This window comes from Eubalaena glacialis, chromosome 17, assembly GCF_028564815.1.
Source record: "Eubalaena glacialis isolate mEubGla1 chromosome 17, mEubGla1.1.hap2.+ XY, whole genome shotgun sequence".
Taxonomy (NCBI): domain Eukaryota; kingdom Metazoa; phylum Chordata; class Mammalia; order Artiodactyla; family Balaenidae; genus Eubalaena; species Eubalaena glacialis.
In genome coordinates, this window is record NC_083732.1 from 46,801,718 (window position 1) to 46,935,624 (window position 133,907).

General features: G+C 37.2%; 2 protein-coding genes across 2 annotated transcripts; both read right to left on the reverse strand.

Annotated features, from left to right (window-relative positions):
• Positions 1-17,009: 17,009 nt before the first annotated feature.
• RAD54B (RAD54 homolog B) lies at positions 17,010-112,380 on the reverse strand. The gene is made up of 14 exons (XM_061171828.1): positions 112,246-112,380; positions 93,744-93,912; positions 53,557-53,751; positions 50,128-50,409; positions 46,588-46,750; positions 42,943-43,168; positions 42,469-42,676; positions 36,520-36,659; positions 32,711-33,001; positions 29,537-29,712; positions 22,396-22,657; positions 20,808-20,874; positions 20,423-20,620; positions 17,010-17,254 (listed from the first exon to the last, which is right to left on the reverse strand). Exons 1-14 carry the CDS (start codon positions 112,378-112,380, stop codon positions 17,037-17,039), a joined length of 2,730 nt encoding a protein of 909 aa, XP_061027811.1. The 3' UTR covers positions 17,010-17,036.
• Positions 71,515-76,198, reverse strand: FSBP (fibrinogen silencer binding protein). The gene is made up of 2 exons (XM_061172082.1): positions 75,825-76,198; positions 71,515-72,078 (listed from the first exon to the last, which is right to left on the reverse strand). Exons 1-2 carry the CDS (start codon positions 76,196-76,198, stop codon positions 71,553-71,555), a joined length of 900 nt encoding a protein of 299 aa, XP_061028065.1. The 3' UTR covers positions 71,515-71,552.
• Positions 112,381-133,907: the final 21,527 nt, after the last annotated feature.

Below are 133,907 nucleotides of genomic sequence, written 5' to 3' on the forward strand. Positions count from 1 at the left end.
TTTGTTGTATAGTCTGAAGTCTGAATCAGGGAGCCTGATTCCTCCAGCTCCGTTTTTCTTAAGATTGCTTTGGCTATTCGGGGTCTTTTGTGTTTCCATACAAATTGTAAAATTTTTTGTTCTAGTTATGTGAAAAATGCCATTGGTAATTTGATAGGGGTTGCATTGAATCTGTAGATTGCTTTGAGTAGTATAGTCATTTTAACAGTATTGATTCTTCCAATCCAAGAACATGGTATATCTCTCCATCTGTTTTTGTGGTCTTTGATTTCTTTCATCAGTATCTTATAGTTTTCTATGTATGGGTCTTTTGCCTACTTAGGTGGGTTTATTCCTAGGTATTTTTTTCTTTTTGTTGCAGTGGTAAATGGGATTGTTTCCTTAATTTCTCTTTCTGATCTTTCATTGTTAGTGTATAGGAATGCAAGAGATTTCTGTGCATGAATTTTATATCCTGCAACTTTACTAAAATCATTGATGAGCTCTAGTAGTTTTCTGACGGCATCTTTAGGATTTTCTATGTATAGCATCATGTCATCTGCAAACAGTGACAGTTTTACTTCTTCTTTTCCAATTTGGATTCCTTTTATTTCTTTTTCTTCTCTGATTGCCATGGCTAGGACTTCCAAACTATGTTTAATAATAGTGGCGAGACTGGACACCCTTGTCTTGTTCCTGATCTTAGAGGAAATTCTTTCAGTTTTTCACCCTTGAGAATGATGTTTGCTGTGGGTTTGTGGTATATGGCCTTTATTATGCTAAGGTAGGTTCCCTCTATGCCCACTTTCTGGAGAGTTTTTATCATAAGTGGGTGTTGAATTTTGTCAAAAGCTTTTTCTGCATCTATTGAGATGATCATATGGTTTTTGTTCTTCCATTTCTTAATGTGGTGTTTCACACTGATTGATTTGCATATATTGAAAAATCCTTGCATCCCTGGGATAAGTCCCACTTGATCGTGGTGTATGATCCTTTTAATGTGCTGTTGGATTTGGTTTGCCAGTATTCTGTTGAGGATTTTTGCGTCTATGTTCATCAGTGATATTGGTCTGTAATTTTCTTTTTGTGTGTGATATCTTTGGTTTTGATATCGGGGTGATGGTGGCCTTGTAAAACGAATTTGAGAGTGTTCTTCTCTCTGCAGTTTTTTGGAAGAGTTTGAGAAGGACAGTTGTTAGCTTTTCTCTAAATGTTTGATAGAATTCACCTGTGAAGCCACCTTGTCCTGGACTTTTGTTTGTTGGAAGATTCTTAATCACAGTTTCAATTTCATTACTTGTGATTGGTCTGTTCATATTTTCTGTTTCTTCCTGGTTCAGTCTTGGAAGGTGGTACTTTTCTAAGAATTTTTCCATTTCTTCCAGGGTGTCCATTTTATTGGCATATAGTTGCTTATAGTACTCTCTTATGATCCTTTGTATTTCTGTGGTGTCAGTTGTAACCTCTCCTTTTTCATTTCTAATTTTATTGATTTCAGTCCTCTCCCCTTTCTCTTGATGAGTCTGGCCAAAGGTTTATCAGTTTTGTTTATCTTCTCAAAGAACAAGCTTTTAGTTTTATTGATCTTTAGTATTGCTTTCTTCTTTTTTTTTAAACTTTACTGGTTGCTTTCTTTTCTTTTTAATTTATTTTATTTATTTCGGCTGCATCGGATCTTAGTTGCAGCACACCGGACCTTAGTTTTGGCATGCAGGATCTTTTGTTGTGGTGTGCGGGCTTCTATCTAGTTGTGGCGCATGGGTTCCAGAGCCTGCAGGCTCAGCAGTTGCAGTGTGCAGGCTCTCTAGTTGTGATGCATGGGCCCCAGAGTGCGCCGCCTCAGTAGTTGCAGCATGCGGGCTCTCTAGTTGTGGCACACGGGCTCTAGAGTGCACGGGCTCCATAGTTGCAGTGTGCAGGCTTAGTTGCCCTGCAGCATGTGGGATCTTAGCTCCCTGACCAGGGATGGAACCCACGTCCCCTGCATTGGAAGGCAGATTCTTCACCACTGGACCACCGGGGAAGTCCCTGCTATTGTTTTCTTTGTTTCTATTTCATTTATTTCTGCTCTGATCTTTATGATTTCTTTCCTTCTACTAACTTTGGGTTTTGTTTGTTCTTCTTTCTCTAGTTGCTTTAGGTGTAAGGTTAGGTTGTTTATTTGAGATGTTTCTTGTTTCTTGAGGTAGGATTGTATTGCTATAAACTTCCCTCTTAGAACAGTTTTTGCTGCATGCCATAGCTTTTGGGTCATCATGTTTTTGTTGTCATTTGTCTCTAGGTATTTTTTGATTTCCTCTTTGATTTCTGCAGTGAGTTCTTGGTTATTTAGTAGCGTGTTGTTTAGCCTCCATGTGTTTGTATTTTTTACAGTTTTCTTTTCCTGTAATTGATTTCTAATCTCATAGTGTTGTGGTCGGAATAGATGTTTGATACGATTTCAATTTTCTTAAATTTACTGAGGCTTGATTAGTGACCCAAGATGTGGTCTATCCTGAGGAATATTCCGCGAGCACTTTAGAAGAAAGTGTATTCTGCTGCTTTTGGATGGAATGTCCTATAAATATCAAGTAAGTCTATTTTGTCTATTGTGTCATTTAATGCTTGTGTTTCCTTATTTATTTTCTGTCTGGATGACATGTCCATTGGTGTAAGTGGTGTGTTAAAATCCCCCACTATTATTGTGTTACTGCTGATTTCTTCTTTTATGGCTGTTAGCATTTGCCTTAGGTATTGAGGTGCTCCTATATTGGATACATAGATATTTACAATTGTTATACCTTCTTCTTGGATTGATCCCTTGATCAGTATGTTGTGTCCTTCCTTGTCTCTTGCAATAGTCTTTATTTTAATGTCTATCTTGTCTGATATGAGTATTGCTACTCCAGCTTTCTTTTATTTATTTATTTATTTATTTATTTATTTATTTATTTATTTGGCTGTGTTGGGTCTTCGCTTCTGTGCAAGGGCTTCCTCTAGTTGCAGCAAGCGGGGGCCACTCTTCATCGCGGTGCGTGGGCCTCTTCACTATCGCGGCCTCTCTTGTTGCGGAGCACAGGCTCCAGACGCGCAGGCTCAGTAGTTATGGCTCACGGGCCTAGTTGCTCCGCGGCACATGGGATCTTCCCAGACCAGGGCTCGAACCCGTGTCCCCTGCATTAGCAGGCAGATTCTCAACCACTGCGCCACCAGGGAAGCCCCTCCAGCTTTCTTTTGATTCCCATTTGCATGGAATATCTTTTTCCATCCCCTCACTTTCAGTCTGTATGTGTCCCTACGTCTGAAGTGGGTCTCTTGTAGACAGCATATGTACGGATTTCGTTTTTGTATACATTCAGCTAGTCTGTGTCTTTTGGTTGGAGCATTTAATCCATTTACATTTAAAGTAATTATAGATATGTATGTTCCTATTACAATTTCCTCAATTGTTTTGGGTTTGTTCTTGTAGGTCTCTTTCTTTTCTTGTGTCTCCCACCTAGAGAAGTTCCTTTAGCGTTTGTTGTAGAGCTGGTTTGGGGTGCTGAATTCTCTTAGCTTTTGCTTGTCTGTAAAGCTTTTGCTTTCTCTGTCGAATCTGAATGAGATCCTCACTGGGTAGAGTAATCTTGGTTGTAGGTTTTTCCCTTTCATCACTTTAAATATGTTCTGCCACTCCCTTCTGGCCTGCAGAGTTTCGGCTGAAAAATCAGCTGATAACTTCATGGGAATTCCCTTGTAGGTTATTTTTTGCTTTTCCCTTGCTGCTTTTAATATTTTTTCTTTGTATTTAATTTTTGTTAGTTTCATTAATATGTGTCTAGGTATGTTTCTCCTTGGGTTTATCCTGTGTGGAACTCCATGTGCTTCCTAGACTTGATTGACTATTTCCTTTCCCATATTAGGGAAGTTTTTGACTATAATCTCTTCAAATATTTTCTCAGGTCCTTTCCCTTTCTCTTCTTCTTCTGGGACCCCTTTAATTTGAATGTTGGTGCATTTAATGTTGTCCCAGAGGTCTCTGAGACTGTCCTCAATTCTTCTCATTCTTTTTTCTTTATTCTGCTCTTCGGCAGTTATTTCCACCATTCTATCTTCCAGCTCACTTATTCGTTCTTCTGCCTCAGTTATTCTGCTGTTGATTCCTTCTAGTGTATTTTTCATTTCAGTTATTGTGTTGTCCATCACTGATTGTTTGTTCTTTAGTTCTTCTAGATCCTTGTTAAACATTTCTTGAATCATCTCAATCTGTGCCTCCATTCTATTTCCAAGATCTTGGATCATCTTTACTATCATTACTCTTTATTCTTTTTCAGGTAGATTGCCTATTTACTCTTCATTTATTTGGTCTTGTGGGATTTTACCTTGGTCCTCTGTCTGCAACATATTACTCTGTCATTTCATTTTGTCTAACCTACTGTGTTTATGGTCTTCTTTCTGCAGGTGGCAGGGTCGTAGTTCCTCTTGCTTCTGTTGTCTGGCCCCTGGTGAGTGAGGTTGATCCAAGGGCTTGTGTAGGTTTCCTGGTCAGAGGGACTGGTGCCTGCACTCTGATGGGTGGAGTAGAGTCTTTTCCCTCTGAAGGGGAGGACCTTGTCAGGTGGTGTGTTTTGGGGTGTCTGTGAGCTTAGTACAACTTTAGGCAGTCTGTCTCCTGATGGGTGGGTCTGTGTTCCTGTCTTGCTGGTTGTTTGGCATGAGGGGTCCAGCACTGGAGCCTGCAGGCAATTGTGTGGGGTGGGTCTTGGTGTTGATATGGATACCCCTGTTAGTGCACGTGCCAATTAATATTCCCTGGACCCGGGAATTCTCTGGTGGTCCACCATCCTGGACACTACGCTCCCACCCCAGAGACCCAGGGAACCAAGAGCCCACAAGTCTCACAGTGCAGCCAGACAAAAGAAAGAAAAGGAAAGAAAAAAATGAAAAGAAAACAAACAAAACTCAAGACAAATAGCAAAAACAACAGCAAACAAACAGCAGCAGCAATACACACACACAAACACACACACACAGAAAAAAGAAAAAAAAAGCAAACAGACAAAAACAAAAAACAAGAAAACAAGGGAACAGACAAGCAAGGAAAAGAATTCTAATATTAGAACAGTCAATAAGGACTAAACTAACAAAAACAAAGAATGAAAAATAACACAATAACAGAAAGCAAACAAACAACAAAAAAAGCAAAGAAAATATAAAATATACACATAAAAACAATGAAAAAAAGAAAATGAAAGTAAAAAACAGCAATTATACTCCAATAAAGATGTTAGAAAAAAGAAAATAAAAAACAAAGAACAAAAACAAGAAAAAACTCACAAAGCAACAAAAAATTAAAAATAGAAAAATAAAAAATTGTATATATTGAAAAAAGATTAAAAAATAAACGTAAAAATTAAAAATAAAAGATAATAAAAGCTACAACACCAACAACTGAGCAAAATGAAACAAACAAAAGAAGAATAATAGTACCAAGAATATTTTCCTGGGGCCTCCTCTGTCAGTGTCCTTGCTCCCACAGTGAGCCTGAGCCTATCCTCGCCTCCCCAGGAGGCCTTCCAATACCTCTAGGTAGGTGTCTGCACCTACTGTGGGCACTGTGGAGCCAGCCCAGACTCTGACCTGGCCCAAGTATCGCAGGTACTTGTCCCTAGAGTCCACTGCTGTGAAGGCTAGACCGGTCTCAATTGTTGAAACACTCATTGTCTATTCAGGTTTCCACAGACGCAGGATTTACCCAGCAGATATTGGGGATTTAATCCACAGCTTGTGCAGCTGCACAGAAAGATTTCCGTTTCTCTTCCTTAGTCGCACTGCCCCTGGGGCTCAGCTTTGATTTTGACCCCATCTCTGCGTGTGTGCCGCCCTCAGGTGTCTGCTCCTTGCCCAGGCAAGAGGGAGTGAAAGCAGCGGCTGCTTGGGGCACATTTACTCACTCAAGCCAGGGCAGGGTTACTGCAGCCACAGTTGAAGTGTCTACAAGTTGCCGGCGGCAGCGGGACTGACAGGCAGCTGGAACAGACTGTGGTGTGCTCGCTCTGGTAGGTGTCCCTCCCAGTGCCCACGGAGGCAGGAACTGGAGAATGAGGGCGGTGGCGATGGCCCTGCCCCCATCGCACCTGTCAACCATGGCGCCTCACTTTCCAGGCAGACCACGCTTCCCCTGGGGGCATTCCTGGCCACGCGTCCCCTCACTCCCATCCCCTCTGCTGTATCCACGCAGCCAACAGCGTTCCTCTCCCCGGATCCATCCTCCCAACCCCACGCTTTAGCACCCAGCCTCCACCAGCACTGACAGACTCTCATCCCAGGTAGGGGCACCCAGGGCTGATTCCCAAGGAGGCTTTGGGATTGGCGGTGCTTGGGGCCCTGAAGCCCACACAGATGGAGGAGACCCCGGCCTGAGGGGGGAGTGGGCCTGCTCAGGTGGGAGCCCCTCCCAGCACCCGTGGTGGCCGAAGAAGCTGGCAGTTGGGGAGAGGGGTTATATGGCAGTTCCGCCCCTTGTGCACCACGCAACAATTACACCTTACTTTTATAGTATCTCAGGCTTTTCTGCAGACTTTCCCGGTTGTGGAGCTCCTTACTCCTGTCCCTTCAGGCTGTCTTTTCACAGCCAACAGCTGTCCCCTCCCTGGGTCTGCGCTGAAAACCCCACTTTCCAGCACCCAGCCCCCTTTCGCAACAGGCGACTCATGATTCAGGCTGGAATGTGCAGAGCTGTGGTGTAGACCTTGCGTGCAGTTCTTACTTTGTCCTGCCTTCCACAGAACATCTGCTGCATTCTCCTTTGATCCCCTGAAGGTCCTTTTCTGTCCCAGCTGACTTCCCCACCGTGAGGGAGTTTTCCTGAGTGTGGGGACTTCTGCTCACCTTCAGCTTCCCGCCAGGGTTGCTGGTTCCTTTCCTTTTTTTTTAAATTTTTGTTGTCTAGTTTTATTGAGATATAATTGACATGCAGTGCTGTATAAGTTTAAGGTGTACAGCACAATGATTTGACTTACATACATCATGAAATGATTATCACAATAAATTTAGTGAACATCTGTCATCTCATATAGATATAACATTAAAGAAATAGAAAAAAATATTTTTCCTGTGATGAGAACTCTTGGGATTTGCTCTCTGAACAACTTTTATACATAACATGCAGCAGTGGTAATTATACTTATCATTTTGTGCATTACATCCCTGGTGCTTATTTATCTTACAACTAGAAGTTTGTAATTTTTTTTAAAGCACATAACTCATTTTTTACTATTAAAAATGTTTTTTAAAGTACCTACACAAAGCATGAATACATCTACAAATCTCTATGATGTTTTCATCTCCTAGCTGGTCCCTTTTTTGATTCCTCTTTTCTTTTTTTCTTCTTTCTTTCATTCTTTTAGGTGTCCGAAGTCTTCCGCTAACGTTCAGTAGATGCTCTGTGGGAACTGTTCCATCTGTAGATGAATTCTTGATGTACTTGTGAGGAGCGACGAATTCTGCAGCCTCCTATTCCACCATCCTGACTCCCCACCCACTCACACTCCCGCCACTTACTGTGTTTTCTTAAGGCTCTAGCTCTCCTCGACTGACAGTGGGTCTTAGTGTATAAGAAAAGTAAACATCAATGCTCTCTGGCATCCGGTCAACCTTCTCAATCATGCAGTTCTTTCTTAATTACCTTTCAAGGGTCCAGTGACACCTAAGAATTTTGTCCCCAGCAACAATATGACAGTATGTGTAACGGACCATAAAACCCATTTTTAAAAGCGCCTTCACTACAAGGAAAGTCTTGGTACTCATCTGACGGCTTTTTCCTGTCTCCCATTCCTTCCTGTTTCCATAGAAAAGGTTAGATACCATTGGACACTCCTTCCTTCAATTCAAGTTCCCAATCAGTTGCTGAGAATCTACTCACTATGGGCCAGGCCCCAGCGCACCTGGACAGGAGCCTGCTTGACATTCAAGGAACAGCGAGGAGGATGGTGGGCATGGAGTGGAGTTGCTGAGGGAAGATGAGGTCATAAAGGTAATGCAGCCAGATCATGTCTGCCTGAGGCCATTGCTAGGACTTAGACTCTCACTGTGAGAAGAATGAGGTTTGGGGGGGAAAAGTAGAAATTTTTTTCCTTTGTTGGTAAGAGCAAAATTACCAAATTATTAAAAATGGATGCCCCAGTATTAGGTACCATGTCCCCATCACCCTGGGCATTGTCACAGGGGCTTCCACAGACACCCCCAGGCACTGCAGGATTGAACCAAATGTTCAGAGTGGACTATTGCTCGGTCTTACAAAGTAGCACATGGACTGGGACCCGAACAGGGGCTTTGGCTCCATCAGTCACCTCCCTCTTGCTCTCTTGACACTTGCCTACCCTTCCTACTTTCCTAATCTCCTCTCCAGGAACTCCTCAACTATAAGAGTGAGCACATTAGTGGCTGTTCTGTGGGATGAGCAAAGTCCCTTGCTCTAGCTGAGATGACAGAGCCATGGGCCCCTCCTCACAGCTTATGGACTCTGGTGTACCGTGAGCTGTCTTAACTTAGCTTTGCCCCTGAGCAGAAGAGAGCATAAAGGTCAGGAAGAAAGAAAAAAGTGTCACCCACAATGGCCTTAGTGCTACATTTTTTGCTGGCCCCTAATTAGAAACTGATTTTCAAAGCCAACCCTGGGGGAAATTACGGCTACATTTCCATCCTGACCATGTTTAATGAGGCCTCATGAAGAAAACAAGAAGTTTCTCCTTGACGGTTTCCTCCTATGGTTGAGGAGGTGTGAATGAATAAAGGGAGACAGATAACAGCAACTGGTTTCCTATAATAAAGCTGGCAGTGTCTGCTATTGCAGTGATTGAATTTTAAAATATAAACAGGATTCAGAGAATAAAGGTTAATGTGACACCCTATTGTGATGGCTATTGCTAACAGTAGAAAATAGTCATTACTGTGTTAACATTTCCAAGTGCTGATATAAGCCACAGGCTATTAGCATTACTGCTGTTCTCATTATGACAGATTAAATAGCAATCATATAAATAATCACACTCCGTCCAAAACTTGAAAATAAATTCAACAATGCCTAAAAAAATCGTAGCCTATATGTACATCAGTCTTCTTTACAAAGCCCTCTTACAAGCTACTTTTTCAAATCTTATTGGATACCACACTCCCCATCATCCCCAGTTGTCTAGTGAATGGTCCTCCATATGTTGGTGTTCATTAAGATTGTGCAGACTGAGCATTATTAGGGGGATGTGCTTCTTTCCCGACATTCCAGTAAAGAGAGCTCGATTAATATAACTCCTGCCTCTCTTTGCTCCTTTATTCCATAACCCCTGGGAGAAGGACTGACTTATCTGGCGCATTTGTCAAGAATAATTCCACCTTGGCAAGTGACGAGTTCTGGCCAATATGTGAAAGTGGGGCATGCAATTTCAAGAATGGGCCCTCAAGTGAAGAGCCTGCCCTTCTCCTTCCTGTCTGCTGTAATACAGAGACGATTGCTAGAGCCAGTCTGGACCGCAAGACAGAAGCTGCACAATAAGAACAGACGGGTAGCAGCAAGCTGGGAGCCTGGGTCCCTGATGACTGAAATTACCACACCAGCCTGGACTACCAACCCAGACTTTTAACTTAAGAAATAAACTTCTGCCTCATTTTAGCTCCTGTTATTTTGGATTCTCTGACAATTATAGCCACAGAATGGCAGCAGAGAGTCTAGGAATGCAGGGGCAGGGGGAGATGCAGCCCAGGAAAAGGAAACTCAGTCAATAAGTCCAAATGAAAGAGTAAAGTGATTAAGGGTGAACAGAAAGTAGATGAATGGTGGGGGGGGGACATATTTGGGGAACAATCTAACAAGTCATGATCTATATTCATACACAAGATTTGTATTCACGTGCACATATAATGGATTCTCATTAATAAGCATAAATACACTAAATAATATTTATAAAGCACTTAGAAAAGTTCCTAGCACACAGTAAATATTACAAAGGTGCTACTAACTAAAAATAAATAAGAATGAATGGTGTGGTGGTTAATTCTGTGTCAAGTTGGCTAGGCTATGGTGCCCAGTTGTTTAGTAAAGCACTGGTCTAGAGTCTGTGGTGAAGGTATACTTTAGATATGATTAAAGATTACAATCAGATGACTATAAGTAAAGTACACTGACCCTGTACTGATTCTGTTTCTCTAGAGAACGCTAATAAAATGGAAAGTTAACATAAACCTGTACTAGAAGCCACTGGAATTTGTTTGTTGACAGCTGGGAGGTGGGTTGAGGGACCAGAGTAGTCAGACTGGAAGCCTTGTTCAACACACCATCCATCACTCCCCATACCTCCTCTCCTCTCACAGCCGCCCCGAGGAATAACCTCTCCAGGACCCCAAATGTTCAGTCACCCTCCTTTCCTTGCCACTGATTTACAGCAGAAGATGAGAGGGCCCATAACGGTAACAGTCTACCCCAGCACTGGGAGTAAAGCTTTATAGGCACAGTGTTTCTTTTTGGAGTGATGAAAATGTTCTAGAATAAGAGAGTGGTGATGGCTAAGCAACATTTCGAATATAATAAATGGAAGTGAATTATTCACTTTAAAATGATTGATTTTATGTTATGTGAACCTCACCTCAATAAATTTTTTTCTTTTTTTTTGGCCATGCCTTGCAGCATGAGGGATCTTAGTTCCCTGACCAGGGATCAAACCCATGCCCCCTGCAGTGGAAGCACAGAGTCTTAACCACTGGACCGCCAGAGACATCCCCAATAAATTTTCAATGATGAATTTTATGTGATGCGAATTTTACCTCAATAAAAAAATTTCCCCCTCCCTCCTCCTTGACGAGACATAGAAAGCCCAAGCTCTCCTAGTGTCTCCATGTCATAGCTTTCCCAGGGAAGCATTTCATCATGGGCAGGATAGAGTTCAGTGTCACACTCACTTGGTAACAGACCTCAAGCCAAGTCCACCAACTAAGCTGCTGTCGATAATGAAAGGGATATCTTGGCCTCCATATTGACTCTTTATTCCCCAACCTTAACAAGGCATAAAGGCTGAAGGACGCCAGGGCTGAAGGCTCCCAGTAACTGAGGTTGTCCACACCAACTCAGTCTTATCTCCCATGACCACGTGTACCCCAAGTACAGAGTGGCTGGGACATCTGGAAGCCTTACCTGGAGTCAGGAAACTTCTGCTCTGCTTTTACAATACATGCTTTCTTTTTCCCCATCCTGAATATAAGTAACCCTAAAGCTGGATGCAGCCTACTGTGTCTTGTGAGTTTGTCAATCTGAACGACCTGAGCAGAATAGGTGGTACAATCAAATCAATTGCATCGATGGTAAAATATCATTTCTATACTGTTCTGTGACAGTATGAACATCTATGTGGACCAAATATTTCCATCAAGATAAAAATAAAGATAACAGCAAAGATGAGGGATAAGATGTTGAAGTGAGCTTCCCTCCCACCCCATGCTACGTCCCTACCTATGACATTAAACATATTTAAAACTACTCAAAAATGTCTTTAGTATTTGCTGATATTTCCTTAAAAAATAAAAATAAAGGAATTGTTTGGTCTGTTTTGTTGGATTTTCATTATCTCTTACTCAAAGAGATTTATAATTTTTTTAATAAAGATTAAATTACATTTAACACTTTAGGTTTTCAAATAAGTGTAACAAACTCCAACAAACCATTCTGTCTGCGTCAATAAAGATTTTTTCCCACAGTTTTTTTTACCATAAAAGCTGTATGCTGAACTGGTTTTGATTTTGTGGACAACAAGGGCTCTCAGGGGATGAAAGTCTGTAATGGCCTGAAGCAAAGAACACAGGCCGGCTATAGAAGAGGGCCACAGGAAGCTATTCTAAACCAAAAAAAAAAAAAAAAAATACCCTGTGCCACACAAGGTAAGAGAAAATAGTATCTCTTTGTTGCGTCCTTCCTTCAACAACAAAAATAGCATGTCTACAAACCCCTCTAAGGCCCAATATACTAATTCGGAACCAACTCAGAGAAACAGTGCCATCTGCTGATTATACAAGCTGTTTGCTGCAAGTCGCAGAATTTCAATCTTGCGAACATTAATATGACAAACACTAAAGTTGCCAGGCAAGGGACTTCCCTGGGGGTCCAGTGGGTAAGACTCTGCACTCCCAACGCAGGGGTCCTGGGTTCGATCCCGGGACCCCTGCATTGGGAACTAGATCCTGCACGCGTGCCACAGGTAAGAAGCCCGCATGCAGCAACTAAAGATTCTGCATGCCACAACGAAGATCCCGCATGCCACAACTAAGACCCGGCGCAGCCTAAGTAATTAAGTAAGTAAATAAATAAATAAATACATAAAATGAACAGCGATACTGGAAATAGAATTATACTGTATTATCAGTGGGTAATATTTTTTTAAACATTAAATAAATAAATAAAGTTGCCAAGCAATGTGATGTACGCCTTGATTGCAATACTCAGAAGCAAAATGACAGCAGGGTTTTTTGACTTGTTGCTTTATCATACACCCTGTTCAATGGATGGATAGGCTGTCGGGAAGTTGAATTCTACAGATCAGAGCTGCTCACGTTTTAATTCATCATTAGTGATTCAGTCCTAATGAGAACTTGATTAAAATGTATTTATGTTGTCATTTAGAGCAAGAAGATTTTCACATGAATGTGTGTCAAAGGTGTATTTGTGTAATTAGAAATGAATCACGTATGTGACTCAAATAATACCCATCGCGCTGACAGCTTTTGTCAGCTCGTGCAGCAGATTGATGGAGATCATGGAATCAAAAAGGGACATCTCTATGCTGCCAGAAGGGAAAAAAAAAATCGCTGGCTCTGCCTTCTGCAGTGTCAAGCACAGCTCCATGCTCAGAAATTGGCTTAAAAAATACCCTGGAACTGAGATCTCTGAGCAAGGAACCCGATCATGGCGGCTAAAGGGGAAAAACAATGAAGTATTCATTCATTCATTCATTTCTTACTTAAAAGTAGCTGTCTTGTACCAGGGACTATACAAGGTACTGAGATACTAGGATGAATAAGATAAAATCCCTGTCCTCAAAGAATTCAGCTTAGCATGAGAGGGAGAAAGGTAAATAAACAAACTATGTTAAACGCTACATAGCAGAGGTACGGACTAGGAGTAGATGATGGACAAAAGAAGAGAATTTTTTATAAATTGAGTATCTACCACAGAAGAGGTGCTTTGCATGTGTAACCCAGATGTTAGCACGTACTCTTTACCACCTGCGTTCAATGAGTTTGAACCCCCGCAAACCTCCAGCCTGCCAGAGTCCCAAAGGCTTCCTCGATTCCCAAGGGCTGGGCACTGTGCTTCTCAGCCTCCGGGCTCCTGTGTCATGCATGCTGCCTTTGTCCCATGTCACGTGGATTCCCTCACCAAACTCAGCCTCTCTTCTGAAATTCTGGCAAGATTTCAGGGTGGGGCAGAGATGAAGGGAACGTTACTTTCCACACTACTTAGCAAACAACCAACTGGAGAACAACTGTAGTTCAAATATCCTCCCTGGTTCTCATCACAGAGAGTTTCCCTTATCTAACCCAGTCCCAGAGTCCCTCCGTATTCTCCCCTCACCCTTCCCTCGCAGATGGTCTCCAAAATTCCACATTTTTCTTCCTCCATTACACTTTGACAGCAACCAACACCCATGGTCTTGAAAGGTTCACCCAAATATTAACACGTGTTTTTCCAAACGCAGTCAAGATAATATTTCTCCACAGACACAGAAAACACCTTTATGGTTACCAAAGGGGAAAGGGAGTGGGGAGGGATAAATTAGGAGTTTGGGATCAACAGATACACATGACTATATATAAAATAGATAAACAACAAAGACCTACTGTATAGCACAGGGAACTACATTCAGTATCTTATAATAGTCTATAATGGTAAAGAATCTGAAAAAGAATAGATACATATGTATAACTGAATCACTCTGTTGTACACCTGAAATTAACATAACATTGTAAACCAACTATACTTCAATAAAAAAATTAAAAGATAATATTTCTCTACCTGGCTGGCCATATATTTTTTCATTTAAGCTTCACAACTACCCTTGGACATACCATTGAACAGATAGGAAAACTCAATTCATCTAAGACAATACTAACCCTATGTCATAGGTTGCTAATGCATGGAAAGCACTTAGCATTTAGAACACAGTAATAAACACTTAATAAATGTTAGTTATTATTATTTTTATCACTATAATATTCGTTCTATCTCTTTTGTAGTTACACTTACTACCTAGGTAATATCCTCCAATCTCATGACTTTATTAAATACCATCTACATGCTGACAAATCCTAAATTTATCTCCAGCCTTAACCAATGCTTCTGAATTCAACTCATGTACCAAACTGCTTATCTGACATCTCCACTGGATATCTAATAGGCATATCAAACTTGACATAATCAAATGTGAACTTGTGCTTTTCCCCCACAAACCTCTCCTCTCCCAGTCTTCTTATCTCAGTAACTGACAACTCCATTTCTCCTTTGGCTCAGACCAGAAACCTTGGATCATTCCAAATGATTCCAAGATCACTCGTGAGTTTTCTCTTTTTCTTATACCTTTCATTCAATCCATTCAGGTATCTTGTTGGCCCTGCCTTCAAAAATATCCAGAATTCAACACTGCCCTGCTACCACTTGGTCTAAATCACCCGCACCTCTTGACTGGATTATGGCAAGAGCCTCCTAACTCATCTCATTGTTTCCACCACAGTCTGTTCTCATCACAGAGCAACTCAGATCATGACTTTCCTTGGCTCAATTTCCAGAGGTTTTCCATCTCCCTCAGAGTAAAACTAAAGCCCTCAAAGTGGTCTTCAATGCCCTGTAACATTTGATCCCCCATTGCAATTACCTCTTTCACCTCAGCTCTTACTTGCTTCTTACTTTCTCCACATGGCCTCTGGCTGTTTCTCAGATATGTCGAACACTCCTTCACCTGTCTCAGGACCTCTGCTCCTGTGGTTCCTTGTGTCTGGAACACTTTTTTCCAGAGAATGTCATAGTTCTCAATCCCTCACTTTTTTCAGGTCTCTGCATAAATCCACCCTACATAAATAGCAATCCCCATCTCCACCTTGTTTAGTATCTCCCTTATTCTGCTTATTTCTTTTCATAGCACTTATCACCATGTGCAATATTATATACGTGTATTATTCTCACGGTGCTAGAATGAAAGCACAATGAGGGCAGAGACTTTGCCTATTTAATTGTTATATGCATAACTCCTAAGACAATGTCCAGCATGTACTAGGTACTCAATAAATATCTGTGGAATGACAAATGAGTTTAATCATTTAATCAAAATTAAGAAAGGCAGGAATTTCAAGAAGTTTACCAATACCTAATGTGAACAGAAGTCAAGATAAAGACTGCAAAGAGTTCACTGCATTTGTCAACTAGGGAGTTGCTGGGATAGAGGCCTTGAGTGTTGGGAAGGGACACATTAAGAAGAGAACTCTCTTCTGGAAATGGATAGTAGTGATGATTGTACAACACTGTGAATGTACAAACAGTAATTCATTTTGTCGTGGTCTATTTTTCAAATGTGGTATAAAGCAAAACTTATAACACACAATATCTGTAAGGCACTGAAGGAAGGAGGCCTGGAAAGACAGACAAGCTGAACTGCAATGAAGCTGCAACACCAGCCTCAACTGAGGAGCTCTGGAGCTGGAATGATCCTGAAGGGTTGTCCCAAATTGAGGCAAGGAGGCTGGGCCTTTCTACCCTGCATCAACAAATCACTGGATGTCAGCCACCCAAGGGGAAGGAGGGTAACCTTGAGCGAGGCAGCTCCTTTCAGCTGTGGGATATTCTTAGGCAGAGATTTGGCTATGAGTGGTCAGAGGCAGCACTCCCAATAGCTGGGTAAATGAGCACATTGGTCCCGAAGGGGGCAATCTGGGCTATACACCCTAGTATCCACTACAGTTAAGATAGACAATAAAGTTGCTAGTCTCTTACCATTTTTTTTTAAGATTTTACACCTGAGAATATGTGATGCAAGATACATATTGAAAGACGTTTTATATGCAAAGCCTCATATAAGAGGCATATACATAGGGCCAAGAAACATCATTTTTGCTTTTTATTAGTTGACTACTTCCTTACCGACAAACTTGATTCCCAAACTGCCAGTTCATGAATCCTAGATGTACAAATGCCCAGGCATGGCACTACAGATCTAAAGAACTCAGATTTGATGATACACAATTGGGTCTTTATTCAACACCTCAAGACAATACTCACTCTAAAAGAAATTTCCCTAAAAGGAAGCAAAATGATTACATTTTGCCCAAAACCCCAAATGATTGGGGTTTCTGATTACAGAAACCCCAATTGAAGATTAAATGAGTAACTCCTTTCTCCTGGCAGACTTCAGTCTTCTAAAGCTTGCTTTGTAAAAGTTTCTATTTAATGTCAAAAATTACTACAGAAACCCCTTGAGATGATGGTAGCTTAACCATTATCCAGTGTACAAACAATGCTTGGTGGACATGGCTTTACAGTCTGAAGTCCCAGATTAGAAACCGGTGCTTTGAAGTGTCCAATACTCCTCCCCGTCCTGCCACAACCAACAGACCATTCTCACCCAAACTGCCCTGCAGCAACTATTATATCCAACTGAATCTTCAGCATTAGCAATCCTAGTTTCTAATTCTCTTTCTCCTTTGAGCTATAGCTTAAATTTATCAAATTTTTCAGTTGTCTCCCACATCTATGTCTAATATTCCTAATCAGTTTAGATTTCCCAAAGATAGAAACTGGGCGTTTTACCTTTTAATATTCCTTATGAAAATTCCTTAGAAATTACTTAATGAAACTGCATGAATTATGGAATTATTAATAAACAATTATAGGATGATAGAAGTATGTCTTTAATGTTTCAATATTTAAGAATATATATAAAAATTAAACTCAGTTTTGATTATTATATCAAAACTATAATATACTTTGCAATAAAATATATTATTATAATTAAAATAATCCTATTTGTTTTCCAAAATTACGTTTACTTACTAGATTAATTTTTTAAAGGGGGTTATATAGCAGTAGTTTGATTGGTTATATTCTGAAAAAAGAATGACACATTTTCTCTTATTCTTTCAAGAAAAGGATCTGTAAGATTTAAATGATCTCCAGAAAAATGTTTCCATTGCTTCAGCTGTGACATGGAGACAGGTTTCAGGGAGTCAGACTTCTGTTGATGTGTACCAAGCTGACAATTTCTAAAGACAGGGAATTTTTCCAATGAATCACCTGAAATAAGTAAAACAATGAGAAAATCCTTAGGTCAATCAATATCCTATTACATACAATACTTTTTTAATATATAATGAGTTTATATGACTTGTTACATTTGATCACCATGGTTTATGCTAAAATAAGTAAATTCAATTAATTCATTCCTTCTACAAATATTTATAAATTGTTTACAATGTGCTGATTTGAGCAATGGGGGCCAAAATGGTGAACAAAAATAGACATGGTCTCTGTTTTCAAGGACTTTATGGCCTAGCGGGAGGAATACACATTAAACAAATAATCATCCAAAGAGATGTATTACAGGTCCACAATTCCTTATCTAAAAGCCTGTGGGGCCAGATACGTTTCCAAATTCAGAACATAACTGTAACAATGTGGGTTTAACACTCCATAATCAAACTCATTAATATTCTGCAGCAAGGGCTTTCCTGGTGGCGCAGTGGTTAAGAATCCGTCTGCCAATGCAGGGGACACGGGTTCGAGCCCTGGTCCAGGAAGATTCCACATGCCGCGGAGCAACTAAGCCCGTGCGCCACAACTACTGAGGCTGCACTATAGAGCCTGTGAGCCACAACTACTGAGCCCTCGTGCCACAACTACTGAAGCCCGCGTGCCTAGAGCCCGTGCTCCGCAACAAGAGAAGCCACCGCAATGAGAAGCCCACACACTGCAACAAAGAGTAGCCCCCGCTCGCCGCAACTAGAGAAAGCCCGCGTGCATCAATGAAGACCCAACGCAGCCAAAAATAAATAAAATTAAATCTTTAAAAAAGAGAACATCAGACTGGATAAAAAAGAAAATCCAGCCTCATGCTATTTACATGAAAGATACCTAAAACATAAGGACACAGAAAGATTCAAGGTAAAAGAATAGAAAAAGATATACCAGACAAATACTAACAATAAGAAAGTCAGTGTATTTGCTGTACACCTGAAACTAACACATAGTAAATCAACTATACTCCAATAAAAATTTTAAAAAGTCAGTGTAATATATTAACTAAAGACAAAATGAAAGCAAAAGACATCAGGGATAAAGCAATCACTACATAATAATAAAATAAATAAATAATAATGAAAAAATTTTTACAAAGAAGATACAAAATATATAAAGCAAAAATTGACAGAATAACAAGAAGCTGACAAATCCACTGTCATACTGTCAGATTTTAACATATCTCTTTCAATAACAGATATGTCTAACAAAGAGTTAGGTCATCAATAGAAAAATGGGCAAATGATATGAGCAGGTGGTTCACATAAAGGAAATACAGCTCTTAACCATAGGAAAATACACTCAACTTCACTCATAATAAAGTTAAATTAAATTAAAACTAGACCAATATACCATTTTTTTACAATCAGATTGGCAAAAATCCAAACAATTGATAATCCTAAACTGGTAAAGCTGTGGGGAAATAGTATATTGTTGGTGGGGTATAAATGATACAACCCCCAGTGGAGGGCACCTTAGCAAGATCTATCAAAATTACAAATGCACATATTTTCTGACACAGCAACACTGATAATTTACCTTATAGAGATATTTGAATATATGGAAAAAGATGCACAAATAAAGATATATACTGACTGGAAAGAACCTAATTATACAGCTGTAAGGTCAGATGAATAAATTATGGTCTATTCATACAAGGGAGGATTATATAGCTGAGAGAAAAAAAGAATGAGGAAACTCTTTAATGATATGGGAAGATCTCAAGATACTATTCAATGAAACAGGTACAGAACTATACACATATTACACTACCCTTTATTGGGGGGAAAACTGGGCAAGAGTTCCTTGCATATGCATAAAAATATATCTAGAAGGATACACAAAAAACTAATAATACTGGTTTCACATAGGGTAGCAGGACTAGAAACTAGGCAGATGACGGCATTATGGGAGGAAGAGTTTTCACCATACACATTTTATATTTTTAAATAGTTGAGATAGGTAAATATATTACCAATTTTTCAGTTAAATTAGTAAATTTTTAAATCTGTAAAATAAGAAAAAACTAATTCAGTAACAGAAAATTTGACTAATATGGCGAACTCTAAACTAAGTAATTAAGAGAATACACATGCTTTTCATGTACAAAAACATTTACAAAGTAAACACACCAGGCCACACACCAAGTCTCTATAGTTTCCAAAGAATCAATATCATGCAGACCATATTTGTGACTACAGTGCAGTAGCCAAAATTCAATAACAAAAACTAAAATACATTTTAAAACATACTTTTAAATACCTCATGAGCCAAAGAATAAATTATAATGGAAAAAAAAATATTTAGAGCTGAATAATAAAAAGACTGCATATCAAAATTATGAGACTCAGCTTAGAGGAAAATTTACAGCCTTAAATTCCCATTTCAGAAAAGAGGACTGAGAACCATTAAGCTAAGGATTCAACTTTAGAAAATAAGAAGAAAAAAAAAAAATTAGATAAATACAGGGGAAAAGAGAAATAATAAGAGAAGAAATTACTAAAATGGAAAAAACATACTATAGAGAAGATGAGTGTGGATTATATAAAATGTAAATTCTTCCATGTTAGTCTTATACAGTTTTACTTCTTAAACCCATCTCAACACAATTCATCAAGTGACTTCCAACTACTGGACGTTGCTTGCTCAAGTCCTACTCCTGATCCAGTACCTATTTGAATGGTATTAATTCTGGAGGGTTGACGCTTTCAGCCTCATTTAAGCAGCACGAGCAGTGCATGAAGCACTGAGAAGTATGGCAGCCCATGCTTACTGCCCCAGAAAATATGACCTCATTAGGAATGAGTTCTACACAAAATAAACAGTAGGATTATTCTGTCAAGTGTTATGTTTTTTGTGAAATAGAAATAAGGATTAAAAACATTTGCCTAATTCTGAAGTCATTATTATCAGGATTTGAAAGATTTTACCAACAGGCTAAATTTTTCACAACTGATTCGGAAATAAGAAGCTAAATTGAGAGAACTAATAAGGTTCTAACTAAAATTTTCTCAAATACCCATGTGGCAGCTGCCCTGTGACCTGAGGAAAAAAGAAAACTAACATATGCAAGGGGTAAATATTTTAGTTATTCTGTATCTAAATGTTTTCAACTACTAAAGAGAGACCAATTAACTTTACCATCATAACAATTAAAATACAACTAACCTGTATGATTTTCTCCTGTACATTCACAGTCAAGCAGGTCATGAGTAACACAATGTGAACTTTCATGTAATGTGAACAAATTTTTAAGTTCTTCTACTGAAAACTGAATATGATCACATGTCTTGGTTAGGTCTACAACTGCCCCAGAAAGACCTTGCTTACTGATCTGCCTTTGATAGATCTTTTCTTCTATTGTACCTGAAGAGAAAACATTCATTAGATTTCCTTCAGATCTTTACATCTGTTATTTTTGTAGGGTAAAGCATGTTTATTAGTATACTAGCTAACAAAATAACAGTATTCCTGATACTGAAGCACAGATTAACAAAAAAAATCTTTAATTATTCAAAGGGAATACATTTTTGTCACACTGAAGGGTTATTACCTGTGGTTAGGAGTCTGTAAATATGTACAGGATGTTTCTGACCATCTCTCCACACTCTAGACATTGCCTATAGAAAATTAATGAGAATTCTGAGAGTACAAGTAGAAACTAATAATAACCCTTCCCACATAAGCAACTTGCATTAATACATTTAAGATTAGGAATTCTAGATTTCACTTACAGCTTCAAAAAGCAAAGCCCAGGCATACCTAAGCATTCTCCACTTCAAATTTTTTTCCTGGGATAAAGAAAGGGATGAATGAACACTCACTGTGGTACTGTAAAATAATTACAGGGTGCCATGCAACAGTGAGAGGGTCTATCTGCATCAAAAAATGGGACAGCGAGTTTGGGCAGTAAGAATGCAAAGAATCAAGTATAGCACAGCACGGAGGGTTTATTCTCAGTCCAAGAGGCTAATGATTCACCCCTGAGGAATCCCTAGGATACCTGCAATCAGCTCAGGCTCTAGGTAGATCTCTGTGGTTTTAGGATTTATCAATGATACTGTACAGTAAAAGGTTGATGTTCAAACCTTGCACATTCCAAAGAAAAGTCTGGCCTTCAACCAGCTCCTGGAAGCCCTGGAATATCCTGCCCGATAAGAGCATCTTAGTTTACCTGGAGCCTTGGGCCACACCAAGTAGTTTATGCTAACAGTGTGATTTAGGTGGGGACTTGGGCCAGTTGACCTCTGTAGGGATTGGAGACTGAGCAACTAAGGTCAGTCACACAGGTATTCATGCCTACATGACTGACCTCCAACAAAAATTCTGGACACCAAGGCTCAAGTGAACTTCTCTGGTTGACAATATTCCATATGTGTTGTCACTCATTAATGTTGGGAAAATTAAGTGTTGTTCCATACAAATCTAGTGGGAAAGGACAACTGGAAGCTTGTGCCTGGTCTCTCCTGAACTCTACCCTATGCCCCTTCTACCTGTGTTGATTTTAGTCTGTATCCTTTCACTGTAATAAAACTTAACTATGAATATAGCTGTTTTTCTTGATTCTGTGAGTCCTTCTAGTGAATCACTGAACCCGAGGGTTGTCTCCAGGTCTCCTAACCCAGATACCATATGAGGTGCAAATCCATAGGTAGAAATCTCAAAATACATGAAAATGGACTGTATTCTGAAGAAAACCAAAGGCTGCTTCTGAAATATTTCCCTAAATAAGCTAATTTTATATCTTTACCATACCCTGCACAAACACTGATCATAGCACCTGTAACACTTTATTGTCTTCCCCTGATGGTCATGAGGATCCTGAAGGCCCAACCACACAGTATATTCGAGCCTGGAGACATAGAGGTTTGGGTGTGAATCCTGGCTCTGCCTCTTATAAGCTATGTGACTGAGAACAAGCTTCCATATCTTCATCTGTAAAACAGGGCTTAGAATATCCACACTTGTAGGATTATTGTGAAGATTAAACAGATGTAAAGCACTTAGCAGAGTGCCTGATACAAAATAAGGGTTCAATATGCAGCAGTTATTATACATCATCATCATCCTCGTATCCCCAGCAGGCACTGTATCCCCCATAGGCATTCTATAATGTTTGTTTAATGCATAAACAGTCCTACCTGGATATCAGTGGCTGGATTCCAATCAATGTCATAGAGAATTAAGTGAGATCCTCCAATAAGGTTAAGTCCCACACCACCAGCTTTTGAACTTAACAAAAAAATAAAATCAGAAGAGTATTTACTATTAAAGCCATCAACAATTTGTTGCCTTTGAGAGATCTGTGTTTGTCCATCAAGTCTTGTATAAGCATATCCATGACGCTTGCATACTTCTTGTAAAATATTCAAGGTTTGTGTATAGTTGGATACCAACACCACCCTGTCAATCAAAAAGAAAGAATCTTTAAAAAGAAAGAATCTTTACACACAATTTAAAAGCAATATTAGATTTTTTTAATTGAAGGAAAATACCATAATAATACTATCACTGATATTTATAGAACATCCAACAATGACCTTGTACAATTAAAACACAGATTCTCCTTCAAATTCAATTTTAAAATCAGTATCTAAGAGGGAATTCCCTGGCCATCCAGTGGTTAGGACTCTGCACTTCCACTGCCAAGGGCACAGGTTCAATCCCTGGTTGGGGAGCTGGGATTCCCACAAGCCACGTGGCCAAAAAATAAAAGTCAATATCTAAGAGACTTCCAGCATCAAGGTAGTGGAGTAAAGACCTTTCTGCTTTCTTTACCTCTCTTAAGTCACCCTAAGAACAGCAGGAGAATAAGAAACAGAAATACAAACTCTATCTTTAATGAAACAGGAGACATTTATATATGAAAACAGAGAATAGTGGAATGGTGACCTGCTTAGGAGTACAGAGAAAGTGAAACTTAAGTGCCCAAAGAGAGAGATTCCAATAAGAAACAGGTACAAGTTCATTCACACCATAGAATCTCGTAAAGGCAGCTCAGAAGAAAGGAGTTTAGACTGGAGCTATTACAAGAGCACTGGTAAGTAGAACCCAGGCCCTCATCCCATGTAACTAGTTGGCTTTTCTTTCTCAACTAGAATGTTTATTCTCTGGAGAAAATAAACCAAAGAAACTTAGACCAGGGAACTCTAGAAGGCAGGGATATAGTGACAAACCAAAATGAAAGTCTGCATAATGGATGGTAAGATCCCAGTCCCCTTTTTCTGCCAACTCCCAGAACACCAGCAGCCAAGCATTCCTCTCACATTCCACACCCCAAGAAAGATATTATTGGAAGATTCATCTCTGGAATGACTTACTTGAATGACCCCAGAGAAAAGGTCCACAGATAGGGAATTCCCAAATAAAAAAGCCAGCTCGCTACCTGTTACCTAACGCAGGTCAGCAGTCCACAAGCCCTGCCCGTGCACACACAGCATTCAGTTAGTGTTTTACTGCCTTACTCTTAAATATAAATGGACACCAAGGGCCACCAGCTACTTGAAGCCAGCCTCCAACACGAAAAATATAAACCAAAACAAATAAACAGAAAAAAAGAAACATGAATAAAACAGAGCAACGGAGGAAACAGAAGACAATTTTAAGGAAATAATTAATACCCATATAAGAGATAGCATTCACAAGAAGAGGTGGCAATAAAACAGAACAATCAAGAATAAGAAAATTATCTTGGAAATTTAAAATGACAGCCAAAATAAAAATTTAATAGGAGATTTAGAAGAAAAAAAGAGAATCTTCCAGGAAATAGATTAAAAAGGAAAAGTGATGACCAATAGGAGAGGAAAGATAAAAGAATTATAGAATCAATCCACGAGGTTCAATATGTGACTGACAGAAATTCCAAATAAAACAAAAGAAAATTGTTTTGAGAAAGAGACTGCTTCCCAGACATGGGGTCTTAAGATTAAAACGACTTACTATAGAGTTTTCAGCTCAATAAATGAAAACGTGATCCATATTAAGGCACATCAAGATTATAACTCAGGACTTCCCTAGTGGTCCAGTGTTTAAGACTCTGCGCTTCCACTGCAGGGGGCAAGGGTTCAATCTCTGATCAGGGAAGTTCTGCATGCCACGCGGTGCGACCAAAAAATAAATAAAATAAAATAAAAGCCATGGGAAGCTATTAAAAAGCATTATCATATTTAAAAAAAGATTATAACTCAATGTATAAAGAATGAAGAAAAATTGCTAGAGTTTTCATGAAGAAAATATGGAAAAGACAAGAGATAGCCGTGTAAGTACATGGTCTGGCAACATACCATGGGAGCTGGTGACTGCCTCTGAGAAACAGGATGCAAAGGGGGAGAGATGGAACTATGAACTCCTGTTTTTTTTAATGATAAGCCCTTTAACATTTTGATAAAATAAAAATTTTAAACAATAAAATATGGTAAAAAGTAAAACCAGAATTTATCTAATAGCTAAAGTTTGATAATTAAGCAAAAAATAAAAAACAGATCAAGAATATTTCCTCCAAGTTTTATAACTAGTGGGATAATTATTAGCACTAGAAATTTTAAAAATAAAGCAAATGTTTAACAGTTAGAATTCTCTTAATTATCTATGCTAACAAGGTAAAGATAATGTATATTTGTATTCCTGTATCAGTTACCTTTGACTACATAACAAACCAAACCAAAACTCAGTGGCTTAAAACAACAACCATTTATTTTATATTTAGCTCATAATTCCGTAGGTTGGCAGCTTGGGCTGGGCTCAGCTAAGAGGTCCCTCTGCTGGTCGAGGCTGTGCTGACTCAAGCATCTGCAGTCAGCTGCCAAGTGGACTGGGAACTGGCTGACTGGTGAGGGGCCTCGGCTGGGAAGCCTCATCTGAGTTTCTCAGGTCTCTTACCCTCCAGCAGGCTAGCCCAGGCTTATTCACATGGTGACAGAAAGTTTCCAGGAAGCACAAAGGAGGACAAGCCCCACTGCACAAGATCTTTTCAAGCCTCTTCTTGTGCCATGTTTGCCAGCACCTCATGGACCAATTCAAGTCACGTGGCTGAGCTCAGAGTCAGAATGGTAGATCACCCAAAGTTACCCAGCAAAGGAACATGGATATAGGGAGGGAGAATTTAAGACCATTTATGCAATCTGCCAAAATTCCTATACTAATAATTCAGTCAATTTTTTCCTTCCTTTTCTATACTATTACAGGGATGAATAACATTATCTAAACATAGTTTTTCTGATACAACTTTACTGGACTGGAGGAAATCTGGCTTTAGAATATTTTCCCCCAATAAGTTCTTACAAGGCTAGATGTAGATTGATGGGATAGGTGACTATCTTGGTAAAGAGTCTTGGACAATCCCCTTCCAGAGGTCTAGAGCCCCCCCACACATACATACCACTTTCAAACAAGGCTATTATTTTTATGGTCACTATACTGTCCCTGAAAGCAGCTGAAATCTGTAGGCAAGGCTGCCATGTCAGGTAGAGTGCAAGCTGCACCCAGCACAAGAGTGTCCAACCAAGAGATGCACGGGGGGTGGAATTCGGCATGAACTCTACTCTCCAAGCCATGAAGGCTAGTGCGTGAACGCAACAGCCAGGAGGGAAGAGGAACTTTTTAAATTTTGAAGTATTCTTTTTAAAAATTCCATAAAAGGGCCACCAGCCAGACAAGCCAGGGGTTCTCAGATATGCCTCCACCCAATTCTAATTCATCTCAATATGCACAAAAGCACTGTAGAAGAGTTCTGCCTGTAGACCTAAAATAGAACTATCCAGTTCTAGTTAACAATAACACAGTAGGTCAGGTGTAGACAGTAATACTATCCCTGAAGTCAAACACTGTGAGCAACTTCTAGCTACATATTTTAAAGGTTTAGGAGATGTTTGTGCATAGGCAGCTCAGATGTGGAAAACCTGGCCTCTATACCCAATTGGCCATAAAAAAAAAAGGGGGCTACAATTCAGTAACAACAACAACAAAAAACAACCCAATTTTAAAAAATGGGCAAAGGACTTGAATAGACGTCTTTGAAAGAAAATATATAAATAGTCAACAGGTACATCAAAAGATGCCCAACATTACTAATTACTAGGGAAATGCAAATCAAAACCACAATGAGGGGCTTCCCTGGTGGCGCAGTGGTTAGGAATCCGCCTGCCAATGCAGGGGACACGGGTTCGTGCCCTGGTCCGGGAAGATCCCACATGCTGCGGAGCGGCTAGGCCCGTGAGCCACAACTACTGAGCCTGCACGTCTGGAGCCTGTGCTCCGCAACAAGAGAGGCCGCGACAGTGAGAGGCCTGCGCACCGCAATGAAGAGTGGCCCCCGCTCGCCGCAACTGGAGAAAGCCCTCGCACAGAAACAAAGACCCAACACAGCCAAAAATAAAAATTAATTAATTAATTAAAAAAAAAAAAAAACCCACAATGAGATATCATCTCACATCCGTTAGGATGGCTACTGTCAAAAACAAAACAAAACAGAACAGAAAATAGCAATGCTGGCGAGGTTGTTGAGAAATTGGAACCTTTGTCCACTGTTGGTGAGAATGTAAAATGGTGTGGCCGCGCTATGAAAAAGATTATGGAGGTTCCTCAAAAAATTAAAAAGAGAATTATCATATGATCCAACAATCCTACTTCTGGACATATATCCAAAGGAATTGAAAACAGGGTCTCAAAACGGTGTTGGTACACCCATGTTCACAGCAACATTATTCATAATAGTCAAAAGGCGGAAGCAACCCAACTATCCATCGACAGATGAATGGGTAAACAAAATGTTATATACATGCAGTGTAACATTACTCAGCCTTAAAAAGGAAAGAAATTCTGACATGCTACAACATGGATGAACTTTGAGGACATTATGCTAAGTAGAATAAGCTAGTCATAAAAAGACAAAACATCATATGAGTTCACTTATATAAGGTACCTATAGTAGTCAGATTCATAGAGACAGAAAGTAGATGGATGGTTGCCAGGGGCTGGGAAAAAGCAGGAATGGGGAGTTGTTATTTAATGGGTATAGCTCAGTTTTGCAAGATGAAAAGAATACTGGAGATTGGTTGCACAACAGTGTGAGTACACCTAACACTAATGAACAATACGCTTAGAAATAATTAAGATAGTAAATTCATGTTATGTGTATTTTACCACAATTTAAAAAGAAAGGTCCACCTCTTCAGATAATGTGAAGCAACAGAACAGTCTGTGCCATTGATGGAAGTGCTATTTCTTCTTTCATCGGACAAGACAGGATTCAGTTTTCTTAGGATCCACAGGCAGTCAAAATGACTCCAACCCAACCCCTACCCCCAAATTATATTTTTCTTCCTCATTCCTTCCTTCCCACCACAAGAGGGGAACTTTCCTCTAGAACATCTTCAAGGATAAATTCTCACACCTACAGTCACACTTGATCTCTTCTCATTTACTCTAAAATTCTGTTCACTCATATTCCTTGTCCAACAATAACCACCTATCCCATGTTCTGAAAAAAGGGAAAAACAGAATCCAGTGAAGAGAAGATGCAAATAAAAGTCTAACTAAAAGTTTATACTCTAAGTTCAAACTGGGTCACAATCTGCATACAGATACATACATTACACATGCTTGTATATATAAAATATTATCTAATAAAACATTTTAATCAAACTGTATTACAGAGTTCATAGAAAGTTTCCTTATTTTAGTCACTTTATTATTATGAAAAATAAATCTAAAAATTTTCACAAGTCAAATGATACTATTAATGCTCCAAAAAGGTTAAGTAGATTCCTTGACAATGAAATATAATTATTATTTTGCAATCTTTTCTCTGTGTTTTTGCCTTAATTCAAAAACAGTTTGAATACCTCCTACAAGAATAATTAAGACATAGTCCCTGCACTATAGGTGCTGACACAGAAGAGAACTAATGATTACAATATAACGGGAGAAGAGCTCCATTAGAGGGAGGTACAGGATGCTAAGGGAGTACAGAAGAGGGGCATCTAACTCAATATGAGGCCAGGGGCTTCTAAGAGGAGAAAGCATCTGAGCTGAGTCTTAAAGAAGAGAAAGTTGGCCAGAAGAATGAGAAGTGGAGGTACACCAGGCATAGGAACCTGAAACAGGTAAGAACAGAGGGTGAGAAGCAGAGCAAATTACAGGTTTTGCAAATAGTCTGGTATGATTGGACCATATGATAAGTGTGAAGGAGTCAAGAGGTATGAGGCTGGAAAAGGAGGCACCACCCAGGTCATGAAGAGTCTTGCTCAATGTGCTATAGTTTAGAAATTTCTGGAAGGCAACTAGGAATCTTTGAATTATTTTTAAGAAAAGGAGTAACATGTTCACATTTGTATTTAATATAATTTAGGGCAATACTGATATGCAATGGGATTGAAAGTAAGAGGGACATAGTTTATAAGATACCACCACAACCCAATCAGTAATTACAAGAATCAAAACAAAAATCTTGGTGCTGTACAGCGTAATTAACACAACATTATAATTCAACTCTACATCAATAAAAATTAAATTTTTTAAATAAAGTTTAAAATAGTTACTAAAAAAAATCTTGGTACCTGAAAGGAAATGGATTCCTGAGTTTAAGAAATAAAATCAATAGAATAGAATGTAGTGACTGATGACATTGGGAAAGTGAAGGAGAAAAGTAAGTCTAGAATGACGAGTGTTTTTTGCTTGCATTATGGTACCATTCATCAAGCCAAGGAATAATGAAAAAGGATCAGTCTTGCAATGGCAAAATGATAAAGCTGGTTTGGTACACGAGAAGTTGAGGTCCAGACAGATTTAGATGTCCATTAAATAGAAAGAAGGATGTGGAAACTAGAAGAGAGGCTTGGACTAGAGATACAGATTTTGAATCAACACTATGTGGATGACAGCTGAAACTATGAGGAGTAGAGCTAAACCAGGAAGGGTGTTTAGAGTGAGAAGGAGGCTGAAGAGAAGGCCCTCAGGAGTATCAACATTTCAGGACAGAAAAAGAACAAAGGATTCTGAAAGTGATAAAGAAACGAGTTAGGTGTTATAATATCAAAAGACATCTCTAGGGTTTTTTAAATATATGTATTTACATTTAGTTTTTCTTAAATAAAAACTTACAGACACACTGTTAATGATAAGTTTACAAAAGACTGGGAGCTAACCATGCCCCCAAAGAAGAAAACAACTTATTTTTAATGTTTTCTTCTTTTCAAAAAAGGCAGTGAGGGGAGGGAATAAGGACATAGTCTAAGCTGAAATTCCATAAGCACTTACAAGTGGTTTATTAAATTGACTTCTTACTTTTCACCAGGACGAAGTTCGTGGATAACAGCTAAGAGCTTTGACAGCACCTGTAGTTTTCCTGACTCTTCCTCAGTAAACATGAGCGGGTTGTAATCAGCGGGAAACACATTTATCAAGCCTTCATATAGATTCCTTTCTTCATTCTCATCCCAAGTTGAGCTGCATTCTTTTTCCTGTTCAAAAGGATGACTGTCAATACTGGTTCATGTTTTTTTAATCGGGAGGGGAAAAATGCTAAAATTATGGGGAAAAAACTGAAGATTAACAGCTACCTGAAAAGCCCAATCTAATTGTTATGTAAATCTCCATAGGTCACAATTTGGTCATTTTTGATTATAGAGCAGTTCTAATGCTGTCTCCAAATGCCTGTTCCCTGAACCCCACAAGCGCAGTATCATTGCCGATGTGTGATTGATGGGGAGGTGGGTAGCAGAGAAATAAACAGGAGGAAAATAGAGGGCAAACAGTTCTAGGAAATCTATCCTCTCCAAAACCCTGAGACTTCTCATCCTTGCTACCTTTTTCTCTCTTCTTCCCTCCTTCCCTCCCTGCTATTACTTTTCTCTCCCAGTTTTCAGGCTCACACAGCACCTCCCAGGTGATACTCAAAATCAAGCACAAAGGTCCACTCAATCTTATCAATTTCTTCTACAAGAAGGAACAATTCTGCCAAGAAGTTAACAGAGAAATCTGTTGTTATTTATAATATTTTGTTTATTTTACCAATAGTTTTTATATAATCTTATTCCAAAGAGATTATCACCACCTCTGAAATTCCCCCTCAAACTGCCTAGCTGACATGTGAACACATATTGGAGATTACATTTGTTAATGACTGCATCACTTTTTTAGATAAAATTTCTGGGATTGGCAGTTCTCCTCACTCTCTCCCACATTTACCAGGTTTATCACTGTTCTTGAAACTTTGTTCAACCTACTATCCCTGTCTGGAATGCGCCATCTTTTTTTTGCCCAATTATCCCAATCCTATAAGTACTTGAGGACCCAACGCAAATTCCACCTGATTACTCACATGCCCCCTTTTGGGGGTCATTGACTTTTAACCTTTATGGTTACACAGTACATTTCAACTTTGAATTTATTTAATTGTTCAATTAACTATATACTTTTTAAAAATAATTCCCTAATATTTTAATGTGTGTTGTAATCCTTCTTTAATAATACTAGAAACATCTTAAGGGCAGTGAATCAAGTAGTATAAAATGCTGGGCACAAAGTACTAATTTTAATCTGGCTTATTCCCAAAACATAGCAACGTTTGGGTAAAGTCACTTGATTAAAAATACTTGGAACCCTAAGATATTTACATAACTGGGATATACATGAGAGGAGAGATGACTGCTGGCTGCTTTGGCTTAGGTTTCCTAAAATGCCTACACCTTGGCGAGGTTATCAAAGGACCACAGACCCAGGGTCTTATCCACAGCTTTTCATGTTCAGAAACTTGCATATGCTTAAGCTCTAGGGAAATGAGCCATACTAACCAAATTGAGACTGAATAAATCAGAATATAAATTTATTGACCTATAAATGAGACCTGCCTGTTTAAACCAACTGGTCTATGCATTCTGTCCTATGAAAGGTGCATGGGGAAGCCAAATCATTAGCAGAAAGTTGTCTGGTGAATATTAAATCAAAATACAAGGGAGATGAATGATCTTAATGCACAAGTTCTTAGCCAGGAACACATAATCAGAATCACTTGGGAGAGCTTTTTTAAAATCTTCATGACTGGGTCCTACTCTCAGAGAATCTGAATCGGCTCATATGTGTCTAGGCTGGACAAATGTAGTCTTAAAAGCTTCCCTGAAGACTGTAATGTATAATCCTAATTAAGAATCAACTAACAGATAACATCTTTATGCTGAGACAGCCTGATGCATGGAGGTGCATCACAGAGATTTACCAGTTAGATTTCTCACATCAACTAGACAAGGCAATCTCTTCTCGGACTCTCTGCAACCCAATACTCTTCAGTTATGAGTTGTAATATTCAGTTATAGTTGTAACAAAAATGCATCAAATTGCCACAATAACATTATCAGGAAGTTATTATTGTCTCTGTCTTTCAGTTAAGACAAACTAAGGCTCACAGACACAACCTGGCCACGGTTAAACTTGCCTTTAGTTAAACAAGTAGTAGAGTAGGGACTGATACCTAGTTCTAACACCAAAACAGAAAACTCTCACTATACCCCAAACTGCCTTATGTTCATTAATATCCAAATGGTCAGCTCAACTATGTAGCCATTTAAAATCATACTTGTAGAAGGCATCTAATTTGGGGAAATGTCCAGAATTTATTTAGTAATAATAATAATAATAGATTTTTAAATAATAAGCATAGCATCATTAGAATTAAGTTCCTCTAGAAAAGACTACTTATGAATATCTTTGAGTCCGTTTCCTCGCCAAAAAATGGGGATGGTAATAATAGTACTTACTCCATAGAATTTTGTAAAGAATAAATAAAATAATACTGGAAAAGTACTTGGTATTTGGTACATGGTGTTTAATAAGTATTAACTAAGATTATTAATACCAAATGTGGTTTTCTGTGGCTGGAGAGCTTTATCTCTTTATAACAAATTATTCAAAGTGGTATTGCCAGGTCACAAGATACATAAAATTTTAAGGTTTTTGATACATATTGCCAAACTGTCTCCCAGTTGTACCAATTTACATTGTAACCAGTAGATGATCTTTATTTTCTTGTGATTTTTAAAATTTTATAGATTTCATGCAACAATCATGTATCACTTTTATAATGAGGAAAAAATAAATTATTTCTTAATGGTAAATTTTGTATTTGTTAGCTCCAAACAAACTGACTGGCTATATTAATATAAAATAGGAAGGGAAACCAGGACCCAGCATTAGATGAGGCGCCAAAGGGCAGGGGGCACACACTCTAGAAGGCAGAGCCTCAAGCCCATTTCATCCCTCGTTCAGCTCTATGAATATGGGCATGCTCTGAAGAACAAGTAGAAGGCTGGATAAACTCTAAAGAAGAACCACACTGGAGAGGCTGCACAGCTTTTGGAAAACCCACAAATGCAACCCCAGGGATTAGTCTCATCTGCCCTCTTAGGTTCACATGACACAGAACTCTCAGCTCATATTCCTGACACAGGCTCATACACTCCTTACCTTTACTGAGCTGAACAAAAGGCAGGGGTGATTGCACAGTTTTTTAAGAGCTCCAATACATATTAGATGAGAACTATTTTCCAACAATCCTTGAAGACAGAATCTGACAGCCTGAGAATCCAACAGTTTTCGATAAAGTTCAATCTGTAGGGCTCCTGGTCGGCAAAAGACTACATTCTCTATCTTAGGTGGGAGATATTTATTTATGACTTCTTGGGTTCTTCTAAGGACAAAGAGCCCAGTGAGGCAAGTAAGTTCAGCTGCTCTTCGCTCTCCTAACTCCTTTTCTTCCTATGGAAAAAGAGCAGACTTAAAAGTGTTTTAGACAAAAAAAAAAAAAAAACCACTGGGCTGGCCAAAAAGTTCCTTCAGTTTTTAAGTAAAAATAAAAGACACATTTTTCATTCTCACCAAGATCTTTATTGAACAACATATTCACCGTTCTGTTCCACTACCTTCTGCCATTTTTCAGGCAACTTCATAATTCCATCTTCCCAAAACTTTGTCTTTTTGAGCAAAGAACTGTTCCAGGTGCCTTTTACAGTCTTCTAGGTAAGTGAAATTTTCTTCCACTAAGAGAATTTTGTAAAGCCTGAAATAAATGGAAATCCTAAGGTGCAATGTCTGGTGAATACGGCAGATGAATCAGAACTTCCCAGCCAAGCTGTAACAGTTTTTGCCTGGTTATCAAAGAAACATATGTTCTTGCGTTATGCTGATGGAAGATTATGCGTTTTCTGTTGACTAATTCCGTATGCTTTTCGTCGAGTGCTGCTTTCGGTTGGTCTAATTGGGAGCAGTACTTGTTGGAATTAATCGTTTGGTTTTCCGGAAGGAGCGCATAATAGAGGACTCCCAATCCCACCGTATACACAACATCACCTTCTTTGGATGAAGACTGGCCTTTGGTGTGGTTGGTGGTGGTTCATGTCACTTGCCCCACAATCTCTTCCGTTCCACATTATTGTACAGTATCCACTTTTCATCGCCTGTCACGATTTGTTTTAAAACTGGAACGTTTTCATTACATTTAAGTAGATAACTTCATGTGGAAATACGGTCAAGAAGGTTTTTTTTTTTTTGCTTACGTGGAACCCAAACATCAAAGCGATTAACAAAACCAAGCTGGTGCAAATGATTTTCAATGCTTAATTTGGATATTTTGAGTATGTCGGCTATCTCCCATGTGGTTTAATGTTGATTAATTGTTCTCAATTAATGTCTTGATTTGATTGCTATCAACTTCAACTGGTCTACCCGACCATGGAGCATCATCCAGCGAGAAATCTCCAGCACGAAACTTCGCAAACCACTTTTGACACGTTCGATCAGTCACAGCACCTTCTCCATACACTGCACAAATCTTTTTTTGCATTTCAGTTGTGTTTTTACCTTTCTTGAAATAATAAAGCATAATATGCCAAAAATGTTGCTTTTTTTCTTTCATCTTCAATATTAAAATGGCTACACAAAAAATCACCAATTCTGATAAGTTTTTTTTTAAATGCACGCTGATATGACAGCTGTCACAATACAATCTAACAAAATTGTTTCGAATGAAGTTAAAGACAACTAAGCGCTACTAGAGCCAAATCTTACAGAAAAAATCAAATGAACCTTTTGGCCAACCCAGAACATGCAGTTAAATGAACATTAAATATTTTATAATGATCAACCATTTACTAATTGCTTCCCTTCAGGTTTTTTTTAAATAAAAGAAATGAAATACAGTTTAGAATAGACAAATCAACAATCATCTCTTTAAATGTTTAGCATAATCATTTAATTAAGTGAAGTCACAGTCTCCGAATCCTTGTTTGTTTGGTTATTGCCACCATTGAGAACCACTGGAAATCAATAATCCACAAACCGAATTGTCTGAAAGTAAGCTTTTATGAGAAGACTGTAACAGTACATAGTCTTAAAATCATTATCAAAGCACTAATAGAGCAAATTCTTGGAAGAAAATATTTTGACAAGTAATTGATCCTAAAACTAAGCTTACAAGAAATTACTGGCACAAGGCACTGCTGACTCTTTCAAAATCATTACACATTGTTCGTTAAATAATAGTACATTTTTAAAGTCAAAATACAGTATGAATGAAATTTATGTTAAAGTTCTCTACAATAGGGCACTTCCCTGGTAGTGCAGTGGTTAAGAATCTGCCTTTCAATGCAGGGGACACGGGTTCGATTCCTGGTCCGGTTAAGATCCCACATGCCACGGAGCAACTAAGCCCGTGTGCCACAACTACTGAGACTGCGCACCTAGAGCCCATGCTCCGCAACAAGAGAAGCCACCGCAATGAAGAGCCCGCACACCACAACGAAGAGTAGCCCCCACTCGCCACAACTAGAGAAAGCCCACGCGCAGCAGTGAAGACCCAACGCAGCCAAAAAATGTAAATAAATAAATAAATAAATAAATTCTCTACACAGAATCTTTTGAGTGTATAGAACTTCATAGGGAAGCTTAAAATAAATCCCATATGTACATATTTGTTTCTATATAAATCACAGAAAATTTCCCTTATATTTTAAAACTATTCTCAATTTTTATTACAAAATAATTGGTTCACTGGAGAAAGGTCAGAAAATATAGTTATGCAAAAATTAGAAAATTAAAGCCAACTTTCATCAACCAGAAACAGCCAATGCTGCCAAGACTTTTTATGTATATCTTCAAAACCATTTTGTTTGCATAAATATGTAAATATATTAGATGTTTTTATTTTTATTTGTAACAAAAACAGGATCTCAAACTACAAAGCTTCATGGGAACAACCAACCAGTTTGGCTTATCACCATATTCCCCAGTGTCTGGCACTTAGCATTTGGCCCACTTTAGGTATTTAATATGTAAGTGTTGGGTAAATAAATGAATATGATTTTATTTTTAAATAATATATCATAAACATTGCCCATTCTATTAAATATATGCATAAATCATTATTTGTTCTTTTATATATATATATAATTTTAATTTTATTTATTTATTTATTTTTGGCTGCGTTGGGTTTTCGTTGCTGCATGCGGGCTTTCTCTAGTTGTGGCGAGCAGGGACTACTCTTCATTGTGCTGTGCAAGGTGCACAGGCTTCTCACTGCAGTGGTTTCTCTTGTTGCAGAGCACGGGCTCTAGGCACGTGGGCTTCAGCAGTTGTGGCTCGTGGGCTCTAGAGAGCAGGCTCAGTAGTTGTGGTGCATGGGCTTAGTTGCTCTGCGGCATGTGGGATCTTCCTGGACCAGGACTTGAACCCATGTCCCCTGCATTGGCAGGTGGATTCTTAACCACTGTGCCACCAGGGAAGCCCAATCATTATTTTTTACATAGTTCCTAGTTCATGGAAAATGCTCAGTAAATATTTATACCCAATTTTAAGGCTTTTGATACATATTGCCAAACTATCCTCCAGTCATACCAATTTATATTCCAATCAGTAGAGAATAGTACTCCTATGTACACTTGCTATTACAATGTAAATCTAACCAACTAAAACATCAGTAGAAAAGTACGAAAGTTACTTCATGGTTATTTGGTTTACCTTTTTCAATACCAGTAAAGATGAACGTTTTTATGTGTTTTACTGTCATTTATAATTCTCTGTGAAGTGCCTATTTATGAATCTTTTTAAAGTGATAGTGTCATTTTCTAAAGTAAGAAATGCAAAAGGAGTTGAACGACTGTGGGTAAAATTTTAAAAATCACTCTACTAATTTACTTTTTCCTAAATTAAAATAATACCCAAGTTATGAATGATTTTCCCAAACTGCTCATTTTTAACCTATTTATTGAAGTAAATTATACCTCAGAAGCAGAAGGTTGTCTCGATTTAATAATGGGTTCTTCATATATTTTTCTATAAGATGACAAAGAGCCTAATATTCCTGGATTTACAAAATCAATTAATGCAAAAAATTCTTGGAGATCATTCTGAACTGGAGTACCTAAAGAGATAAAAGTGATGAGAGGTCAAGTTTGTGTTTTACAGTATCAGGTCTTTATAGAAATTTGTACTCTCTTCCCTAAGAACACTAAATACAAGCAAAGTCTCAAACTAAGAAAGACCAGCTAAATCAAGTTTTAAAAAGTTAATAATCGTATAAAATTTTAACTCTGGTTTTAACTGTGAACTGAAGTCTATTTAGTACAGCATTTTGGCTGAGTATAGGCTCTAGAGTCTGACTGCTTGGGTTCAAATCCTACCTGCATCACTTATTCTCTGAGTAACCGTGAAAAGTTACTTACCCCAATTTTATTTGCTGTAAAATTAGGATAATAATAGCAGCTCCTAGGGTTGTGAGGATCAAATGAGTTAATTCATATACTATTGTGCCTGCAGCACAATAAACATTCCATAACTGTTAGTTGTTATTATTATAATTGTGTGACTCTGGACAAAGTTGCTTAAGCTCTTTTAAGTTAAACTCGGGATTTTTTTCACTTATAAAAGTGGGAAGATAATAATTTCCCAGTGGTATTACAATGAAAAGTAAAGACAATGGATGTGAAGTGCCTGACATTTAGTAGACACAGTGAAAGGTACCTATTATTAATACCTTACAAAGTTATCGGATAAAATTGGGATCTTCATTGATCCTAAAGACTGACACAGACTGTAATAGATTGATATACCCTGCACATACTACATACTCAATAATATTTGGCTAACTAATTTTCAAAGAGACACTAGCATGTTTCAATAATTATAATAATATCAAGTGAACATATATATCAGCATAGTAAAACAGCATAATTTCAGATGAGTTTCAAATAACAGACTACAAAAAGTTGTCCAAAGATATAAATAATAGAAGTAAATAAAAATGCACTTATTTCAGTAACAGACAACACGAATTTTTACAATGTTAAGGAGTTTCATGATCACTTCCTTTGAAAGTAAATGCATAGACTCGAGGTTGGACCAATGTTTACTAATTTTTTTAATACACCTAGTTAGTTCTAAATTTTTTTAGACACATCACAGAATTAGAAAAAATATATTTATATTGGTATGCATTTTGTTAAACCTTTAAAAGAATATCCATGACAATGATTAATAAAAATAGGGGGAATGGGAAAAGCAAGAAGGAAAGAAGGGAACGAAAGGTAAAAGGATCATTGTGGTTGGCTTCCAGACAGTCATCCAAATGATGAATCCAAGCTAATCATGGTAGTTCTACCCCTTCGCCAATGACTGATGTAAGAAAGGGTTTGTCTTAGACTGGGTTCTCAGAAGCAGAGCCTGAGATAAGGATTAGGCTACACATGATTTATGGAGAAATTATTCTCAGGAGAAAGGGAATAATGGAATCAGAAAATGCAGGGGAAGAAACTAACAATTTAGCTTGAGCAAAATTACAGGGAGCCTTAGAGCATAAACTGCATTATAAAGTTGCTCCTGAAATTATCCTGAGGCAAAGGAGCTGGCATTTTACTTGCTCCTCTATACGAGTCAATCATTGACCAAGCTGCAGGGGAGAGAAGGACCTCTCACTCAACCAATGATAATTCTCCAGAAAAGGCAGGAGACATGGGTTGTTTAATCAACAGTCCCAGCAGCTATGGGGTGGGTCCAACAGCCCAGAAAAGGGGAGCTCGTGGGGCACCGACAGTTTCCACCAACAGTATGTGACCCATCCTGTCCAATGAGATATAAAAGGAAGTCAGGGAGGAGCCTGGGATAGTGTCCTCACCCTTAAAGATGGAGATAAAGGCAGAGCCAGCCCCTGTTCTCCTTTAAATATCACCACATCTAGATGTGATGTCTGTAACTGCTCCGGCCACTTGTTACAAGCATGAATATGAAGTCAACACCAAACATGGCACAGCAGAGAACAAAAAGAATCAGAATCCTTGACAACACTGTTGAGCTGATGTATGCCCACCCCTGGAACATGCCCTAGCTCTAGACCTGCAGTTATGTGGGAGAATAAGCACATTTGATCCACATATCTGTTACTTACACCTGAAATCACGCCAACTGATACACAAGGGAAAGAGGCAAAAGCAAAACTGGAAAAAAGAAAGGCAGAACATAAGAAGGGGATCAGAAAAAGGATTTAGGGCAGAAAATAATAAGGAAAAAGAGTAAAGAAGAAAAAGAAAAGAAAAGATGGGCCTACAAGATAGCCAATACACTAGTATAGTATCATTCTGAGTTGTCACAAATGTTGTCTAGAAGTAGTTTAGTCCCCAGTTCGCTGCTTTTAGTATTCTTTTCTAATTCTAGACTATGCAGAACCTGTAGAAGAAGCTAAATAATATAACATTAATAAAAGTCAAGCAGCAAAGTCCTGTGACAAGAAAAAAGGAAACACTAAAGATTTTCAAGTAAAGTTTGTATGTTTACTAAAACTATTTTCAGGGCTATGGAAGTGCAACTTCTAGGGAAATTGAGAGAACTCTTTCTCTTTCCCTACCTCTATCCCAGCAATAAAAGCTTTTTCTTTGTTTTATTGTTTACTTTTTAAGGAGACATAAATCTACCACCCAACCTAAGTACTGGAACATTGCTAATAACCTACATCTATATCCGCATCTATTATCTCCATAAAAAGCTCTAAGAGCTCTTTATACATATTCATACATGTATCTTTCCTTCAGGTCCTATAATTCCACTTCTAAGAATCTATATAGAAAAGTATGTGCTTGTAGATATCCATCACCATATTTCAAAATTATGCACTATCATAGGAAAATGTTTACATTAAGTGTATTTTGATGTGCATGTGTGTCTATGAATAAAGACGGATTTTGTATGTATATATAAAAAAGAAATATGTATGTATGTTCTCTGTGTGCATGTGTGCATGCGTGTGTGTGTGAATAACGAAAAATGACAAAATGCTAATGGCTCATTAAGAAACTGAGATTGAAGGATGATTTCCATTCTCTAGTTTCTAAGCATGCTATAATATAGCAATATGTGTATGTATCTGCATGTGTCTGTGTCTGGTATATATTTTTAACTCTCACTTTTTAATGAGAATTTTGCTTCAAATCTCAGATTTTTCTTTTTTATAATATAAAGAAAGGATATCTAACATCTAATGAAGGATATCTAACATAATAAGATATTGTGGATTGAACTGTGTCCCCTCAAAATTCATATGTTGAAGCCCTAATTCCCAATGTGACTATATTTGGAAACAGGGCCTTTTAGGAGGTAATTAAGGTTAAAGAAGCTCATAAGGGTGGAGCCCTAATCCAATATGACTTGTATCCTTTCAAGAAGAGAGAAAGACATAGGGATGCACACACTCAGAGAACAGGCCATGAGAGGACCCAGCGAGCAGATGGTCATCTGCAAGGCGAGGAGAGAGGCCTCAGGAGAAACCAAACCTGCTGACATCTTGACACTGGACTTCCAGAACTGTGAGAAAATACATTTCTGTCATTGAAGAAATTTACCACCTAGTCCGCAGTATTTTGTTATGGCAGCCCTAGAAGTCTAATACACCTCTATTAAATTTTAATTTAATTTAATTTAATTTTAATATTAAAATTTCCAGTAAATATTAACTAAATATTCTTCACAGCACTGGGCTAGATAGCAGCAGGAAACAAAATCAAAATTACTTTCATTTGATTCTTAGATAGCTTCTGAGCACCTATTATGTATGTAGCACTGTACATACTCATATACAAATGTTACTTCCTAATAAGACACAAATCATCTTGGGAGTAAGATATCCTGCCACTATAAAAAAGAAGAATTTATTCAGGCAATTCTAAGGAGATAAAACCAACTATAAGTATTTCTAAATGTAAGAGGTTAGTTAGTGCTAGTTTTCACCTACATTCACAGCTCAGGAGCAACAAAGACAAGGACAGGAAAGCAGAAACAAGATAAAGAAGACAAAGTACGAATAAAGGGGGCAATGCTAATTCCGCAAAGGAAACAATCTCACTGGTCATCATCAGGACAGTCCTTCTGAATGAAGTCCCAGAATCATTTTCTACTGAAAATATTAAATTTAATTTGTAACGCTAGTTGAATTGGTATTTGCTTATAACTGAGAATATTAGTAAAACTGTCCATTTTTGCTAAAGGACATTATCTGTTTTTCAAATAGAGGAGACTCTATTATTTTTTTATTATTCTATTATTATTACCTAAAAGTAATCTTAGTTTCTCACTCTCCCTTTTTATTTTTTTCTTTCCCCTGCAAATGCCAATCTTTTTAACTCCATAGCTGTTACTACTCTTTAAATAAGCAATATTGACCCCACATTGAGCAGTAAAAAGAAACAGTCTCTGCTTTTTTCTCCCAACACAGTGTAACTAAATTCAGCTAAATCTTTTTTTCCATTGCTTTTCTGGCCCCAAGGATCTCAAAATCAAAAGCTAGTCAAAAAGTATAAGGAATCCACTTAGTTTCTCAAATAGCCAAAGATACAGAAATTACCTAGATTAAGTTTTCCATTTCCCCAACTCATTTTTTTTCTTTAAAAACAGCCTCTACTAAATGTTTGAAGTCCGTTTTTCTATTCTCTGGTTTCCCTATCACCAGTATTACCGACAAACGTTTGTTGAACATCTACTACATTTTGGGGTAGATATAACTGTAAGATCTGATTCCTGTCCTTTTTATCTTTATTATCTTTAAGTGACTAAATGTGAAGAATGTAAAGGTCATTTAACAGTTCCCAAAATCATTTCTAAAAAGCACATATAGTTTTAAAAATCACATTTGGTAATGGTTAATACAATCCTTCTTCACAAATTGGAAGTCAAATGATCATAAATTACTTAAAGATGGGTACCCTCCACACCCCAACTCAATGAGAGCACAACAGGGGGAGTTTTCTCTGTTGCTCCAGGGCATACTTCTACCCTAAAGATGTGGAATGGAGGAGTAAGCTGTTGGTCACACCCTTTCTCCCTCCTCATTTAAACTTCAGAGGAGAGCTCTGACATGCATATAGGACACGTGAAGGACACAATGAGATATGATGTAATAAGGATAATCATGCCCTGCCCATCCCTTCCAAAAGGATTAAAGATGATAGGGAAATAGAGCCTTAAGTAGAAAACGGAAGGGTCGTAAACCTTAGTAATGAATACAACTCTCTTCTTTCCTCTGCTACCACATAAGACCAAAGTGAGGTGTGGGAGAAAAGCTACACTGAGTTATTCAGGCATAATTCTAGTCTAGGCCTTAAGCTAAAAAGGATTGGGTAGAAAAGGATTCTTGTATTTACACACAGTCTATCTCATCTTTCCAATCTGGGCCAGAAGCTTTGGCCAGCAAAAAACCATATGCATACAGCACAAACATAGAAAAATAAAGGATATTTATATTAAACACTTACCATGTATAGGGTAGTCTTCCAAGACCTTTACATGGATTAACTCATTTGACCCTCACAACAACTCTATGAAGTAGATGGCCTTACTATCCCTATTTCACACATAAGGAAATTGAGGTACAGAGAAGTATAACTTGCCCAAAGTTGCACAGCTGTAAATCTCAGACTTGGAAACCAAGCACAAGCAGTCTAGTCCCATCTCCTACCTTCTTTACCATGATACCATTGTGTTTATTCCTCAAAGAATCCAAAATCTGGATTGCAGAACATTACATAGGATTTAAATAATTCAGAATCCTACCAAGACTCAACTAACATAGGTTTAGTAGTATGAATTCTACTCAATACCATCAATTCTTTGGATGCCAAACATCATATTACAAGTTTTGCATATTCACTAGGCAAAAATACCATCATATCTCCCCAAAAGTAAATACGGACCAGTTAGAATTATCCTTTTCTCACACGAGAGGCTAATGAGGGCTGTAGCTGTCTTAATGGTACTGTTCTTCAAACGATGCCCTTCATCACAAATTAGAAGATCAAATTTTATATTCTTAATTTGATCCAGGGAACGAAGTAACATTTCATAACTGATGATAAGAACAGAATAAAATGGAGATTTGGTGAATTCTTCTACTTTGTGGTCCTAAAAAAAAAAGATAATATTTAACAAATCACAGGCAAAACCTGTGTGAAATCAAATTTAAGCAGCGTATTCCTGACAACCATCAACTAGGTATTAGAATATGTTAACCCATGACCAAATTGTAGGGCAAGATTCCATTTATCTGCAAAGGGTCAGAGTTACTTACACTTGAAAAACTGCTACGTAGAGAGTGAAAACTGCAGTATTGATTTGAAAAGCTAGAGATTTAGTAAATGACCAGGGCTAAACTTTTAAAAGTCTCTTACCTGATCAACAGTAAATATCTTGATCCTTTCACTTCCTAGCCATTTTTGAAATTCTTTCCTCCAATTATTCACCAAGCTTCCAGGTGAGACAATAAGTGTCTTCTTTATTACTGGCTTGCCACCGTAGGGTCCCTGACACTGTAGAGTCCAGATAAGCGAAATACATTGCAGTGTTTTCCCTAAACCCATTTCATCAGCAAGAATAGCTCCACATCTGCCATTCACCCTGTTAGAAACAATTATACTTCCTTCAATTACAAAAGGAAAATATTTTATGTCCCTAACATCATCACCTATTAGTCAAGAACCAGAAGCTGATATTTTGTACGTAGGATGAATTCTAGCCCCCACTAAACACTTTTTCTAGCTCTTCAATCAGCTGATTTATGACATATCTCTCTTTTGCATCTTTGCTAATTATATTCATTACATATTTGTCAACTAAATTACTAAAACAACTTGAAATTAGAGTTGAATCTAAATCATCTGTTACTATCATGTATCTATATTTAGAGATTAGAAATGAATCTCAATTTTATATCTACATTTGAATAATTTAACTATAACCATGCTTCTCATCACCAACAGTTGAGCAGTTTTTATCAGTTTCAGTATTAGATATCAAAACAGTTTAAAAAATATTTAAATGTAAACCAGAAAGATCTATTGGTCTGTATTTATGATTCTCTGGCAGTAAATGAAGTCCTCAACCAAAATAGCTCCTTGAGCTGTAAGAAAAATTAAACACTAACTATTTGATCTAATATATGTAATTTAGTAAAACTCTCATCCAACAAACCTACTTGGTTAATGCAATTTAAAATTAAATATTCTAAGGAATATAATAATATAAGCAAGTGGTATTTTATACCACTTCATAGTTTTTAAAGCTCTTTGAAGGTATTAGATATACATTTTAAAAGTTACAAAATCCAAAGGAATTAAGGATATTACCAAAAATATAAGTGTAGTTTGTTAATCCATTATATTTCTTACTAGTAGAAATAATAACCAAAAACAATTTTATAGGGGACTTCCCTGGTGGTCCTGTGGTTAAGAATCTGCCTTCCAATGTAGGGGACGCGGGTTCGATCCCTGGTTGGGGAACTAAGATCCCACATGCCACGGGGCAACTAAGCCCACGCGCCGCAACTACTGAGCCCACGAGCTCTGGAGTCTGCACACCACAACTAGAGAGAAGCCTGCGCACTGCAACGAAGAGCCCGCACGCCGCAATGAAAGATCCCGCATGCCTCAACTAAGACCCGACACAGCCAAAACAAAAAAAAACACACAATTTTATATATGTTCTCCATTTCAAAGTGTAGAGAAAAAATTACAAACATGAATCATAGCCACTATTATTATTTTAGATCAACAATTTGCCACTGCAAGATGCCAGCTAACTGAGACATAGTGAGTGCCAGAGAGAAAATACTGATCCATCATCCACCATCCATCATCCATCATCATGGTATAGGGAAGAGAACAGGAAGACTTCCCTTGAAGAAGATGAAACTTGAGCAGAGTTTTAAAGGTAAATAGGAATTCACTACATTAATCAGGTAGATCAGTATAGCTGGAGCTTGAACTAAATGAATTCCAAGCAAGAAAATATAAGCTAGGAAGCTGGCAAGACAGGAAGAAGACAGAAGATGAGGATACTTATCCTTGAAAGCTCAGACTGTATCTTGTAGGTCAGCATCTCCCAAACATCAGTCTTTCATGACTACCATTACAAATTTTTGCCATACATGTGCTACTATATGTTATTATTTATTATTTTTCTCTAAATCAACTCACTTTTTTACTTAGATTTATTCGAAAACTCTTTCTAAGCATAATTTATCTGGGAAACAAAAAGTTTAATGTGCTATTTCTTTCTAATTATTCATTAACTCAATATGCTACTATTAAAAGTAAAAAATAAAGTTTGTTCATGTATACCTAAAATGATTCCATACACAACCCAGTAAAGTGCATATCACAGATTAGGAAACACTGCTCTAAGTTCTGAGAATTGTAATAATTTTAAGCAAGGAAATGCCATGTTCAGAATTGTTTTCAGAAAAATCAAGCTGGTGGTGATAAGGAGAATGAATCTGAGAAGTATCAGAAGCAGATACACAAGTTAGAAAACATTGCAATAGTTCAGATAAAATATAATTTTATGACACCAGTTACTAGAGCTGCTACAGTGAGGTGCCAGAAACAATTAGGACCCAAATGATATTTGGGAGGTCAAAATAATCAAAAGTTTAGGTTTGATTAGATAGAGAAGGTGAGAGAGAAGAAATCAAAGATGATTCTCAGGCCAAGTGAGATAAGATCTCCAAAAGGAAGAACAGATTTGAGAAAGAACATGAATCTAGAAAGTTTCTAGGAAATAGTTTTCCCTTAACTTGTCATCATTCAAGGGGTTCTTAGAGTTTGGGGGAATTTACATTCCCAACTCCCTAGTAAATGACCAATGTAAAAATCAAGGTCCTATGCATTAAAAACAAAACAAAAAAGGACCAGAAGGAAACATGTTAACTAACATGTTAGCAGAGACCTTTGATTTTTTTTTACCCCCTTTGTCTGGTTTGTATGTATGTGTGTGTCTTCTATTGATACTTCAACTGTACTTCGACTACAATTCTTTAAGAAAACTCAATTTTAAAAGGGGAGGAGGGGGACTTCCCTGGTGGTGCAGTGCTTAGGAATCCGCCTGCCAATGCAGGGGACACGGGTTCGATCCCTGGCCTGGGAAGATCCCACATGCCATGGAACAACTAAGTCAGTGAGCCACAACTACTGAGCCTGCACTCTCGAGCCTGCAAGCCACAACTACTGAGCCCACATGCCACAATTACTGAAGCCCACGCGCCTAGAGCCCATGCTCCGCAACTAGAGAGGCCACCGCAATGAGAAGCCTGCGCACCGTAATGAAGAGTAGCCCCAACTCGCTGCAAATAGAGAAAGCCCGTGCACTGCAACGAAGACCCAACGCAGCCAAAAATAAATTAAAAAAATAAATTAAAAAAAAAAAAAACTGCTTAAAAAAAGTGTGGGGGGGGGCTTCCTTGGTGGCGCAGTGGTTGAGAATCTGCCTGCCAATGCAGGGGACACGGGTTCGAGCCCTGGTCTGGGAAGATCCCACATGCCGCGGAGCAACTAAGCCCGTGAGCCACAACTACTGAGCCTGAGCTTCTGGAGCCTGCGCTCCACAACGGGAGAGGCCGCGACAGTGAGAGGCCCGCGCACCACGATGAAGAGTGGCCCCCGCTTGCCACAACTGGAGAAAGCCCTCGCACAGAAACGAAGATCCAACACAGCCATAAATAAATAAAAATTAAAAAAAAAAAAAGTGGGGGGGAAGGAGGGACTCTTTCTTTGTGTGTGTAAGTAGAGGTGAGATAAGAAGAAAACCTTTTTGCAAAATCCTCATAAGCTGTATGCCCAGTTCCTAGAAAGATGTCTGGCACACAGCATCCATCAAGAACTACCTGTGGAATAAACATACACATTAAGTACCATTTGCCATTCCTACCAACTAAAATATATGCTGTACCCACTGAGACACATTATATATCTGGCTTGTCCTAGAAAACCATTATGTTACAGGTTAAATCAAAGCTCAGATTAAACAAATTATTTTCCTACCTCATTCCCATCACACATTCATAAAGGAATATGATCCCTTCTTTCTGATGTGGTCGAAGGTGAAATACAAGGTGAGGATCTATCACTACATCCACAACAGGGAAACAGTTCTTATTGAACATCCACTGGTGATTATTATCTGGTCGTAGCATAACAAGGGAGTCTTAAGAAAAAGAGAAAAGTATAATTATAAATGTATTCCAATTTCACTCTGTCAGTAACTACATTATCTTGCTCTAATTACTCAGAAGATAGAACTATTTGCCATCATTTGTGGCAAAAAAACTTTGAAATTCAGTAACATCAATGCTAAGCAAAGGTACAAAATTAAAAAAATAAAATCTCTTGCCTATTGATGTAAGATTTCATGCAAAGAATTGCGAAGAGCTTTCCAAACTTCATTCCCAAAAGTGCTTTGAAACCACTGAAATTCACTGTTGTCTAATAAAGAATTCAGCCACAACACTTAATAGTTCAGTATTCAGAGCAAAGAGAACTATTTCCAACTGAAAGCACAGGTTGGAATTTTGCCAAGATGCTCTTGCTAATGCTCACAGCTTCCTATTCTGGAAAGGCTTTCCAAATTTAATATAAAGGCTCCCTTTTTTCATTCTTGTACCCACTAACAATGACCATTACTCCTATTATTCAGAAGAACTGAGAAAATGACAAATTTTCCATTGACTTCACCAACATTATTTGCTTAAAGTTAATTACTTCATTCATAAATGTAAAATTCATGAATCTTTGCAAAGCAGCATGAAGTAACCATCAAATAACAATGTAATTCTTTAGAAATATGCTAATACAATTTAAAAGATTTATTAAAAGTCACCCAAAAAAACAAAATCAAACATAACTAGAAAGCCAGTCTCAACTGATAAATCTGAAATCAGAAAATAAACTCATCAAAATAATTTTTTGGATATATTTGTATGTCTACATCATGGTTAAACAAAATAAATTTTAAAAAATAAACAAAAAGATAAAAAGAGAAGAACAAAGATGAGAAAAGGAGATTTTTAAAAAATGGGTTCCAGGAGATCAAATATGGGAATTCCCTGGCAGTCCAGTGCTCAAGACTCTGTGCTTTCACTGCCGAGGACGCGGGTTCAATCCCTGGTCGGGGAACTAAAATCCCACAAGCCGCATGGCGTGGCCGAAAAAAGGAAGATTAAATAAATAACCATCAATGTGGAAATACATAGTCACAGGAATGAGAGTCTGGTTGTGTTTACTGATAGCAATTACCCAGAGGAAAATTTTCTGTGATCTTCCCACGTTTCTGAGCAACCAGGAATTCACCTCTCATTTTTGAGTTGAATTCCTGGCAGGTAGGGGACTAGGGAGTGAAAAATGGAAAACTTGGGGCTTCCCTGGTGGCGCAGTGGTTGAGAATCTGCCTGCCAATGCAGGGGACACGGGTTCGAGCCCTGGTCTGGGAAGATCTCACATACCGCGGAGCAACTAGGCCCGTGAGCCACAACTACTGAGCCTGCGCGTCTGGAGCCTGTGCTCCGCAACAAGAGAAGCCGCGATAGTGAGAGGCCCGCGCACTGCGATGAAGAGTGGCCCCCGCTTGCCACAACTAGAGAAACCCCTCGCACAGAAATGAAGACCCAACACAGCCAAAAATAAAAAATTAATTAATTAATTAATTAATTTTTTTTTTAAATGGAAAACTTGGCCCTTGGGTTTCCTCTATATCCCAGTAACAAAGCAAGAGTGTATGCCTTGTCGATTTCCAACCAAGAAATGGCCCCATTTTTTTCTATCTTTTAAAAAGGACAAAGGGAAAAAAAGAAGATAGAGGTAAAGATGATACACAGCTCAAGCAAGAAGGACCAGAGAATCATAAGTCATCTAACAAAGTACCCAGCTTCAAGAAAAATAAAACCTAAAGCACCACAGCAATAGGACACCAATTCAAATCTTAAGATGCTCCTCTACCTTCACAACGATGAGGCATCATTCAATGCTAACAAAATCTGTCATGCTTTAGTTTTAAGTATACAACTTAGTCCTAAACTTAGCAAGATAAAAAATAGAGAGAATAATCAACTATTTACCATTTACAAAAAGGGCTTGCTTACACACACACACACATGCTCATATACACATATATATAAATTATCACAATAAAATTTTTCATTCACTCAGTCAACAAATATTTATCATACACAACATATACCAGGTACTCTAAGTCTCTATGGTAGTTATTAGAACCCACATTTCACACATGAGGAGGCAAAAACATTAATGAAGTGACTCCCCCAACAGGTTGAAGAACCAGTTGGTTCAGTGGTAAAACCAGGACCCTAACTCAGGTCTTTGACTAAGTACAGTATTCTTTCCAGTTCCCCACAATCCTCTATTATTACATGACAGGAAGGCAAAGAGAAATAAGAATAAAGGAGAGAAGGAGGCTTGTTAAAAGAGCTAGCGGGACAGACAAAATATTTAGATAAAGAGAAAAATCAGAAGCATAAGCTTCCACTCTCTAAATTTCAATTAAGTCTCAAACAAGCTAGAACAGAGCTAGGAATTTTTAATTTGGGGGTTTTAATCGCAATTATGCCAATAGTTATTTTAATTCAAACAAGTCAGTTCATCCTTCTGGGACTCAGTTTCCTCAAATGCAAAGTGAAGGGATTGGTCTAAATTACCTAAAAGGTCCCTTTATTTCAAAAATTCTATGTTTCCATAATACTTGCAAGAGGGGAAAATAGTTATTTTAATACTTTTATTTATGATTATTTTAATAGTTATTTTTATAGTTATTTTAATACTTTTATTTTACTACTGTTAACGAAAAAAGCCTATTCTCCAACTTCTACATCTACTACACTATAATTCAAATTTCTTGTCTGTCTCCTCACCAAATGAGAAGCTCTGTCATGACAGTTTCACCTCTGGGCCCAATGTATAAAAGGCACACAAAAAATACTTGTTGACTGAACAATCAAATTTTAAAAAGTCATAAACAGACATGGTTTTATTTTTTATGTAATTTTTTAATTAAATTCGTAAATGTGAAAATTAACTTGATGAACTGAATTCTCGTGAATAAAATTTGAATTCTTTACATGACAACTGACCTTTCAATATTTTAATACTGAATTAAATCACTAATCACTAATATACGTGATCAAAGCATATGGTCTTCAAAACGGAAGCTCAAAAATATTCCTAACTCATGAATTTACTAATTTTTCTCCCTCCTAAAGATATCAGATTTTACTCAAAATCATATACATGTATGTATGTGTGTATACATCTACAATTTACACAATTTTCCTTTAACACATGTATAGTATTTTGATTACTGTATTCTTTCAATTGTACATTTACTTATGAAATAATTCTCACACTATATTGTTACTCAACTTCAACATTATCCCTTATGTCAGACTGTATGTCTGAACAATAATATATACTTTTACCTGAAAACTTTAAAACAAAATTTAAACTTTAAATTCACATACCAAAACATCTGTAGACAGTAAAAACATAATACTCAAATTAGTTTTGAAATCTTACTTGGTGCATATGGGTCATGGCGTGGTTTGCAATTTTGGAAACTGTTCTGTCTCTTTTCCTTTGAACTTAGTTTACAGACACTTTTGAAAGGGTTAGAGAAACACTTCTTGACAGCTTGAGAAGAACGTAAGGCAGCAGAACTTCCTCCTCCAAGCTGAAAACATCTGCCACTGTTGAAATCATCTGGAGAGATTATACCCATGACTTCTATTTCTTTTCCACCAATCACCATTGTTTGGCCCTCTTCAATCTTTTCAAGCTCTTTGAATTTACATCCAATGCCTTTAAATTGAGAAGAAAAAAATTAATTTAATTTATTGACATTCTAAAATGACTTAATTAGTGTAACCAGAGTCTTCTTCCTGTAACTGTACAGAATAAAAACTACTTGGAATTCAAATAGCCTCACATAACCATTAGCCAGAACAAAAATATAATTTATCATTTTAGTAAAAACACACACACATACATGCAAAAATAAGAAGGCATAAATAATTATATAGTTATAAAAATTAGGCAAGTTTTAGAGAGGCAAGGCTTTTCTTAATTACTGAAAATACAGCCTATTGTATTCATAGTTTTGCCATCTGCTGTATGTAGAAAATCAAGCCAAGAAAAGAGTTTGATATACTATATGGACCCTCCTTTCTTGTGAACAAACTAGAGAAATACCAGGGCAGCTCTATTTCCACTTAGAAACAGCTGGAAATGTGCAGAACTAGCAATAAAAACAATTTCTACCACAACTAGTACCGTACTGTTCCACCTGAGATAGCACAGTAAAAATACATTTGTCATAGAGGCCACTGACGGTCCAAGTTCTAGCTCCTGAATAAAAAGTGGGATATTTTATAATATCAAACTTGTTTGAGTTATTATTAATTCAACAGACATTTATTAAGTGCTGCCATGTCTAAGGTGCTGATGCAATATAAATAAAGAGTAAGTTAGTCAGAGTCTGTTTAAAATGAACTCATTAACCAGATAGAGTGAGGGAATTTTAGACTCCTATGTTTGTCTACATTAAATGCGTGGTTTTTGTGCCACTAGGAGGGGCAAAAACTGTGTACAACAAAAACTTTTTAAAGTCTCTAAAAACAAAAAATAAAAGATCATCACATTTTAGAAAACATGACATGACCCTTTTAAACTAGCTGGAAATTGCTACAATTCCCTATTAAGACTGGGCTAATAGTTACAATCCATGCCAATTGGTAACTACATAATATACACTCTTCAATTATTTATGATAGAGGTCTGATATAGGAAGAAGTTATTTGGCTGGAGTTCCTCAATGCTAAAGACCCATCCCTCCATTTCCCAAACTATCTCAATTCAACAACAGTCTTGATCTCTCCACACTACGGAAGAGAATAGTTTTATCTTCATATAGAATCCAACACTACTAATCCAATTCCTATTAATCACATGAAAATGGGCGATAAGAATAAACATAATTTTGAGGCATCTTCAAAAGTCTCTAATTCCAAGATCTCTCATTTCACTTTGATCCATAGTGATGACTGTCTCAAACATCTCTAAGTCTCCAGAAGACTTTCTTTAAACTCTTGAACTCTGTTTCCCACACTTGTTCTTTTCTGGGTATTGTGTAATGACAGTCAACTGAATCTGACTACATTATCACAAGCTATTAGCAATTTCAGCATTACAGGCTTCAGTTTTCTTAGAGTGTTTATTCCTACGTTAACTATTTAAATGCTGTATATCCAATTTATTTAAAAGAAAAACCACTTGCATTATAGGCAATAACTTGCAAGATTAACTCCAGGTTGATATATTTATTAATGTTATAATTAAGCAACCAAGTCTTATGTTTGGATGTTTTCACTTTGAAAACCAATTAAAACCTCCATTAATGTTTAAACCAGTGGATTCAACTCCTGCTGGATATGAGAATCATCTGGAAACCTAAAATATATGGATGTCCAGCCCCTCTTCCCACCAACCAGACCAAATAATCAGAGCCTCAGAGGTCAAGGCCTAAGCACTGGCATTTTTTAAAAGCACCGTAGGTGATTGTACTTGGGTAGTCAGAGCAAAAACCCACTGTTTATAACCTAATTTGCATTTATCACTACTTGCAACTGAAAGATCATTTTATTACAAACTATACATACTCAAAACCATATATACTATACCTTATGGGTAACAGATGTTCCAGGGTAATTTTGATAATTTTTACCTCTCTAGGTGGCTTTAGAATATAATTTCACTAAATAGGTATAAACAAGTTCTCCAAAAATTTTGCCTCAATCTACCCTAACCAACAACATGGAATGTGTACTGCAATTTTTCTTTTTAAATTTCTCTAAACACTAAGCATAGTAGTGAATATATAGCATTTGTTCAATATTTTTATAATAAAAAATTCTATTGCAGATAATTCCATTCAGCCTCAACTCTTGCCTCTTTGTCACTGCCCTTCATATACTACATTCCTGAAACACTGAAGTAGTTTTGCCTTTGAACCTGTACATATACCGTGCCCCTTTCTCATCCCCTACAAAATTATCCATCCTTCAAATATTACCTTAAACAATAACTCCTATGAAGCTTTCCGTTAGCCTCGAAGGTCAACTTAAATGGCCCTTCTATATATGCTCGTATTGTGCTTAGCAAAAATTCTCATTGAAACAATTACCTTAGTGCTTCCTAATTACCAACTACATTGCCCTGTCCCCACTAAACTATGAACCATCTCCATCTTTGAATGCTTACTCCTAGCATAGTGCTTAGCACAGAACAGTTACTGAAAGCTATAAACTATGGTGTTTTCAAATGAATGAGTGAACTTGTAGAACAGATTTTATAATTATGGGCCACACTCAGAACTGAACAGTAAGAGACAATGCAAAAAAAACCATAATGGTTTTAGGTACTCTGAATTTGTGGGCTAACTTGTACAAATCATGCTGGCAACATTTTATAACGGAAATAATGGTAACCTCCAATTTGGATGTATTAATCTAGGTCATGTCTAGTCATTATCTCCTTGCTAGCTTCAAATTTTTTTTTAGGTATCATTGAAGTTAAATATCATTCCACTCCTAATACCAACATCTTTTTAACTTTTAATCACTCAGCATTCTGGAAAAAAAAAAAAAAAAAGATGTAAAACACACCAAGACAAACTACTTAATCTCACAAAAATGCCAATGTAACTGTATATACCTGGCTGGCCATTTTATTTTTGGAGAAAATGAAACCATGGGATGAGATTCATCTCACTGAGTATACATAAGACTGTCAGACTCACGATTAAGAGATAATTTTATGTTTATGAGATAATTTAGACATGAAAGTCAACTAAGGAACAACTTTATAAAACCCAATTACATTTCAATTTTGTAGCCAGAGATATATATTAATTTTAGACCAAATCATAAACATCAGGTAATATCACAATACCTCTTCCAATGTCTTTGCCTTCCAAATCCTTCAATGTAAATGACTTTCCTTTTACAATAAGAACAGCATCACCTTCCCACTTTTTGTGTTTTTTCTTTGAAGGCTTACACCAAACAACACTGAAATATTTAACTAGGCTATCAGGTTCCTCTTCTTGTCCCTTAGACACTGTTATTTCTTTAGGGGCTAAATGAACTAGAATAAAAAATAAAATAAAAACCACATTATTAAAGATGACTTTAATATTTAAATAGTAAGATCATTCAACAAATAAAAGCACAGGTAAATTAGATTATATTAAGTATTTTTTCATACACATGTTAGCATTTTATAAACTGGGAAACTGCAAATGTCACGGGCTAACATTACCATGAGTACGATGAATGTAAATTTCTTATCATCATACAAACTATGTTGAAGTAAAATAACATAAAAATCACTGGCAACATTTTAAACTCTACTAATTAAAGATAAAATTTCAGCATCCATGGAAAAAGATCTATAATCACATTTTGAATAAATAACTGATTTAATTAACAGTGACATGACGAAATCAAGGAAAAGTAATATAAGATCACAGAGTTCTCTCAGAGAAAAACCTGTAGTTTTTTCAAATAAGAACAAAGGTAAAACAGTAAAGTAGCAATCAGACTAAATTTCATTAAAATTCTCTTGTCTCCTAGTTAGGAAGCAATCAGGTTGGACCACTGATTCTGAGAATTCAGTAGTATATAATCAGGAAATCAAAAGTTTCTTACAAAAGTCTATATTTCTCTTGAAAACATTTCCAATATCACCTTACAAAAACATATCCAAACAGTCTAACACAGAAAATTCTCCAGCAATGGGGAAACTAATTTATGGTGATAGAAACCAGAAAGTGGTTGCTGCCTCTACAGTTGGGAAATTGACTGGAAAGAGGCAGCAGAGAAGAACTTGCTCTATTGTCATACTGAGTGAAGTCAGTCAGATAGAGAAAGACAAATATCATATGATATCACTTATATGTGGAATCCAAAAAAGGGGTACAAATGAACTTATCTACAAAACAGAAACAAAGTTACAGATGTAGAAAACAAACTTACCGTTACCAGGGGTAAGGCGGGGGTGGGGGGAAGGGGAGGGATAAATTGGGAGATTGGATTGACAAATACACACTACTATATATAAGACAGATAACTAATAAGCACCTACTGTATAGCACAGGGAACTCTACTCAGTACTCTGTAATGGCCTATATGGGAAAAGACTCTAAAAAAGAGTGGATATATGTATATGTATAACTGATTCACTTTACTGTACACCTGAAACTAACACAACATTGTAAATCAACTATACTCCAATACAAATTTTTAAAAAATAAATAAAAGAACTTGTTCTGAGTGACAGGTACGTGCATATATACATTTAGCAAAAATCATCACTGATATTTAAGAGCTATACATTTTTTTTTTAGAGCTATACATTTTATTGCATGTAAATTATAGTTCAACTTAAAAAAGATAAAACATAATAAAATAAGACAAAGAATAACAGCAGTATAGGTTGAAAGGCATGTATATGATATTCTATATAATGGTATCTTTTAGTATTTTGAAGCAAAAACACTAAAAGTTATCTATTAATTCAAAGTACACTTGACACTAAAGACAAAATCTCCCCTTATTTCTGTCTTATTTTCTCTTTTCCCCTTGGCCGTTACAGTTAAAACATGAGCACTTCCATGAGGAATACAGACCACCCTCATACTGAGCCCTAGCTCTTACTTCTCACCTAACTTGTACACTATATTTTCAATGGCTAGATAAAAGTTATTCCGGCTGAAGAGAGGAAAATCTCATTCCCCCATTACTGAACAGCTATTCACTATGTCTTTTACCAAATACACACTTGACCCCGGGAAGCTATCAAAACAATAGAATTTACAAAACAAAAACCAAATGATTACTTTATCTTTTAAAATACACCACCTACTTAATGGGACTTCCCTGGTGGCACAGTGGTTAAAAAATCCACCTGCCAATGCAGGGGGCATGGGTTTGATCCCTGGTCCAGGAAGATCTCACATGCCACGGAGCAACTAAGCCAGTGTGCCACAACTACTGAGCCTGCACTCTAGAGCCCACGAGCCACAACTACTGAGCCCGCGTGCCACAACTACTGAAGCTCACGTGCCTAGAGCCAGTGCTCCGCAACAAGAGAAGCCACCGCAATGAGAAGCCCACGCACCACAACGAAGAGTAGCCCCCACTTGCCACAACTAGAGAAAGCCTGTACACAGCAACAAAGACTCAATGCAGCCAAAAATAAATAAAGAAATAAATAATGTAAAAAATAAATAAATAAAAATAAATTTTAAAAATACACCATCTACTTAAACAGGAAAAGAAAAAGAAAAAACCCTGAGATTAGGAATAAAAAAAAAGAATGCCCATTTTCACCAATTCTAATCAATGTTGTCCTGGAAAGTCCTAGCCAATGCAATAAGGCAATAAAAACAAAAAGCATAAAGATCAGAAAGGAAGAAGTAAAACTGTACCTATATGCAGATGATAAAATTGTTTACATAGAAATCCACAGGGAACCTAAAAACAAATGACTTAGAACTAATGAAACAAATTTAGCAGAGTCACAGGATGCCAGGTTTATATGTAAAAATAAATTGTTTTCATAATAGACTAGCAAGAAATAATTGGAAAATAAAATTTTTTAAACTACGTTCACAGTAGCACCCCCCAAAAAAAAAAATTCATGAAATACTTGGGAAAATATGTAACAAACAGCACCTAAGACCTCTATACTGAAAATTAAAGATGTGCTAAAGAAATTAACAAAGATCTAAATAAACAAAGCCTCTATTTCATGGATTGCAAATTTCAATTTTAAGACAGCAATTCTCTCCAAAATGATTTCTATATACAACACAATGCCAATCAAATCCCAGGATGCTTTTGGTAGAAATTAACAAGTTGATTCTAAAATTTATAAGAAAACACAAAGAACCTGAAATAATCAAACTAATTTTTTGAAAGAACAAAGTGAAAGGACTTATCCCATCTAATTTCAAGGTTTACTGTCACGTAACAAGAATGAAGATACTTTGGTACTGGGGAAAAAAAAAAAAGATCAATGCAACAAAATAGTGGCCTCGTGGATGACCAACTGATTTTCAACAAAGCTGGCAAACAAATTCAATGGGAAAAGTCTTTTCAAACAAATGTTATTGAATCAACTGGATATCCGCATGGAAAAGATGAACATCAACCATTAACTCACCCTGTACACAAAATTGTACACAAAATGGATCACAGACCTAAATGTAAAATTTAAAACTACAAATTTGTACAAGAAAATGTAGGAGAAGATACTCATAATCTTGAAGTAGGCAAAGGTTTCTTAGAATACAACTGCACAAAACATAAAAAATAAAAAGTATATGTTGAATTTTATCAGAATTTAAAAATTTTGCTTTTTAAAAGATGCTATTAGGAAGACAAAAAAAGGTAAGCCACAGGAGGATAAAAATAATCACAATACATACATAAGACACAGGACTCGTCACTAAACTAGATAAAGAATTCTTATGGCTCAAAAATAAGGCAAACAAATCAATAGAAAATGGACAAAAAACATGAACAGCTAATTCAGAAAAGAATATATACAAATAGTCAATAAGTACATAAAAAGATGGTTAGGGACTTCCCTAGTGGTCCAGTGGTAAAGAATCCACATTACAACGCAGGGGACGCACGTTCAATCCCTGTTCAGGGAACTAAGATCTCACATGCCACAGGGCAACTAAGCCCGCGTGCCACAACTACTGAGCTCGTGCACCTCAACTAGAGGCTGCATGCCACAAACTACAAAGTCCACATGCTCTGGAACCCACGCGCCACAATTACAGAGCCCACCTGCCCTGGAGCCTGTGCATCACAACTAGAGAAGAGAAAAACCCGCACACCACAACTAGAGAGAGGCCCACACACCGCAACTAAGACCCGACACAGCCAAAAAATAAATTAAATTAATAAATAATAAATAAATATTAAAAAAAAAAGATGTTTAACATCATTAGTCATCCAGGAAATGCAAATTAAAAACACAAGATATGGACATCCCTGGTGGCACAGTGGTTAAGAATCCTCCTTCCAGTGCAGGGGACACGGGTTCGAGCCCTGGTCCGGGAAGGTCTCACATGCCGCAGAGCAACTAAGCCCGTGCACCGCAACTACTGAACCTGTGCTCTGGAGCCCATGCACCACAACTACTGAGCCTGCATGTCACAACTACTGAAGCCCACACGCCTAGAGCCTGTGCTCCGCAACAAGAGAAGCCACCGCAATGAGAAGCACGCGCACCACAATGAAGAGGAGCCCTCGCTCACCGCAACTAGAGAAAGCCTGTGTGCAGCAAAGAAGACCCAATGCAGCCAAAAATAAATAAATAAATAAATTTACAAGATACACTTCACATCCACTAGGATGATAAGTATCAAACAGATAATAAAAAGTGTGGTGCAGACGTGGAGAAATTGGACTCTTCACACACTGCTGGTGGAATGTAAAATAGTACAGCCACTTTAGAAAACAGATTTGCAATTCTTCAAAAGATTAGAGTTACCATATGACCCAGCAATTCCACTCCTAGGTATATGCTCAAGAGACAGAAAAACACATCCACACAAAAAACTTGTACATGAATGTTTATAGCAGGACTATTCACAATAGCCCAAAGGTAGAAACATCCCAAATATCCATTCAACTGACAAATAAATAAACAAATTGTGGTACATCACTACAATGTAATATTATTCAGCCATTAAAAGGATTAAAATACCGATACATGCTACAACATGTATAAACCTTGAAAACATTATGCTAAGTGAGAGAAGCCAGTCACCAAAGGACTACACATTACATGATTCCATTTATATGAAATGTCCAGAACAGGGAAATCTATAGAGACAGAAAGTAGTTTAGTGGTTACTTAGGGCTGGGAGGTGAGGGTGAGTTGGGGCGGGGGGGGGCGGGGGGTGGGGACATGGTGGGGTGGGTTGAAAGCTAAAGAGTACAAGATTTCTTTTTTTTTAAAAATAAATTTATTTATTTATTTGTTTGTTTATTTATGGCTGTGTTGGGTCTTGTTGTTGTGTGCAGGCTTTTTGTAGTTGCAGCGAGCGGGGGCTACTCTTCGTTATGGTGCGCAGGCTTCTCATTGCAGTGGCTTCTCTTGCTGCGGAGCACGGGCTCTAGGCGCAAGGTCTTCAGTAGTTGTGGCTCGTGGGCTCAGCAGTTGTGGCTCACGGGCTCTAAAGCGCAGGCTCAGTAGTTGTGGCACACGGGCTTAGCTGCTCCGCGGCACGTGGGATCCTCCTGGACCAGGGCTCGAACCCACGTCCCCTGCATTGGCAGGCGGATTCTTAACCACTGCACCACCAGGAAAGTCCCCAGGATTTCTTTTTGAAGTGTTGAAAACATCTTACAATGGTGGTGATAGTTGCACGTAACTGTGAATATACTACTAAAAATTATTAATTATATATTTTATATGGGTGAATTATATGGTATGTGAATTATAAATCAATAAAGTTGTTTCAAAACATGAGATAACACCACACACTCACTAAATTGACTAAAATTTTTTAAACTGACTATATTAAGTGTTAACAAAGATGTAGAGTCAATTATAACTTAAAAAACAAAAAGATGTAGAGCACCTAGAAATATCACACACTACTGGAAGGAATGTAAAGTAGTACAATCACTTTGGAAAACAGTTTGGCAGACTCCTAGAAAGTTAAACATAACGCCTCCTATAACCAGTCATTCCACTGGAAGGTATTTACCAAAGAGAAAACATATGACAAAAAAAAAAAAACTTGTACAACTTCAAGCCAGGTAAACCAATCTCCTGAAAGCCTGAAAAACCACTGTCACTACTAGAATTCAGATAATGCATATGTTCATCATTGGTATTCATGGATTTAGAAAGTGAATCGTGACTATCTCCAAACAATAAATTATCCTCAGAACCATCAAAGTTTTTTTCTGAGAAAACAAATGACTGATATGCAGCTGAGACAGCTGTGTTCAGAATTGTTTGGCCCAGTGACCTCTTATCAGCCCCAGAAAGGACTCTGGCTGCTGTAATCCTGAACAGAACAGTCAAGCAGGCAAAGGACTTAAGTGCAGTGGCTCCAGTTTCCGGCTTTCCTCTCATAATGAGGGTGTTTGAACAAAGGGTAATTTTATATACTTCTTTGGGGGAAAACATGCTTCTAATATACCAGGAATTATGATGTAGAGTTTTTTAGCCTCCTCTTTTGATATATTATTGTGAATACATTTCCCATATCATTAAATTAAAAAGTAAAATGGGGCTTCCCTGGTGGCGCAGTGGTTGAGAATCTGCCTGCCAATGCAGGAGACACGGGTTCGAGCCCTGGTCTGGGAAGATCCCACATGCCACGGAGCAAATGGGCCCGTGAGCCACAATTACTGAGCCTGTGCGTCTGGAGCCTGTGCTCTGCAACAAGAGAGGCCGCGACAGTGAGAGGCCCGCGCACCGCGATGAAGAGTGGCCCCCGCTTGCCACAACTAGAGAAAGCCCTCGCACACAAACGAAGATCCAACACAGCCATAAATAAATAAATAAAGCACACCTAGTATAGTGTAATTTAAAAAGAAAAAAAAGGTAAAATGTGTTTAATATCTGCATAATGATATTACCAATGATATTCCCACCAACCGAGAGGATCCACTTCACTACTATATATCAGCATAATATATTACCTTACCAATTTTTATCTAACTGTATTTATTTTTCGTTTACAATTATCATACAGTAAAACTGACTTTTTCTCTTGGTGTACAGTTTTACAAATTTTAACACAGGTATAAATTTATTTACCCACTACCACAATCAGGATATAGATGTTCTATCACTCCAAAAGACTCTCTCATGCTATTCCTTTTTAGTCACACCCTAACCCTATTCAGTTACTGATTTGTTTTCTACCCATATAGTTTTGTCTTTTTGAGAATGTCGAATAAATGGCAATCATACAGTATACAACCTTTCAAGCTGGTTTCTCCCACTCAGCATAATGTCTTTGAGATTCATCCCAAGTTGCTGCCTGTATCAAGTTTGTTCCTTATTATTGTATGGAATACTGAAAGACAGTTGAGGTGTTTCTAGCTCTTAACTATCACAAATAAAGCTGCTATGAACATTTATGTACAGATTTTTGTGTAAACATTCATCTTTACCAATTTAATAGACAGAAATGGCATTTACTTAACATTATAATTTGACTTTCATTATTAGTGGTGAGAATTCTTTATATATATTTACATCTCCTCTTTGCTTGACTCCTCTAATTTCACATTATAAAGGATGCACCTAAAATAAGTTTCATTTCTTTAAACTGAATTTTCAATCTGATCTGAAAACCCTCAACATTCATTCGTCCAACAACTTACAGATTGCCCAAAATGCAGTCTAAACCCAAACTCTTATCTTATTACAAAATTTCAGTGAAGTCTATGAGTAGAAAACAGGCATTAAAGAGAACCTGAATTATAAGAAATTATGTCAAAATTAAAGTAAAATATAAAACACTATTAAATTTTGGTATGTAAAAGGCTAATACTTAAAAAGTGTTGACTGTGTTAGAAGAATCAAGAATCCATTTACATCTTCTTTAATATAAGGAATTCACTATACCTTCTATTGTAATAAAATTTTAAATAACTTGTGAAATTTTAAATAAGTCCATGTCATTTAAACACTCCTCTCTATCCCTCCCCCCTAAAAAAAGAAAACTATTATGTTTTGGCAACATGTAGCATTTAACAGATTAAAATGTGCCAGGTGGAAATAAGCCCACTCACTAGAAATTATTAAACATCATTCTGTAACTCAATAAATGATTATGTTTTAGCAACAGGTCCAAAGGTTGATTCTTTTTATTTTTTAATGAGAATTAGTTTCTCATTAAGATAAACTTAATGAGAGAAACAATGAGGAGGGATAATTAGTGCATTATTTTAGGGGTAATAAAGAGCTCTTAGAAAGATCACTCTTGACTTCCCACTTGCTAAACTCCTTTCCCCACAATAAATCACAGAAGAAGGCCACAGCATGGAAAAATAAAGTTAAAGTTATTCTGTGATGCGTTATGTTCAGGGATAAACTAGAACACACGCATAAAAAGGGAACTTATACTGCCTGAAAAAGCTGCCTGCCCCCATGTTTCCACTTCAAGCACCCAAACACCCACTTAACTCCCTGCGTTTCTTCAAATTCCCAGTCACTCCTCAACTTCTCCAATCTGGCTTCCAGTCTGATCCTCCCCCAAAGCTGCCTTGTTAAAGGCCACTAAGGAGCTCTTTGTCAATAAATCCACAGGTTACTTTTTAGTCCTGACCAAAGTTCTCAAAAAGCATTGGACAATGTTGACCACTTCTATCTTGAAATATTGAACTCCATTTTTATACCTGCTAACACACTTCAAATTTTCCTCCTCCTTCTTTGGTTGCTGTGTCTTAAACATCTTTGCCAGTTCTTACTTTTTTGTCTAACCTTTGTTTATTGGAGTTCTTCAGACCTGAGTTCTAGGCCCTCCTCCCCTCACTGTGCACGTCTCCTTAAATTAGCTCATCTACTCCCATGGCTTCAATACCTTCCCTGTACTAACTTAAATTTTTTTCTCTAGCCCAGATCATGATTCTAGATCTGTAAGTATACCAGTATATCCAGTAGGATCCACATGAATGTCTCATAAACATCTCAAACTCACCAGGTCCACTTCTCTTCTCTCCAAAAACTGCTCCTCCTTCAGTTTTCCCATTTCTCAGTGAAAGTACTACCACCCTTATTCAAGCCAAAAATTGGAAATCATCCACGACATTCTTCATTTTCTCAGTTCCAGAGCCAATCAACCACAAAATCCAGATGATTCTATCCCTTTCATGGTTCACAAAGCTGTGTACTGTTTGCCTTCTGCATTGTCTCTACTCTTTCCAAGTCATCATCTCTGGTCTGGACTACTGTACCATTATTGTAGGGTCTTCCAAACAGTTCTGTTGAAGTGTTCTCTTGCCACCTCTACTCCCTAAAGCCATTTTCCATATTTACTATACCTATTTTTAAATGTAAATCTGATCATCCATTTGTCTTAAAGGTATTGAAGAAAACACTACTTCCAGCCAAAGGGCCTTCTACCTCTGTTCCTCCAACACACTGATCTAAATTAACTTCTACTCAGTTTTCCATACAGTTTAAATTTCCCTGACTGCCAAACTACGTCAAGTTGCATTATTATCTCAGCATTAACTCAGCAATTAATTATGTGACAAATGATTTAATGTAAGCCTTCCCCACTAAACTATAAAGTGTTGAGAGGAAGGTCTCTTTTGATCTTGGTCATCACCATATTCCCATAACAACAGGTAGTTTTCAAAACTGCCATTTTGATTCTAGGCACATTTTTCCTTCATGATTATAAAAATATTAAATTAAAGGAGAATTACCTCATTAGAGAAATGCAAATCAAAACTACAATGAGGTATCACCTCACACCGGTCAGAATGGCCAGCATCAAAAAATCTACAAACAATAAATGCTGGAGAGGGTGTGGAGAAAAGGGAACCCTCTTGCACTGTTGGTGGGAATGTAAATTGATACAGCCACTATGGAGAACAGTATGGAGGTTCCTTAAAAAACTAAAAATAGAACTACCATACAACCCAGCAATCCCACTACTGGGCATATATCCGGAGAAAACCACAATTCAAAAAGAGTCATGTATCAGAATGTTCATTGCAGCTCTATTTACAATAGCCAGGACATGGAAACAACCTAAGTGTCCATCGACAGATGAATGGATAAAGAAGATGTGGCACATATATATAATGGAATATTACTCAGCCATAAAAAGAAATGAAACTGAGTTATTTGTAGTGAGGTGGATGGACCGAGAGTCTGTCATACAGAGTGAAGTAAGTCAGAAAGAGAAAAACAAATACTACATGCTAACACATATATATGGAATCTAAAAAAAAAATGGTTCTGATGAACCTAGGGGCAGGACAGGAATAAAGATGCAGACGTAGAAAATGGACTTGAGGACACGGGGAGGGGGAAGGGTAAGCTGGGACGAAGTGAGAGAGTAGCATTGACACACACACTACCAAATGTAAAATAGCTAGCTAGTGGGAAGCAGCTGCATAGCACAGGGAGATCAGCTCAGTGCTTTGTGACCACTAGAGGGGTGAGATAGGGAGGGTGGGAGGGAGATGCAAGAGGGAGGGGATATGGGGCTATATGTATATGTATAGCTGATTCACTTTGTTATACAGCAGAAACTAACACAACATTGTAAAGCAATTATACTCCAATAAAGATGTTAAAAAAAAAAAAAGCAGAACTACCTTAAAATTAATTTTCATTGAGAAAGTAGCCTTAGAAATTAACTTTGAACCCAGCTGCATCATTGTACATACTGTACATTCAGGATTATTTTCCAAGTAAATGTTATTACAAAGATTTGATTCATCGGTCACTTCTTTAAATATAGTATTTTCCTGATTATAACTTTTGCCAACATGAATTTTCTTTTATAACTATAATTTCTACCAAATACAGTTTTGCTAAATCAGATTTTGCCTAAATATTATGAAGATTGTATTACTCCATTAGTTTTTAGTCAAAAAAAAGTTACCAGTTTTTAGGTAAGTTAGTTGTCATGTGTTATTTTTGTTGTTTTACGAACCTTGATTTTTCCAGATAAAGTTTTGAGGGTTTTAGCATTAACGAAAAAGACGGGATGCTTTGATCAGTTTTTTAATTCTAAAAAAATTTGTGATGTGCAATTTTGGACAATTTCAATTAGTTTTCTTTTTACACTATTTCTACCAGTAGCAGTCTCTGTGCACTAAATAAAAGACTGATAATATCCTTCTGCATTTTTCAAATTTGTTCCCGTTTTTTACTTGGTTATCTAAGAGAAAAGTGCAATTCCTCAGGATTGCTGTTAAAGAGGGGATAAAAAGCGTGTCTTCATCAAAAATGGCTGGGAAAAACATTCCTAGAGTCAAATATCCTGTTATATTCTCAGGAGCTGACTGTTATGCTGTTATGTCCAAACCTTCCCCCCCCAAAAAAAAAAAAAAAAAAGCTGACTAGAACAAAAGACAGTAGTTAAATTCTAAGAATCCAGAATTTCTTATAATCACTTTGAAATACCATAAGATTCTCAGAATTAGATATATCCTTTCTTTTGCAGAACAGAAGAAAGATAAAAGCACGAACTCGGAAGCCAAGACTGGTTGAGTTTGAATCTTGAGTCTGCCCCTTACTAGCTATGTGACCCTGGACAAGTTACTTACCCCTCTGCCAGTTTATGAATTGCCAAATGAATGTAATACTAATACCTACCTCACAGACTTGTTGCAACCATATTTCATCTAATTAGCTAATATATATAAGATGCTTAGAACAGTACTTGCCATGCAGTAAGTGCTCTCTAAATGTTAACTACCATCATCATCATCTTGCACTAGTCCCTTCCCATTTAGCCCCATTTTAAATGTAGGCTATAGGGCAGGGAAGGGAGAGGGTGAATGACTGCAGAAAAGTAGAATGAAGATAACTGGGAATTAAACATATATGGAACATAACTGCCTTCATCTAGACTACTTGTAATATATAAAATAATGACTAATTTGCTACATCCCAGACTAACCACCACTAACAATTCCACTCTACCTGTAATTTTTGTTTCTGAACTTGGTTCTGATCTATTTCCCCCTTGACCCTGTAATTTACTTCCCAAATAAACACCAAAAATGGTCTTCATAAACAAGAGGCTTGAATGCCTACACCAAGATTCACAAGGTAAGAAGTGCTTAAAACCATGCTTTGATAAAAGAGGAAGGGGGAGACACTGTCATTTTAATATTAATAGTAGACATTATCATCTTAATGAATGAGTCCTAAGCATAGTAACTTTAGGGTTGCATGGTTTAATTATACATTCCATAAACCCAAGCCTTTAATATTCTTTTTTTTTTAACAATTCTAAATACACACACTGTTTTCAACGGAGCAAAAACAATTTTAAATGTCTCATATATCATCAAATTCAATAAAAAATGTAAATACTCTTGCAGACTGTATTTTTTGAGTTTCAAAATTACCAAAAGCTACCAGAACTTCTAATATGCATTAACATATAACTGCAATATAAATATAAGATTTGAAACATATAGTTTTTATTACACTAAAAAATATACAAACATTAATATACAAATTACTTCAAACTGGTAATCATCCATAGTTTTCTTTAACAAAACAGAATGAAGGTCAACTAAGTACAAGTATCATTACGTACAAAATAAACCTAGGAGGTATTTCTTTGCATTAAAGATCATTTTCAGAATGATACTTCATGAGCATGGCAAGGACTATATATACATTTTATCATATTTCTCAGTACTTCATGTCAAAGCATATATGCAATAAGTGGCAATAAGTGCTAAAATAGAAAAAAAATCAGTAAAACTATAATATTCCCAGATATCTAAACTATCTGCCCAGCATTTTAAACTCATTTAAATATCAAAAAAAGTTATTCATCAATTTCGATTCTGACATTCCAGTCAATGAACATGCAAAGCTTTTTAAAAAAATAGTAATCCATACACTATGGAGGAAAGTGTAAAATGGTACAATCACTTTGAGAAAAGGTCTGGCAGTTTCTTAAAATGTTAAACATGTATCTTCCTTAATCCAGCCTTAAGTCCATGACACATTTATACAATAATATACAAAATAGCCAAAATCCGGAAATAGCCCAGAAGTCCGTCAAAAGATAATGGATAAACAAACTGTGGTATATTTATAAAATGGATACTACTCAACCACAGAAAACAATGAACTACTGATTAGAGGATGGATGAATATTAAAAACATTAAGACGGGTGAAAAAAACAGAAACAAAGGGTCTATACCATATGATCTCAATTATATTGTGTCATAGAACAAGCAAAACTTATCTATGTTTTTTTAAAAATTAGTGGTTGCCTGAGGTACCAGGGTATTGGTTAGGAAGGGCAGGAGAGAACTTCCTGGGGTGATAACTTTTTAAATCTTGATGGGGGTTTAAGCTACACAGGTGTAGTCATTTGTCAAAACTCATCAAATGGCGCATTTAAGATTTGTGCATTTCACTGTTTGCAAATCTTACCTAAAAAATCATACACACACAAATAAATATTGAACTCCAGTTCATAATACTCATGCTGAAGTGTTTATGGGTAAAGTATTCTAACTAATTCTGCAACTTATTTTAAAATAACAGTTTTCTTAAAAAAAAAAATTTATGGATGGATAGACAGATAAATATGTGATAAAGCAAATATAGCAAAACATTAATTGTAGAATGTAGGTGGTAGGCATATGAATGTTTACTATAAAATTATTTCGTTTCTATACATTTGAAGGATTTCTTAATCTTTGTAACAGAGCTGAATTCACACTCATGAAAGATCTACTAACAAAGTGTTAGTGGGCTAACTTGGGTGGTATTTTTATTTTTATTTATTTATTTACTTTGCTTTCTACTATTTACAAAGGAATGGAAAACTAAAAATAAATTATATAAATTCACATTATAGCTGCTACTTTTAATGAAACAACTTTAAGAAGATACATTAAAAAATACGGAACCAATTTCTCAAAATTATATACAAGATCTAGCATGACTGCTAATGTTTAATTAGGTTGCATATTTTAAGAATTTACTCTTTTGTATTTGTTCAGTATTGCAACCACCTTTCATCTATTTTTAACTATTTACAATCAAAGTCACCATCAAATATTTAATTGATTTTGAGAATTTGTGAATCTTAACATTTGAAAAAAATAAATATATTATGAAATTTAGACATGGTACATTTGGCATCTATTATATCACCTAAAGAAATGTATTTCAATTATGCCTCAACAAAAAAATTTACCTCTATAGTACTGAATTCTTTGTTTTATGGCACACAAAGAGTACACAAATCAGTACAATGTATTACCATGTATTTAAAAGAACATGTATTAACAACGCATTTAACCACTATCATCTACAGTATATATTAATTACAATTTACCACACTTAATTATTTAAACATATCTATTTAAAACTTGACATTACTCTAAAAGAAGGCACATGGAAAATAATTCATATTTCAAACATTTTCATGTAAGTAAAGAGGCAATAGGGTAGAGTGAATCTTTCAAAAATAAAATAACACCAAGCTGATGTCGCATTATACAAAAAAGGAAAATATTTAATTTGAATATTTTAAGAAATCTGGCATTTGTTAGAAATGAAAGAGCTTCATTAACTTTTTCAGAATGCCATTATAAATCATACCTAGGTTTATAACATAACTTGTAAAAAAACAAACATATCCATTTAAGTTCAAATGGATAAGAAAAGACAAGAAGGTGGCAAGAATAACTAGGCACGATCTAAATTACTAATATATTGGATGAAATAGTATTTCTACAGAACCAAGTCTACATTTTAAAAATAAAAACACTCTTTCCTATGTTTTTCCAGCATTACATTCCATAAGTAAACTCACAGCCCTAAACAGTTCTCTATAGTAGGATGTCTGGTGGCTTCAGTTGTATTCCATTGGTACTAATAGAATTTGCCATTATACATTCCCCTTAGTGAAACTTGTCCTCAGCAAAAACTGCTAATGTAAGTTGGTAAGTAGTCAAAAACTCAAAAAAGTCTCAATATAGAAAGAAAAAGAAAAAAGCTTTAGCTCAGAATTTCCCTAAGATACTCTGCAAGATAATAATAAACAGCCTCTAAAAAGAGTTCAGTCATCAAACAAGTCTTCTTTACACAGAAATTCCCATAAACTGTACTATGCTAATTATAATTGCATAGGTGGGGAGATGGAGCAATGAAAATGGAGCAGAACCACATTCACTTTAATTTTTGCAGATTAAAATTAAACAAGATTGACTCAGAAAAACTGCTGCAGTAAACTCACTGCAATGAGTGTAATTCTGTTGTTTAAAAATATGTAAAATAAGGTTTTTATTCTACTCAGACCCTACATGCTAACAAATTTGTCACATGACATAAGCAACGAAACAACAATCTTGAACACTGCTGGAGAAAAATACGACTGTAGCAGACTATGTTTACACTACTTTCTGGGTAGCAAAAAAATTTTCAAGGGCAATTTTATATAGTATACATTTTTACCTTCCACACTTATGTTAGAATCTAACCACCAAAAAAGATGTATATTGCACTTTTTTGAACACATAACTTGGCCAAAAACATTTCACAGAATTAATGTTCCACAGAACACACCTGGAAAACTGATTTAGCTGTACAAAGTCAGCATTCAAACTGAACATTCATTAACAATTCTGAGTAGTACCATGCTAAGATTATAACATAAATTATATTTTGTATGGTAATTTGTTTTCAATCATTTCAAAAAGTTAGAGCTTACTACTGTAAAGATTTACTGGAATAATATTGTAAAAACATTACCTCAAATAAGAATTATAAGATTCATTAGACTGAGAGAAAAGTCACAGCACAGATTAAAGAAGATGAAATTGTCAAAAGGATATATCATACATTCAAGGCATTTTTATAATAAAATATTTAACTCTAACAGCAGATACAAAATGCCAATGAAATTAAGCAGTCAACAAGCTAAAATGGTACCATAAGAGTCCATTTTATTTTTATTCTTTCTATTCCTAGAGTCATAACCTAAATTTCAGATTTAATTTCCCCTCACTACATTGACCACCCTGAAATGCTGCTATTATGACATTAAGTCAGAGCTCTAGTCATATGTCCCTAGTCAAAAGCCTTCCATGGCTTGCCATTATATATTCACATTCGATTCCTTAAAAACAGCATTTAATGTAATCCATAATGTGGCACCAACCAGCTTCCAACTTCCAAATTGATATCCCTCAATTTACCTTCACCCACTCTTCAACAAAAATTTTTGAAAATCTAATATGATTTAGGCACCATGTTAGGTTTCAAAATACTCTATTCCAGTGGTTCTCTGAGTGGTTTTTTAGCTTGCATCAGAATCTCTAGAGAACTTATTAAAACAGATTGCTGTACTCTACCCCTCAAGTTGCTGATCCGAAAGGAATGGATTTACATATCTCACAAGTTCTCGAGATGCTGATGCTGCTGGTCAGGATCTACTCTTGGTGAACCACTGCTCTACACCACAGGCCATGAGCCGAAAGCCCACTGGCTGAATGAGGCCCACTCACATGTTTCGTCTATTTATTATTTTAAATATTTTTCATTATTTGCAAATGTTTTAAAAATAAAAATTTCTCATAAAAATGCAGATTTCTGGCTCATTTCTGCATGTAAAAATTCTGCTGGAGCTCAAGGGTAGCTACCCCAGTTAGTCAAGGTATATGTCCTTGTCCAGATTATCACAGCCCTAAGTGGCCCTCTCTATGCTCACTTAAAATCACTTAAAAATCACCTGGCTTAGCACTGTATTTGTGGTTACACACTCTGACCCACTTTTTCCCATTCTCTATGCCTTTTTCATGCTGCTCACTCTGACATAAACATCCTTTCTCCCCAATACGGCTGAAATCTTACCTACCCCATTCTAAAGCTTGGCTTAAATATCCTTCCTCAACACAGTCCCAGCAAAAATAGAAATCCTTAAGTAATAAACATATTAAAGATTTAACATAAATGTCTATGTGTGCTTTAAGAATCAAGGTTTTATTTATTTCCACAAATACTAAAATAGCAATATTTACAAAAACATAAAAGACTATAGCTATCATAAATTATAAACATATAGTTTTTGCTATTTTTATTCTAAATAAAATTTTAATTTTGTTCATTAAAGTTTTTACTGTGATTTTACTGTGAAAGAAATCTTTTTCAGACTAAGACATTCCAAATGAATTGACGTATTAAATCTTGTAGTCAAAATATATAACATCTCCAATAGAATATCTTATTTTGCTGGACAAAAAAAGGAGGAGGAGGAAGAGGGTAATTGACACAATTCCCCTGATTTCATAACCCACCAATTTTTAAAAGCAATTTTAATGAAATAAATATTTCTAATTTTTTAACATGTAGGATATTTTTGTGGATTTTTACTTCTGTGGAATAGCAGGGGGAAAAAAATTACAGAGAAACAAAAACTGAGTGCTGGTCATTGCTCTGCCATAAAGAGCTTTGTTACATCAAATAAATCATTGAGTTCTCCCTGGACCTCGGTTTCATTACCTCAAAACTGAGGTGGGAAAAAGTGTTCTCCAAATACCTTCCATCCCTAAAATTCTAGGACTTACTCCGTCAAAGAATGAAAGCATAAAAATCAATGTCATACAGACAAGCTTCTATTAGGCTAGTATTGCTTCTAAATTAGATTGACTTAAAAACTTTGAACTACATACAGCTTTCAAAGTGCTAATTAAAAATGTTGAAGATTCAGAACTTTGAAAGAATACTTATGTATTTATATATGTTATTTATGTATATGTTAATAATCAAAATAAAACATCTTTTGTAAGGCCAACAATTAAAACATCTTAGGAAAAAAATTAGAGGAAGACAAAAAAATTTATAACCATACCAATCAGCGTTTTAATATATATCAAAGGAAAATCAAATAATTAGAAAATCATGTCAAAAAGCCTTTTTCATAATAGAGATTAACAATATTTTTTAAGAATATGTACTCTGGGACTTCCCTGGTGGTCCAGTGGCTAAGACTCTGTGCTTCCACTGCAGGGGACGTGGGTTCGATCCCTGGTCAGGGAACTAAGATCATACATGCCGTGCGGCGTGGCCAAAAAAAAAAAAAATATGTACTCTGCTTCAGGATATTCCCAAATGAAAGTAATTTGGCCAAAATTAAAATTATCAAATTGCAAGACTGCAAAAAACAATCTTAGAGACTATTATATTCAGATAGATCATGCCGTAAGCGAACTGCTTTCAGCTTCTCCACTTCAATTTTTGCTCTTAGCAGCTCTTCCTCTAGCTGCTGCCTTCTTTTCAAGCCATCCCTCTTCTCCTGAACATATAATCCAAAATTTTTTTGATTTTCTAAAATTATCTGATGCTCCTCTTTCAGCATTTGCAGAATCTGAGGATCATACCCTAACTGTGACCTAAAATTTTCTCCACTTTCATGCCGAAAAATATCATCTCTCCTTGGGATAGAAGATGGAGACGATGTCATTCTCATATCAACAGAGGAAAGTGACGGTGACAAAGATCTTTCCATAACATGTACTAATTCATGTTCTTCTCTTTGCTCTAAAGTATCACTCTGTTGAGAATTTAAAACCAGTGGAGGAGGGGGCTTAATGTCTTCTTCTTGCTTCACCTCCACTGTAATAGCAACTGGATGGTGGTCCAACAATACCTGTAGTGAACTTGTACCAGCCTGTGCTTCCTCATCCAAGTTTGCACTACAGCACACAAAAAAGCATTATAAAATGTAAATCAAATGAATACAAGAGCATTTTAAAGCATAATTTCATATTTAATATACATTAAATTATCAAGCTATAAAGAAAATTATGAAACAAAAAATATTTTTAACCCTTGGAATAATAAATTAAAGTGACTACGGTTGGGATTTTAATTTTATTTATTTATATATATATATATATGGCTCTCTCCATCCTTAACTTTAAAATTGGGCTCTTAAAAGAACAGGAACTTACAAATACTACACAAGGCTACTGAGGTAAATTACAAAAGAAAAGGCATTTTTGATACTCTCAAAGAGATACCAATTGTCCCTATAAGCCTGAGGTTCTTTAAATGGTGTAAAGTGTCATTTAATTCATTCTGGGCCTTGCTATCCCAACACCTTAGTCCTAGACCTCCTGCTTCTCCTCTCCTGTCCTGATCTAAAAATCACCAGGGTCTATGACTTCCAGGAGGACAGTGGAAGGCAATCTCTGAGACGTACTGATTTCTGTATTTGTCACACACACACACACACACACACAGGAAAAACAAGATTGTGTATGATTTTGGGTATGCCCAACTATCAGGGGGTTCTCCTAACTATCCAATTTCAGATGCAATGGTGTTTCGCCTTTACCTATCCTAAACCACATGACTCAGGTGATCTTTAAGTCTTTTAACCAGTGGTCAGGTGAAGTGTACAAGGGCAAGGGTTTAGATCTACCACCGGATCATCAGTACTCAGTATAATACTCTACTTGGAATCTCACAGGTACTCATCATATGTTGAATGATTGAATAAATGAAATGGTTTTTTTAATGCAATGTTTTTTTAATGGCCTATATATGATATATTGAAAGTTTATTAAATTTACATGAAATTTCCATAAAATATGCATTCCTATTAGAGGCAACTACAGTTTTAGCATAATTTAAACTTTGACATTATAATATTTGTTATGACATAAACACAATGTTCCCTAAAATTCTGTTGGTTTTTAAATAATTTCATGTATAACATGAAGTTGTGAATTAAGAATACATAATGTTTCTTGAGGGTTTTTTTCTTAAATTTATGTTTCTGTCTAACTTAAAAATAAAAGTTATCGAGGTGAAAGAGATTATTGGAACACTAATGGAAACACTACACTTCACATTATTTAAATAACATTTTATAAATTATAAATAAGTAATATAGGTTAGAATACATTCTATATGGATGATTAAAATGCTGGAACAAGTTTAAGTAGAACATAAGGAAAAGAATTTAGACTCCCCATATGTCACTTACTAATAACATTAAATTGCCAGAAATATCAGATATTTGTCTAAGAGGTACAAATGAAATAATAAGATATCTAATATGTTACGAAAAATCTATTTGTAGATTATATAAATTCCTTCATTTTCATTCTTGTCTTTTTTTGTCATTTTATGATTTTCAAAAGCAAAACAATGGAATATAAATGTAATTCAAGTTAGTAAGATTTGCTTTTATTAACATCTCTAAATCCTGGATTGGCAAAAAGTTAAAACAACAGATATAAATTAAATTTTTAAAATCCACATAAATACTTTTCCAAATTAGTATGTATAAGAGACTATAAGACTCACAATTAAACATAGACAATATACTCCCATGTAAATTAAAAATATGCCTTATATCTGGAATATTCCATTCCACTTTAGTTAAAACATTACAAATAAGGCATAACAAAGTCTAAAAATGATTTAGAGAAGGTCACAAAAAAAATGATAAAACAGAAAAGGACTTCTAAAATTTATGAATATGAACTCTGAGGATCAAATTGGTTATAAAAACACAAAATATAATCTGATGTTAAAGAGAGGTAAATATAAAGACATAAATCAATGTCAGTTATAGAAATAAATAGCCTTACAAAATAGTTGTATATACTTAAATGTTAAATTATATAAGCAGTAATATTTTCCTTATTAAGTATAGAGAGTTTGATGAGATTAACAGTCATATTTATATAGAAGCATAATTTAGTGTAATTATAAACTTCTGAGATAATTAAGATTTGAGATGATGTCAAACAGGTATAAGTATATTAAATACATAAATATAAATTAAAATGCTAGTATAGAGAAAGTGGCAGAGCAGACATGCTAACAAAAATAAGCATTTAATTGGCATATTTCTGATAGTCTTACCTTTAAAATCTGAAAAACTGATTGTTTAAACAGTAGGTATGGAAATGTGTAAATCAACTCATTTTATCAGAGAAATGTTGGTGTCCCAATGTGTAGTTTTCAAATTATAAAAACCTATATCCAAAAGGTAGTTTTATACCTATAATGCAAAGCCACTGTTCTTTATGATTCAAAGAGGGAAAAAATTTTAATGAGTATAAAACAGTCTTACTGTGGAGTTTTTTTTTTTTTTTGGACATTCAGCATACTAGGAGGATTTAATCATTTGTCATCACAGTGAACAGTTTAGGAAGTGACCCCATGAATTAATATACTGTGTATCAACGTCCTGGATTCCCACTGGTGCTATTTTTTTACTATGCTATCAACTAGAAATAAGAAGTATATGGTAAGAAGCTGGGCTCAAAAATATTATCCTAGTAAATTATCAAAATAACAAATATGTTCGGCTAAAAAGGTTTTTCCATTTCTTCCCTAACTTCAAAGGGATTTCATAGGTAATTAATAATTTTGCTTATATAATGACTCTTCCACCAATAGGAAAGTACCTTGTAAAGTTTTGTTTGAAAGGTTCCTCAACTAACAAGGAGTTTACAGTTTCCTTACATTACCCTAAATGATTCAGAAGAAGCCTGTAGCTGCCATTTTTATCTTTTGCCAGAGGTTAAAATCTGAATCAGCAGCAGGATAACAGTTTTTGAAGATTTCCAGGCAAGTAGTTATGTAGAGCACAAATTCAACCAAAAAAACTGTTTCTAATCCAGTTGCTCTTATTGATATATTAAAATTCATAGTTTGATACCCTTGCAGAATAGTATGGGAGAGCTTACCCTTTCCTGTATGACCCCAAATCAAAGTGAAACTAGACCATTAATGTGTAAAAACAACAAAAATTTTTAGTTTTATTAAGTAATCTGAATCCCTAATTAGGCATTAACTCCTTTTCTTGTGTTTCCTTGTCTTTTTTATTTTGAATGTAAGTTAGAAAAATACTTTAAACTGTACATTTAAAAATACTTTAAACTTTAATATATACAATGATGCCATTAACAAGTTTACTTAATTGTTCATTTTAGGTTTTTAGCTCAATTAATATTCAGTAAGTGTAGACACTGATAATTCATAAAAAAAAGCAAGGGTTCCATTTTTCCTGAAACTGCTAACTTTATACAAAATTGAAAATTCTAATGAAATGTAATCTTAAATGAAATAAGAAAAAGGTATCTCTCAGAAGCTAATTAAACAATTTAATTTTAAAGCTTAAAAAGTTTATGAGGTAATGTCACAAATTACATCCCATTTATTCCTCCCTAACCTTTACTTTTTAGAAACTACAGAAGGAGGGAAGGGGGAGGGGAAGACAATAAAAAGTGGCTTAAATCCAGTGCAGCAGAAAAATTCCTTATAGCCTCACTTTTCTTTTTTAAGAAGGCAAAACAAAGACACTATTCACTGCTCCCGTAGTGGGGATGCTTACTATGCATATCTTTATCACAACTAAGCCAGAGCCCAATAGATAGGAGGCGCCATAATTTTCACAACAAAATAAAATAAAGCTTACCTTTGTATGTGGTTCCTGTCTCTTATCAGGCAAAAACTGGAAATCTGGGGAATCATCTCCATAACTTTCTTGGTTGGCTCAGAAATATTGCTTTTAAAATCTGATTGGGTCTCTTTTTGCTGCAATAGCTCCTGTTTGGCATATTCTTTGAGCCTTTTGTAAAGAGTGCGTAGGCCCTGCGCTGTTCGAGGAGGGCGGTCTACTCCACTTGCATTATAGTTAACTGCTATGATATCCCAACATCTATTCTTTTCCACTATTACTGAATGTTTGTTAGTGTGTTCTTCCAGAATTTTAACATATGGCTTCACAAGCTTTAACAAATCAAGCTTTTCAGATAAGGTAAAATTGGAAGATCTAGCTTTTCCTACCATTGTTCTTTTCAAATTAAGTAGGCAGTTTCTGAAACCACCATGCAGCCTTCAGCTCTGCTCAGCTCTTTTCACAAACAGAAAAAGATCAGGCTTAACTAGGCTAGCCTCATTTAGGCCCACGCCTACAGGGGAGGGTTTATTAAAATTCCTCCAGCTTAAGCTGACGCAGGTTCAGGAAATCTGCTTAAGCCAAGCCTGACCTACATAAAGCTTCTCACTGAAGAAGACAGGAAGGCACAAGCAAAACACACTTGTGTATAAAGAGAACAGCTCGAGGTAGGATTTAATACACAAAGGTCTAGAGATAAGCATGGAACACAGCTAAAAATTAGCTAATTTAGGGAGAATATCGAATTCCGACACGTTTGCCTAGCTGATAGACTGAAACTGCATTGCAGTATCACTTTAATAAAAACAAAAGAAGAACTGTTTTGTACTATTTGTTTACAAATCCAGTAGACAGAAAAATGAAAAACTAAAGATATGAGTGGTGAATGTAGTGATTCCTAACAGAGCCCCTAATCACTGTTTCTGAGCTGCTGTTCTCTCTTACAAAATCTGCATAATGCTGGTCCTGCTGTCAATCAGGAATTGCATATCCTCTAGCTAGTTAGGTTACACCCAGCTCAGACTCCACGGTAAAGCTAAGCTTCTCCTTCATTTTACAGTCTACAGTAGCCACCGTGTATTTTTTTTTTTTCAGTTACTTAAGAAGAAATTTTTGTTGAACACTAAATCTAAAAAGCAGATAAAAATTATGTTTTTAAAGCAATGCATTATTCCAGCTGTAACGCACATGAATATGCTAGCTTGCTTTACCATGTGTAAAAAACACCATTCACAGTGAGAGCAGCATAATAACACCTTAAGACTGCACACAAAAAAATCGCATTTGCTATTATTATAGAGTACGATCTTTATTTAGCCATATTCACACAATTTGGACTATGAAAGGAAACTGCTAGTCTAGTCATTTGCAAGGCCACCAATTTGTGTGTTTAGGATATATTTTCTAATCTCTGTCTGAAACATGATAAATAACAATGTAAACAAATAAGCCTATTTTCTCCTGATATACATGTTTCTCCAGATAGGAGAATGAATTAGAACATACTTGAACACAGTTCCATTCAATCAATTACTGAACACCTGTAACAATGTTCTCAAGCACTGAGAAAGGCCCAAAGAAAACAAAGGTAAATCTAGATACAGCCCCTATCCAGAGAATACAGTTCTACAGAAATGTCACCAATTTTCAATTACTTTGTTTTTCATTCTTTCAATAGAAGAGAATTAAATTAAATTTACTAAGTTCTCACTCTGAGCCAGACAATGTGCTAGAATGTGTTATTTGTCAGGAAATGTGTTATTTGTCAGGAAAAAAAGTGAAAGATTGCTGGGTGCACTATAGGATGCTAGGTGTTTTCTGGCATACTCTACTGGGTAATCTGATTCTTTAGTAGTCCTAGCCTTTCACTGTCTTTGAGCAGTTTTACTGCTGAGTAAAACTGTAGAAAATAATAATGCAAATGATTCTTGCCCCTAGAGATGCAAACTGAAAATTGACCTGCTCCAACAACCTGACACAGTTACTCAAAGGAAAGCAAGAACACAGGATATATACTGTCTTTAAACAATATTATTATTTTTGGAAGAAATACAGGAATTGTGTTAAGAAATGAAGTGCTGGGCTTCCCTGGTGGCGCAGTGGTTGGGAGCCTGCCTGCCAATGCAGGGGACACGGGTTCGAGCCCTGGTCTGGGAGGATCCCACGTGCCGCGGAGCGACTAAGCCCGTGAGCCACAACTGAGCCTGCGCGTCTGGAGCCTGTGCTCCGCAACGGGAGAGGCCGCGACGGTGGGAGGCCCGCGCACCGCGATGAAGAGTGGCCCCATGAAGAGTGGCCCCCGCTCGCCGCAACTGGAGAAAGCCCTCGCACAGAAACGAAGACCCAACACAGCCAAAAAATAAATAAATAAATAAAAAATAAATATAAATAAATAAATTAATTAAAAAAAAAAAAAAAAAAAGAAATGAAGTGCTAATGGAAATGTGAAAAAACGTTCAATCTCACTATCAAGGAAATGTATACCAAAAATGATTTTCATCCATAAGACATCCATAAGGAAATGTGAAAAAACGTTCAACCTCACTATCAAGGAAATGTATACCAAAAATGATTTTCATCCATAAGACATCCATAAGGAAATGTGAAAAAACGTTCAACCTCACTATCAAGGAAGTGTATACCAAAAATGATTTTCATCCATAAGACTGGCAAAATTCTTAAAGACTGAAAACGTCAGGAGTGGATGAGGGTGCAGGGCAGAGTACTCTTCTGTACCGTTCATGAGAGTGTAAAATGGCATTTGTGATGGCAATCTCAGAGTATGTATTAATAGTTTACATGTGTAAAAACTTCTAAAATTGCAGTAATTTTACTTCTCAGAATCTACCTTGAAAAATACTCAAACACACAAGGAGCAGCAGAGCCTTCTTAGTAGTTGCATAGTATTGGAAGCAATCTAAGAGCACATCAGTTGGGGACAAGTTAAAGTCACTAAAGTACACCCATACTATGGTCTACTCTGGGCAGCACTAAAATGCAAAAGGTAGATTTCTGTGTATTGACATAGAACAAGCTCCAAAATACATGGTAAGTGAAAAAAGCAAGTAAAACAAAAATACATACAATATAATCCCATTATGCTTACCCAAAACACCCAAAGCTAAATATTTCTGTAGGTACAGAAAATATATGTGTAGGTATAGAATGCAGGTCCATACATAGGTATGAAAATGTACTCCAAGAAGGTCTGGAACTCTTCTGCCTAATTACAGGAGCCATGAGTTGCAGGTAGCTATGGAGCATTTTTTTTTTCTTTTTTTGGCCCCACTGGACCACCAGGGAAGTCCAGCTATTGAGCACTTTAAATGTGGTTAACAGGACTGAATTTTTTACTTTATTGAATTTTAATTAATTTAAACAAAATTTTTTACCTGAAGCAGCATATTTTTCCATTAAACACAACTTTATTGTTTGGGTAGGATTACATTTTACTTAACCCTTTTGTCACAAATGATACTATTGTTTCTAGTATTAAGGACAAGAACTCCCTCCTTGACCAAACTAGTCAGGCTCCTCTGAGCCTTCTTCTCAACTAGGACTTTAGCAAGAATCCTGCTAAACCAGTTTATAGAGAATCCCCCTACCCTTGATACCTAACCAGATTCTTCATACTCCCACCCTTAATACCTAACCAAGTTCCTCTCAGTAATTTTCCACCCACTGACTCCCTTACCCTGCCCATTGGCTATAAATCCCTGTTGCATTGCAGTTGAGTCCAGTCTCTCTCCCCTGTTGCAAGTCTTTTTTTTTTTTTTAAATAAATTATTTATTTATTTATTTTGGCTGCGTTGGGTCTTTGATGCTGCGCATGGGCTTTCTCTAGTTGCAGTGAGCAGGGGCTACTCTTCGTTGTGGTGCGTGAGCTTCTCATTGCGGTGTCTTCTCTTGTTGCGGAGCACGGGCTCTAGGCACGCGGGCTTCAGTAGTTGTGGCATGCAGGCTCAGTAGTTGTGGCTCGCAGGCTCTAGAGCACAGGCTCAGGAGTTGTGGGGCACAAGCTTAGTTGCTCCGCGACATGTGGGATCTTCCTGGAGCAGCAATCGAACCCATGTACCCTGCACTGGCAGGTGGATTCTTTTAATTTATTTATTTAATTTATTTATTTTGGCTACACTGGGTCTTCGTTGCAGTGCATGGGTATCTCATTGCGGTGGTTTCTCTTGTTGCGGAGCACAGGCTCTAGGCACATGGGCTTCAGTAGTTGCAGCACACGGGCTCAGTAGTTGCAGCACGTGGGCCCTAGAGCACACGGGCTTCAGTAATTGTGGCTCACGGGCTCTAAAGTGCAGGCTCAGTAGTTGTGGCACATGGGCTGAGTTGCTCCACAGCATGTGGGATCTTCCCGGACCAGGGCTCAAACCCGTGTACCCTGCATTGGCAGGCGGATTCTTAACCACTGTGCTACCAGGGAAGTCAGCAGTAGTCTTGAGTAAAGTCTTCTTGCCTGTTTAACTTGTCTGGTAGAATTTTTCTTGACATTACACATAATCACATCAGCAGTGTAGTCAATCTTAAATTGATTCTGCTTGAATGAATTTTTTCTATGCACTGATATAACATTTAATGGATTTGTTTGAATATTTTATGCAGACAGCACAAATTATAGTGATACCCTGTGTAAACTGTAATTGATTATTAATCTGAATTACTTATTCTGTCTTAATTATAATTAAATTATTTTTCTAGCTAAAAAAATAATGGGCAAACTTTTTAATATAAAAAAGTATACTACTGATGCAGAATCAAGTGCAGATGCAGAAGCTAGTACTCTTACTGGAATAATAAAGAAAAAAATGAGAGACCGAACTAAAGCATATTACATATTTCACACTGAATACCAAATGCAATTTGCTAAAGCAGAACAACAGGAATAAGCTGTTTAATGCATTTTAAAAAGTTAAAGAAAATAAACTAGACAACGCTAAGAGACATTGTCAACAGACACACAGTAAATGTGACAAGCAGTTTCCTCTCAACAAACAAGAACTGATGAAGTTTAGTCACCTCAAATCAGAATTAAATATCCAGAAATATTTTTAAATAATATGTAACAAGGTCTGACCTTGTAACTTTGGCCAGCTATAAAATGGTTTGGTTTCTTGCACACACAAAAAAAGAAAACCATTTTTAGTAAAGAGATGGTAAAAATACATATATACTATTTCAGTTATGGAAATTTTGTCAGAAAATTATGGGGAAAAAATTTTAAACGATATTTTAAAAATGAAAGATCTTCAATTAAGCAACCAATAATTGCCTGTAGAATACAAGACCTAACATATCAAACATCAATTGATTCAATATTTTTAAAACTGTAAGTACTTCTCTTTAGATTTAAATGAGTTATACAATAAGTTATACAATAAAAGTTATACAATAAAAGTTATACAATAAAAGAGATACTGCCCTATTAACACATGGGTCACATTTTATCTCAAAGGACTTCAAAATTTACAAGGAAATGTTATCAATTCATGACCAAACAGATATATGAACTCATAACACAGATATTTTTTAATCTATATCTGTCAAAGAATTTCAGCTAGACATGGAAAAATAATAGTCCTACTACAATAGATGATGCTCTGTTAGGTTAAGTTTAAAAATCTGGATTTATTGAAATTTTAAAACAAGAAATTAATATTTCATTTATTACTCTGTTCCACACACATTATGAAAATATTGTGCTCAACTTTCTAGAGCAGACTCTGTGAAAAATGTCAAGAATATAGTTGTTAAAACCATTTGGAATACATATGCAAATACCAGTTTATGGAACTGGTTAAAAAAGAAAAAAATAGAACACTATTTAATGATATTTTTTGTTCTTTGCCAGTGCTCATTGGTTGAGTCATGGAGAGTTTTATAAATTATTGTACTGTCTATAAAATTTATAATTATTATTGTTTATAATTATTGTACTGTTAACTCCAACTCAAGATTTTTTTAAAAACAAAAAGAATACTTGCTAAACATTCAATAATCAAAGACAAAAAAATGGCAATGTGATTTACATTTTCTCATCAATATCACACTGTATATGAGTGAGCTAAATTTGAAAATCCAAGGAAAAGAAAGGCATATTTGTGACCTGGTTAGATAGGTAAAAGAATATATGTTTAAAGTAAAAATTTCCATAAAAATACAACTCAGTAACTAACCATATATATCCCTGAATCGACAGAAAATTTTAATTATAATTAAGTTTTACGTAAATTGCACGAAAAAACTACAAGAAAAATTTGAAAAACACTTTGTTGATATTGATCAATTTAGAGCTGCTTTTAAATTTATACATTGCTCTTTTGAATTCAATGTTAATAATACTGAGTTGACACAAGAATTAGTAAATTTGCTTAACTTGGACAGACATTTTTTTTGAAACTGACATGCTTTTGTTTCCAAGTCATATCAATTCTTCTGAAAAAGATGAACTAGTTTTGTTGATGTAGACACAAATATAAACAGAAATTTTTTAAAACTCAATTCAGCTAATGGACAACTTTTATGTATGTTTAGAACTTATTTATTTCATAAATATTATGAAATCTAAATACTAATCAAGAATTCAAAATAAAAATACAGCATCCAAATTGAGATATGCTGTAAATGTAAAATATACACCAGCTTTCAAAGACTTAATATGAATAATAATAATTAATAACTTTTAGGGCTTCCCTGGTGGCACAGTGGTTAAGAATCCTCCTGCCAATGCAGGGGACACGGTTCGAGCCCTGGTCCGGGAAGATCCCACATGGCGCGGAGCAACTAAGTCCGTGCGCCACAACTACTGAGCCTGCACTCTAGAGCCCACGAGCCACAACTACTGAGCCCGCGAGCCACAACTACTGAAGCCCGTGCGCCTAGAGCCCATGCTCTGCAACAAGAGAAGCCACCGCAATGAGAAGCCCGTGCACTGAAAGGAAGAGTAGCCCCCGCTCGCCGCAACTAAAGAAAGCCCGCATGCAGCAACGAAGACCCAACACAGCCATAAATAAATAAATAAATAAATAAAAAATAATTAATAACTTTTAATTAAATGTTCAGATGATATACATATTGAGTTAATTAAAATGTATAATTAAAATTAATTTCACCTGCTTTTTACTTTTTTAACATGCTTACTAGAAAATTTTTTAATATTTATATATGATTTATATTATATTTCTATTGGACAGCTTTGGTATAGAAGGATAGGCACCAAACTAATGACAGCAGCTATTACTGGAAGGAGACTAAGATTGACAGGAACAGTTAAGAACCTTTAACTTAACTGTATTATTATGAAATTTATAAAAATATATTCATATTACTTAATCAAAATTAAATTATAAACAATTCTTACAAACTAAGAAAAACAATGCAACAGAAAAACAAATATAGAATACAAACAGAATTTAAAGAATAAAATATAAACGTCCAATATATAAAGAGCTCAACAAGTAATCAGGGAGATGGAAAGTAAAAGACCATAGTTGTTTTTACCCATTCAACTGGCAAAAGTTAAAAAGTTTAATAGCATGTGTTAAGGAATTTGGGGAAATAAATTCTCTCATACAGTAATGATGGCAGAGCCATTTCAGAAGGCAATTAGCAAACCATATTAAAATATAATGTAAACACATTATGATCTGACAACTGAGAAATATTTGCATAAGTTCATAAGACCACATGCACAAGGATGTTCATTGCAGGATTGTTTTAAATAAAAATCCTAAATAAATCATGTTATATTCATACCGTGGTATATCCTGCAGCAATTAAAAGAATAGGTACATCTATATGTTCTAAAATGAAAACAAAAGTCTCCAAAGCATACTAGTGAGAACCACAAAGTACTCTCAGCACAGAACAACTCCATCCAAACCCCTGCACTAAGAGACTTGACCAACACTAGGATGGCCTCTAGCAGCCTAAAGGCCCCAACCTAGCCTCCTTGTGAGTTCCATTCTGGAAGAGCTCAGAGCTATCAAAAGAATTTACTGTTTGTTCTAGCTAACACCTGACCCTAGGTCCCTGACCTCCCTTTGGTAGCGCATTTACTAAATCTCCCACAACTCAGGAGTGTCTTTCTCAAGGACCTGAAAGTCATTCCTTTCAAATGTAATTATCAGGAAGAAAAGAGCCAAGGCCTCCCAGTCTTAGTGAGAAGGTAGAATCCTAACTTTGATAACTGCTAGCTAGCAGACAGAGTTGCCCTAATCTCATTTACACAGACCTATCTTTTGTAATTTTTCACTTCCCTGACTCTACTTGAGCTCCCTCTCTGACTCCCTCATCCTCCCTTCAAAAGCTGCACAAATCAGAATGGAGCTCAGGTCTTTACCCCACTGTCAGGAGTTACTGAATAAAATCTGTTTCCACTGCTTTAACTAATGTCTGGCTTTGTTTATCTTTGACACTAGTGAATGAAAAAATCAAGTTGTAGGTAGATATATGTATACTGTATGGTATCATTTATTTGAAACACACCACTCACATCAATAATACCAATTTCTACAGGTAAAATATATAAGAGCCTAGCTTTACCTGTAGTATTTTAGATAATTTTATGGGGAGAAACGTATTTAGGTACATAATCTTAATGAATGCATGAAGTATTCTGAGGAAAATGTACTGATGTCTGCAACTTTAAAATTCATTTTTTAAAAATAAGATAGGGACTTCCCTGGTGGTCCAGTGGGTAAGACTCCGCACTCCCAATGCAAGGGGCCCAGGTTCGATCCCTGGTCGGGGAACTAGATCCCACATGCAAGCTGCAACTAAGAAGCCCGCATGCCACAACTAAAGATCCCGCATGCCGCAACTAAGACCTGGCGCGGCCAAAATAAATAATAAGTAAATATTTTAAAATAAATAAATAAATAAAAAATAAAAGTAAGATAGACTGATGGATGAATGGATGAATATATATGCAATAAAGCAAATACAGTAAAATTTTAATTCTGGAATCTAGGTGGTTGGTATATGGGTAGTCAATGTAAAATGATCAACTTTTCTTAATGTTTGAAAATTCTAATATGTTCAAAAAAGTATCCTTAAAAATAAAATAATAGCAGCTAATATATTTTAACTCTTTAGCTATTAAAAATGTGAGAAGTTTGAACAATGCTAAATTTCTAAAATAGAATTTAGATAATTAGATCTATTAAATTTAATAAATAAGGAATAACTGTGGGTAGGAATGATTTTTTTTTTCTATGAACTATTGTTAGGCAAAAAGCTCACCATGACTACTGAGATTATTTCTATATTTTAGGAGATAAAAAAAAAACAACACCAAGGTAAGGATATTATGCCTTATCAATCTTTGTCTTAGCCCAGGTTCTCTGGCAAACAGGGCCTGAAGCAATGACTAGAATGCTGAGGCTTTACTTGGGCGTTGCATATACAGGGCATCAAGAGTGGAAAAAAATAAACTGAAGCAAGGAACTATGTAAAATGGTGGCTGGGGGACTTCTCTGGCGGTCCAGTGGTTAAGGCTCCGTGCTTCCACTGCAGGGGGCACGGGTTCGATCTCTGGTCGGGAAGGCCACGAGGCCAAAATATAAGTAAATAAATAAATACTATTTTTAAAAGTGCTGGCTACGTCTTTACAACAAGCTATGAAAACACAGAGTAGGTCGCTTGGCAAATGCCACTTGGCACTCTCTTTGGAACATCTGATAGACTACAAAAAGAAACCATTCCTCAGAGTAGTCCATGGAGGAAAAAGTGGAATTTATCAGGCAGGTTCCCTCCTGTCTCCCACTTCCCAGTGGCCAAGCTCACCCCACTAGGAATAAACTCTACCGCACTTTCAGCCTGTGTCATCCAGCCTCCACACGGGCACAGGGTGCTACTCCCAAGCCCTGTGGTGTGGTGTGTCATCCACCAGACCCTCTCAGAGTGTGGTTCATCGGCCCGGTGGGGTGGCGGCCACCGTGAGGTGGTGGCTCAAGTGAGGCAGCACAGTGCGGTACAGTGAAGCAGTCAGTCTAGGAAGCACACGGTGGCAAGAGAATCTGAGAAGGCATATATCACACTGCAATATGTGAGGAAGATGACACTTTAAAAATCTGCCACATAAAAACAGGGTTAAAAGCCAGGGTGAATCCAAACCCTAAGAATCATTCTCAGTTATAGCATTTATATCTCATGCTTCAGCACTGTGCTTTGGTGATGATACCCTGTAATATTAAGCACTCAAGACAACCAAAACCGGGAATTCCCTGGCGGTCCAGTGGTTAGAACTCAGCACTTTCACTGCCACGGGCCTGGGTTCAATCCCTGGTCAGGGAATTAAGATCCTGCAAGCCACGCGGTGCAGCCAAAAAAAAGACAATCAAAACCTAGGTTAACAGGGATCTTGAAAACCCTTACAGAACTGAAAGAAGTCTAAGAAGGAAAAACTCAGTGCTCCTGCTATGTTTCTCCTCTACTTTCATACCACTCCGACACCAGCTGGGTGTTCTACAATTCAACTCAATTCTGACACTATCTATCTGGAGATAGCATCACATCCCACAGGTTAAGGGCTCAGTCCCACAAGACTGCTCCCACCCCACTTCAGATGCCAATCACAAGTCCAGGTTGTCAGCTGTGCTTCTGACCAATCGGCTATAAATCAGAGGTTCCTAGGACCCCCTCCTCAGGTTCAATTAATTTGCTAGAGCAGCTCACAAAACTCAGGAAAGCAGTTTACTTACTTTTACGAGTTAATTATAAAAGTATATGATAAAACTGGGAGATTGGGATTGACATATATACACTAACATGTATAAAATAGATAACTAATAAGAACCTGCTGTATAAAAAAATAAATTAAATAAAATTCAAAAATTAAAAAAAAAGTATATGATAAAAGATGAACATTCAGACGGAAGAGATGCATAGGCAAGACACAGGTAAAAGGCTCGGAGTGTCTATGCCCTCTCTGGGCACCACCACTCTCTCAGCACCTCCATATGTTCACCAACGCGGAGGTCTCCAAACCCCGTACTTTTGGGATTTTTATGGAGGTTTCATCACATTGGCATGATCAACCATCAACTCCATTTCCAGCTCACTCCCCTCTCTGGAGAATGGGAGTGGGGCTGAAAATTCCAAGCTTCTAATCACGGCTTAGTCTTTCTGGTGACCAGCCCTCAACCAGGAGCCCACCCAGAGTCACCTCATTAGAAAAAAAGACATTTCTATCACCCAGGAATTTCCAAGGGATTTAGGAACTCTGTGTAAGGAACTAAGGTCAAAGACCAAATATTAGAAGGAAAAAAGATGCTCCTAAAGCTCTTATCACTGAGGAAATTACAAGGGTTTTAGGACCTCTGTGCCAGGAACTGGGGGTAGAGACCAATACAGATATTTTCTATTATCTCACAGAGTCAAATTATGAAAACTTACTCCAGCCATGCTATGTGAATCACAGACCTACTCTATACAATCTAAATTTACATACATTTTCTTTAAATAGCTCCCAGCCACCTATTAAGGAACTCAGTTTAACGAAGTCTTATCTTTGGGGTAAAAACATTGTAAGCTAAAGGAAACTAGCCTTTTGTTAAATTTTGTATACTAAAAATGTTGCTAAAGCTACTCATTTTATTTTAACTATTTTTTTCACTTAATCATTTTTCAGTATAGTTAACATGGGTGTTCCCCCAGCATGTAGCAGCAAGGAAATTTTGGTGAGATAGCTCCCACGTCAAAGGAAGGGATGGAGAGTGTGTATCTGATGATTCTCAGAAGGCACTTAGGCTTCTTCTTCACTGCGGTACAATAGGTCTAAAGTCAGGAATCCCTCTGGACACAGGAAAGTAACTCAATATCAGCACAAAGTTAAGAAACCTTATTTAATGATTATGAGTAGGGACCATCTACATATCATCAGATTGACGAGAAAAAGGAAGTATGTGGTCCCAATGGTTGCTGGTATCTATCATTTAACATAAGGGGAACCAGTCTAAGAATGAAGCCAATCTTGTGGATGACAGAAGTAGACAGAAATTGGGATCATAATGACATCCTTTAAACTGCTACATCAGTCAATCCTAAAGCCTGCAATTTCCAGATACACATGCTAATAAAATTCAATTTTATAATCCAGTATTTTTAACAATACTTGAACCAAAAGCATATTAACTGATATTAAAAAAATTTTTTCCTTTCTTCCCATTGTGCTTATCCTGTTTGCCTATTTTATCTTGCTTAAATCACCACTTCTGCACATTTTGTTTTTATTTTTATTTTTTTAACATCTTTATTGGAGCATAATTGCTTTACAATGTTGTGTTAGTTTCTGCTGTATAACAAAGTGAATCCGCTGTATGTATACATATATGCCCATATCCCCTCCCTCTTGCGTCTCCCTCCCACCCTCCCTATCCCACCCCTCTAGGTGGTCACAAAGCACCGAGCTGATCTCCCTGTGCTATGCAGTTGCTTCTCACTAGCTATCTATTTTACATTTGGTAGTGTATATACGTCAATGCTACTCTCTCACTTCATCCCAGCTTACACTTCCCTCTCCCCGTGTCCTCAAGTCCATTCTCTACATCTGCGTCTTTATTCCTGTCCTGCCCCTAGGTTCATCAGAACCATTTTTTTTTTAGATTTCATATATATGTGTTAGCATATGGTATTTGTTTTTCTCTTTCTGACTTACTTCACTTTGTATGACAGACTCTAGGTCCATCCACCTCAATACAAATAACTCAATTTCATTTCTTTTTATGGCTGAGTAATATTCCATTGTATATATGTGCCACATCTTCTTTACCCATTCATCTGTCGATGGACACTTAGGTAAAGGCACATACCTTGAGACCTTTGATACCCAAAGGTATCCTACAAATACATTCTCACATATGATTATAATATACAGATATTCATTGTAGCTTTGTTTGTAATAAGAAAAGATACCAAGCAACCTAAATATGCATTAATATGGCACTGGTTAAGTACATTTGGCAAATCCACACAATGGAATATTATGTAGTTTTTAAAAAGAATGAGGTAGGGGAGTTCCCTGGTGGCCTAGTGGTTAGGATTTCGGGCTTTCACTGCCATGGCCTAGGTTCAATCCCTGGTCACGGAACTATGAGATCCCGCAAGCCATGCGGCGGGGCCAAAAAAAAAAAAAAGAAAGAAAAAGAGAAAGAAAAAAATAAGAATGCAGGAGTTCTAAATGTACTGAAAAAAGATTTCAAAGATAAATCAAACATTTATAAATTAATTATAAACCAATAAAATTCAAAAATCACATTAATTTAATGACAGTGTTATTTTACTGAAATTAAACTGCTAATCACAATATAAGTATGGTACCAAAAGATTTGGCACATACAAGTCCTTTTGTGTCCAACAAGCTTCTTCTCCAATACAGCATATGAGGGCTCAATTCTTTTTTGACCATCCTTAATCCGAAGATACGAAACCTTCATTTGGTAGGAGTATACCCCATTCTGTCTACCTCTGTTCTCATGTGCAGACATGAAATCTTGTAATAATACTCAATTATAGGGCTTCCCTGGTGGTGCAGTGGTTAAGAATCCACCTGCCAACACAGGGGACACGGGTTCAAGCCCTGGTCCACGAAGATCCCATGTGCCGCAGAGCAGCTAAGCCCTTGTGCCACAACTACTGAGCCTGCGCTCTCGAGCCCGCAAGCCACAACTACTGAGCCCATGTGCCACAACTACTGAAGCCTGCACGCCTAGAGCCCGTGCTCCACAACAAGAGAAACCACAATGAGAAGCCTGCACACCACAACGAGGAGTAGCCCCCGCTTACCGCAACTAAAGAAAGCCCGTGCGCAGCAACGAAGACCCAACACAGCCAAAAATAAATAAGTAAATTTATTTAAAAAAAAAAAAAGTCAAGTAGCACTTAAAAAAAAAACACTCAATTATATGGTGGCCATCCGAAAGATCCAACATAGGCTTATATACTTCTATTCATATTATTTAAAAGAAAACACAGAATTCTAAGCTTCTCTGAGAATTTATAAACCCCTGAAAATATGTCCAAACATCTCCAGGGACCTAAAAATCATTAGAAAAACACTTCTCTCTCCAACAGAGATTTTATCACTCCCTTTTTATACCTTTAATCTTCCCCTCTTCAATACCTCTTTCCTCTCAACCCACAACATACTACCTTTAAAAACAACAACCAAAAAACCTCTGTGGTTCCCTGCTATCCCTCAAGATACTACTCCTTCCTTTCAAAACCAAATTTCTTTATTGATTTACATACATTATTTATTTACATTCACTGCCTCCATTTTCCTCTCTCCACTCATCACATATCCATTACAATATGGCTTTTGTTCCAAACACTTTCAGAAACTATCCTCTTTTAAGTATTACCAATACTTGCACACTATAATGTTCCAGTAGCTCTTTCTTGACTTCTTGACTTATCTGAAGTACTTCAGAGCCAAAGGGCTTAGCCAAGGGACTCAACTACAAGTTTTTCAAGATCCCTTCAATCAGTCATAAAATGTTTTTGAATTCATACTGTTTGACTTAAAACCCAAACAAGAGAAAGTTCCTGCCTTTGTATGCCACAGTTTAGTGAAGGAGACTCAGGTAACTAGATAAAATATAAAGAGTATAGCTGAACAGCCTGAGGGAGAATTAATGGTCTCATCTTACACTTCATCACAATGAAAAGGAATCAGAAAGAATGAAAAAATTTCTTTGTTTTTCTAAAGAATGTAAGTATAGCCGTGAGTATCAGAAGGTCTAGGGCTCCCTTTATTAATTTCCAAGGACTGCTATAACAAAGTACCGCAAACACTTAAGACAACAGAATTTATTGTCTCACAATCTGGAGACCAGAAGTTCAAAATCAAGACGTCAGCAGGGCCATGCTCTCTCTGAAGGATCTGTGGGAGAATCCTTCCGTGCCTCTTTCTAGCTTCTGGTGGTTGCCAGCAATCCTTGGTGCTCCTAGGCTTGCAGCTGGATTACTCTGATCTCTGTCTCCACTGTCACAAGGCCTTTTTCCCTCTGTATTTCTATGTCTCTCTCCTCATAACCAGCCCCTGGATTTGTTAGGGGAACCACTGACCGAAACTGCCCACCCTGGCCAGGCACCACAGTAACCATCTGCATGAGCAGTTTTACAAAAGGAGGTCCTGGTAAGGAACATGGAACTAACAAGCCACCACCAACCGGAAGAATTCGGGAAAAGTCAAAAGGAGATGCCAGCCCGTATGGCCTACCAACCTCCCAGAATCCTCCTCGCTGGACTCCTTCTTGGCTGAGCCATGCGTGCACCACCAGGAAGGACCCTGAGTCAGAATGATTGGCCAGAGACTAACCCAGAAACTAATCTCATCACCATAAAACCCGGGACTGTGAGCCACGTGGCAGAGCAGTCCTCCTGGGTTCCCTTTCCCTCCTGCTCTCCACGCGGGTGCCCCTTCCCACTAAAGTCTCTTGCTTTGTCAGCACGTGTGTCTCCTCGGACATTTCATTTCCGAGTGTTAGACAAGAGCCCACTCTCGGGCCCTTGGAAGGGGTCCCCCTTCCTGCAACAGATTTAGGGTCCACCCTAATCCAGTATGACCTCAACAGACTTGATGAGACTTGAAGTGCGCAGTAAAGTTCAACAGAGTGAAAATGTACTTATTAGGGCTCTTTTGGTTGTTAAGAAACCAAACTTAAACTAGCTTAAGTAAAAATGGTTTTCCTGATGAACTAGATATTAAATATTATGAATTACTGTTAATCTTGTTTGGTATAATAATGTGGTTATATAGAAGTAAACATTTATTTTAAGATAAACATGCTGAAGTATTTAGAGGTGAAGTGGCATGATATCTGCAACTTATTTTCAAATGGTCCAGAAAAAAAAAATTGCATACACGGGGCGGGGCTGGGTGGGAAGGGACAAATGAGGCAGAACGTTAACAACTATTGAATTTATGATGATAACTGGATTATTCTTTCAACCTCTCTATATGTAGGAAATTTTTCAAAATAAAAAGGTAACAGGAAATGAGGACATATTTTAACTGGGACATGCAGGCTTGGACCTGACTTCAAGGTGGATTAGACCTGGAATTAAAAGAATGTCAAAAGGTGAATATATACTATACAGGTCTTTCATCTCCATACTTTTCTATACACAACATTCCTCTCCAGCAATCACCATAGAAAGCAAGCTGTTTCTCACAACGCTCTTTTCCCCAGTTAACCTCTCTCTCTAAATGAGAGGCAGGAGGGTATCAGGAAGTTCGCACACGTTCCACAGTCCAGTGAATGTACTAAAAAAGAGAAGGGATTAAGGGATTAAAGGTTGAGTAAATTAACTCCCTCTTCAATTTATTTTAACTCTTAACTCCCTTCTCATATTTAACAGGGAACAGAATAAGAAACTATAGTAGAATGCAAAAAAAGCCCCAAATCAGTAACATGAAATGTATTATATTCTAGAGTCTAAATATCATTCTCTGGTGAAGAGATTAGCTACCAAGATAGAAAAGAAACAGGCATAGATGGATCATTATCCATCACAGGCTTGACAGTAGAGAAAAAAGCCTGGGAAAATAGGATATTCACCTAACGAAGATGGAAGAAAAGAGAAAAGGAGGGAGGTAAGGAGGAAAGTAATAAAGAGAGAGCAAATCAGTGAAACAGGGCAGCAGCTAAACTGCCATACCCAGAGCTGTCTCTAGGGATCTCCCTAAATTGATACCACCAGAAGTCCTTCTCAACTTCATCCTGACATTTGTTACAAATTTGAGAGCACGTAAATGGTACTAAGGATCCTGGCCAGTTGGGAAAAATCAGAAGTCCCTTCTGCCCAACAAGAAATGAATCCATTTATATGTAAAATTTATTAATTATCACAAAGCTCAAAAACTTCCTTCAAAAGGGTTAAGCACTTAAGGCACTTTGTTGATTTGCACTGGTATCTTAAAATAGCAGCTATATTCTATAGACCAGCAAATGAGGCTCTCTCCCTGACACTCTTTATTCAACCAAAAAATAAAATGTTATTTAGAAAAATGTAGTCTTAATGGTGCCTTTCACAGGCCAAATAAACATCCATGAACATCCTAGATAATTTTTTTAATTACCTGAAAAATATTAATCTCTTACAGATGCAAAAAGAACCACAGTCATTATTTTAACTCAATTCAACTTGTTAAATGCTTGGTTTTCCTGCAATTATATACTTTCATAATTCAAATCTAACTGATTTGAAGTTACTCCAATGGACTAAAATGAATCAACAGTTTTACTCATTTAAAGTTCACCTCTCCTTTTAGTGCTGTTAATGCATTTTAAAACTTTTTTAAAAATCAAATCTTTAGGACTTCCCTTGTGGCTCAGTGGTTAAGAATCCACCTGCCAATACAGGGGGCCTGGTTCAAGCCCTGGTCCGGGAAGATCTCACATGCCACGGAGCAATTAAGCCCATGCACCACAACTACTGAGTCCACGTGCCACAACTACTGAAGCCCACACGCCTAGAGCCCGTGCTCCGCAACAAGAGAAGCCCCCGCAATGAGAAGCCTGTTCATCGCAACAAACAGTAGCCCCCACTCACCGCAACTAGAGAAAGCCCGCACGCAGCAACGAAGACCCAACACAACCAAAAATAAATAAGTCAAAATAAGTAAATTTAAAAAAAAATCTTTAAACACAATTTATTTTGGTACTTGAGGTAAAGACCATTATTTGACCAATAAGTTTACAATGAATAACCTTAGACATATGCCTATTACAAAATGCAAGATTTGAATGATGTGGTTATTAATCCATCATTAAAGATAAATTACGACAACAAAAAATCTGAATTGCCAGCGATCTAGTGATATTACATCAACTATTTTCAAATATAACATATTCATTCTTGTAAATAATCAATTTAAATAATACTGTAATAAGACTGGTCAAGTATAAACCTGAACAGTCTTACCTGTATGATGTGGGTCTGATGTTGTCTTTGCAGATGCTTCCAAGCAATATTTTTCCCTGTAATTATCCTCATGATTAATTCCTCTAGAACTTTCTTCAGTAGGCAGATTAAAACTGCATATTCTGGGATCATTTTGTGACTGCAGAAAAGTATTCTTATTTGCAGCAACCTAAAAGAACAAAATATGTATTTTATGCTGATATTAAACTTAATTTCCCCTATTTTTACATAATAGATTCCTAATTTAAAATGTGAGCTACTAGTTTCTCATACCTAAATGGATAATATTTAAAAATAAAAATTATAATTTTTATTGTTTGTTTTTTAAGCTAGTTTTATTTCATTTTAAAAGCTGAAAGACATCACAGAATGAAAATTATGCTTACAATTATAGTGTATTTTAAGCAACATATCAAATGAGGTTTTAAACAAGTCACAATATGCCATTCTCAGTCAACTGCTTTTTTTCTTGCTAAATTTCTCAATATTAAAAGAAACACTTAAATATTGTTAATTTAAGTGTGATGATACCTGCACTGTATTGCTGTTGTTGTTTTAACAGTACCTTATGTTTTAAAGGCAAATACTAAAATATTTACAAATGAAAAGATATTCCTGGAATCTGAATCAAAATAATGAGAGGGGAAGAAGGGGGGAGGGAGCTGGAGAGGTAAAAATGAAGCAAGATGGGTCATAAACTGACAATTGTTCAAGCTGGGTGATGGGTACACAGGGGTTCTTCATACACTCTTTTCTCTATTTTTGTATACATATTAGCTTTCTGTTGCTGCTGTAACAAATTACGACAAACTTAGTGGCTTAAAACAACACAAATTTATTTTATAATTTTGTAAGTTGCACTCTCACTTGGCTCTTAGCGGGCTAAAATCAAGGTAATCAGCAGGGCAGCATTTCTTTCAGGAGGTTCTAAGGGAGAAAACATTTCCTTGACTTTTCAAACTTCTAAAAGCTACCCACATTCCTTGGCTTGTGGCCCCATTCTTCTACTTCAAAGCCAGTTCCTCTGCATCTCTCTGCCCCTGCTTCCTTAATCACATCTCTTTCTCTAACCCTCTCGTCTGCCTCCCTCTTCTACTTTTAAGGACCTCTGTGATTATATTGGGCACATCTGGATAAGCCAGGATGACCACCCCCCACCCCATCTCAAGGTCCTTAACATTAATCACTTAGTCAAAGTCCCTTTTGCCACGTGAGGTAACATATTCACAGGTTCCAGGGATTAGGACATGGACATTTTTGGAAGACCATTTTTCTGCCTACCACAGTATGTTTGAAATGTTTTTTAAATAACAACTCACAATAACAGACACAGTCGTCATATCTCTACAAATATTCATTATAATAAATTTCAGAGACATTCAAAAACCTATCTGATAAGATTTTAAAGTAAGTCAGGTGAGGGAGGAGTCAAGATGGCGGCGTGGGAAGATGCAGAGTTAGCGTCTCCCCACAACTAGGGCACCTGCCGGCCACTGGTGGGGAATTCTGACTCCCAAGGAGACGGGAGGAACCCCAAGGTGAACCGGTAGGACGGAGGGGTACCAAGGGGGAAGAAGTGGAGGCCAGACAAGATCAGCGCCTCTGAGGCCAGGGAGATCAGGAGAGGCAGGTAGGAGGGACTCTCCGGGAAGAGCGGGTGAGGAGCAGAGGGCGATCGTCTGGCCCTCTTGGGCAGGGGAGCCTGCTGAGCTCCCAAGCCGGTCCCCTGCCCTCCAAGGCCCCCCATTCTCCCCTCCTCCCCCCCGCCCCCACTGGCCACATTGGTCCTGGGGCATAGGAGGAAGACTAGGGAGATCAGGAGAGGCAGGCAGGAAGGGCCCTCCCAGACCCCAGACCAGAGGAGCAGGAGGGGAGAGGAGGGCGTTTGCCCCACCCACTCAACCCCAGGAAGCCTGCTGGGCTCCCAGGTGAGGTTCCCTGCCCTCTGAGACCGGGGTGGGGGGCACAACTGGGCCCCTTCTGTTCCTTGAGCCTAATCTGCACCCCCAGGGCCTTTTCCAGCCCTGTGGGTCCTGATCATTGGCCAGGCCCACCACCCAAACTTCGCCCTTGCTTAGGCCCTGCTCTCCACAGCCAAGGCCTCCCCCACCCATTTTTTTTTTTCCTTTCCCTCCTCCTCTTTTTTACTATTGTGGTACTGATGTACCTTCTGCTTGTTGATTCATCTATATTTTTATTTTTATATTCTTTCTAACATATCTGTTAGTCTCCTAGTCTAATTTTATTTTCTACTTTGTTATTTTTCTTTTTTTTTTTTTTGCCACTACACACGGATTGCGGGATCTTGATTCATGAGCCTGGGGTCGGAGGAAGCTCCTGCGGTGGGAGCTCCGAGTCTGAACCGCTGGACTAACAGAGAACCTCTGACCCCAGGGAATATTCATTGGAGTGAGGTCTCACAGAGTTCCTCATCTCAGCACCAATACCCAGCTCCACCCAACAGCCTACAAACTCCAGTGTTGGAAGCCTCAGGCCAGACAACGAGTAAAACAGGAACACAATCCCACTCATTAAAAAAAAAAAGAGAGAGATGGCAAAAAAGTATGTCACAGATGAAGGAGCAAGGTAAAAACCTACAAGACCAAATAAATGAAGAGGAAATAGGCCATCTACCTGAAAAAGAATTCAGAGTAATGACAGTAAAGGTGATCCAGAATCTCAGAAATAGAATGGAAGCATGGATTGAGAAAATACAAGAAATGTTTAACAAAGATCTAGAAGAACTAAAGAACAAACAAAGAGAGATGAACAACACAATAACTGAAATAAAAAATACACTAGAAGGAAGCAATAACAGAATAATGGAGGCAGAAGAACAAATAAGTGAGCAGGAAGACAAACTGGTGGAAATAACTGCCAAGGAGCAGAATAAAGAAAAAGAATGAAAAGAATTGAAGACAATATCAGAAACCTCTCAGACAACACTTAATGCACCAACATTTGAATTATAGGGGTCCCAGAAGAAGAAGAGAAAAAGAAAGGGTCTAAGAAAATATTTGAAGAGATTATAGTCGAAAACTTCCCTAATGTGGGAAAGGAAATAGTCACCTGAGTCCAGGAAGCACAGAGAGTCCCATACAGGATAAACCTTACGAAAAACACACCAAGAGACATATTAATCAAACTAACAAAAATTAAATTCAAAGAAAAAATATTAAAAGTAGCAAGGAAAAAACCAAAAAATAACATACAAAGGAATCCCCATAAGGTTACCAGCTAATTTTTCAGTGGAAACTCTGCAGGCCAGAAGGGAATGGCAGGATATACTTAAAGTGATGAAAGAGAAAAATCTACAACCAAGATTACTCTCCCCAGCAAAGATCTCATTCAGATTCGATGGAGAAGTCAAAAGCTTTTCAGACAAACAAAAGCAAAGAGAATTAAGCACCACCAAACCAGCTTTAAAACAAACACTAAAGAAACTTTTCTAAGTGGGAAACACAAGAAAAGAAAAACACCCACAAAAACAAATCCAAAACAATTAAGAAAATGGTAATAGCCACATATATATCAATAATAACCCTGAAGGTAAATGGATTAAATGCCCCAACCAAAAGACACAGACTGGCCGAATGGATACAAAAACAAGACCCATATATATGCTGTCTACAAGAGACCCACTTCAGACCTAGGGACACATACAGACTGAAACTGAAGGGATGGAAAATGATATTCCATGCAAATAGAAATCAAAAGCAAGCTGGAGTAGCAATACTCATATCAGATAAAATAGACTTTAAAATAAAGACTGTTACAGGAGATAAGCAGGGACCCTACATAATGATCAAAGGATCAATCTAAGAAGAAGATGTAACAATTATAAATGTTTATGCACCCAACATAGGAGCACTTTAATACATAAGGCAAATACTAACAACCATGAAAGGAGAAATTGACAGAACACAATAATAGTAGGGGACATTAACACCCCACATACACCAATGGACAAATGATCCAAACAGAAAATAAATAAGGAAACAGAAGCTTTAAATGACACAATAGACCAGATAGATCTAATAGATAATTATAGAACATTCCACCCAAAAGTGGCAGAATACACTTTCCTCTCAAGTGTACATGGAACATTCTCCAGGATAGATCACATCTTGGGTCACAAATCAAGCCTCGGAAAATTTAAGAAAATTGAAATCGTATTAAGCATCTTTTCTGACCACAATGCTATGAGATTAGAAATCAATTACAGGGAAAAAACTGTAAAAAACACAAATACATGGAGGCTAAACAGTGCGCTACTAAATAACCAAGAGATAACTGAAGAAATCAAAGAGGAAATCAAAAATACATAGAAACAAATGACAACAAAAACACGATGACCCAAAACCTATGGGATGCAGCCAAAGCAGTTCTAAGAGGGAAGATTATAGCAATTCAATCTCACCTCAAGAAACAAGAAAAATCTCAAATAAACAATGTAACCTTACACCTAAAGCAACTAGAGAAGGAAGAACAAAGAAAACCCAAAGACAGTAGAAGGAAAGAAATCATAAAGATTAGAACAGAAATAAATGAAATAGAAACGAAGAAAACAATAGCAAAGATCAATAAAACTAAAAGTTGATTCTTTGAGAAGATAAAATTGATAAACCTTTAGCCAGACTCATCAAGAAAAAAAGGGAGAGAATGCAAGTCAATAAAATTAGAAATGAAAACGGAGAAATCACAACTGACACTGCAGAAATACAAAGGATTATAAGAGACTACTACAAACAACTATATGCCAGTAAAATGGACAACCAAGAAAAAATGGACAAATTCTTGGAAAGGTACAATTTTCCAAGACTGAACCAAGAAAAATTAGAAAATATAAACAGACCCATCACAAGTAATGAAATTTAAACTGTGATTAAAAATCTTCCAACAAACAAAAGTCCAGGACCAGATGGCTTCACAGGTGAATTCTATCAAACATTTAGAGAAGAGCTAACACCGATCCTCCTTAAACTCTTCCAAAAAATTGCAGAGGGAGAAACTCCCAAATTCATTCAACGAAGCCACCCTGATACCAAAACCAGACAAAGATGCCACAAAAAAAAGAAAACTACAGGCCAATATCACTGATGAACATAGATGCAAAAATCCTCAACAAAATACTAGCAAACAGAATCCAACAGCACATTAAAAGGATCATACACCATGATCAAGTGGGATTTATCTAGGGATGCAAGGATTCTTCAATATACGCAAATCAATCAATGTGATACACCACATTAACAAACTGAAGAATAAAAACCATATGATCATCTCAATAGATGCAGGAAAAGCTTTTGACAAAATTCAACACCGATTTATGATAAAAACTCTCCAGAAAGTGGCCATAGAGGGAACATACCTCAACATAATAAAGGCCATATACAACAAACCCATAGCTAACATCATTCTCAATGGTGAAAAACTGAAAGCATTTCCTCTCAGATCAGGAAGAAGACCAGTATGTCCATTCTCGCCACTATTATTCAACATAGCTTGGAAGTCCTAGCTACAGCAATCTAAGAAGAAAAAGAAATAAAAGGAATCCAAATTTGAAAGGAAAAAGTAAAACTGTCACTGTTTGCAGATGACATGACACTATACATAGAAAATCCTAAAGATGTGACCAGAAAACTACTAGAACTAATCAATGAATTTGGTAAGGTTGCAGGATACCAAATTAATGCAAAGAAATCTCTTGCATTCCTATACACCAACAACGAAAAATCAGAAAAAGAAATTAAGGAAACAATCCCATTTACCATTGCAACAAAAAGAACAAAATACCTAGGACTAAACCTGCCTAAGGAGGCGAAAGACTTGTACTCAGAAAACTATAAAACACTGATGAAAGAAGTTAAAGATGACATAAACAGGTGGAGAAATATACCATGTTCTTGGATTGGAAGAATCAATATTGTGAAAATAACTATCCTACCCAAAGCAAGCTACAGATTCAGTGCAATCCCTATCAAACTACCAACCGCATTCTTCACAGAATTAGAACAAAAAATCTTACAATTTGTATGGAAACACAAAAGACCCCGAATAGCCAAAGCAATCTTCAGAAAGAAAAACGGAGTTGGAGGAATCAGGCTCCCCAACTTCAAACTATACCACAAAGCTACAGTAATCAAGTCAGTATGGTACTGGCAAAAAGCAGAAATATAGATCAATGGTACAGGATAGAATGCCCAGAGATAAACCCAGGTACATATGGGCACCTAATTTATGACGAAGGATGCAAGAACATACAATGGAGAAAAGACAGCCTCTTCAATAAGTGGTGCTGGGAAAACCGGACAGCTACATGTAAAAGAATGAAATTAGAACACTACCTAACACCATACACAAAAATAAACTCCAAATGGATTAAAGACTTAAATGTAAGACCAGGCAGTATAAAACTTTTAGACGAAAACAAGGAAAAACACTCTTTGACATAAATCACAGCAAGATCTTATTTAACCCACCTCCTAGAGTAACAGAAATAAAAACAAAAATAAACAAATGGGACTTAATCAAACTTAAAAGCTTTTGCACAGCAAAGGAAACCATAAACAAGACAAAAAGACAACCCTCAGAAAGGGAGAAAATATTTGCAAATGAAACAACAGACAAAGGATTAATCTCCAAATATACAAACAGCTCATGGAGCTTAATATCAAGAAAACAAACAATCCAGTTAAAAAATGGGTGGAAGACCTAAATAGACATTTCACCAAGGAAGACATACAAATGGCCAAGAGGCACATGAAAAGATGCTCAACATCACTAATTATTAGAGAAATGCAAATCAAAACTACAATGAGGTATCACCTCACGCCCATCAGAATGGCCATTATCAAAAAAGCTAGAAACAATAAATGCTGGAAAGGGTGTGGTGAAAAGGGAACCCTCCTACACTATTGGTGGGAATGTAAATTGATACAACCACTACGGAAACAGTATGGACATTCCTTAAAAAACTAAAAATAGAACTACCATATGACCCAGCAATCCCACTACTGGGTATATACCCTGAGAAAACCATAATTCAAAAAGAGACATGCACCACAATGTTCACTGCAGCATTATTTACAATAGCCAGGACATGGAACCTACCTAGATGTCCATTGACAGATGAATGGATAAAGACGACGTCGTACCTATATATACAGTGGAAGATTACTCAGCCATAAAAAGAAAAGAAATTGAGTTATTTGTAGTGAGGTGGATGGATCTAGAGTCTGTCATACAGAATGAAGTCAGAAAGAGAAAAACAAATACCGTATGCTAATGCATATGTATGGAATTAAAAAAAAAATGGTACTGATGAACCTAGTTGCAGGGCAGGAATAAAGAGGTACACATAGAGAATGGACTTGATGTCATGGGGTGGGAGGGCGAAGCTGGGGCAAAGTGAGAGTAGTATCGACATATATACACTACCGAATGTAAAATAGTTGGCTGGTGGGAAGCAGCAGCAAAGCACAGGGAGATCAGCTCGGTGCTTTGCGACGACCTAGAGTGGGATAGGGAGGATGGGAGGGAGGCTCAAGAGGGAGGGGATGTGGGGACATGTGTATGCATACGGCTGATTCGCTTTGTTGTGCAACAGAAACTAACACAGTGTTGTGAAGCAATTATATTCCAATAAAGATCTATTAAAATTTTTTTTAAAAAATTAAAAAAAGATTACTGCTGATCCCAAAAAATAAATAAAAAATAAAGTAAGTCATGACAATAAACTAATGAAGGCCTAAATTTTATTTTTGGCAACATTTTATTTTGATATAATTTTAAACTTATAGAAACAATCCAGAAATAATACAAGAAGTCTCATATACCCTTTACCCAAATTCACCATTTGTTTACATTTTGCTCCTTTTACTTTCCCTCTATCTCTCCGTGTGTGTGTGTGTGTGTGTGTGTGTGTGTGTGTACACATTTGAAAGTAAGCTGGACACACTGTGTTTCTTTACCTCTAAATACTACAAAGTGTGTTTGCAAAGAGCAAAGACACTCTCTTACATAATCACAGTAAAATTATCAAAACCAAGAATTTAACATTGGTAGTATAATACTATTACCCAATCCACAGTTCATATTCAAATGGGGTCGCTTATCCCAACAATGTGTTTTGATAGTTTCTTCCCTGAGCCAGGATCCAATCCCAGATCACACAATACATTTACTCAACAAGTTTCTTTAGTCTCCTTTAATCTAGAACAGTTCCTCAACCTTTATTCATCTTTTGTGATTTTTGACACTTTTGAAGACTACAGGCCAGTTATTTTGTAGAATGCTCCTCTATCTGGATTGTCTGTTTCCTAATGATGAGTTTCAGGTTATGCATTTTGGACAGGAATATCACAGTTCATCATACCAAGGGCACATAATATCAATTTGTCCCATTACAGGAGGCATTCACTTGATTAAAGTGGTATCTACCAGGTATTCCCGCAAAGCTAGTATTTTTCTATCTGTAATTTTTTAAAGTATGTTGTAAGGAGATGCTTGAGTCTATTCAAATATCCTATTTCCTGATCAAACATTCACCCACTTGTTTTGGAATCCATTAATATTTTCCAACACCATCATTACATTACTTTATTTTTATGATTTAGCATTCCACTCTGAGAAAGAGCTTACACTCCTCCCCACTTATTTATTTAGTTGTATTAGTATGGATTCAGACACCTACAATAACCCACATTATTCAGTGGGTTATTATCCATTAGTATATTTATTTTGATGCTCAATTTGTTCCAGATTTTGTATTTATCAGACCACTCAAGTATAAAACCCCTGAAGTCACCAAAACAATACTTTCTCAGTCTGGATTAATCCAGTCTAAGATGAGAAATAATTCAAGAAAAAAAATTTAAGAATGGAATAAACAAAGTAACGGGACACTAAAATTGACTGCTAAGCTTAATACTTTTACGCTTCGCATGTTGCCTTGCTTAAAGCAGCTGTATAATTTCAAAAAATGCCTACTTCATTAGTTTTTAAAGACAACTATTTAGTTTCTTGATATTAATTATAACAGGAAAAGAATAAATCAGCATTTTGGGTTTGGAATTCGTCATTAGAAACTCCATCAGAAAATAAACCTAAAGTCAAGGGTGTCAAGACGATTCAATGGCGGAAAAAACAGTCTTTTCAACAAATGGTCCTGGAACAATTAGATATCTACATGAAAAAAGATAAAATTGGATTCCTACCTCACACCATACGTTAAAACTAATTCAAAATGGGTCATAGGCTGAAATGTAAGAACTAAAACTATAAAACTCTTAGAAGAAAATATAGTAAATCTTCATGACCTTCTTAGATATAACACTAAAATCACAAGTACTACCAACACCAAAATAAAAAAACATATAAACTGGACTTCATCAAAATTTTAAACTTTTGTGCTACAAACGAAACCATCAAGAAAGTGAAAGGCAAAAACAGAATGGGTGAAAATATTTGCAAATCATATATCTGATAAGGGACCTATGTTTAGAATATACAAAGAACACTTACAACTCTATAATAAAAAGCAAATAAACCAACTTAAAAAAAGGACAAAGGATCTGAATAGACAGTTCTCCAAAGAAGATATTCACATGGCTGATAAGCACATATAAAGATGCTCAATGACATCAGCCATCAAGGAAACGTAAACCATAACCCCAAATGAGATACTACTTCATCCACAGTATGGTTTATAATCAAATAGATAATAATAAGTGTTGACAAGGATGTGGAGGACTGAAACCATCATACATTAATGGTGGGAATGAAACAGTACAGCCACCTTGGAAAAGAGTCTGGCAGTTTATTAAAAGGTTAACCACAGAATTATCATATGATCCAGCAATTCCACTCCTAGGAATGCACCCAAGAGAAATGAAAACATACGTCTACACAACAATTTATACACTAATATTCATCAGCATTATTCATAATACCTAAAAAATTTTAAAAATGGAAACAAGCCAAACACCCATCAACCGACAGATGGAATAATAAAATATGGTATATTAATAAAATGAAATATTATTCAGTGTGGCAAGCAGAATAATGCCTCCCGAAGGTGTCCACACCCTAATTCTCAGAACCTGTGGATATGTTACCTTATGTGGCAGAAGACACTTTGCAGATGCAATTAAGGTTAAGGACCTTGAAATAGAGAGATTGACCTGAATTATCCAGGCAGGCCCAATCTAACCAAATGAGTTCCAGTTTCAGAGAACCAAAAAGATGGCAATAGACATTCACAGAAAGATAGACAAGATGAAAAGGCAGAAGGCTATATACTAGATGAAGGAACAAGAAAAAACCCCAGAAAAACAACTAAATGAAGTGGAGATAGGCAACCTTCCAGAAAAAGAATTCAGAATAATGATAGTGAAGATGATCCAGGACCTCGGAATAAGAATGGAGGCAAAGATCGAAAAGAGGCAAGAAATGTTTAACAAAGACCTAGAAGAATTAAAGAACAAACAAACAGAGATGACCAATACAATAATTGAAATGAAAACTACACTAGAAGGAATCAATAGCAGAATAACTGAGGCAGAAGAACGGATAAGTGACCTGGAAGACAGAATGGTGGAATTCACTGCTGCAGAACAGAATAAAGAAAAAAGAATGAAAAGAAATGAAGACAGCCTGAGAGACCTCTGGGACAACATTAAACACAACAACATTCGCATTATAGGGGTCCCAGAAGGAGAAGAGAGAGAGAAAGGACCAGAGAAAATATTTGAAGAGATTATAGTCGAAAACTTCCCTAACATGGGAAACGAAATAGCCACCCAAGTCAAGGAAGTGCAGCGAGTCCCATACAGGATAAACCCAAGGAGAAACATGCCGAGACATAGTAATCAAATTGGCAAAAATTAAAGACAAAGAAAAACTATTGAAAGCAGCAAGGGAAAAACGACAAATAACATACAAGGGAACTCCCATAAGGTTAACAGCTCATTTCTCAGCAGAAACTCTACAAGCCAGAAGGGAGTGGCATGATATACTTAAAGTGATGAAAGGGAAGAACCTACAACCAAGATTACTCTACCCGGCAAGGATCTCATTTAGATTTGATGGAGAAATCAAAAGCTTTACAGACAAGCAAAAGCTAAGAGAATTCAGCACCACCAAACCAGCTCTACAACAAATGCTAAAGGAACTTCTCGAAGTGGGAAACACAAGAGAAGAAAAGGACCTACAAAAACAAACCCAAAACAATTAAGAAAATGGTCATAGGAACACACATATCGATAATTACCTTAAACGTGAATGGATTAAATGCTCCAACCAAAAGACACAGGCTTGCTGAATGGATACAAAAACGAGACCCATATATATGCTGTCTACAAGAGACCCACTTTAGACCTAGGGACACATACAGACCGAAAGTGAGGGGATGGAAAAAGATATTCCATGCAAATGGAAATCAAAAGAAAGCTGGAATAGCTATACTCATATCAGATAAAACAGACTTTAAAATAAAGAATGTTACAAGAGACAAGGAAGGACACTACATAATAATCAAGGGATCAATCCAAGAAGATGATATAACAATTATAAATATATATGCACCCAACATAGGAGCACCTCAATACATAAGGCAACTGCTAACAGCTATAAAAGAGGAAATCGACAGTAACACAATAATAGTGGGGGACTTTAACACCTCACTTACACCAATGGACAGATCATCCAAAATGAAAATTAATAAGGAAACACAAGCTTTAAATGACACAATAGACCAGATAGATTTAATTGATATTTATAGGACATTCCATCCAAAAACAGCAGATTACACTTTCTTCTCAAGTGTGCACGGAATATTCTCCAGGATAGATCACATCTTGGGTCACAAATCAAGACTCAGTAAATTTAAGAAAATTGAAATCATATCAAGCATCTTTTCTGACCACAACGCTGAGATTAGAAATGAATTACAGGGAAAAAAACGTAAAAAACACAAACACATGGAGGCTAAACACTACGTTACTAAATAACCAAGAGATCACTGAAGAAATCAAAGAGGAAATCAAAAAATACCTACAGACAAATGACAATGAAAACACGATGACCCAAAACCTATGGGATGCAGCAAAAGCAGTTCTAAGAGGGAAGTTTATAGCTATACAAGCCTACCTAAAGAAACAAGAAAAATCTCAAGTAAACAATCTAACCTTACACCTAAAGAAACTAGAGAAAGAAGAACAAACAAAACCCAAAATTAGCAGAAGGAAAGAAATTATAAAGATCAGAGCAGAAATAAATGAAATAGAAACAAAGAAAACAATAGCAAAGATCAATAAAACTAAAAGCTGGTTCTTTGAGAATACAAACAAAATTGATAAGCCATTAGCCACACTCATCAAGAAAAAGAGGGAGAGGACTCAAATCAATAAAATCAGAAATGAAAAAGGAGAAGTTACAACAGACACCGCAGAAATACAAAGCATCCTAAGAGACTACTACAAGCAACTTTATGCCAATAAAATGGACAACCTGGAAGAAATGGACAAATTCTTAGAAAGGTATAACCTTCCAAGACTGAACCAGGAAGAAACAGAAAATATGAACAGACCAATCACAAGTAATGAAATTGAAACTGTGATTAAAAATCTTCCAACAAACAAAAGTCCGGGACCAGATAGCTTCACAGGTGAATTCTATCAAACATTTAGAGAAGAGCTAACACCCATCCTTCTCAAACTCTTCCAAAAAATTGCAGAGGAAGGAACACTCCCAAACTCATTCTATGAGGCCACCATCACCCTGATACCAAAACCAGACAAAGACACTACAAAAAAAAAAATTACAGACCAATATCACTGATGAATATAGATGCAAAAATCCTCAACAAAATACTAGCAAAAAGAATCCAACAACACATTAAAAGGATCATACACCACGATCAAGTGGGATTTATCCCAGGGATGCAAGGATTCTTCAATATACGCAAATCAATCAATGTGATACACCATATTAACAAATTGAAGAATAAAAACCATATGATCATCTCAATAGATGCAGAAAAAGCTTTTGACAAAATTCAACACCCATTTATGATAAAATCTCCCCAGAAAGTGGGCATAGAGGGAACCTACCTCAACATAATAAAGGCCATATATGACAAACCCACAGCAAACATCATTCTCAACAGTGAAAAACTGAAAGCATTTCCTCTAAGCTCAGGAACGAGATAAGGATGTCCACTCTCACCACTATTATTCAACATAGTTTTGGAAGTCCTAGCCATGGCAATCAGAGAAGAAAAAGAAATAAAAGGAATACAAATTGGAAAAGAAGAAATAAAACTGTCACTGTTTGCAGATGACATGATACTATACATAGAAAATCCTAAAACTGCCACCAGAAAACTACTAGAGCTAATTAATGAATTTGGTAAAGTTGCAGGATACAAAATTAATGCACGGAACTCTCTTGCATTCCTATACACTAATGATGAAAAATCTGAAAGAGAAGTTAAGGAAACACTCCCATTTACCATTGCAACAAAAAGAATAAACTACCTAGGAATAAACCTACCTAGGGAGACAAAAGACCTGTATGCAGAAAACTATAAGGCACTGATGAAAGAAATTAAAGATGATACCAACAGATGGAGAGATATACCATGTTCTTGGATTGGAAGAATCAATATTGTGAAAATGACTCTATTACCCAAAGCAATCTACAGATTCAATGCAATCCCTATCAAATTACCAATGGCATTTTTTACGGAACTAGAACAAATCATCTTAAAATTTGTATGGAGACACAAAAGACCCCGAATAGCCAAAGCAGTCTTGAGGGAAAAAAACGGAGCTGGAGGAATCAGACTCCCTGACTTCAGACTATACTACAAAGCTACAGTAATCAAGACAATATGGTACTGGCACAAAAACAGAAACATAGATCAATGGAACAAGATAGAAAGCCCAGAAGTAAACCCACGCACCTATGGTCAACTAATCTATGACAAAGGATAAAAAGATATACAATGGAGAAAAGACAGTCTCTTCAATAAGTGGTGCTGGGAAAATTGGACAGCTACATGTAAAAGAATGAAATTAGAATACTCCCTAACACCATACACAAAAATAAACTCCAAATGGATTAGAGACCTAAATGTAAGACTGGACACTATAAAACTCTTAGAGGAAAACATAGGAAGAACACTCTTTGACATAAATCACAGCAAGATCTTTTTTGATGCACCTTCTAGAGTAATGGAAATAAAAACAAAAATAAACAAATGGGACCTAATGAAACTTCAAAGCTTTTGCACAGCAAAGGAAACCATAAACAAGACGAAAAGACAACCCTCAGAATGGGAGAAAATATTTGCAAACAAATCAATGGACAAAGGATTAATCTCCAAAACGTATAAACAGCTCATGTAGCTCAATATTAAAGAAACAAACAACCCAATCCAAAAATGGGCAGAAGACCTAAATAGACATTTCTCCAAAGAAGACATACAGATGGCCAAGAAGCACATGAAAAGATGCTCAACATCACTAATTATTAGAGAAATGCAAATCATAACTACAATGAGGTATCACCTTACATCAGTTAGAATGGGCATCATCAGAAAATCTACAAACAACAAATGCTGGAGAGGGTGTGGAGAAAAGGGAACCCTCTTGCACTGTTGGTGGGAATGTAAATTGATACAGCCACTATGGAGAACAATATGGAGGTTCCTTAAAAAACTAAAAATAGAATTACCATATGATCCAGCAATCCCACTACTGGGCATATACCCAGAGAAAACCACAATTCAAAAAGACACATGCACCCCAATGTTCATTGCAGCACTATTTACAATAGCCAGGTCATGGAAGCAACCTAAATGCCCATCAACAGATGAATGGATAAAGAGATGTGGTACATATATACAATGGAATATTACTCAGCCATAAAAAGGAACGAAATTGAGTCATTTGTTGAGACATGGATGGATCTAGAGACTGTCATATAGAGTGAAGTAAGTCAGAAAGAGAAAAACAAATATTGTATATTAACACATGTATGTGGAACCTAGAAAAATGGTACAGATGAACCAGGTTGCAGGGCAGAAGTTGAGACACAGATGTAGAGAACAAACGTATGGACACCAAGGGGGGAAAACTGCAGTGGGGTGGGGATGGTGGTGTGCTGAATTGGGCGATTGGGATTGACATGTATACAGTGATGTGTATAAAATTGATGACTGATTAAAAAAAAAAAAAAAAGATGGCAATATAAGAACTCAAACTGCCATTGCCCCTTTTGAAAACATAGGAAGGGGACCATGAGCAAAGGAATGTAGGTGGTCTGTAGAACATAGAAAATGCAAAGGAAACATTCTTAAAATCTCCAGAAATAAATGCAACCCTGCCAACACCTTGATCTTAGCCCAGTGAGACCCACGTTGGGCTTCTGACCTACAGATTTGTAAGATAATACATTTGCATTGTTTTCCTTTTTTTTAATATTTATTTATTTGGCTGCATCGGTTCTTAGTTGCGGCACATGGAATCTTTCGTTGTGGTGCACAGGCTCTTCGTTGCAGCACGTGGGCTTCTCTCTAGTTGTGGTGCGTGGGTTCAAGAGAGCACAGGCTCAGTAGTTGTGGTGCGTGAGCTTAGTTGCCCCGCAGCATGTGGGATCTTAGTTCCCTGACCAGGGATCGAACCCACGTCTCTTGCATTGGAAGGCAGATTCTTAACCACTGAACCACCAGGGAAGTCCCACATTTGCATTGTTTTAAGTCACTAAATTTCTGGTAATCTGTTACAGCAGTAATAGAAAACTAATACATTCAGCAATAAAAAGAAATAAATTACTGATACATGCTACAATGTGGATGAGCCTTTTGAAAAACACTATGCTAACTGAAAAAAGTGAGTCACAGAAGGCCACGTGTGTGATTCCATTTACATGAAATGTTCACAATAGGTAAATATATAGAAACAGAAAGTAGATTAGTGGTTGCTAAGGGCTGGGGGATTTGGATGGGCTGATGTGTATGAGGTCTCTTTCTGGAATGATAAAAATGTTCTAAAATTGGTTTTGGTGAGCACTGCACAACTCTGAACATACTAAAGACAACTGAATTGTAGTAGGTAGATTACAGGTATGTGAATTGTATTTAAATAAAGCTGCTTGTACAAAAAGAAACCTTATTTAAAATTAAAAACTATGCTTACATAGTTTTCTCCTTACATTGTGGCCAGAATTCTAAAGGAGTGTAGGATAAAATAAACAGATGCAGGCCAAAAAACACAGTCAAAAATCAATAGATGTTTTCAACAACAAAAAGACAAAACACCAGTTAAAAGCCAAGGACGTGAACAGATATTTCTCCAAAGAAGATAAGCAAATGGTCAATAAGCACATGAAAAGATGCTCAGCATTACTAGTCATTAGGAAAATGCAAATCAAGACCACAATGAAATACCACTTCACACCAAAAAGAATGGCCATATCAAAAAAAAACAAAACAAAACAACAGAAATGAAAACAGAAAATAACCAGTGTTGCTGAGGATGTGGAGAAACTGGAACCCTCATACATTGTTGGTGGGAATGTAAAATGGTTCAGTAGCTATGGAAACAATTTGGTAGTTCCTCAAAAACTAAACACAGAATCACCATATGATCTAGCAATTCCACTCCTAAGTATATACACAAGAGAACTGAAAACAGGTACCCAAACAGAAACTTGTATGCCAGTGTTCACATGAGCATTATTCATAATAGCCAAAAAGTGGAAACAACTCAAGTATCTATCAATAAATGAGTGAATAAACAAAATACGGTATATACATACAACTGAATATTACTTAACCATACAAAGCACTGATGTTCTGATACCTGCTACAACATGAATGATCCTGAAAACGTCAGGCTAAATGAAATAAGCCAGAGACAACAGGGCAAATATTTATGATTCCATTTATGAGGTACCTAGGGTAATCAAATCCATGGAGACAGAAAGTAGAATAGTGATGACCGGAGGGGAGAATAGGGAATTATTGCCTAATGGTTACAAAGTTTCTGTTTAGAGTAATGAAAAAGTTTTGAACACAGTGGTGATTTTTGCACAACAGTGTGAATGAAATTAATGCCACTTACCTGCATGCTTAAAAATGGTAAAATGGCAAATTTTATGTTATATATATCTTACAATAATAAAAAAAATAGAATATTAGTAGACTTTAATCTCCATAACATAAATGAATCAGAGAACTGTAGAGTAGCAGAAGTGTGGATTGCCCATTTTATATATGCTCTATATAACCTTTATATAACTTCCATATACCTAAGACTAAAACAATCCTTCATCTTAGTAGTAAAGAATATATATTAAGACTGCTTCGGGGGCTTCCCTGGTGGCAGAGTGGTTAAGAATCCACCTACCAATGCAGAAGACACAGGTTCGATCCCTGGTCTGGGAAGATCCCACATGCCGTGGAGCAACTAAGCCCCTGCGCCACAACTACTGAGCCTGCGCTCTAGAGCCCGTGAGCCACAACTACTGAAGCCTGTGTGCCTAGAGCCCGCACTCCGCAACAAGAGAAGCCACCGCAATGAGAAGACTGCACACCACAATGAAGAGGAGCCCCTGCTCGCCACAACTAGAGAAAGCCCGCACACAGCAACGAAGACCCAATGCAGTCAAAAATAAACAAATTTATAAAAAATAATAAAATTAAAAAAAAAAAAAAAAGACTGCTTCGGGACTTCCCTGGTGGTCCAGTGGCTGGGAGTCTGCCTTCCAATGCAGGGGGTGTGGGTTCGATCCCTGGTTGGGGAACTGGGATCCCACATGCCGCGGGGTAACTGGGCCCACGTGCCACAACTACTGGGCCTGTGCACCCTGGAGCCCTCACGCCGCAACTAGAGAGACGCCTGCTCACCGCAGCAAAGGACCCCACGGGCCACAAAGAAGATCCCACGTGCCGCAACTAGAACCTGAAGCAGCCAAATAAATAAACAAACAAATAAATAAATAATGTAGATTTGTTAAAAAAAAAAAGACTGTTTCGAGCACTTACTTTTTACAAGTATAAATGAAAGGAAGTGTCCAGAACAGTGATATAAAGCATTATTTATATGTTTTCTCTTTAAATTGCCTTATTTAAAGTTTTCACTTATTTATGTGGTACCTTTAAAAAGAACACTGATCAGAACAACTTTTTTTTTTTAACAAGAATCTCCACCCCTTCCCTTGCAGAGGTATTTTTCACTGTTACCAAAAGTTTATTTTACAGACCTAACCCAAGTTTATTTTATGTCGTTCCTTTAAAATATATATATTTAGTCATTATTTCTAAGGTTTTTAGAAGAATTTATCAGAGATACTGAAAATTCCTATAGGCATTAAGTATTATTACCTGTTTAAATGGCACTTTTTAAAAAAAATACATGCTTCTCTAGATTATACTTCCTTTACTGTTTTGTTTTGTTTTGTTTTGTTTTTTTGTGTGTGTGTTTTGTTTTTTTACCTCAAATAATTTTATATCTGAATTCAGCTTTGTAACCTCTTCATTAGGACTTGGATTACTTCTTGCTGGCGGTATAAATTTTGGCTTTTTGAAGGGATTCCCTTGAAACTGACTTGGTGCTGCCGATCGTCTCATATTCAGCAGTATTAACCTGAAAAATACCCAAAACAAAAATGATTTAATCATAAGTCAGATTAGAATCACCTCCAAGTATATCATCACTACAATCATGACATCTTTAAAAATATAAGAGAATAAGCCTGTAAAAAGCCTTAGGAAACAAATTCAACAGCTGGTAACATTTTGTTTTCCATCACAAAAGGCTTCTGAAAAATATTTAAGATTTAAATTACATGGTGTAAACCTGAGCATATATTGTATCAATTTTGATAAAACTATAGATTAGATAATGATTACAAAGCCTTAAACTCAATTTAGATAGTAGTTTCAAAATCAAAAGAAACATAATTATTCACAGACATACATCGAGCATGTTGCTTTTTTTCTATTCCATTAATCCATAAATTGCATGAGGGTAGCAATCATTCTTATTTTCTTCACCACTCTGTAAGCAGCTTCGACCACAAAGCCAGATACATTATAATCACTAAAGAATATTTTTGAATGAATGAATAAAATCCTGGCAATTAAAAGAACACATTTGCAGTTCAGTTTCCTTTTAAAACAGTGGGATATTTTAAATATATAAATCATGAGACTAGAACCAGGTTTCCAAACTTTTGCTCAATATTATTTCCACCAGGAACAGGTGAGACAGATAAAAAAGGCAAGAACATTACATGCACACATCATGCTTCTGCAATGGACGGCAGTAAGCACTCTTATTCAAAGTAATCTCACAAAACACTACACAAGATATGGTATCAACAAGGATGTACATGGCTACCAAAATTATTTGTTTAATCCAGAAATTCCACTTCTGGGAATTTACCCTAAGGAATTACCAAAGATATACTCAAAGAATTATGTATAAAAGTAATCATGCCAATATTACTTATAGTAAGACAAAAAAAGGAAATTTGAATATCCATAAGAAGGTACTAGATAAATAAGTTATGTCACATCCACAAAATGGAACACACTCTCTTCATACACCACTAAAATGGTGAGTAGTACCGCAGTTTCCCAAGCAAGCCATGTTCTCTTTTCCTCTAGGCCTCTGAACAAACTTTCCCCTATACAGTGCTGGGAATGCCTTTATGCATTTTCCTTTGCCTGATTAATTCCAATTTATCCTTTAGGACTCTTAACTATGAGCCCTCTTCATCTCTGCTCAAAGACTGGATTAGAGACCCTTCCTATGTGTGCACTACCCAAGCACTTTTCACACTGTAATGAAACTACCTATTAATTCCCCAAAGCTGTAAACTCCTGGATCAGGCATGAAGTCTTACATTCCATTCATCAATATACTGCCAGTACCAACACAAGAAGGCATTCAGTATTTGTTATATAAGTAATTCTACAGCCATTAATGGGGAAAAAAATCACATTTTAAAAGAATGTTTAGGGACTTCCCTGGTGGCACAGTGGATAAGACTCTGTGCTCCCAATGCAGGGGGCCCAGGTTCGATCAATGGTCAGGGAACTAGATCCAAAATGCATGCTGCAACTAAGAGTTTGCATGCCACAACTTAGGAGCCCACCTGCTGCAACTAAGACCCAGTGCAACCAAATAAATAAATAAACATTAAAAAAATAATAAAAACTGGTATCAAAAATACTTCCAAGTTAATAATAAAAAAATAAGTCCTTAAATTAAAAAAAATAAAAGAATGTTTAATGAGAAATGTTTTTTATATATCAAATAAAAAATGGCTACAAAAAGCAATTTTAGCAAGGTTGCAAGATACCAGGTTAATACCCAAAAGTCAACTGTCTTCCAACATACCAGCAATGAATAAGTGGAATCTGAAATTAAAAACACAATACCATTTACATCAGCACCTCATAAAAATGAAACACTTAAGTGTAATCTAACAAAACATGTATAAGATCTATATGGGGAAAAATCAACAGATTTTGGCTGCGAAATCTTTTGATTTCGCTGAGCAAAATCAAAGAACTAAATAAATGGAGAGATATTGCATGTTCATGGATAGAAAGACTAAATATTGTTAAGATGTCAGTTCTTCTCAACTTTATAGATTCAATACCATCCCAACTAAAATCCCAGCAAGTTATTTTGTGGATATCAACACACTGATTCTAAAGTTTATATGGAGAGGCAAATGACCCAGAATAGCCAACACAATATGGAAAGAAGAGAACAAAGAGAACTGACACTACCTGACTTTAAGACTTAACATACAGCTACAGTAATCAAGACAGTGTGGTATTGGTGAAATAGACAAATGAATCAATAGAATAGAATAGAGAGCCAGAAACAGGCCCACATAAAGACAGTCTTTGACAAAGGAGCAAAGGCAATACAATGGAGCAAAGACAGTGTCTTCCACAAATGGTGCTGAGACAACTGGACATTCACATCAAAGAAAATGAATCTAGAAACAGACTTTACACCCTTCACAAAAATTAACTCAAAATGAATCAGAGGCTTACATGTAAAACGCAAAGCTATAAAACTCCTAGAAGATAATATAGGAGAAAATCCAGATGATCTTGGGTATGGTGATGACTTTTTAACTACAACACCAAAGGCACAATCCATGAAAGACGATAATTGATAAGCTGGACTTCATTAAAATTAAAAACTTCTGCTCTGAAAAAAGGCAATGTCAAGGGAAAGAAAAGACAAGCCACAGACTGGGAAAAAATATTTACAAAAGGTGCATCTGATAAAGGACTATTATCCAAAACGTACAAAGAAATTTTAAAACTCAACAATAAGAAAACAACCCAGTTAAAAAGTGGGCCAAAGACCTTAAAAGACATATCACAAAAGATATACAGATAGCAAATAAGCACATGGAAAGATGCTCCACATCATATGTCACCAAGAATGAAGAAAATCCAGAACACTGACAACACCAAATGCTGGTGAGGATGTGGAGCAGTAGGAATTTTTGTTCATTGCTGGTGGGAATGCAAAATGGTACAGCCACTTTGGAAAACACTTTAGCACTTTCTTGCAAAACTGAACATACTTTTAACATAGGATAACTCCTTTCAACAAAGAGTTAAAAATTTATGTCCACACAAAAACTTGCATACAAATGTTTATAGCAACTTTATTCGTAATTGCCAAACTTGAAAGCAACCAAGCATTCAGTAGGTGAATGGATAAATAAACTGTGGTGTATCCAGACCATGGAATGTTATTCCACACTTTAAAAAAAAAAAAGCTGTCAAGCCATGAAAAGACATGGAGGAACCAAAAATGCATATTACTAAATGAAAGAAGCCAATCTGAAAAGGCTACATTCTGTATGATTCCAACAATGTGACATCCTGAAAAACTATGGAGGCAAAACTATGGAGACAGTAAAAAGATCAGTGGTTGCCAAGGGTTAGGGGAGGGGCAGGGATGCAAAGGCAGAGCACAGAATTTTTTAAGGCAATGAAAGTATTCTGTATAATGCCGTAATGATGGATACATGTCATTATATATTTGTCCAAATCCACAGAATGTAGAATGCCAAGAATGAATACTATTGTAAACTATGGACTTTGGGTGCTTATGTGTGTCAACTGCAACAAATGTACCATTCTGGTGAGGGATGCTGATAATGAGGGAAGGCAGGGGTATATGGGAAATCTCCACCTTCCCCTCAACTTTGCTGTAAACCTAAAACTGCTCTAAAAATAATAAGTTTTAATTTCACAAATGGCTACCAAACATGTTCAGCATCATTCCAATTTTATAAAACAAAAAAAAAGACAAAAAAATAGTATGTGTGTTTGTACTTTTTAAAAGACTAGAAAGCAAAGGGGCATGAGGAACTTTTCGGGGTGACTGAGATAACCTGCATCAGATTGTAGTGTGATTACAAGTTTGTCAAAACTCATCTAAGTATATGCATTGAATTATAAACTGTAAATTACACATCTATAAATATTTTTAAAAGACTAGAAAAACACATGCCACAACATTAACACTGACTATGTCTAGATGTTAGAATTACCAGTAATTTTTTAATTTCTTCTGAGTTCTTTCCTATGTATTTCCAATTTTCTACAAAAAAAAAAAGAACTGCAGCCAATTAAGCTGTGACACACCATCACTGATGGTTAGACATTTCCCAATTACAGCAACTTAAAAATGATGACATACATGAGTATTCGATAAATAACCAGGCTTTATATAGTTTGAGGGATTAGTAGTGGTGTAAGAATTAATAAACAGAAACCTCAAAAGTACAGACCAGAGGGCTTCCCTGGTGGCGCAGTGGTTAAGAATCCGCCTGCCAATGCAGAGGACACAGGTCCAAGCCCTAGTCAGGGAAGATCCCACATGCCATGGAGCAACTAAGCCCATGTGCCACAACTACTGAGCCTGCGCTCTAGAGCCCATGAGCCACAACTACTGAGCCCGTGTGCCACAACTACTGAAGCCCACGCACCTAGAGCCTGCGCTCTGCAACAAGAGAAGCCACCACAATAAGAACCCCACACACCACAACGAAAAGTAGCCCCTGCTGGCCGCAACTAGAGAAAGCCCGCACTCAGCAACAAAGACCCAACACAGCCAAAAATAAAAATAAATATAATTAGGGCTTCCCTGGTGGCGCAGTGGTTGAGAATCTGCCTGCCAATGCAAGGGACACGGGTTCGTGCCCTGGTCTGGGAAGATCCCACATGCCGCGGAGCAACTAGGCCCATGAGCCACAACTACTGAGCCTGCGCGTCTGGAGCCTGTGCTCCGCAACAAGAGAGGCCACGATAGTGAGAGGCCCGCGCACCGCGATGAAGAGTGGCCCCCACTTGCCGCAACTAGAGAAAGCCCTCACACAGAAATGAAGACCCAACACAGCCAAAAAAAATTTAAAAAAATAAATTAAAATAAATAAATAAATATAATTAATTAATTACTTTAAAAAAAAATTACAGACCAGAGGCCAGACAAGGACGCTCTCATGCTATATGATGATAGCAGAGACCCAACAGGAAGAAGAAAGAGTCCTCTTCTTGCCTGCAAGAGCTCAGCCAATAAGACTGTCACAACTCAGCCAATGAAAAGCCACTACTGGGACTTCCCCGGTGGTCCACTGGTGGTCCACTTCCACTGCAGGGAGCACGGTGTGACCCCACCTCCCCCCAAAAAAGAAAAGTCACTATACCTCAAACTCTCAATTCCTCCAATGGACTCTGTTTACAATAGCCCTCTTAACTTCCTTTTCCCCCCTCTATAAAAGTGCTCTCCTCTCCTTGTTGTACAGGATTTGCACTTGGCTCACCATGGTTCCAGACCGCAAACTGCAATTTTTTGCCCATCCCGAGTAAACCCATTTTTGCTGGAGAAATAACTGGCAGTCTATTTGCTTAAAGTCAACATTTTGGTGGCCCAGACTGGGATCCAGAGAAGACCCCTGATGACTTCAAGGCTGGTGAGCAAACAAATGCAGTACCCACACAGAGTCCATTGATGCCCACTGCTTTTCTTCCTAACCCTGAGGTTCAAGAGTAAGTCTTTCTCCTGGATCTGAGCTTCCACCCTCTTTGTGTTTTGAAGCTCTCTAGGTTTTATTCGGGATCTATTTTAAGGGCCCATTCTTTCTATTTAAGGCCTTGTTCTGTCTGTGAGAACTCATTTGGCACTTGGCCTGACACCTTTAAAAATCAGGCTGTTTCAACTATAACTGCACTAGCCTTCGGCCTGATTCCTTGTGGAACAGGGGCTGTTTCACTGGAAATGTGCCGGTTCAGCCTTTGGCCAGATTCCTTTTGAAATGGGCTGTTCTGGTGGAACTGCACTGTTAAACCTTCGGGCTCATTCCTGCAGAACTAGGCTGTTTCACTAGAGCTTTGCTGAGCTGCCTTTGGCTTGGCTCCTGCATGGCTGAGCCAATGATAAAAGCAACAACATCAACATCAGAAGGGACTTCCCTGGTGGCACAGTGGTTAAGAATCCACCTGCCAATGCAGAGGACACTGGTTCAAGCCCTGGTCTGGGAAGATCCCACAGGCTGCAGAGCAACTAAGCCCGTGTGCCACAACTACTGAGCCCGTGCTCTAGAGCCCACGAGCCACAACTACTGAGCCCGCATGCCACAACTACTGAAGCCCGCGCGCCTAGAGCCCGTGCTCCACGACAAGAGAAGCCACAGCAATGAGAAGCCCGTGCACCGCAATGAACAGTAGCTCCCGCTCGCCGCAAGTAGAGAAAGCCTGCGCGCAGCAACGAAGACCCAACGCAGCAATAAATAAATAAATAAATAAATAGCTAGCTTCTGGTGAAATCAACAACTCAGGGTTCTACTGAGAGTCCTCCTTATTCCTCATAAATCCTAAAGTCTGATCTGGATGATATAAAGTTCCCTACAGGTTCTACTTTGCTGTAATATGTGAATGATTTGCTTCTTTGCTCTCCTTCTCAAGCCACCTCACTGGAAGAAAGCAACCACTTGCTAAAGCTTTTAGCCTTAAAGGGACATAAGATCACCAAGGAAAAATTGCAGCTTGCCCAAACCCAGGTTCAATATTTAGGGCATCTGATATCAGAACAAGGGCTGCACATAGATCCAGATAGTCTTCACAGTGTCCAAAGTTTCCCAAAACCCAAAACTAAGTGTCAACTGTGAGGTTTTCTCAAGCTAGTTGGTTATCACTCTGATAACACTCTAAATTTCTCTCTTATGGCCAATCCTCTGTATGTTTTACTAAAGAACAACCCGGAACCAATGTCATGGGAAGAACCAGACAAGAGAGTCTTTAAGGTCTTAAACAAGGGTTTGATGAACCCACCTGCCCTTGGGCATCCCAATTATCAGATTCCTCTTTTCCTTTTTGTATATGAAAAGGAAGGAAATGCCCTTGCAGTACTCACCCAAAAACACGGGGACCACCATCAACCCATAGGGTATTACAGCCATTACTGCCACTGCCCTTTTGATTAGGACCACAAAGAAAAAAGTTGTGTTATCCCCTTTAACCATTTTTGTACCTCATGCAGTAGAAATCCTCCTAAAGTCTCATCACATTCAACATTTCTCAGTCAGCTGCCTCACCTCCTTTTGTTAACCACTCCTTACATAACACTTTTACAGTGTAATAACCTGACACCCGTTACTCTTCTCCCCTCTGTCAGCAAAGTCCCTCATGACTGCTTAAGGATGAGGGATCATCTCCTGAATCCTTGTGAATGATCTGCAGGAAATTCCTTTGGGTAACACTGACATCTTATGGTTCACTGATGGTTGAGAGAGTGACAATATTGCAACTCCTTTTGACAGTGCTGGGGCAGCACCTTTACTACTTCAGCCCAACAAGCTGAATTATATACTCTTACATGGGCTTGTACTTTAGCCAAGGGGAAAACTGTAAATATTTATACTGATAGTCAATATGCTTTCAGAGTAGCTCATGATTTTGGAACGCTGTGAAAGCAATGTGGCTTCCTTACTTCCAGCAGAAATAAAATTTTAAATGGCTCCTATGTTCAGGAGTTATTGGATGCATTATTTTTACCTGCCACATTAGCCATTATTAAGATTCTGTTAAACCTGACTCTCTGGAAGCTAAGGGAAATCACCCAGCTGACATTTCCACAAGGAATGCTGCCCTTAAAGGAACCAATGGCAGCCAAACGTTTCTCATGGTCCAAACGGATATTCTCCCAAATGGCAACTTAGAAAAACTGGCTAGACAAGCCCAACAATGGGCCTCAGAAAAGGAAAAACAAGATTGGAAATTCAACAATTGATGGCTTGATAAAAAGAGAAAGCTCTGGTTTAGACCAAATAACAACCCAGACTACTGGAGACTCTAAAATTTCCACTCCTAACCACTGTACATGCATTAAACCACTGGTCTACTGACAAAACGATGGCATTCATGAATCGACATTTGTGGGGAAATATTAACAAGGCTGCAAAAAAGTGCCTACCTCACTTGTCCCGCTTGTCCAAAATACAACCCAGGGAACCTGTTGGTACTGCTCCCAGATATTTTAAACTGGCTACTGGACCATTTGAGGTCTGGCAAATGGATCTCACACAACTTCCTTCATCTCAAGGATATGAACATGTTCTAGTCATGGTCTGTACATTTTCACACCAGACTGAAGCCTTCCCTTACAGATAAGTTACCACCTCTTCTGTGGCTAAAGCCTTTCTGGAAAAGATTGCCCCAACCTCAAACTTCAAAATATTTGAGCAACCCATTTTACTCATCAGGCACTTCAACAAGTCTGCACTGTCTGGCCAGTTCTACAGCACTTTCATTGCACTTACCACCCTCAATGCTCTCGTTTAGTCGAACACACTAACGGCATTATTAAGACTCAACTGACAAAATTTGTAGAGGCCCTCCAAATACCTTGGCCAAAAGCATTGCCATTGGTCCTTCTAAATCTCACATCTACCCCTTTTGGAACTCATAAATTCTCACCCTTTGAGAGTCACAGGACTCTCAAGGCACTTGGCTCTTCTGAACCACAACTAATAAAAGAAGAGATAGTCCAATAATGCAAAGGCCAAATTGCTTCTATTAAAAATAACAATATTTTGGTAGAGCAATCTTTCCACAGTGCACTCTCAGGAAGTGAAGACCTTAACCATCACACTTTGTAACCTGGAGATTTCATCTATTAGAAAATACGCCTCCAGAAGAACTCTCTTCAACCTCAATGGAAAGCCCCCTATCAGGTAATACTACCCAACCAATGTGCCGCCAAACTCCAGGGGACACTTGGATTCACGTGACATACCCAAAGAAAGCACCAAACCCTGACTGGACCGCACATCATCTGGTGACCCAAAAGTAAAGATTTCCCAGAACTGAAGCAGATGACATCTGATGAGACAGCTTTCCAAAGATATCCAAACCAGGCCTGTTGGAAATTTGTCTGCCACACCTTTGTTGATGACATAACACTTCAGATGATCTTCAATGTCTAGGATCTTGATGACATATGGACTTTAGATAAAAAGTGCCTGAGAGTTCTTTCTCCTACTCCTCCTTGTTACTCAAATGTGACCTCAATAGTTTTCCAATCTGTGCATTTTCCCCTCCAACAAGGGACACTTCACCCAGGAAAGGCCCTTCCTGGCATTAAGGGACAGAAAGCTGCTGAAACTGGAAAACCTGACTCTTGATCAGTGATGCATTCAGAGAAAGACCTTGATCAAAAGGGGAAAATGTAAAAATTAATAAACAGAAACCTCAATTATAACAGAGTTAGGAGGCAAGAAGAGCGAGCTCTCATGCCCTATGAGACAACAGAGCCCAACAGGAAGAAGAAAGAGTTCCTCTTCTTGCCTGGCAAGAGCTCAGCCAATAAAAAGCCATGATACTTCAAATTCTCAATTCCTCCAGTGAACTCTTTGTTTACCATAGCCCTTTAAATTTCCTTTCCCTGGGCTTCCCTGGTGGCACACTGGTTAAGAATCTGCCTGCCAATACAAGGGACACGGGTTCGAGCCCTGGTCCGGGAAGATCCCACATGCCACGGGGCAACTAAGCCCATGTGCCACAACTACTGAGCCTGTGCTCTAGAGCCCGTGAGCCACAACCACTGAGCCCGTGTGCTGCAACTACTGAAGCCCGCACGCTCTAGGGCCCGTGCTCTGCAACAAGAGAAGCCACCGCAATGAGAAGCCCATGCACCGCAACGAAGTGTAGCTCCCGCTTGCCGCAACTAGAGAAAGTCCGCGCGCAGCAACGAAGACCCAAAGCAGCCAATAAATAAATAAATAGAAAATAAATAAATAAATAAATAAATTTCCTTTCCCCGCTATAAAAGAAGTCTTCTCTCTCTGTTGTGCAGGACTTGCATGTGGCTCACCATCGTTGCAGACTCTGAATTACATACAGTTCTTTGCTTATCCTGAATAGACCCATTTTTGCTAGAGAATTAACTTGCAGTCTATTTGTTTAAGGTCAACAAAGGGCAAAACAGGTCTCTATTAGCACAATCTTACATCAAATTATTATATAGATTGTTCGTGATTATTTGTTTACTTTAGAAGCAGTATTTACTAGTAGCAATAGTCAACACAGATTCTTTCCAAACAAGTCATGCCAGAATAACCTCATCAACCTCATTTCCTTTTTATAATAGGTCAGCAGAATATTACATGTCTCTAGAAATGTAACTGAAATAAATTTGAAATTGACAAAAGCTAACTGCAACAAGATGATTTAAAAACAGGTAAATGTTAGGCCTTGCATTTAGACTCAGTTACTCAGTCAAATGAAACAGAACAATGGGAAGTTCAGATGAAAAACTCAAGGCTTTTAGACAACCACAGCTCAACTGAAATAAAATAATGATGAGTCCACTTAACGTAATAAATTCTAGATATCATTAATAAAAATGATGTCCAGGGATTTCCCTGGTGGCGCAGTGGTTAAGAATCTGCCTGCCAATGCAGGGTACACAGGTTCAAGCCCTGGTCCAGGAAGATCCCACATGCCGCGGATCAACTAAGCCCGTGCACCACAACTACTGAGCCTGTGCTCTAGAGCCCGCGAGGCACAACTGCTGAGTCTGCGTGCCACAGCTACTGAAGCCCGCGTGCCTAGCAACACGCGCAGCAACAAAAACCCAACAAAGCCAAAAATAAAAATATATTAATTCAAATTAAAAAAAAAAAAAATGATGTCCACATCATGAAATGTAATAGGTTCCATTCTCTACATTTAGTCAGACCCGCCTGCAGACTGACACCTTTTTAAAAGGAACACTAGAAAAATACAGTAACTAGAAACTTTGGGCAAGCTATTTAAACACTCTGTATATCAACTTCCTCATTTATAAAATAAAGAGAACAGACTAGCTGCTAAAACTTCTTTCAACACTAAATTCTAAGATTCACTACCTTAAACCCTTAAACTTTTCTACATCTAATACACAATGTCTAATTTTTCGACCCTTCTATTTAACCTGTAAACTAAAGAAAATAATAATGAACTTGAGTATGCAGGCATGTGAGAAGCAGCACAGGGCAGTGGTTAAGAAAACACTGTGGAGCCAGCCTGCCTTGGCTTGATTTCTAGCTCTGTCATTTATATATGACCTTAGGCATCCATCAAGCCATTTAACTTGTTGATGCATTTCAAAGTAAACTGCAGACATCAGTATATTTCCCCCTAAATGCTTCTGGATCCTTATTACTTCTTAAATTAGTGCTATTTGAGCCCTCTTCCCAGGCCCTAAAAATAACGCCCATTTGGCAGCCCTACTGTGATGCTCCAACATCTGTTACACTCTTAACACCTACTGCTTCTGTTCTCCCAAGTAAAATGGCAAATCCAGGCTGATGACACATCAGAAGGCCTACAGCACTTGGCAATTTAATACACTGTACTGTTTAATAATTAAGAATACAGTTTTGGAGGCAAATGCCTGAATATAAATCTGGACTGACACTTCCAAGCATGTGATCTTGCACAGTTTACATAACCTCTTTGTGTCTCCCTTTCCTCATCTATGACAGGCGGTACAACAATAATTACTCATAAGATTGTTGGGAGGATTAAATGAAATACTTAAAGTACTTAGAACAAAGTTTGACACACAGTAAGCACTCAATGTTACCTGTAATATTACTATCTATGATAATCATTATTAGATGTTTAATACATAAGGTCCTATGAGAGCAGAGTTTCCGCGGGGGGGGATAGCAAAGGATGAAGTTCGACAAAGGGGATTATGACCAGAATCTGTGGATTCGGCTTGGCTTTGAAGGGGGGATGGGGTGCAACCATCAAACCTCTAGGATGAAAAGAAAAAAAACCTCTAGGATGCAAGAATGCAAATAAAACAGTCAAGAACCAGCTACGCACCTCCCCCTGCTGTTTCTGCTTTTCGCCTTCCAACTACATTAGGAAGTAGTTATTTCGCTTCGTGGCTTAAGTCGCTCCTTTGATTTTGTGGCCCCGCTAAACCGGCCTACAAAAATCTTCCGTTACTTACTATTAATTAATACCGTGCAGGAGAGTGGAGATTAGTCCTGGGGAAAGAAACCCAAGCGCCACAGAAGCCGAGCAGGCTGACCGCAGTGCGGGCGCGAAAGTCCACCGCCCGGAGTCGCCTCTCGCGTCGGCCTCCCCACCACAAACACACACCCACGGCGCGCCCTCCGCCACCAGCCACCCCACTGCCAGCAGCGAAGGCGCCCCTCACACTTGAGACCCCTCCGCGCTCCCAGACCCGCAGGAGGCGGCCACAGGAGCTCCGCCGCCTTCCTTCCCTCCTCCGTTGGAGGCCTGCTCCGGCGCCTCTCCCCTCTTTGCCCCACACAAGCCTACAGGCTGTCGCAGCCTCACAAGCCTCCCCCTCCAGGGACGCACCAGAGAGGATCCGAAGGAAGCTGCGCCACCAGCCAGGAGGAGCCGGGGGAGACAGCACTCCCTCAAAGCCGGAGCGGCTCAAGGTTCCCGCCTCGGCGCTGCCAATTGCGGACGAGCCCATCGCGCGTGCGCACTACCTTCCTTCCGCAGATCCCCGTCCAGCTCGACTCTGATTGGACGACCTTATCGAATCACTGCGCAAGTGCTTTTGCGTTTCTCCTTGAGCTCTTCCAAGTTTGCTTCGGGATTATGGTTCAATTCGAAAAATATTTATTTGCTGCCTACGGTCAGACATGATGTTCATGCTGAGGCTACAGACCACATCCTAGGACAGATGAGGCATATTTCTTAAATCTGAGAACATCTACATGGATATGTTTGTGCAGTTTGATGGTCCGTCTGCATTGTAAAAATATACAAATATAATGGATTTTTACCATATAGCTCCTAAATTATGCCGCATTTTAGGAATGAGGTAATTTCAACGACTTTGTTAATATGTTCCTTTTAGGTACCCAGCCGAAATAAGTGAACTGACGTTTTAAAATTGGTCCAACACCTTTTAATATGGTGACTAGTTAGAAATACATAGGTCGTTGGGCCCTTTAATGTAAAAGTATCCCCAAACCAGGTCACCGTCTGTTAATATGTAGAAAAATATTCCGGTTTGAACAAAACACTTAAAAACGTGTGAATACAATAATTTTCATCATTTAGCATGATTTTCAAAAGCCATTAACTCTAAAAATACGTGAAGAATCACAGTATTAAATCTTACCAAATTGTAGTAGAGTAGCTTTTTTATATAATAAATTGTTATAATTTTTTGGACTTTATTTTGGTAAAATCAGTGAGGAAGTGGTAGCTGAAGCAGAGTGAGTTCAGAGAGTAGCAGATGAGGTCAAAGAGATAACAAGGAGGGGGAAAATCATGTAGAAACTTGTGGCTTTTATTCTGAAATGGGAGGGTTTTGAGCTGTTAGGAGACTGTTTACATAATTGAGAGGAGAAACAATGGTGGCTTAGCCCGGGTGGCTGCAGCAGAGGCGGTAACATTTGGAGTCAAGATATGTTTTGAAAGTAGAAGCCAGATCAGAGGTAGAGTGTGAGAGAAAAAGAGCAGATAAGAATGACTAAGGTTTTTGGCCTGAGAAACTAGAACCATGGAGTTGCCATTTATTGAGGAAAAGAAAATAGCAGAGGAGTAGTTACCATGGAGGGAATATCTAGAGCTCAATGTGGGTATATCAAATTTGAGGTGCTTACTAGGCAATGGTGGAGATGTCAAGATGCAAATTTCTGGGGCATCACAGGAGAGGTCTAGGTTGGAAATTTAGAGGAATCAGCATGTAGAGGTGCTATTTAAAGTCATGACCCTAAGAACAAAAAATTTAAAAAACAGACAAATAAAATAAAGCCATGACTCTGAATGAGAACAAGATAGTGAATATAGTTTAAAAAAAAAAAAAAAAAAAAAAAAATCTTCATCCTGGGGAATTCCCTAGCGGTCCAGTGGTTAGGACTCAGCGCGTTCACTGCAGTGTCCTGGGTTCAAACCCTGTTCGGGGAACTAAGATACCTCAAGCCATGAGGCGCAGCCAAAAATAAATAAAAAATAAAAAATCTTCATCCAGGCAATTCTATGGATACAGATATCTTTGGGAAAAAAACATTTTGGTAAACTTTAGTTCCTTTCCTTCTTTAATCATTAATTAAATACTAAAGTGTTATCACAATTAAATACTTTTTATAAGGACATTATACTGTGTCCTCAGGTTCAGTTAACTTTAGAACTACTGAAAGTAAAAGTTTCTGTAACTTTGAATTTTGAATTAACATTTGTTAATTGGGTTTTGATAATGTTGGCTAACTGATTAACCAACACCAACATCAGAGCTGAATGTTTCTCCTAGGGGGAATGGAGAGGAGAAAAAGAATTTGAATTCCTCCTTTTCGTGAGATTACCCTTCTTTTTTCAGTTGTGTTTATTCCACTTGTCTCTTAGCCACTACATTTCATCAATTTTGGACTGCTACTTTTTACTTCAACTGTTCAATAAATATCTGTAATAACATCTCTTATGATTCATACTCTACAGTACACACATTCTGAATCCTATTTTTTAAATTTATTTTTTACTGAAGTATAGTTGAATTACAACTATGTGTTAATTACTGCTGTACAGCAAAGTGACCCAGTTATATTATATATATACATTCTTTTTCATATTACTTTCCATTATGGTTTATCACCTGAATCCTATTTTATACTTAAGAATATATGAGAAAACAGAGGCCCACTGATAATTTAATTTGTTCATATCACATAGCAAGTTAATGAATAGGAAAGTCAGGACTAGTGCCTAGCCTTTTTCATTCCTAACTTTTATGCTTTTTCATCAAAATGAGTTTTGGAGATACAGTTATTGAACAGCTTTTTAAAATTTCACATGCTTATGGAGCAGCTTTGGATATTTGTTTTACATGACTTTGGCTTACAAGTGAATTCTTTCTGATTCCTTATTTAACTTAAAGAAAACAATGATTCCAGAGGACCCTAAATTGTTGTAGCAGAGCCAGGTGAAATGTTTAGTCAGAGTAAGTAGCAATTGTACTGTTCCAGGTTTACCAGAACATTGAAAAGCTTCATCCCTAAACAACTTAAGGCAGCTGCAGACTTAAGGGGGTCCATTAGGCCTGCTTTAGTTCAAACCTTTACCAAAATACTCCCAAAGCCTCTCTTTAGCAAACAAAGAGAACTTCACTGAGGAATAATATACAGTTTGTCAACACAAATCATTTTTTAAGATTTATTAACTTGAAGGACTTTCCTGGTGGTCCAGTGCCTAAGACTCCACGCTCCCAATGCAGGTGGAACTAGATCCCACATGCTGCAACTAAAAGTTCACATGCCACAACTAAGAATTCACATGCCACAACTGAAGATCCTATGTGCCACAACTAAGACCCAGCACAGCCAAATAAATAAATAAATAAATATTTAAAAAAAAAAAAGATTTACTAACTTGAAAAAATTTTAAGAATTTTCTTTGGCTATTTTAGTCTTCTCCTTTGCTTTAAAATGAAAACCTTGCAATTCAGCATTATATTTTTCCAAATTAATACCTCAAAACATTATTCCATTTAAAACCCTTAGGGAATTCCCTGGTGGTCCAGTGTTTAGGACTTGGCGCTTTCACTGCCGTGGTGTGGGGTTCAATCTCTCTGGTCAGGGAACTAAGATCCCGCGTGTGGCTTGGCCAAAAACAAAACAAAACAATATAAAACAAAAACCCAAGAATACATAATATGATAAACATACTAACCAGAATAGGGTCATTAAAAAACTACACTTTGAGGATACTTAGGCAGCATGAAACAATGCAGCATATTTAAGAACATCTTAGATATGAAAGAAGCAGATATAAGAACTTAGAACACAACAGTCAGAAATGGAATTTCCAAAGCAGTCGGTAATCACAAAAAACACAACTAGATTCTGCAGTTACAATCTAGGACCACAAACCCAAAGGCAATCTTTATATGTAAACTATTGGCAAGAGGAGGGCTTTGGCGCACATAGCTTTTAGCAATCTCTTCTCTGTTCCCCACAAATTGAATGTATTTCTTACTTCTCAATCATGCTACAAATAGCATTATGAATTCTGCGTACCTTCCCACAAATTCACACTCCTATATAATTGCCATGACAAAAGTTATAAAATCTTTCAAATTGCCAAATCTAGGGCATCTTTTCATCTTCACCTTTTGTGATCATTTGGAGCATGTGGCACTACTTACCACCCCTAAACCTCGGGTCTCTTAAGCTGCTTCAGTTCTGCTTTACTGACATGCTAACTTACTCATCCTGCTCAAGCACCTGCCCGTCTCTTTTCCCACTAGAAAGTACTTTCAAACCAGTAACTGCTTCGTACAATTTTATGCCATCATGGCCTAATATAATTCTAGAGGTATTGGAGTGTCTTAGAAATATCTTTTCTATTTGATCCTTCCATTTCCATCACCACTATCTTAGCTGAGGACATTACTTTTCATCTAGGTCACTGGATCCAAACCTGGCTGATGAATCTCCTGAGAAGTTTTTAAAAATAGATTTGTAGCCCCTGGAAGTTGGATATTTTTTAACTTTTTATTCTATATTGGAGTATAGTTGATTAACAATGTTGTGTTAGTTTCAAGTGTACAGCAAAGTGATTCAGTTATACATATACATGTATCTATTCTTTTTCAAAATCTTTTCCCATTTAGGTTGTTATGTAATATTGAGCAGAGTTCCCTGTGTTATACAGTAAGCTTTGTTGGTTATCCATTTTAAATACAGCAGTGCGTACATATCAATCCCAAACTCCCTAACAATTCCTACCCCCCCCACCCCTGTAAGCATAAGTTCATTCTCTAAGTCTCTCTTTCTGTTTTGTAAGTAAGTTCATTTGTATCATTTCTTTTTTGCATATAAGCCATATCATATGATACTGCTCTTTCTCTGACTTACTTCACTCAGTATCACAATCTCTAGGGCCCATCCATGTTGCTGAAAATGGCGTTATTTCATTCTTTAATGGCTGAGTAATATTCCACTGTATATATGTACCACATCTTCTTTACCCATTCCTCTGTCTGGAACCTGAATTTTTAATGACCTCCCCAGATGATTCCTAAATTTGAAATCCATTGATATACAAACTTTGGGGGGCATCAAACTTTAGCACAATCGCTTGCAGGACTTGTCAAAGCACACACTGCTAGGCCCCACCTCCAGTTTCTTACGTCTGGGGTGGTGCTTAAGAATATGCACATCTAATATAGTCCCAGCTGATGCTGGGCTGCTGGGCTGAGAACCATTCTTTGAGGATCACTGATTTATCAACAGATCTTTGCTGTAATTGCTTAATTGCTCTTCCTGACTCAGACTCTTCCCTCTCTAATCTGTCCTCCCTGCTGCACCAGAGGAAGAGTCTTTCTAAAGCAGATGATTACGAGTTAATTTATGGAAAACACCTTTTATAGTGACTGGCTAGTAGTAGATCTTCATAAAAATGTACCAAATTTAAAAATGTCATTCAAGCCTCAGGGCCATGTGACTGTCAGTGCTGGGCTCCAAGTATCCTGCTGTGGAACTGCAGGGCAGAGAAACAGAAGGAAAATGACTTAGTTTGAGTCTTAGATCTGCCCTCACTGGGTGGATTACCTTGGCCAAGTCACCAAGACATACCAGAATGTTTTTATGTCACATATCCATTCATTAATCCATCCATCCATCCATCATCCATCCAATATTTAAAGAGTGACTACTACCTACCAAGTTCTGTTTTAGGTACTGAGGATACCCTGATGAAAGAGACAATGTTCCTCCTCTCACAGAGCTTACTGTCTAGCACAGAAGATATGATATATATGCAAGTAAACTAAAAGGTAATTTCACACACACAAAAAAAAAAAAAAAAAAAAAGTCATTCAAATTAACAACAACCAAACTTTAGTTACTCCCTATGGCTTATATAGCAAATAATAAGACCTTTAATAATTTTCATAATTTAGGCCTAATCTCCAAGTACACCTTCCCTCCATTTCCTCTACTCCCACCCCTGCATTCTACACTGGCCAAAGTAGACTACTCACTGTTCTCTGCATTTTCATACCGTCTACAACCTTTTATATTTTAAAGTATAAATACTATATTTTAAAAATACTACCGCATGCCCCAAAGTATCCTGGAAATTCTTATAAAGTAGACTATTTTCACTTACAATCTATGTCTATAAGACCATTATAAAATAGTGCCCCCAAACTAAAAATCTCCCTTTAAAAAACACATCTAAATTGTCTGGTAGAGCTATAAATTAGTATAATTCTACTAACTTACATGTTATTTCTCAAGCAGGCACTAATTCCAATGACTTCAGAAATAATTTATCAAGTACGTCATATATGGTATACATTTTTCCAGGCAAACATTTGAACCAATATTGCTCTACATATTTTTTTAAAAATCAAATATAGACTTTAATCTCCAAAATTCAGTGAGGTAGGCATAGCAGAGAGATTTGGCTCCAAAGTACTTCTCTACAGTATCATGTCCTATCACAAACTTACTCGGTAAATTTTACCATCTCAAATGAAAATAAGTTTTTATAGTAATCAAGTTCCAATTTCTAAAACTGATCTTATCTTTGGGCTGGAACCCTCTGGCCACATTTTGCCCTGCACATTTGCTTGGCTCATATAATGTTTTAAATTATTTAATTTCAATTGCCATACTTGAAAACTGATTACACATCAACAATCCAGATTTTTGGCTTCTTTTTAAGAGTCGAAAGCACATCCATTAGGATGGATATTATTAAAATAAACAAAAAGAAAGTAAGTGTTGGTGAGGATGTGGAGAAATTAGAATTCTTGTTGGTAGAAATGCAAAATGGTGCAGGCACTATGGAAAACAGTATGGCAATTCCTAAAAAACTTATAAAAGGAACTACCACATGATCCAGCATTCCTGTTTCTGTGTATGTTCCCAAAAGAATTCAAAGTAGGGTCTTGAGCAGATATTTGTATATCCATGCTCATAACAGCACTATTCATAATAGCCAAAAAGTAGAAGCAACTCAAATGTCTATTGACAGATGAACGAACAAAATGTGGTATATACATACAATGGAATATTATTCAGCCTCATAAGGAAGGAAATTTTGACATATGTTACAGAATAGATGAATCTTGAGGACATCATGCTAAATGAAATAAGCCAGTGACAAAAAGGCAAATGCCACTTAAATGAGTTATGTAGTCAAAATCAGAGACAGAAAGTAGAATGGTGGGTGCCAGTGACTGGAGGAAGAGGGGATGGGGAAGTTGTTGCTTAATGGGTATAGTTTCAGATGTGCAAGATGAAAAAGTTCTTGAGGTTGGTTGCACAACAATGTAAATATACTAAACACTACTGAACTGTAGACTAAAAAATGGTTAAGATGGTAAATGTTGTGTTTTTTTAACCACAAATAAAATTTTTTTAATTTTAAAACTTAAAACAGTAAAAACAAATTTTTTTAGAAGATGCATCAGCATTGTATCTGTCAGTTTTCCAACGTATCAATCAGCTGAAGCAGAAGAGTAGTTTAACACTGTAAGCCCTCTCCAGGGCCACCAGCTCCAACTCTCCAAGTTTTCTCCCTCATACCAAGGCCAAAGTGTCAACGGCCAACTCTTCCGCGGTTTTCACTGCCTATTCTCTCATTTCTGTTACTTTCAAGGCCATTGCTAGTACTTGAGTTTGCATCCTTTTCTCTGGCTCATGAATTTACAGAATGTTTATAAGATCTTGCTCATTACTTCCCAACCTGTCCTTTGAATTTAAAAATACAAATCACATGCACATTTTTTTCCATCCTAACTAGCCTTTATACAAAAACCATTTCAAAGATGTTATTTATGGTCTAACAATATAATTATAATGTCAAGTCTTTTCTTTTTTTCCTTTGGTTATTTAAAATATACACTTACTTTAAAAACTCCACAATAAAATCAGTTTGAAATGTACTAGTTGGATTAGTCAAGAACTCCAAGTTGTTCCGTATTCATACACTCACCTATTTACTTTTTAAAAAAACTTGTTTACATGATTGTTTTCTCTATTAGATATGAGCTTCTTGAGGGCAGAAATTGCATCTTATTCACCCTTATATTCCCAAGGCTGTACTACGGTATACGGAACACGATACTTAGAAGACTTACTCTCGTTCCCACATTCTCTGTTTTTGCAATTTTTTTTCACTAAGCAATAAAACTAAATTGGACCTGGTACTGCTTCACACACCCTGATTATTACCATTGCTCTTAAATGAAGCACAGCAATATTTCAGAGCATTTTTTTCTTTGGGACTTCCCTGGTGGCGCAGGGGTTAAGAGTCCGTCTGCCAATGCAGGGTACACGGGTTCAATCCCTAGTCCGGGAAGATCCCACATGCCGCGGAGCAACTAAGCCCGTGCGCCACAACTACTGAGCCTGCGCTCTAGAGCCCGCGTGCCGCAACTGCTGTAGCCCGTGTGCCTAGAGCCCATGCTCCGCAACGAGAAGCCACCGCAATGAGAAGCCCACGCACCGCAACAAAGACTAGCCCCCACTCAACGCAACTAGAGAAAGCCCGCGCACAGCAAGGAAGACCCAACACAGCCAAAAATTAAATAAATAAATAAATAAATAATCATTAAAAAAAAAAATACAGATCATTCTATCAACTCCTTGTGTTATAGATTAAATAAAGTTTTATTCGCAAAGGTATTCTGAGTTTTACATTAATTTCTAAACACCACTTAAAACTTTTCCTGAAATCTCTTGCGTAAAAAAGTTTTGCAAATAATACATATACCTATTCTACCAAAGTACTCATGAAACTGATGTTTATTTTTGAAGGTGCGTGGTCTTACATGCACATCTAAATGCATACGACAGCAACCACCCCCCAGTACCTATCTGGCTCACTTCTGAAATGACTAAAACAGACTGGCAGGTCTTTGGAACTCCATTTCCATAGAATAAATTAATCTGATCTCTAATACCATTCAACCTAAAAAGTAGCTTCTTAGCTCTCCATGATGCAAAGGAGAACTAAAGAATTAGGAGCTAGCCAACCTAGTTTTAAATCCTGTTTCTATCACTTTTGAGTAAAGCTCCTCAACTTTCTCCATCTGTGAAGTTAGGATAATACCTCCTTTGCTGGACTGAGTGATATATGCCTGGTATTAATTTGCTTCTACATTAATAATTTATTACTTTGGCTGGCCTGAATTACTGGGTACTAACCTAACAAACAAGCAGAAACGGCTCTCTGATATTTCTGAGTTTATATTCAACCTAAAGCTTAAAAAAGAAACATATCTATATATGGCCATATATTCTTATTAAGAAATATAATTATTTAAACAATTATTTTTACATATATTGTGTCAGACATTAAGGACAAACTTCAAATTCTATCTAATGTGAAAAATGCGTATTTAGAGAAAATGAGCATATTAGTTTCAGGATTAAAAGGGGTTTAGGTTACCTTGGGTTTTTGAGGCCATTAGTTATGAAAAGATTTCCATTACCTTTCACTTAAATACCAGAATCTTTAGGACTGAGCTTTTCTTCAAGGTTTTCCTAGCAAACAAACTTTCTATTCACTCACAAACAGTTCGACAAAACAGCATTACAAAGGGATGGAATGAGACT

Excerpts from the sequence above, each read along its gene's own strand:
- FSBP (XM_061172082.1), bottom strand. The coding sequence starts at position 76,198 with ATGGTAGGAAAAGCTAGATCTTCCAATTTTACCTTATCTGAAAAGCTT. Across the intron at positions 72,079-75,824 it reads GACAGGAACCACATACAAAG|TGCAAACTTGGATGAGGAAG; the intron begins GTAAGCTTTATT and ends TGTGTGCTGTAG.
- RAD54B (XM_061171828.1), bottom strand. The coding sequence starts at position 112,380 with ATGAGACGATCGGCAGCACCAAGTCAGTTTCAAGGGAATCCCTTCAAA. Across the intron at positions 43,169-46,587 it reads GAATGTGTGATGGGAATGAG|GGTGAATGGCAGATGTGGAG; the intron begins GTAGGAAAATAA and ends TGTTTCTAACAG. Across the intron at positions 17,255-20,422 it reads TACAGGAGAAAATCATACAG|GTGATTCATTGGAAAAATTC; the intron begins GTTAGTTGTATT and ends TACTTATTTCAG.